Here is a 139056-nt window from a genome sequence, read left to right on the forward strand (position 1 = left end):
ACTAAAGCAGAGCAACTAGCATTAATAAACAATAATATATTCATGATACATATCAGTGAAGCGAACTCCGAGCTGGTCTGGTTAATCGACATTCAAGTAGTTACTCATAACTTAGTGGGCTCTTAATCCGTTAATAATATCAATTATTCTGCCATAATCTGTGACTAGCGGTCTGAGCTGTAGGAAATTATACTTGTAAGATATCGGACTAATATCTACTTTTGCACTAAAATCTAGATTAGGTATGGCTGGGGACAGGTTTTACTTTCTTCAACTTACCTGTTAACTAGTAAATAGTATCAAAACTTTACTTCTGAGGCCTGGCCATCAACCAAAAAACACAGGAACTTCATGATAACTTCAAGGAAAAATATAGGTTTATTTAAATAAATAGAAGTATAATAGTTGAGAAAATAATGTTAGTTACCTATTTGTTCTAGCACTGAACATTTAAAAAAGTGAGCACATTAAGCTATTTCGGTAACTTTGAAAATGTTTCAGTATCGACAACATGTGTACAAACGCGATGCTTTCTTATTTCTCTCAGTGCTCAACGAACCGCATAAATTACCGCTTTCCTGCGACTCGTTGAATGTTGTTTTATTTTTTATTTTAAGACCACTAACTTAATTTATTGCCCTTTAGAATGTACTGAACACTTAAAGAGAAAATATTGAATACGAAAGTATCGTCGGAATATCAAAATAAACCTTTGCAATCGTCTTAGGAGTTACGAGTCGAAGCTGTGTCATCATAATAAAATGCAAATTGACAGAGATTTAATCCGGACTTATACCGCGGAGTCAAATAACTGTTAATAATCCCGGAGCGACGAGGCGAGGCCTCGGCCGTGTCACGACATCACATACTAATGCATGCCGCTGCCGATGTTTGCTTGATTATGTTACGGATACGGATTTCGAATGATCTCCCGATTATAATTTCCTAATTTTGGGTTCCGTTTCTGTTTGCTTTTGAAGAGAGGGGTTCAGTTGAATCAGAAGTTCAGCGTCCTGTATGCTAATAACTTTGTTTTATTAAACTATCCATTCAGATTAGGAACGAAACAAATGAAATACCCCACTCAGGTACCTATAAGCATAAACTCATTTTTTTTAAATGAATAAACAATATTGTTGTGCGCTACGAGTTTAAAAACTTGCTTGTAACAGTTCAAAATGCGTATTATTGTTCGATTAGGTACTTTAAACTGCCGCCGCTGCCGACTACAGGCAGTAACTACTTAGCTAGTAAGTTGTTCTAACTTAATGCTCTCCCACGAATACGATATTACTTGCTTTGATGATGTAAGTAAATTATACTAACGCACATTATTATTAATAATATTCTAACTAATGTGGCAGTTACAGTTGGTTTAGCCTAAATAATCGGATAACTTCAGCTATGCGTAGTGAGCGAGGAAACATTCGCTCCACAAGCTCCAACCTTCCCGGGAAGGCCGGATCGTTAGCAAGGGCTAAAATAATGAAATGTAAATTAATACGTCATCTTGGATTAGCAGAGGATCCAGTTCTTTAATCCTATTAGGCCGACTTGTCGTTAACGATAGGCCTCTATTACAATATGCCGACAATTATTCAAATCACTACGATTTTTAATTGGGTCACTTTTCATTAAGTGAGAACGGAACGAGTGAAAGAAAATTGTCCTTGATTGAATAAAACAAGATGTTGCTATGTAACTATGTAATCAACAGAGATTTATTTGGGTGCAAATCTAAGCGCTTTCATTTCTAATGGATATGTAAGGCCTACTAATTAAACTTTTTTAATCTGAGCAGCGGCAGCAAGGTGTCGACGCCTCGAGGCCACTCGGCTCATCGAGATAGCTCTTTCTCAATTTAAGGATCTCGGCCAAGCCCTCTGATAAGCCCCAGATTTAGCGCTGAGCGAATTTGTTCGGGTAATTTACTTTCCAAGTTGCGAAGACAATAAAAGTTGGCGTCGGCTTTACTTTTGAGTAGCTTTATTTTGTTTTGTGTAATGAAGACTTATTTTACAAGCGATAAGTTTCTTTTTTTGTAAAAATACTCCATGTAATGTGAATGTAGTTTGTGTAGATAGTTGGGTAACAATAATGAGATTTAGCTGCCTCTGTATGTAACCGAGTCGGTCTGTAGATATGTATTCGTAGACTGCAGGTAAGTGGGCAATCTCCGTTTGTGTTACCTTGATTTATAGATCTAATTAAATACCTTTACGCAGACCATGAATTGTCTCAGAATCCCCGGTATTTCGTTTCCGTTTACCAATGTAATAAACGTCTATAGTGTGTAGATATGGTACTAAGATAGATTATATGGTTAGATTCCTTATTGGGACTTACCTACTGCTTGCTTGTACCTTGTACCTAAGAAAGGTACCTACACTAGCACTTCATTTAATACTGACCTGAATATAATTGGAAACATCAACCTAAACTTTCTGAAAGTGATTTAAAAAGTGATTGATTTTAAAAATCAATAACTACTATTAAAGTTGTATTTACGCTATCATTACCCCTTCTAAAACCTATCAATTATAGTCCCATGCCGTTTATGATAATTTCGGATACGTATTACAGGATTGCTTTTGTAAGTTTACATTCAAATCTTCGAGACATTTCGTGAAATTGGCGTGAACTGAAATGGGACACTTACCGAAAGAGGTTTTCGTGTTTCGTTCAAATGTCAGTCGACAGATTGTCGGGTATCGTGCCATCTGCGTAGGTGTGTATAGTGAGATTAACGATGCTTGTCGTGGCTACTCCGAACTTGTCAGGGACGACCTCATCCATCAACCCTTTTTCGTGAAGGTAGTAAAAACTTCGTTTATATACAGTCGCCTAAACAGCTGATTTCAGTGACATTATGTGGGTTACTCTTCACTACATTGAGAGCGAAATACCTTAGATACTTATGGTATGGTTGCATGTTTTTAAAACTGATATTTTGTAAATTAAAACTTGGTTTTTAAGTCAAGCAGCTTTGTACTTTATAAACACAGTCTTATTATTATAGTTGTTTCACCAAATATAAAACTTCTAACATGCAGGAAACGTGCTATGAGTCAGACCTCATGGCGCAAACTCGCCATTCGGCGTCCCACCAGGCTATAGCCGCTTTATCGCCATTCCCAAAAATCTCCATGTAGTCGCCCTAATTAGACGGTGTTTAACTTTAATAAGGGAAATATTAGGGTAACCGTACTTAAAGTTGATGTTTTATATCACCACACTTAATTTCAGCGAGCCTTCAGTGAGGTACAATGTGGAGGGCGGGACAGCGGGCGGTCGGCCCCTGCTGACTTGACACATCTCTTTTGGACCGTGTATATATTGGTGATATCCGACTCCGCTAAGATTAGCTTCGGAAATGTCAACAACACAATTTAAGTTGAGAAAATTTCGTGTCATGAATTTCTATATTAGGCATTTGTTACTTTGTTTTACACTTCACCGATGCTCATCAGCAGTATTTGAGATTGTGAGACATTTTGATCAAATTAATGAATTTATCAGAGTGAAGCTTTATAAAAAAAAAAGATAGCAAAGAGTTCTGTACACACAAAAATATTGACGTATCTAATTCAAACTTTTGTCTTTGTCAATGTCAATCATATCATACCTTTCATTATAGTTCCCCATACCTGCATGGCCCTAAACTGTTACCACATAATATTATTGTTTTAAACATACTTCAACAGTTAGGAAAGTTTTATATGGTAATGAATACGCTTACGCGAGTGGAGTAGGGGTGTCACAGTCACGTGATGTGCCGTGCGCTCACCCGTGGATAACTGCCAATAACAGTATGTTTTACCCTGCCATTAAGTTACGCTATGTTGTATGTCTACGTGGCTCCGAGTCTGCGTCAAACCTGCAGCCGCATTTAAAACAACCCCTTTTACTGTAATTACTAGATACCGACCAAGTTTGACTCACGAACACACGACATTTGTGATTTCGTTCGTTGGAACCAATTTAACACGCTAATGCTATTTCTCCTCGCAAAATATACTTCTACATAACAAGTTTTATACTCGTATTTGTAATAGAGCTGAAAACTTAACGTATCGATCGGCAATAAAATATAGGGTTGGTCGTAAAGAAGCCAATACTTTGACTAGCAGAGGCTGTGGAGGCGAATGTTTGTGTATCTGGGAGCGTTTCCCGCTATAAATCAGCTCATGAGTGTGGGAAAATAGTTAAAGCGGAAGATGCGGTCTGCAAGTGGGCATCGGCGATACGCTCCGTGCCCACAACTCGTGCATTTACATACTCGGCTATAAAACTGCTGTATTATTTATTTCAGTTTTCATAAAATATTACCGCATTCTCCTAACATACGCGTAGTAATATAAGTAATCTCTGCCGAGCGTCCAGCCTGTAAGTAATCGAAATGAGAGCCCAAGTTTTCGTAGTCACGAACTTTCTCAGTGTCGTCTCATGGCTAAGGGTTCAAAATGAATTATTATACTGTCTCATGAAAAAAAATCACTTCCCCAAGTAATGAAAACTCGAGCTGATGCGCTCGAGTGCTGGTACTCCAGTCCGGCGGATATTACGGCAATATATTTCAATTACACATAAGAAAAAGAACAAGTCGTTTGAAGTAGCTGAAAGGCCAGATTACAGTCGTGGAGGAAATAATAAGGAAGACCCCGCTAACGAGCCAGGGACGGCAACTTTTTAAAAGAAAACGTGTGGGGAGGCAAGATGCTTGTTGAGAGTGATTAAATTTTATAAGTATTATTATTCTCAGGTACTCCGCGCGTGTGCCTGAAAAATGTAGAAATAACTTTGCATTTTTTTCAATTTGGGTGAGATTAATGTGGCATTTTTTGTTGTATTTTTTTTTTGGGGTTCTAGTTTATTTTGCCATGGTTGTTTGTTCTAGTGTTTTATTCCACCATGGTCCAAGCTGGAATTTTTATTATCAAATAAAACATTTTCGTTGGTAGACCACGGGTTAGCGGGGAAAACAAACAACTTTTTATCTAGCCTCCGTATGTATTTTTGGTGTGCAGGGAAGTTGGGCGCGGACGTAGGGCGAAGATTTGTGCGATTCAATGGAATTTAATTACTCGCTAGCGGCCCAGCCATAACGACGCAAAAATATTTATGTTTATTGTCGGAGCTAATGCCGGAATGAGACCACACATGGACCGCACCACGAGATGCACTTAATGTACCCTTCATTAATGGACGTTATTTCACGATGACAGGTCATCAACGTAAAATAATCACAGATTGGTGAAACACAACACTAGTTAGTTTGATAGAGTGCTGGCGCCATGTGTGTTGTAGCACGAGCTCACAGCTTATTCAGCATCAAGTTGATCCAGTTGTGTACTTGGATCTCACAATTGATGATGTTTCAATTTGTACTGTAAAACCCCACCATGTAAGGTTTATTTACCAGACAATGTATCAGATATTAAAACACTATTGTGAAAACATGTTTTGTAACTACGTAGCTATCTATAGTAAAACTATTACAAACCAACCCAAGAAGTTTTCCACATTTTCAATAAAGAAAATACTCGAAACATTTAACAAGGCACAATGACCATATTTCTTTAAAATCGAACAAACGTCGCGCAGGTCATACTTATTTCCGGACTCAACAATTACGGTCATTGGAACTTGAGCGTGATGTTTCCACTACATTTCTCGTAATAGCACGCTTTTATAACCGAAGCGTAATGAAACCCGTTTAAATATCACAAAAGTGGTTGGATTACGGCAGCCAAGCACTTTATACTGCTTAATTACAGTCCTCAACAGAAATAATTGGGAACTTGGGGATTATAGGCGGACTTTCCAGGAATTAAAGATTCTGTCGAAATGACGAATTGAATCCGATTGGTTGGCTCCAAGTTACCGATTAAAATTGTCGTTTGTCAAGTGATTGGCGAATTCTTTCCAAGTAGTTAATGAATTCGTTCCTTTTTTTATTAAAACAGGCTGGTTGTTTGGCGAGAAATCGTGACTGTACCTTGTTGCCATTAGTATAGAGTGGATCATTAATTCCCTTAACTGAATCCCTTAATGGCCACTTACGGTGTTCATGAAAAATGATGGGGTGGTTCTATGCATTGCTTTACTTATCTCGACTGGAATCTCTAAAGTTCTTCCAGAAAGATTTTTCTGAAAGTTTTTACCTGTTCTCCAAGTATCCACAGTTGTTTGGTAGTTTTGAATGATTTGAGTCATTATTTTGATATTATATACTTAAATCTCACCTGTAAGTCAAACCACGCGACGAGACTGTGACACCTAAGCTATAGGAAGGAAATATTACTAGGTTCTAAAATAACAATCGATCGTGTTGTCAAAATAGCTTGGGTTTAGCTAGATTTACCTAGTTGGATCGCGAGCTCGAACAATAGATTGAGTGAAATCCCAGTAAGCTGGCTGAGTACGTCGGCTGAACGACACGACAGGACATCATTTTGTATTGTTCGTTAACTGAATGGGAACAAATGAGTTCATGATTTAGCATGCGATGTGTATCACATCTGAATATCGGATCGCGCCGAGCTTCGTTTGCGCTATGAATCAATAACTCTGTTAAGCTGTGTTTTCATTAGGGATTATTCAGCATTATGAGCGTCGACGGTGCGAAATCAGTGGCTGTTTTATACCAGCTCATTAGTGTGTTTATATTGAAATAATCTTAATCTAATCCTAGTGCCTTATTATAGCTGTATATGGACCTTTTCACCTCTGTGTATTTGATGTAGTTCTCAGGGATTATTTGACACTTCCAACAGAAGTTAATGAGGGTGTAGAGGCATTTGCATTTTATCATAATAATGAGGAAATGAGACGAAGTAATAAATCAAAACTGCTTATGTACTCAACAGTGCGCTGTACCAGAAAATTGATGACATAAAATTCTCCCTACTTTTGTTTTCTTCCTTTATACTAAGGTACATACTAAAAAATTGTTTTTTTTTTCATCAGAGTCGAACATACATTTACTTCGATGAGGCGAGAACAAGCCTTCTCAATGATATTTAATTACGTATATTATTGCGTATCGTCGCGTATTGCGTTTCAGCACGTTCAGTTCTAATTGCGTCGTTAAAGATAAAACTAGGACGCAATAACATACCTAATCTCAATAAAACGTTCACTTATGTTCACTTTACATCTTGCAAATACTAGAACTTAGAAATTGATGATATATTTATAAAAAAGTACCAAAGTTTGAATTGAAATCTATAACGTTTTAATAATAGAACACGCGTTCACAGGCACATCATACAAAAAGTTAAGCTATTACCCACTGCAGTGTTGTTGGCACTCTAGTTGCGTCGTTACAGCCAGTTACTGTAAAAGTTTACACGGAAAAATATATTGCCTATACACTACCTAGCTAGTTAATATTTTCCACTAGCCTAACCGACACATGTTTCCCACCACACGTCAATAATTGATATGAACGACATAAAACAGTTACGAAGTTTTCAAGTCCCTTCTTGCTGTTACCACCTTTTGTTTTATAAACTTTGCGTGTAGGAAATGAGTTCTCTGCTCAAAATGTCTGACAGACTTGTGTAGCACTTATTTAGCCGAGCATAAAAGCCATTTTAGTATGACCTGAAAATTGTATTGTGCATGTACTTGACGTTTCTACATGGGCTGCTAACATTCCCTATGTTCAGTTCATTCTTCGTGGTACGTAAACATTTCGGTTCACTTAGCTATTTTTTGGAAACGACGAAAGTAAAAGATGTTAATACAATAAGATTTTTAATCTTATTCAATGTAAAAGTTGGGGGACAGTAAAATTTTCTCGGAGTAAAAATAAATGGAAGTCCACGTTTCAAGGTGACCTAATTACGCGTCTCGAATCAACTGACACCCGTGTAATCCAATGAGTCTTCGTTAACTGTGGCCTGTATACATTATACGCGCACTTTCATGTTAACTGTTCCTTTATAAATTAACATTTAGGTATCTCAAACAGTTGATCGCCAAGGTTTTTTTACTGAAAGCAATATAACTAAACAATTCATTCTAACATTAAAATATTATTATACACCACAGTCGGTTATAAAAAATATTGCTTATAAACTTAGTGGTAATAAAAAAGTGTATTAGCAAAGAGAAATTGTTCGTGTGGCCAGTGGCCAGCGCAAACTGATTAATTCTCGGCCGCTGTGCGAACTCCAGAAATATTAGCTCCACAGATATGAGATTGCTAATTCCACTAATGCAGCGGACAAATATCGCAAGTTCCCCTTACTCCACACTTGCATTTCAACCATTTTGCCAAATCTATTTTGCCAAGTAGTCGGAGAAGCTAGACAAATCCTAAATTAAAAATGCTATTTCACTAACTGCTTCTTTACGGAGTAGAAGGCAGCTACCTAACTACACAATCTACCTTGTATTAAATGTAAATCAATAAAGATACAAAAACAATCGACGGTTTGTTGCGCCATCATATGAACTTAGCAAGCAAGGAATTTAATTTAAAACTTCCACACATCATTTTTTCCCTACGCATGATAATTTCGTAAACTCTCAGTTTTGTTACAGGTAGGTACGGTATACTTAACAGGGATATAAAATTGGGCAGGCAGACGTATTGTTATTGTACCGTATAATACACATCATGCGAACTTGCGTGACGCATTCAAATAGTCGAAATTTGATTATGATGTAACAATAGGAATAAAACATATGATTATTAGCCATAATAAAAGACAAAAGTTTTGGCATTGACTAAGCTGTTTGAACTAAAATTGTAAAAAACGAAGAGATAATAAAAGGGCGATGGTCCATACAAAAGTAACTTTGCAGTTTAAAGTTTAAAACATCAGTCATATAGATCGCACCCCTCACGCACAAGTGCAGTCTATTCATTTGCCGGATGGATTAATTTCCGCCGTGAGATCGTTCCAAAGGGAAATGCGATTGGAACAAAGTGTACGCGACTGGTACAGGGAGGGGCCGCCGATATTCCATTTTATATCTATTTTCCTTTGAAAGGGTTTAACCTATGCTTTTAATATAACACCAAAAAATCTTGCTTATCCGAATATTATTTGAGAATGAATGCGCATTGATAGGTCTTATTATTTTCTCATATGATCGTCGTGTTTCGGGTATTGTTTTGGCAGAGGAGCGTCATAACAAGTTCCTCGCCTTATTTTCCGCGTCGGGCCTGTTGCCCACCGAGATTTAACTTTATTGCAATGCCGGCACACTGCCAAAGCTGTACTGGATGATTATTATGAGACTTTTCTTATTCTTCGAGGAAGGAAAGACAAGTTTATTTTTTCAAATTATTATTTTATGAACTTGGAATATTTTGTTCTTGTATATTTTATTTAGATTATTCCGCATTCTCATTTTATGCATACCTTGTTTCCGGCACACAATTTCTATTCATTTTCCGAGTTAGGCACTTCGATTTTCTAAATTTATGTGCGCCAGTTTATGATGCATTTTACGATGGCCTCTCGGTCAAACACGCGACTCCTAAGGTTTATGGTACTCACGCAGAGTTTATAACATGACTTAAATAAAGTATTACTGACAAAACTTAACGTCAACGGCATTGACATTACGGGATGAACACTTGAACAGGGCAGATATTCTGCTTTATTTCACTTTCCATATCTCGTTGATGCATATTTGTATCTCGTTCGTCATCAAGGAGAACATTAAGCAAACCACTTGGTGTTATGGTAATTACTTGTGTAGAGTTTGTTTAATGGACTAAGTTACAAAAGTATTTACGCAAGAAACGTCTATTTGAATGGTGTAAACATAATTTGTGGACAAAGTTCTAGATGTAATGTTTTGCGTGACGATGTTGCTAACACAAGCGAACGGATTTAATTAAAATTGTCACATGTTGTTAATTTTTGTGAGTATTTAGAAAATTATACTTTGTCACAATTAAGATTAAAACTTTTTAACAAGCCGTTTGTATTAACTCGTGGTGAAATTATGTACCTATTTGCAAATTATAGCTAATTGATTAGTACCGATATATTTTTCGTTCATACGATTCTCTAGCAATTTTCTCCAATTTATTCGTGAGATTTAAAGACATACAGATATTTGTACAAACACTTTCGGCCGTAGTCCCCAAATTATCTTACGTCCAAATTGAAGCGCCGTCGAATTTTAATAGTTATCATCCGTAACGTGGAGTCCCGGGAGTTGCGTTGGACACGGTGTCTTTACTAAAATCCGGCATACGCCGCTGATAGATGACATTTAGTGCAGACGGAGTTGTTCCCCGGAGTACCTTTAGCTTCACGCCGTTGAACAAGTGCCAATGAGGACCAATCTCCGGGAAAATTTGCAAAAATAAGCTAAAATCGACGAGAAATGAGTTCGTGCTCCGGATCGCTATCTGGCCGAACACTCATGAGTGCTATTAAAACTTTAGAGTTGTTTAATTATTTTATTTTATAATAATTTAAATAAATTTATTAGATACAAAAGTACAATTAGCATCATTATTTTCTGCTAATTGTTAATTAATTTTATAAAACCCTACATAACTATCACTTCAGGTATCGGGTAGTCTTCGATCTGAAAACAAAAGCTTGCTTATAATTCCTAAAGGACTTTCAATTCAGATCTAGATTGTACTAAAGGAAAAATCTATTGATGGACTTAAGATATAAAAGTTTACTATACCTTTCTAATTTCTGGAATTCTCTCTGGCTGCCTCTCTGGCAGCCTCTCTGGCAGCCTCTCTGGCAGCCTCTCTGGCAGCCTCTCTGGCTGCCTCTCTGGCTGCCTCTCTGGCAGCCTCTCAAACAACCTATCTCTGTGCATCCTTCTGTTCAACTCATGGCCATGGCGACTCGGCGGCAGAGGTCTGCTGTTATGAACACTGAACACTTCATTCCTGTCCATGCTGCCGTGGTCGACAGTGTACTTTCTTACGCGATTTGTATTCACTAAGCTATTGCCGAGAGTGATGCGTTCCGTCGTAGTAGACGACAAGTGCGTCAGTTTGTATTTATCCTCGTAGTACGAAACCAGTTTCATCATCAGGACATCAGCCAGAAAGGCTTTTTGCGTGTTGAATACGTTCTGATTGGAGAAATAAATACGGCTTAAATCTTATAATTTCTTAGTGATGTGCATATTACAGGAATTCTTATTATATCAGTTGAACCAAAAACTACCAATAAGATGAAGATACATATTCGAGTATTTGTATGTTATTCTGTTATTCAGTAGGTACCTACATTTGGTTTGAAACTTTAGTTTTGATTTTATTTGCGTTGGGTTTTATATCCTTTGAAAACGTTAGGTACACAAACTAAATAAGTAAATTGACACTTGTACTAACTTGACTCCTTCGATAAGTTTTAGGAGCAACTGTAGTACGCGGTGTGGTCTTCGGTTCTGGTACAATCTCGGGTTTCTTAGATTTGTATACCATTGTGTCTAGATCCCTGAGGAAGCTGTCAAAATCACCATCAAATTTCACCGGATTTTCTTGTGTTGTCTGTATATCAATCATGTTCATGTTAATTTGGAAAATGTTATTTCATAACAAAATAATTAAAGTGTGCGAACCTACCTGCGAATTTGACGCAATGTTCAATTTTATAACAAAAACAAGAATAACACTTATCCACTGTCGACGCAATGTCCTGTTCATGAAAACAATTGAACTGAACATGTAGCATTGAAACTAGTACTACACTAAACCATAGTAGTATGCGACTGATAAGCCGCTATTTTCTAGAGCGCCTTTACGGTCGGCGCTAATCTTTTTTTTTTATTTCCAATCGTTTTGGTAAAGATTTATGGCTGTGTATGACAAAATTGCATTATCGAAAGAAAATAGAATTCTATCAATAAAAGGTAAACCCGGAGTGCCGTCACGTTTGTATCGAGTGACTAAATGCAAGTCGAGTCAAGGCGAAATCTGAGCGTAGGTTTAATGGTTTCGCCTTGATCCTGAGCGAGTCGGGAGCGCGCAGTTACACAGCTAGATTTATTAGTTCAATTACCCAGGCCCTGTTCGGAGCCGCTTCGCTTGCTTGAGCGCAGACGCCAACAACTAAATTTTGCTCAGGTTGCAACACATTCTATGTTCACCTTTTTTGCCTCTTTGCAGCGATGTTAATGTACAAACCTAAATTAGGATCGCTTTGTTGTTGCTGCACATGCTAGACCTTTTTTCACGAAGTAAGCCATTGTGCCAAATCTTTTTGGAGATCGTCTATGTTTTGATATCGTCAGTTACATTCCGGATGTTTACAGTTAGGTTTTGTTTAAACAAAGTGGTGCCTTTGTGATTCATGTTAACTGTAGCAAATGGTGAAGTAAAAGAAAACTTAGCATTGTCCCATGGTGGAAAACGACACAGTTTTATAGGTCACAAAATGAGCATTGGGTATGCAGAAACTCGCGAGTCTCGTAATATATGTTTTGAGAATAAGTACTATGATAACATTGTTGGTCGCTTCGACTTGATGAGGGTAAATAGAAAAGTTTACCTATAAAATAAAAACATTGCTTTCACGATTTATTTTATCTAACGTTTATTCGTTTACAACCCCAATACCTAATAGTCTATTACATAAAAATAAAATAAGCCTAGTAACAGATTCACAACAAATTGAAAATGTCAAATCTGAGGGCACGGCAGTGCCCCAGCCAAGACTCGAGCAAAGCGGGCACGGCCGTACCATCTTTTCTCGAAGCGTTTCGCGGCTATTTCAGCCCCCTGTATCTTCCACGTGAACAAAGCTAGGAGTTTAGGTTTTCGATGACCAAGAGTAAGTATTAGAAAAAGCTCAGTCTCAAAATTACAAGACATTTGAATAAATAGTTTACGAGTTATGAGCGATCAAAGTTACACCATTTTGTCACTGACTCACTGACCGATCATCAAAAGTCTAAGGTACTTCTAGCAAACTTAGAACCTTCAAATTTGGCACCAAGGTAGGTTATTAGCTACATATAAAGGGAAAATTATAAAAACCTTAAAACTTAATAAAAAAATAGGAAACAAATTATATTTGCGGTTTTTCAAGAACATTGTGTATGAATTTTGACTGCATTGATAACTTTGTTATTTATTTATGTACAAAATGTTACTATTTGTTTAATTGTTACGTAGTGTGGTATATTGTTATTATGTATTAAATATACATACATATGAATAAAAAAGCTAGGTTAAAATTAAATGAATAATGATAAAATCTTTCATATTAATGCAGTGCGATAAATACTGCATGCTCGCTCGATAGATGGCGTTGTCCTGGTCTAAATCGCGCTATGGTTTCGTTACATAGCTTAGTATAAGTAGTACTTAAAAAAAAAAAATAATTTCATGTGATACCGCCATCTACTTATGAAATAAATCTCTTTTATTCTAAAAGATATTCGATTCAAAAATTCGACAATTTCGATTTTTTTTAGTTTATTTAAAAAAAAAATGTTGTTTATGTGCTACTTTAAGTGTACATATTTAGTGAGTTGCATGTAAGTTAATTTAATTTGTTATATACTTAGAGAAGAAAGAGACCTACAAAAAATAAATTAGATCCCACCAAAAACATTAAATGTAAAAATAAAGCCAATCCTCTACGCAATTCCTCCACCGTAAAAAGTTTTGAAATCGCATAGAAGCCAAGTCCTGTTCAACTTTATTTGTAATAATAAATCAATATTTTGTGACTATATCAATAGTTTTGTTCACATTACAATAATATTGTCTTGGCCATGAGCACAAGTTAAAAGTCACTCCTTGAAATAATGTGTAAATATCATTGAATTGATATATTCTATATGGACATGATTTTACGATTGGACTGATTATGGAGTGATTGGAATTTGGATCACCATGGACTAAACATGCGCCATAGTACATGTGCAGTTCATTGATGTTGGATGAAACTGACTGTCGGTCATTTAGTAACAATTGAATAACAATTGAATAAACTAAAAGTATTTAATTCTGTGGTATTAAACTTCATGTTTGACTTTCACCTCTCCAAGATATGCTGTATTATATTTGTAGTTTATTGTGCTCATGGCCAAGTCAATATTATTGTAATGTGAACAAAACTATTGATATAGTCACAAAATATTGATTTATTATTACAAATAAAGTTGAACAGGACTTGGCTTCTATGCGATTTCAAAACTTTTTACGGTGGAGGAATTGCGTAGAGGATTGGCTTTATTTTTACATTTAATGTTTTTGGTGGGATAGGCTTTGCTGGGATCGCTTTTTTTAGGTTTTCGAATTGATGTTTCGGTCAAGCGAAACCGTTTTTGGGTCTTCAGGTAGAAAATGTATTTTTTATTTTTGTGTAGGTTACCTAACCTATTCATCAACCATTTTCAGAGACCTGCAAAAATATTTTATAATACAAATATTTTCGTCTTTTCATCATAAAAAAAGCGATTAAATATCGTTACTACTAAGTCACCAAAAAATACAATAAATTATTGAAGCCAAAAACATCGCCAACTTCAGTAAACTGTTTTGTCTTTGAAAAGGAGTTAGTAGGATATTGTAACAGTACCTACAACCTACGATAGTTTTAGTTTTCCTACTTTAAGTATAATTCTACTAAGCAAGGCATCAATGAAAAATCTAATGTTTTTTGCACATAAGCTTTCGTCGCCTTTAAAGGATTGTTTTCAGGATTCTCCATCTTTATAAGAATAGACACTATATGTTGGTATCTTCTATAGCCAATTTACAAGTAGTTATGAAATTAACGTACCTAAAGATTGAACGTAAAAGAAAATCGTAGGAACCTATAATTTAATTGTTAGTAGTAATTATCGTGGAATGCTGTAAAGCTGGTATAGCCCGGCGGAGCGACGAGCGGAGCGGGTTGCGACCGCAAACACCCCCTGTCGATACAACTTGGCCAACTTTCAAATTTGTGGGTTGGCGCTTTCAGAGCTCGCTTATATGCACTCAGCTTTACACACGAATTAGTTAAGAGATTTCAGAATTTCGAACTTGTCCAGAACACTACTTTATTTTAAGGTATTAATTACCGACTTAGTTATTAACAAAAAATATTTACACGTTTACTTTACGCTTTACTGCCACAAATTGTGGAAACTATTATTATCAAGAAGAAAGCACATGAAAATAGGTTGTGTGCATTCAGATCATAAAAAATATCATAATATTGTAACGTGCAGTATTCAGTACATGGTGATCATAATTTATTAAGATAGACCTATTACTAAATTCACTTCCAACCTTTTTCATTATTTAAGAAGGATTGAAGAATTGCATGACATTCACCCTGTACAATAAGTGATTTTACGGCATAATCAACGAACCGTGTCCAACATGGCCCATTGTGTAAACCACTGCGGTACATATATGTAGGTAGATAAATTATACATTATTAACATTCCCGAAAGGCGATTAATTCAATTGTTGACGGCAATTAAGTATTATTATATTTGTAACTAGTGTGCACGACTGTGATCGCGTGTTCGTAGTGAATATAAAACTATTACAATGTTCTGTTACTTTACTGATATACCTACCTACGCTTTTCTTTAACCTAAATTGTTTAAAAAATACAATGAATAGCTATGTAAATCATGTCCTATTAATATGTATAGGTCAAGGTTTTTTTTTTTTATATATTATGGTTAAATATTGTAAACAAAAATCAGAATTAGTAACATTTAGTAAATATGTCAAAGTAAATTTAATAAAAAATAAAAAAAAAAAAAAACATTTATTTCAGGTAAGAAACCCATAATAGAAAAAGATTAAGGAAACAACATTATACAATAAATTTACACAATTACAAAATTAAATTAATTAATTACAAAGTTAGAATTAAATTAATTACAAAATTATTAAACTACATTACATTAAATTCAATTCAATAGTTATACATATACATATATCACAACAAAAATATCAGATATCACAAATATCAAATTTGCAGCAATCATACACACCCCGGATAATAATATTTTTAGAAGCCCGTATACGGTTCATGAAGGAGGCAGCCCGTTTCCTCATCACTGCATAAAAGTCATCTACCCTGTTCTCGGCGAACATGCCAGACGCACTACACCTCCACGGCAGGTTAAGCATAGCTCTGAACGCATTATTGTACTGCACGCGTAGCGCGTGGTATGTCCGCTGAGTGTAATTTTTCCATAGGGAGCAGGTGTAGAACGCCTGACAGTACGCAACGAACAGGGTGATCCTTGCCGATTTACTACACCGAGAGAATCTGCGCGCCAGCATGTTGGCCTTTGCAGCAATGGACCTTTTTTGCCTTTCCATGTCGTCATCATCTTTTAGGTTGTCTTTTAGTATATGACCTAGGTATTTGAAATTCGATACCACTTTTAACGGAGAGCCGCCAAGGGTTATTACTGGATTATAACAAGATGATCTGTCGTGTCTAAAAATCATGACTTCTGATTTTTTAACATTGTAAGTTAGTCCGTGTCTTACAGAATATTTTTCGCATATGGATAATAGTTTACGTAGGCCTTCGACTGAGGGGCTCAGCAGGACCATGTCATCAGCGTAGCTTAAGTTATTAACTGGTTCGTTGCACATGTGACAGCCGACGCCCGATCTGCTGAGCTCCTCAATCAGTCCATTTATGTAAAGGTTAAACAACAACGGGGATGTTAGACCTCCCTGTCTCACGCCACATTTAAGCGTATACTCCTTAGATAAGCCAGCATTGCCCCATTTTACCACATTGGTCTGAGATCTGTACCAGTATTTCAACGTACCCAATATAGCACCTGGTATGCCTGCCTCCTCCATCTTTGCCCACAACATATCATAACTAATTGTGTCAAATGCCCTGCTGAGATCAAGAAAGCAAGCTTAAACGGTTGTTTCTCTCGCTTAATTACGAAATCGTAATTTAAATCGAATTAATGTAATGTACATATTATAGTAATCCAAGTATTTTGGATACGAAGTATAAGATAGAGGAACGACATAATGTAAAATAATTTATCGTGGTCACAAGAGAAAAAGATTTCAGAACAATCAACTTCAGTACAACTTTTTCCACAGTAATAGTTGGCCGAAGTAATTTTCTTTGAAAAAATCCTTTAATGAAAACTTTAAAAATTCAAAGTCAGGTTCATGCTGTTTTATTATGAGGGAAAATTAATCAGGCAGGTTTTCTGAAGCCACTGCAGGTCAGGCTAGAAATATCCAATCCAACTAAAAGCTGAAATTCTAAAGATGAAAAACTGCTAACGCCCTTGCTAATGAGCATATCAAAGCTCTGGATGGAGATAATTAAAGATGCATCTTGTATATAAAACTGACTATAAAAGTGGATAGTTACATACCTGTATAGTTTTACACCTAACCAAATCCCCGGGAACACGTAACAAGTTGAGCGCAGATTAGAAACCACATACCTATGCAGCAAATAGCTTCCAGCAAAGTTAATAGAGCTATCCCATCCCGCTGTCATTGTTGTCAGTGTTCGTCGGCAAAGTTTTACAGCCAGCAAGCACCAACTCCGCTTCTACAATTAAAACAGCGATATTACGTGAGACTAACACTGTTCGCTAAAAACATAATCCAAGTCATTTTAGTGGCACTTACCACGGTGCATGTAACGAAATACCAATAAACTCACAAGTTTACGTGCATCGCAATACCAAATAAAATATCTTATTTCCCTATCTTTTGTTGGGTGTGTGAATTCAATTTGTTTTCAGCTTTAAACAAAATTATATGACGCCCGCTTCGAAATCGAAGTGCTATAATCTCAGGAAAATTGTCATGTAATCTTTTCATTGATTGCCTAATAAAACTTCACGTGAAATTGCATCGTGGATTAACTGGGAGAGCCGGGAATTTATAGAAGTAGAGAAATACGCAATGTGAATTATTTGCTCAACCGTAAGTTGGAATAGGTTTTGTCTGGCAATAATCGTATATCCTAGTTTGGCGGACAAAATATATGTATAAAGGTGGTCACTAAACAATTCAGGTCAGCGACTCGTTATATTGATGGAACGGGTCCGAATGTGAGATAGTGTTCGCGGGCTGTGCCGCCCGATAGCCGGCCGCGCTCATGAATATTGTAGCAGCACGCGCGTCCGCTGGATCCTCCAGATTCCGAGCCTGTATCAGGAGCTTTATATACCTACACCTTTACATTGTTTCTCATGCAATCCCTAAATATAAGTGCGGACCGCACGGACCTCACTACTTCACCGCCTTTTGTTTACGCAAAAAGTTACATCTATGAATATTTTCGACGTCGTTTCGGGATAGTAAGGACTTAGTTTATCTTTTTCGCTCAGGAATGGTAATATATTGTGGTGCGAACTTTTTGCGGTTGAGATATTTTGGCTGAGTATGAAATAGAGGACGACCCTTTCGGGAATGACGATACAAATACTTAGTAAAAGTTAAAGTTGAAAGGTTAGAGTTGAGTACGTGATGAGTTAGATATATTATTCAGTTAGGTAGTGCAGCGCGACCGCGGGGCGGCGCGGGCGCGGCGCTGGCAGGCTCGCGTGTCGGCCGGCCGCCCGGCGCAGGCACTAAGTGGTGTGGCGCGACGATAATACGTCAAACCGCCGACTGCGGTTCACCCACCCCGTCCGGCTAAAATTTAATAGTACTCCACTGTACCTATTCTACGAGGCTACGTTGTTATCTGCATGGAGAGCTTAGATGTGTTAAGTCCACATGATGAAGCCTAGGATGCTTTGATCTATGCAGCAGCTATGGCAATCGACTCACTTAGGTACGGAAACAAAATATTGTGCCTGTCCTTATTTTACATTACACGTCGAAGAAAATTTTTCAGTATTTCAAAGTCATCTTTCTTCGAAATGGTATTTTTACATTAAGTCCAATAGAGTGTCCCAAAAGTTTTCATTTTGATACGATTCTGTGGCAAAAATAAATTGGCTTACATTTAACACTTTTAATTAAGATGTTGAGTGAAAACAACACCAATGTGAACAAGTCAATTCAGCAAATCATATTCAGCAGCCAACGTGCAGTATGTGCACAATACGCCATTGAATGGAGTGGCATTTTTACTTTTATTCTATTACGCACTTAAAAATAACGAACGTATGCAGTAGTTATGTGACTATGGGTTACAATTCCCGACTGTAAACCAGCTGGCATCGACGGCCAAAAATTTAATCTACCTTTCAAATCCGGCACTCAGATAAATTTTAACAGCGAACGCGTTTAGTCCGATATGTCGGTTGAAAGGTTTACCGACGCTATTTGACCGACAGCTCTATTTGTCGGGAGTGCAGGTCATTCGTATGGCACGTGACAGATATAGTATGCAGCTGAAGCGATTACCTACTGCATATTCACATAAATACTTCAACTAAATTGATGGCCACATTGTGATGTTCTTTTTGAGTTATAACAGTACTTATTTACTTTATAGACGCTTAAACCAAACAATATATCGTTTGTTTTTGCTACAGCTGTTCCGGTATAGTGTGTAGAATAATTATGTGTTCCCCGGGGAACCGTAACAAACCTGGGTGGATCAACTCGTGCTGAAAAGCTATAATGATTAACCTTTGAGTTCGAACCCTTTAGCGAACGATTAGTGAACGTCGTTCGCTTTAATTAATCTGTTCTCAGTTGTGGCTTGGCCTTAACAAGATGAATTATATCGTGAAGATTGCATTCCGGCGATATATTGAATTTCACGTAATGAGTGATTTGATACGTGCGTGCGGTAGCTATGATTGAGTGTTATGAATGATGGCACGCCAACACACTGCCAGTAGAGCTTCAGCTATCATCCATATTAATAATAATGAACAAAAATTCTACCGACTTCGAAGACACTAAATATAGTACGAAAGATTTATTTAGTGTCATTGAAGCATTTAAGTAAATGCTTGGATACCACTACTGAACTTAAGTAGGTAAGTAATTTGAACTGAAAAGTCAATATTTTTTTCAGGTGTTTTTCGTAAAGATACGAGTTTCTCAGAATGTGAACGACGAATTCAATTTAGGCTTGGTACAACACAGGTATACAGGTATAGAAAGATTCGAAAACCAAACGTACCTAAATAAATTCAGACATTTCTGGGTCATACGAAACATTGAAACTTTTCAGGTCAAAAAGTGCTAAACAATTTTTGTTTGGAAAACAAATGAAAGTTTTCAGTACAACTTTGGATTCAGCAATTAACCATTGCGTTTATAATATCAATTTATGATATTAACAGTTTGGTTCAAGCGTAGATTGTGCAACTATTACGGTGCAAGTCCAAGTTGAAGTTTGAACTTCACTCCGCAGTAACGTCTAGGTACTGATTGCTTTCTCTCTCGACTTGCAAAAGTATAATTAAAGTAATAGGCCGCTAAATTGTTCGCTCGCGATGAGATCTGTTTAACTGTTTTTCATTCAGTGTTTGATTACCTATTCAGAGTTTTCGTAATTTATTTTGTGCTAAAATGGACTAAAGTTTACAAGTTTTTTACATGAAAGCGCTTTTATATAACTTTTAACGGAAAGCTTCATGGTGGCGAAAATTATTGTGTTAAATATTTTGTCCCATTTTTTTATTCATCAGTAGGATGATTCAGATTGATATTAATAGAACCACGGCGCGACAAAAGATTAATTTACATATTGAAGCAGCCTATTTTGAGTATCTGTTATCAACGGTTTTTTTTTATTGTACCGATCAGAAACACTTCTGGAGGTCGGCCACCTTACAGGGACTAATCTTTGACAGCAGCCCCAACTTTCTCGAAACTCGGGCCACAATTGAAATAATAATGTTACTAAGTTGGACAGGCTAATCTAAAGTTTGTAATGACTACTTACGTTGGTTATAACAGTTTGTGTGAACACATTGTCTTCTGAATATATATTCCACATGTTTTACGTGTTTCTCAATCATTAAATAGAAGTAGAACAATAATTTGAAGTGACATTATGTCCCCGTTTCGCGAGATATCGGATCTGCCGCCATACATCTGTGTTCACGCCTTTTTCAGATACTTGTTTCATTATTTCACTGCTTGCTTGTAGAGCCCTGATTTACAGGTTATGTTCATGGATTTATCTTTAGCTTTACCGAGAACTCACAGAATGTTATTGAATACGTCGTTCGAATATTGATATAATATTGGTTTCAATTACATGGAAACGTAAAATTAAATTCTTTTGAATTTTGTGTCGAAGTTGCTTGTAAAGGTAAAAATAAGGTCTATTCATGGAAATATTTGTTTACTTTAAAATGAATAACTATTTGTATCTTTTAATAAATTATAAAAAGGATTAATCTGAACACACTACGATAGTAAATCCTTATGAATAAAATCAATGCATATAGTATAGTAGTAATAAAGTAAATCCTAACTTAACGTTTCAAATACAATCATAGTGTATCAAAGCATCGCACATTGGCCACAATTACTCTAAGATTGTACCGTAGCTGTGATAGTTAGCCTACTTAAATAGATAGGCAACTGAATGTTGTAGAACTGATTTTGCGCTTCATTCACATTATTAACTATCTTTTTACGTAACATGGGTACTTGATAGATAGACATCAAGGTCGTATAGATAAATGTAGGTACTAATCTTCCATTTTACTTCTACGTCTGAAATCAGGATCGTCGAAGATGATACAAAGAAAATAAAATCCACAAGATTACGCACAACTTGGCATCCTACCTTTGAACAAAAGCTGTTTCAGAGAACAAAGGGAATGTTACTAGAATTGGTATATTGTTGCTAAGGTCCCTAATAATAGGAGACAGAGGCAAAATATCGCAAGCACAATGTCACACATGTCATCCATTGTCTAAGATATTAGAGTTACAATCAATCACTGGTGTGTCCGTGACATGTTCGTAATTAGGAGCGAACCTACGAGGGAGGCGCGCGCCTATTCCACAAACCGACTGTGTCACAACTACGATACTGTATCGTCACCTCAAAAACAATATATCTTACATTCTAGAATGTTCCGACTATTTTTGGTAAGCCTACATTCGAAAATAGCAAACAACATCCCAACAAGTCTACACCCCTTTTAAAGACTAGGTGGCAGCGTATTGTTGCTAGTGGATTCGGGAATTCCCAATGAAAATTTATTTCTGGCACCTACCACACCTACACCTGTGAGTCGGAACTTTTATTTATAGTTTTAGCTGAATTTATGAGCATAAGTCCCACATAGGGATTTGTTCATCTCGCGAACACTTTGAACATGGAGTACTGGACTCGATTCCATGGCTGAGTGGAGTAATATAGGTTCCACCGTGAGCTTTCAATAACAGTAACAGAACTTTAATAACATAATTCTTTATTGTAATAATTAGTGAAAATGGTGGTTAAATCAGGTATTCACGATATAATAGCGATACAATATTGTCATTGTACCGAATAAGTTCAGCGAGTGTATAATGACAGCGGATGTTGCGACTTCGGAGGGTCGCAGCATCGTCGAGTCGACGCACTCTGCCCTCCGCGGGACTTTAGACGTTCAGACGTCGACGTCGCGACGTTTAATTAAACACTAAGTGGCTTCCCGCATTTCAGACACATCCAAAACTTTAATTTCCCAGAGATAATATGTTACGGAGCTACTGCGGTGCAGCACAGGTTTAATATAATAGGTAGACCCTTTGTTTCGGCAGGGTTTCTGAGTAAGGCAGACGGTGGCTTACTTAGAATATGTCTCCACATTTTTGTAACAGCTTCTTTACTTTAATTTAAATAAAATAATTCTGGTTTTCAATGTACCTATTTCTGTCTTTATTTGTTTTTCTGGTGCCACAATTTTAATTTGGTTAACAAATTCCTGTGCAGACTAGCTATAAACGTTATGCACTACCCAACTACCCTTTGTTGTAGGAAAACCACTGTCAATAAAATCTAAGACAATAAAAGGTCACAGTAAGTACTTAGTTCTTTGACTCCTCTGGATTAATAATTTCATGGTTAGTGGATTCTCAATTGTCAGACGCATCTTTTACTGAAATTTTCTTACGGTGATAAAATTCTGTGGTAGCGACACTGAAAGATGAATGGTAAATTGGTCATATTTCTCTTTTGTTTGTGGCAGATTTATTTGCGCACTTATTGAAGAAGGTTTTATATAATGTATGTTTATTTTAATATTAATGAATAAGTATGAAATGTTCAAATGAGTTCTGTTCTAATAACCAAAAATATTTAACTACAGACGTTAACTTGAAAACAGCAACGAACCTTTTTAGCGGCGTCATTCTTTTCTGCTTTCTAAGTGATTACGTGGTATTTAAGTTAAGAAATAAAACTACGTTTTTAATTATGTCTAGACTTCAAGTAATTAAAGACTAAGTAGGTATAGGAAGAGAGTGCTGCGAAAAAGCGATTTTAATATTGTTGCTTTCTATCTTAATAATTCGTAAAAGTGCTCCGTTAAGATAATAGGGTTCGCAGATCGTGAATCTTCTTAATTACCAACAATGTTGAAATTAAGCTTTTAATGAGTTTTAATTAACAAGTTTAGGGACGTTGCGTGAAAATACTTAACGATTGCTGCGAGATAATTTAGACAATATCTAACGGTAGGCGACTCGAAATAACAATTACAAAAGAAAAGGGTGAGCGTCCGACGAATATTTTATTAGCCACAGTTGCTTTGATGGTCTTTTGTTTGGTTTGGCCTACTAGGCGATTATATCATAATATATATTAACCTATATTTTTTATGACATAGTTACAAAGGTTCCAACGATTGGTGATAAATCTATCTGACACAATTTGTAGTCAATCTATAACAAAGGGGGTTCCCCTTCGTACAAATTGTCTAGGCGCGCAATAAATTCTATGGCTAACAGTACAATTGACAATAACACACAATGTTAAACATCTCGATGACACCGGGGCAGAGATATACGCAATTTATGCGGAGACGGAGCCAACAACCCTGGGCTACAGCACAAGTAGGTCACCCTCAGGAATTGGCTGCCAACCCGCCTCCAAGTCAATACAGGTGTGCTCTGAAAATCCCTCAACGGGCACTAAATATATTAGTTATTTTTTACTATATTTTATTACTGAAGAGACCTTTATCTAGATCCCACAGTAAATTGTAATAAACTATTGGTACCTACTCTCCTGATGTTTCAATTTCAACTAGAAATCTTTATTGACTTATAACAGCAAACGTTGCCTCAAGAATTTCGTTTTACAAATTTCCGTCGAATTTATAGAGCCTGATTACTAACCTTTTCATACACTAAAGAATTTTTGACTTACCAAAGCTGAAGCGAAATGAAGAACTAATGAAGTGGGTGGTACCTACTTTATGTTTCTTTTTTTATATTTTTTCATGCACTGAGAGAAACAAAGCTACAGTTAGGATTCCCTCTCGCGTTTCAGTTTTCTTCCAATTAAAAGTTTTTGATTAAATAACTACTTTCCGCTCGCCGATGTATGGATTAATTCTCTCAATTTTAACTCTAATAAACAAGTATGAATGGAATAATTTCGGTAATTGAATACGTACGCAGAATATATGATGTATCATGCAGTAAATATTTACTTGATTAGCTTAATTACAGGCAAATCGGGGAAATTGTGGTATCAATCAATTTTAGATTTCCCTAATGAGTAACACAAAACTAAATAAACAGAGGAAGTATACGGTAAAAGTGAAGGTAAATTATACCGAGCGTGTCTCTAGGACGCGCCGGGTTGAATGTGGACAAATTAGTAGCAATTTGCGTCGCAACGTTCCCGTTTCAGACCAAATGTGAATATCAAATGAGTGTTTAAGCCACCCATTTGGATCACTCTCGGCCGATGCCAATCATTTCAAAATTGATGCTTGCGGCTTTCACTCGACGACTGTTAATTATTGCTAGTGCTATTATTCCAGCTGTGGTTTATTACCTGCTCCTCATATTTTATGCTCTTTATTCTGATGTTATCGTTTTTAATAAATATGTAGCGATTTGTTATACAGCGTCTGTAGGCGTGTAGGCGGTTATGTGGGAGTAATCTGGATAATACGTAATTGATTTTTTATTCTGACTTGCTATTTTGAAAGAAAAAAAGCTTTCATATATGGATTTGAATATTAAGCTTTCTTTGAGACTTTATACATTCTTTATACTGCGAATATGAATGTCTTATAAAAATAAGTATTCTCAACAAAACTTATAATTACCGTAGCTAAGAACAGAACCAGATTATGAAATGTTCAGTTAACATCACGACTCCTTAATCTTCAGCGCGACTTTTACAAAACTTGTTTTCAAACTCTGCTCACAATTTACCTGGCTTAATATAAAAAATGTCAGTAAATAGAAAAAGTTAGGATATTTCTTGTAGATGTAAAGTTATATAGCGGAGTTGGCAACGTCTTGATTATGTCTCGGCCAGATTGAATACCGGAACAAAGGGGTCTTATTGTTATTCACCCCTTAGTGTAGCTGTGACAAACTATTTAGGCGACGTCGCAGCCCTTAAACGGCTCACTTGATTGTTTTCAGGCAAAGGTTAACTACCTGTGTAAAGCTGGAGGAGGTGTTAGTCACAATCTATTGCTGTACACAGACCGTACTGCCTTCAGGCAGTATTAATTGTTGGCAGTTTGGCAACGAGCTCGTCTTAATTGTGATGCCGCTTGGATTTAGATAGTTCCAAATTGAGATACTTGTAAATATTGGTAATATTGTATCTATGCTATGCAAGGATTTGGACTATAAATAAAGATATTTGAAAATTTTAAGGTACGGTAGAGCTCAGCATTCCTAAAAAAGGATAACCAGAATCTTTTCGATAATTCCTTACACCATCACATGAGTGACGTAAATCATAAGTATTTTGTGTCTTTTGTAACCTTTGCAGTGGTTATAAAATTCTACAATGAAGTTATCGGTGAGGCGACGTCCGCCACATATCTCAGTGCTATCCACTATCCAATCTTCCAACGTAATACTTTATTACCACAGAGCTTTCACGCCACCTGCTCGCATACAACTCTGCGTGTCTATTTTGTCACTGATTCTATATTCCTAATCTTTATAGGCAGTTACGCCTATTTAACTGCAGTGTCAGGTAGTGAGGCCTGAAACTGAGTTAAGCCTGCACGATCGTGGTTTCATACAAAAGTGCTGTGCTGTACCCATAGAAGTTAAGATACATTTTCTTAGTGCTTAATAAGGGCAAAAATAAAAATGTGATAAATGAATGCAGCCTGTGTGCCTGTGTGACTAATAATTGTTTCGGAGTCGGTGGACCCAAGACCAACCAGTATATCTTATATGCCTCCCAAGACTAACAACTTCATCTAAATTTTCAGTCCAACTTACTTTTGTGGCTTTGAAACTGCTCTTACGGTTAAGTATTCTATATGAATTACATAAAGCATATTTGCTCTTAAATATTTAGCATAATACCTAATTACGCCGCAGACATGTTGAGCCTACAGAAGCTCTTAGCAAATACTATAGTACTTATTTATGAGCTCGCTTTATCTACGCAGACTCAATATACTATATAAAAGTATCTAGATACATCTATCTTATCATCCAAAAATACTAATATTTAGTAGTTGCTAACCAAACTAATTACGTTTCTTATATAAAGAGAAACATTTAAATTGAAGATGAGTTGTCTATAAATAGTTTGTCGTCAAAAAAGGAGGAAAATTTTATTCACTTATGTTTACCGATATCAGCAAATATTTCCGCCTCAAGAGGTTATTTCAATGATGACTTTCGTAACCAAGAAATTGTTTTTACCTTCCTTTCTTTTTATTCTCAACGGCACGTTTTTATATATTAAATTTCTCGTATCACTGGTCAAAACCCCTCTATAATCTATTCACGTATGTATTTGTACCTGCATGACCCGAAAAGGTCGCGCTGTGTATCGTATTTCTGTAATATTTCACCTCTCAAACACCTTTAGATTTGTTGTTTTAGATCGACGGAGCTGGAGGCAGCCAAATACAAGACAAGCTGTAAACTTGATTAGGGGATTGAAAGAAACAACAAACTGCGAAAGAAAAATCAAGGGAGAAGAACCCGTTTGTACTGGTACTTACTCAAATACACACAATAAATTCTTTGTTGAAAGGGGATGCGAATACGATACGACTTATTTTGGTAAATAGAACGAGAATGTCGTGAAAAAAGGCATATATTTTACAATAAGGGCGCGTATGAGAAAAACAAATTACTTAAATTGTGTGTCAGGTGTCATGAGGTGAGACAAACATGAGCGTGGTCGGAGGCAGTCGGCACGACGTCTGCACGACAGACGCAGTAATTGCACCACACCGGCATGTGTCCGCAATAACTAATCTTTCTTTCCCCGACGCCATTTTTTAGCCGGTGACATTTTATTTTGCGGCTCGAAAATATCACATCACGGACCCAGATACACATTTTTTTGTTGTATTGTTAGACAAGTCTGAGGCATTCTATGTGATGATTACAAATTGTTGTTGGACAAATAACTGGATAAATATCTTATATGTACCAAAACTTAGCAGACTATATTTACACTAACAATAGACTATATCTACACATTCCAGCTCAATCCTAATATTATGAGAGGGCCTAATATAATCCGATTGTTTTGGTCAAATTGAAGTGTGAATTTTGTGAAACAAGATTGTTGATTTTGAGAAATACAACAACAGCTGCGTTTGTTTAGACGCATCTGCAATTTGCATATCTATGGAATTATTGAAATAAGATGATGTTAATCCAACCACTTATCTTTTAGGGTCTAAACAGACAGCATTCAAATTCTGCAAGCGCTGAGATTGCTTTCATAAACAATAACAATTTTAAAATGGAAGCGAATCAAGACGGCAACCATTAAATTGATCGCGCGTAAGAACGAGTAGCAACATAAAACGGGTAAAAATCTGGATCGGTTGCGTAAAGTTGAAAGGAGGATAGGAAAGCGGTGGCTCCGACGACCCTCGGCGTCCTCGAACTTTGACAGTTTATATGAGCCGTGTAATGGCGCCTTAAACTAAATAAAGCTTTGCATTTGGCTCGTGTATCGTTACCCCCCGCCACGCTTGCTTTGTCTCGACTAGATTAGAACTTGCTCCACCAGCGGATCTTCTACGTAAGTTTCTATCCATTTTAATAAATTCCACTTCTCTTTCGATTTTCTATTTCAGAAGGTTACGCCTTATTTTGTGACTAATAAAATGCGTTAAATAGCAAAGTGCGTATTTGCATAATAATTGAAAACAACACATTTCGCTCTCTACTATAGTCTACGCATATCCATGTAGTACATGCCTATCGTGTTATGTTATTTTCGACATCAGTTGTAAGCGATTCAAAATCACAATTACAGCGTAATTAATTTAATCATCTATAACAATGACAATAATTCAACACCATCAATTCATGTTTGCTATGTAATCAGAGTGCAATAATATGGCAGGTATACGTGAACTAAGTAACTGATTACTCAGGCACGGCTGCACAGATAACTATAGTCTGTGACCTCAGGTGTCATACGTAAACTATTACGTGTATACCTGTATGTAGGTGCGTGTGTGTAGGCTAGACTAAGTACGGAGATGGGATGAGTGATGTAGCTGTCATCGCCGCAGGCAGCTTGGACTGAGTCCAGTCACGAATGCAAATTCATACCAGAAATTGACTCACTATGCTTTCCAGGCATATTAGTGCGAGTTTCGACGGATTAGTACTCGCTACAGGCAACATGTCGTGGCTTTTGTGTATCATGAGAGTTGCTTGTGGATTTTAGCACGCATAATGAATGAGTAGCTGTTAATTGGACGTTAGTAACGTGGTAATTAAGTGAACCAATATTACATAGAATTAATCAAATAATGTTTATTTTATGTTAATTGTATTTAGTTGGCTGTAGTTACTAGTTAGGCTTTAATCTGTGCAAATTCATATTCAGGTATAAACATAACATTATCATGAAAGTTTTTGTCAAACGGAGAAGGGAAACCTAAAAAATCACGAACTAAAAGAACAAATAGGAACCTAAATAATTAAATAATAGGTCCATTCTATTTTTAATTTAAAAGACATCAGATAGACTGACCTGACCATAAACAAAAGACGTAAAGTTTTTAATCATGTGTAGGTATAGTTGGTTCGTAGTTCAGCACATGTAGATAGGCATCGTATCACTTAATATCTACCAGCATAGCTAATATTTGGCTATCAGTTGCACTTAACTGCAATTGGCAAGACCACAACGGACTCTGCAATGCCACTATCTGTTTTCGATAAACAAGTGATCGGAATCAAATGGGAAACCCGACATCGAGTGCTGTGCGTTTAATGATTTGATTAGAATCACCTTTTTTTTTTTTTTTTTTTTTTTTTTTTTTTTTGTTGTCGCTGGGCTAAAAATGCTATTACGCATCCCCTTCCCGTCGGGGGACGGGAGAGGGGTATGTGGGACTCCCCGGTAAAGACGTTCCCGGTATACCCACTAAAAAGGCCCAGCGGCACTCCGACCTCGCCTGAGTGGAGGGGGTCTGGGAATCTATGGCATCCAGTCCCCCACCGGCGATTGCCCGCCTTACGGCAGGCCCCTCATGCCTCCCCCCAGTGGGGAGGGGGTCCCTATGATGGCCGGAGCACAAGGGGCGGTCCTTGTGGTGCAGGCGGTGGCACCCCCGTGCCTGTCGCCCGCTGATCACCCCCCGGGGCGGATGGGGACGGACGTTGTGTTCGCCGTCTTCCACCCCTTCTTCGTCTGCGGTGCGGCGCCGCGAGAGGGTCGCTCTCCCGCACGCGCTCCGCCGACTCCTTCTGTGACATGACGTCCTCACAGAAGGAGGCCACCGCTTCCCATGCCTCCTCACTTCGCAGCATGGCAGCAATCACGCTGGGGAGCGAGAGGTCGTCCCCGACTACTGCCACCAGGGTGCGGCGGGGTTCAGTCCACGATGGGCACACCTCGATTGTGTGCTCTGCCGTATCCACCTCGGCTTCACAGTGGTGGCACTGTGGAGTCTCCTCCCTCCCAATCCGATGCAGGTACGATCCGAAGCAGCCATGCCCGGACAGCACCTGCACCAGACGCATCGAGAGGCACCCGTGCCGCCGATCGAGCCATCCGTTCAGGACAGGCCCGATGGCATCCAACGTCCGGCGACCGAACGTTGCCGAGGCAAGGTCCTCGGCCCAGTGCCCAGTTATTACCTCCCTCGCTTCCTCCCGAACTTCTTCCCGTTCTATTGGGTCCGGGTGCCGGTCTAGAGCCCTCTGTGCCGCCTTCCAGTCGTACACTCTGGCGAGCACCCAAGCCTCGAGCTCCCATGGAGGGGTTCCCGCCAGAACGCACGCCGCCGCAAAGCTCACTGTACGGTACGCCCTCGCCACCCGCTGCGCAATGACCCTCTGTGGCCTTCGGATGGCAGCGGCGTTTCTCCGTCTGCACAGTGAGTCTGCCCAGATTGGGGCCCCGTACAAGGCCATACTCTTGAGTATGCCGGCGTATAGACGACGGCATTGGTCGCCGGGCCTCCCGATGTTCGGGAGGAGCCATGAGAGGGCGCCCGCGGTCTTCATTAAGCGCGTCGACAACCCGCTGAAGTGGGCGCTGAAGTGCCACCTGCTGTCGAGGACTATGCCCAGATATTTCATCTGGGGCTGCACCCCAATGCGGACTCCCTCCACATGGATATGAGCGTCGGGCGGTTGGTGTTGCCGAGGCCCGTGGAAAAACACGGCTTCGGTCTTTTGCAGCGCCACCGTCAGCCCTAAGTGGGAGATTCTGTCCACCACTAGTGAACCGCCCGCCGAGGCCAAGCTGGCCGCCTCTGCAAAATTTTTCTCCCCCGGGCAGTCAGAAGGGTGTCGTCTGCATAGCAGATGACAGACGTGCCACGGGGGAGGTTTTCCCGCAAGAGCCAGTCGAATCCGATGTTCCACAGGAGTGGCCCCAGAACAGAGCCCTGTGGGACACCGGACTCGACGCCGTAACGTCGGAGCTGTCCCGTCTTGTCCACAAGGAGGACAGTGCGGTCCCTCAGGTAGTCCGCCAAAAGTCCCCGCAAATACGGAGGCACCCCATGGAAGCGGAGGGCCTCCAGTATGGTAGAGTGGGGAATAGAGTTGAAGGCGTTGGCTATGTCGAATGACACAGCCAACAGTCCATCCCCCGCATCCATCGCCTCCTTCACCTGATCCTTGAGTCGAGATAGTGCATCAACTGTCGAACGCTCAGCTCGAAAACCGAACTGGGCGTCCGCTAGATCTGGGCCGATTGTACTCAGGTGCCTGTTGATTCGGGCGGCGAGGACCCTCTCGAACATTTTACCGACTTCATCCAGTAAAACGATGGGTCGGTATGCCGATGGGGAGTCCGCCGGCCGCCCTTCCTTACGAAGAAGGCACAATTGGCCCTCCTTCCATGGCTTCGGGAACCTCTCAGACGTGAGGCACGCACTGAAGAGGTCCCGAAGCCTTTCTCCCATCTGGGAGGTGGCGATGGCCATCACCTTTGCGGGGGGGGGGGGGGGACGCCGTCTGGACCTGGGGCCGTCTTTTTCCCCCTGAGGCAGAAAGCTGCCCTTTCTATCTCGTTCTCCGTAACCAGCGGGACCTCCTCGGCCGACGACAGAGCCGCACCCCGCGGGGCGCTCATCACTGGTGGGGTGAAGTTGTCCCTGCCCGGAAACAGGGACTGGACCACCCCATCCAGCAAAGACGGCTCGAGGGTTTCGGCAACGGGGGGACCGTACGGGCGCAGTTTGTTGCATGCAGCCTTGTACGGCCTCCCAAAGGGGTCAATGTCCAAACCTTCAAACATTTCCGCCCTCGCGCGATCCTGGGCTGTGCCCATTCGCGCCGTCAGTGTCGACTTAGCCTCTATGTAGGCTGCATAGAGGCGGTCTTCGTTGTCAAGGTCGCGAAGGCGCCGCCGCCGGCTTCTCGTGTAGGCCCGCCTGGCTGCCACACAGGCGGCCCGTAGATCCCCCAATTCCTCTGACCACCAATAAACGGCACGTCTAGGTTCCGGACGATGAGACCGAGGCATGCTAGAGTTGCACACCTCGGTCAGGGATACCCTTAACTGGACCGCTGTGGCGTCCACATCACGGACTCCGACAGAAGGGGCCAGCCAGTCCTGGACGAACGCCGCCTCTACGGCGGCCTCCCGATCTAGGCGGGAGAGCGCCCACCGTGGGAAGTGCGACCGACCCTCCTGGGTCCCCTGGGAGTCTGGGGTGCAAACATCAAACCGCACGTATCGGTGGTCGGACAGCGTCTCCACCAGCTCCACCCGCCAGTCCACTACACAGGCCGCCAAAGAAGGGGATGCAAAGGCGAGGTCCACTATGGAGCCCCCCTGCCGCCGCACGCAGGTGTGTACTGTTCCTCTATTCAAGAGGGACAGACCGGATGACACGGACCAGGTTTCAACCTCTCGTCCTCGGGCATTGGTGGTCGGGTTACCCCATATTATCGACTTGGCGTTAAAGTCGCCCAAGACCAACACCCGGTGCTGTACCATTCCGCCTGCCACCCTGGCGAGGACCTCTAGAAAGTTCTCGAAGTCCGTGAGAGGGCGGTTTGGTGAGAAATACACCCCTATAAGGGCAATGTCACCCCACGCTGCGGCCACGTATCCCGGTCCCCTCTCTAAGAGCGAGAGGGGAGGAGAGTCCGTGGAAGATCGCGCCATCAATGCAACCGAGCCGTTGTCGTCTCCCAGCCAGCTGCCAGGGACAGAGTACGGCTCGGCGATAACCGCCACATCCACCAACCACTCCGCAAAGGTTTGGACCAGCAGGCTCTGGGCTGCTCTGCAGTGGTTGATGTTCGCTTGAAGAACACGTCGTCTTTGTCCAGCCATCAGTCGGTGTTCATAGCGCTACCCTCGGTGGCCGGCACTGAAACTGGAGTTACAGTAGCAGCGACAGCGGCAGGCCGCGCCGGCGCCTGCGGTTTGCCCTTCTTTATAGTTCGGCCATTCAGAGAATGCGTTCCTGACACGTCGCGATTGAACTGACGACGTAACTTTGCAATGGTTTTGCAGTTACGATAAAAATATTTTTGCTGGTTGTTTACCGTTTTAACAATTGAGGAGCATTAAAACAACATTATTATATCAATAATCAATGAATGTTATTACGTCGTCAGTTCAATCGCGACGTGTCAGGAACGCATTCTCTGAATGGCCGAACTATAGTGGCGGTCGGCATTCCCTGCCCGCCATCACGTGGTTGGCTGGACGACCACTGGCAGCGCATACCGCGCAATGCGTGGTGGCAGCCTCGCAGGTGGCCACCCTGTGCCCCTCTTTCCCGCAGCGGAAGCATAGTTCCCCACGATTGGCAGTGGACGGGCAGAGAGGCCGGGTGTGCCCGATGCCGAGGCACTTGAAACAGCGCATCGGCGCATCCTCGAGCACTCGGACCCCACCCGAGCTAAGTCCGACCGGAAGGCGACCCTTAGCCAGGACCGCTTTGGCAACTACGACCGGGCACTCTAATCTCGTAGTGCCCATGCCCCTGCGGCCAGGTCTAATGGCTCGGCCTTTGATAGATGCGACGGTGCAACCCCCCGCCGCCGCAACCGCTGCCACCACCTCCTCTTGCGTGACTGAGTCGTCGAGGTCGGTCACCTCAAGTGTCACACACTTGACTGCTCTCACGACCTTGGCCGTGTCCGAGATAGCCTCTCGGAGCTTCGTCACGAAGAGGTCCGCCTTGGCGCCGCGTTGGGCCCCCGAGAACTCGAAGATTCGGGCCCCTGTTTGGGTCTTTCGGCACGTGACTCTGCCAGCCCCAAGTTCTGTAGGGTCGACATTTGTACGAGCCCGCCGCAGCACGGACTCATATGTCTCCCCTCGTTCCGCTGCCTCTGGGGTTAATGTGACCACGACGGCTGCAGTTCTTGGAGGAGGAGCGAGCTTCCTCCTCTTGTCCGCTAGAGCTGCAGGCTTGGCTGCAGGGGGCTCAGGGGCCGACATTTTCCCTCTCTGCTTCCTTTTTACCACCTTTATCCAAGGCTGGTTGGAAGGTGTGGTGGAGGGCAGCAGTACGTCTTCCGTCACCGGTTCGGGAGGGAACGTCTGAGTAGTCGGGGCCGGTGACGTCTTCTTGCCCTTGGTGGTTTTTAGCACCTGGAGCTCCGCTTGGGCTGGTGCCGTTGAGGGCCCCGGTGTGATGGGCATCCGTCCGGGCGCCTTATCCGCCGCGAGTGGAAGGCGTAGCCGCGGCTCCGGCAGGAGCCGATCTTCAATGCCGGCGAGACAGGCTCTGGTGAAGGCCCTCTCCTCCATAACTACCTTGCGGATAATATCCTCAAAGTAGGAGGAGGGAGGCAATGGTGTTGGACCTTCTAACGTTCCCTCTTGCCGAGTCGTGGGCTCGGCAATACGCGCGTGCAGCGCAGACACCTCTTTCTGCAGGCGATCCACCTTCGCCTGCAGTTGCCGCGTTTCTTCGGAGGTGGTGCGCTGCGCCAGTTCCTTAACAATGCCGAGCAAGCTCGCTGCCCGGCATTTCAGGGCCTTCTGTAAGGTCCCCTTCAAGTTGGAGGACTTGGAGGCCACCTCGAGGATTTCCATCTGATCCTCCAGGGCCATGCGCTCCATTTCCTCCACTGTGTGGTCCGCGTAGACGACACTAGAGGCGCCGTGGCTGGCCTTGGCTCGGCTTCTTCGCGCCGGCTGTTCCTCCAAGTCGTCTTGTAAAACCGCCCGCTTCGCCGGCTTCTCAGCCGCATCTGAAGAGCCTACGGAGCCCCGCTTGAGGAAGGCCCTCTTCCTGGTCTGGCGGGTTGCAACGCCGCTCGTGCCACTCATTTGTGACTCCGTGTCGGACAAATCGGTGGACACGACGTCACTATCTCGCATGAGACTAGCCGCGGATGGTGCGCGGCTGGTCTCTGATGCCGAAGCATCTCGAGCCATGGTTTGGCCCCGAGAAGGGCCTTTGGGTTGGCCCTGAGAAGGGCCTTTGGGGAGACAGCGCCCGGAGGCGGCCCTTACAAGACGTGGCATTGCCACCCACAATATCGAAACGCAAGACTGTTGAAGATGTTTCGACGCACAGCGTTCGTTAGCCGCCGGCCTGCCACTCCGTTACGGTGGTCAGGCGCGGCGTTGCCCAGGGGTCACTACGTGGAAGTCAACGCTGTGGGGGGACCCCCTGATTAGAATCACCTAACTGGAAAATAATATTGAAATTTTGCACTAGCTGGCGATCGCGGTTTCAGGCATCCCGTGGAAACTTGTGGACCTGGAGAAAAATATAGCCTTTTTGCTTCGATAAATAGCAGCTTTGTGAAGATCAGAAAACTTGGAGAATGATGCAAATCAGTTCCTGAGATTAGCGTGTGCAAGCAAACAAACTCTTTGGCTTTAAATAAATTGTACACAATTAAGTGAAAAAAGTGGACCATAGATCAAGCTACCGCCATACAAACATCTCAATGTATGTAGGTACATTGCCATTTTGCCATTACAGAGTACAGGTGGACAAAGAGAACTCGTTTCGGATAATTAAGAATCGATCGTTTCGATTTACACTGACAAAGTAAACCAAATCGCCCAACTTAGAACTCAATAAATAATAAGAGAACAGATTAACAATTCTCAATATTCCAATAATACCAGCCAGTAAGTACAGTTGCTACTTTGTGACTGTAATAATTTGCCCGTAAAATGCAGCGGCTATCTCTAACTCCCAAATCAATTTGGAAAGATTAGGCGAGAAAAAGTTTTCTTTCGCTTCCTGTTTTTCGTTTTGTGAGTTTGAAAAAGTAATTTATTTGATCGAAATATTTACTTTATTTGTACTTTTATACGTTTCTGAACATTGATTACTGTTTCGATTGTTCCGAATTAAGGTTGATTGATGGTTACATTAAGGTTTGTTCTTAATGTAAATTGGATTGTTTACTTACGTCTATAAGTATACATAGGTACATAGCTAGCCGAATATACGGGTAGATTCAACATTTTTTAAATTAATTAAAAAGGATCTTCATACTATTGAACAAAAACTGATTAACTAAATGAAAATAATCGCGCAAACAGTGCTGTGTAAACACAAATACTACATGATATGGTAAAAGGAGCAAAACAAAGCAATTTCGATCTCTCACCGCCGGAACTCGACGCTGGCAAACACAAGATTATGACGTGTAAGAAAACATGTTGTTATAACATGTTTATATCGGATTCTTTTCTATTTGTTTTGTAATACAAACACCATGTTGATTTAGACTAATACCTTCGCCTGAAAAAGGGAAATGTTGTGAAAGCTAATAAGCCTATTTTACTTGGCCTTATTTTTGACCTTGTACGAACAAGAAGAGTTAGACTATCACGTGTCTATCACCCTAGGGTATTATTAAATAGCCAAAAGGTTGGCCGTGACTGCTACCCTAAGGGTTGCGAAGGTCAGCTCAAAAGGCAACTTAGTAATTACGATCCATATCAATAAAGATAAAGAATCAAACAAAGATATCAGCAATACAAATACAAATGTAGAATTTGCATTTCAATAGAAAAATAAGGTGTACAAAATAGTGGAATAGCTAAAAGCCACCGATAAACATCGGTGGGACACGGCCACAGAGTCTCTAGTGGAGTGCAAATAAGGCTCGCACTGCACCTTGTTCCCAGCTCCAATGTCGCCGTCCCATACTTGGGTTAATGGTGCGTGTACACCGCTCGATCTGCATGTGAGCAATGCAAATAATACTGATTCGCACTATAAATACTCTGACACAATGGCTTCTTTATTCAAATCTGCTGGATATTTTTCTTTGTATTGCAAGTTATTTTAGTGAGCAGTTTGTGATTTTCCTATATCTATAAGAGAAGTAAGACTTAACAAACAATAAAGCATTAAAACCCAGCACACATAACAACGTAGAAATAGCAACAAAGCAACGGTTATCTCCCATTATAGGCAATCCGTGAACTGTGTACCCAATCCGTAGACGCCAATTACCTATCCCATAATCAAGGAGATTCGCGAAAGGGTTCGGACGGGGCTCAATCAAACTTTGGCAATCATCACGCCTATCTAATCTCTAGGGTAACAATGTAACCGGGATTGGATACTCAGTGGACCACATTAACAACCTCCTTATTTATGTGTAATGATAACAAGCCGAACGGGACAAACCGTCGTTTGCGAGCCTTTTATTACGCCCACATAATTATTGTATGAACATTCTGTTTGTTAGTGCGACCCTCCACGACTGTGACGGTAAAATTAATTCTATATTCAGCCGGTCTCACGGGGTTTTGTTGTTATAGTTGTTAATTTTATGGCAACACCTGTTTGCTGTTATCATTGCCAATCATAGGTACTCATGCGAATATTCAAAACATCTGAGCGACCTAATGGAACAACGGGTTACAATTTTATTTCAAAGTCATGAATGTGTAGTAACGTTATTTGCGATGCCTATTGAATATGAAGTATTGCAGACTTTCTATGGGTATATTATACCAGACAGTTTTTTAATTTCCGGTGGCCTGAAAGCATCCGCTACGAAAAAGTGTTAATTGAATGTGAACGCGTGTTTGCGGAGATAGAAATGGATCTAAAAAACGATGTTTCTGTTGTTTCGTGAATAATAAATCAACAAACGTTCGAAAACTCATGTATTCTCCACGGCTTCGCAAAATAAACCATGAGTCGATATCCGTAGGTGAGGTGCAAACAAAATGTAAGCGCCATAGACATGTAGATTTTAGTCGTCTCCCGATTTATTACGTTGAAACTACGTGTGCGCATTTAGCAAGGTGCTTTCGATGTTATAAAGCCAGTTATCCACTGAAGTGTAAGTGAATGGTAAGCTCTGGATGGTCTTGATCATTTAGCGGTGTAGATATTTATATCCGTTATACCACACACGGTAGGGTCAAGCATTTGAACTCTATATATGATGCGGTTTTTGGCTAGTCCTCTGAAAATGAAACACAGTGTAATAAAGACTTATTTGCTAGAGCAAAATATTAAGCTGATGACACTAGTTACTTTAATTACCCAGAAATAATCTTTACAGATCAATTCTTCCGAAAGCTGACGCGGCAAGGATAACTATAACACTTAATGAGAACGAACCGTTAATAGTTACTATTATAGAAATACGAATAGTTGGCGAAACAGGATGGCGAAAGAAATGGATTGTTTGAATAATTCATGGGAGGAACAAATAAAATGGATCCCACAATCAAGCTGGCAAGGAAATGTTTAATTGAATTGTGATGTCGTATACAAAGAAAGGGTCAGTTAGCGTGAAAAGTATTCTGGAACAGCTGAATCGGATAATCTAGTCTAATGAAAATCTAGTAATGGCTAATGGATTGCTTTTAGTCAGAGGATACGTTAGACTCAGATCCAAAATTAGAATGGGAGCTAGAAACTCTCATGACTAACTGTACAGTTTGCGGACTTCAGTGAATATTTCTGGTAAATGACTTGGGTACTACATATGTAATATTTGATCTAAGCTATCGGGTACAGACTTTTCTGTAATGAGTACATTATGTTTGCTTTCAAAAATAAATTCATTGTTATTCTATTGTTTACCCTGTAACATTTGTTACGATGTTAACAACAGATATACAGTCTGAATATCAACGTTAATTAATGCAGCTCTCAAGCAAACACTAAGTCAAACCCTTTAGAAATGGTGTAGACAAACTAACAAGTCTCGTCACGGACGTCGTTATATCGGTACAAACATCGTGAAACCCATTACACCGCAGCTGTAGTGGTGAGGGAATTCTTACTTCGAATCCCGCTGTAATCCGCACTTTCATCAACGAGTAAGTGCAATTTTTCTAATTCCATTAAACAGATGGATGCTTGTATCTACCCGGTGTCTTGCCGCGGGTGCGAATATTTATATCCTGAGAATTTGTAACTAATGGAGCCTGTCCACGACGAGACAGCAGAAAGATGACAACAATGCCCCCCAAGGGCAAGCCACTACTTCTTAGAAAAACGACATTAATATTCTACACCGACCGGTGGTGGCTGCTTTTAACTTTATGGGACATCACGCGAATTGAAGAACGCAGCCAGACGGAGAAATTAACTTTTTAAATTAACCTTTTCACTCGCTCGGCTGCAAAGACGCAAGGAGGGGAGACAACCAAATGCCACCTATGTCTCTTTATTTTGATTAGAGTACGCAAAAATACCTATTATTAAATATTTTAACGCAAAACATGCTCATGGATTAGTGCTAACTTCGACTCGCGACTACTCCGCGAGATGAGCTCATGCTTTTGTCCGTGGTTTCAAACCAGTCTGGCAAATCTGAAAATAAACACGCGTCTAGGAAATTTCTAAATTCAACCAGACAAAACGAAGATAGATACAATATTTTATGAAAGTAACATAATCTTTCCAAGTACCTGATTTAAGGCCATAAATCCGACAACAACCAATACATAACTCACATAATAAAAAATTATACAAGGAGCAAGCAATATCTGATTCCATGAAATACATAAAATCTCCGGTAAGTCAAGCTACCAAAAATCCCGTCACGTGATTTTCCCGAAACGATTTTTCCAGGAATCGTAGCTCCCAATAAAAGACAAAATAAAAAGCGAAACCCCTAAATATTTCCCGCCAATTGATAGGTACATACAGCAGTAAAGTGGGAGAGCCAACAACAGATTTATAGGGCGCCAGTCGAGTGCGTGCTTTAATAAAAAAATCACAAAGGTAATTCGCACGACAAGTTATTACGGAGCTAGAAATATATATGGTTCTCATATTCTCTTATGAATAAATGGGAACAATTTTTAGTCTAGTACGCCAAGTTAGCACAATGATTTATGCTGTCATACGTTTTAAGTTTTGCTTTTGAACTTTTTAATATTTGAAGAGGTTTAATTGAATGGATTTTAAATCAGTTAATTTATCTTAGGATCTTAAAGGAGTCATGATTAGATATATACTTACTTAATATTTAAAATAAGTTTTCAAGGCATGTAATATAAGTAAGTGTTGATGGAGTATGTACACTTGCATAAATTCTATTAGGATCATGTATTACATACCTACGTTTGTTAATATTTCAGTTTTAAATACTTTTTATTTTCAGTGCATTGGAAAATTGAAAACGTCTACAAACCGTATAAAACTAGGCAATAATTCAGTTATTATCTTCATCAAATAATTTATTTTAGTATTTTTATATATGTATTTGTAAATAGCAGTGGAGTTGAGGTCAACAATGTCGATGTCGCGTCCGGGAGTTGTTCAGTAAGTCAAAACTGTCAGGATCACGCGCGGCCCGTTCCGCCCACCGCCGTATTTCACAACAACCTACCTTATCAACTTCACTAACTTTAAACGGACGCTTGTTTATTATTATTTGTGTTTATATTATGGTTGGTTATAATGCGGAATATGTAGTAGAGAGTAGTTGGTAAGAATTTTATCATGTACAAAATTGATTACGATATCTTCACACTGCCGGAAAATCGAACACTATTATTCTAGTATCTAAGTAAATCGCTTAGCAATTATAATATATGTGAACATCATTGAGATTTTATAAATTAAAACCAACATACATCTCAGAGGCCTTCTCTTTGAATCCGCAGAAAATGTTCGCAGTTTACCCACATCCTACACACAGAAAAAAATCAGCCTCTTTATAACGTTAAAAAGAAATTATGAATAAAATATGCTTTCCTCTGTCTGTATACCATTTTCCTTTTTGTAAGATTAGGTACTATTAAATATTCAGAAACAATTCCATTTCATTATACAGCGGGGCAGACAAAACCTCTGGCAAATGAGCTTACCAAATGTTGTAAAATGTTAATTTTCTATTAGGACAAAGTTAGCCAGCATCGACATTGCGACCCGGGCCACCTCACCGACACATCTTCATTAGCCAGCCCGTAATGTCACTCCGGGGAAATAATATTACGGCATAAGCCGCCGTCGTGAAATAATATACTTCATAAACATATGTTACCTACGTAACACCCTTAACACCCTGCCGATCACGGGTTTTGTCTCTGTACCTTATTAAAATACTAAACTGTTATTTTACCATCTCGGAAAATGATCTCGTCAAATTACTTGGAATTTCAATGATGACACTGCCTTTTAGAGCCCAGTTTGTTCTTTTTTTGGATTTCAAATTAAGACTTTTAAGAATTCTGACATTAACAGACGAAAGAGGCTAAATGCTCAAAGATTAACAAAAAGCTTTTTAAATATATTCAGTTTCATTATCGCTCCAAAAAAATCGTACCTTCATTTTCTTCCTAATATTTTAAAGTTCTTTTAAGAAATCCGTGTGAAATCTTTCAGCACGTTTGGAAGCAGGACGTAGCGTAGATGTAGACACTCTTGCAAGGAGAATGTTTAAACTTTTGGCCGGATCCACTGTTGGCAGGGGATCCAGATAATGTCACCATAACAGATTATGTCTTGGCACCGAACAACCACTATGAATGTTCAAGACATCACAAAGAGGTTATATGTGCGTATTGTTTGCATTCTCCTCACATTGAAATAATTCGGCTATTTTCCCCATAAACTCGTGATATAGTGTAATGGATCCCGTTCTTTGAATGCATTTAGGAGAGTAAAATTTTATACTTTAAAAAATTGGTGTTTTATTGTCAGTTTCAAATTGTGCTCGTATTGGAATCGAAATTAAAAAAAATAATAACTACTACTACTATTTGATTTAATTTTGCTAGAAAACCAGAATAAACACAATACACTTTCATATCCTCAGAGTCTATCTCATCCCTGAAGCCATAGCTAGCGTTGCCGTTACGTCGCAGCAAGTAAACAGTGCAGGTAGATATCACGATACAATCAACTAAAATTATGCATTCCATCTAGTTAAACATCGTTATCCGCACACCACCGTACCATCTAGCTACTAATGTGCTACAGATGTCGCACTATTACATACATAGGACATTCCAAATAGTTATGGCTACACCTGCGAATACCATCTATAGGTAATTGAAGTAATAAATCCCGAGGTAGTGGGCAAATCACGACTTATTGCCTCCACTTCCCGCGGAGACGACAATTAAATCAAGCTTCAAAGGCACGTCAAATTGGTCTCACACTATTCAAAGTGGGTCACACCTGACCACTGTCCAGAATGTTCCAGGTTCGCTAATATACTCGTAAAGAATTTTGCACGCCGATATTGGGAACAATTGCTTTGGAAAATGTTTTATGTACGGTTCGGATAACATCGCAGAAAAATTTAGTCTTGTAGTATTACTAAGAATATTTATAGTTGCGGTAGCACTGATTTTCTTTCAGGATTTTGCTGCTTCAGTAAAACAGTGGTTTAACGGAACGTTGTGACTTACCTTTGCATTGTCATTCTATTCTATTCAGTCATTTTGCTTATACAAACGTATTGCTTCATAAACGTGTTTGAAGCTATAAAACACCAAAATATACATGACACGCCAGCAATCGACATTTTATTTAGCTCAAAACACGGTTCCATGAAAGAGGTAGCTCGAAGATATAATGTATGCCAGTCGAGCATAATCCGGTTAAGTGCAAAAGACGCGAATGCTTCCAGGTGTGCGGCGGACCAGACCGCGTATAATTGAGGCCATAAATCCGTGCAAGACGACTTATGTAGCCGGCCCAGCCGAGACGCGACAATTAAATCATGGCCGACCACTAATTACTCGGCATTTTATTAGGCCATAATGGTCAAATATATTTCACTTAATTAATTATAAAGAATCGCAAGTAGTGACGGTTTTTCGGATGAATATTTATTACTGTTTCAAGAGCGGTTTTGGGCAACGCAATCAATTAAATGTTTGCGGAAAATTGTTGATATTATTCATGGAAAATGTATTATTAACATCAATCGTATTTGATTAAAAAAAACAGATAATAGAGAAGATTCAGAAGCTGCATAAGGTCGCACTTCTGGAACGATGAGCTTTAAACTTCCAAATAAATGATGGGAACCGACGTAATGCCATGCGTGGGCAATAAAATGACTTTATTTCCGGGTGCTGGGTCATTAAGGGTACGTCGTGTCGTAACCCTTGATGTCGCTCGTAACTTGTTTATAGTAACGCCTTAAATTGCTAAGCGGTAGGTATCTATGCATGAATTAAAGGCTCTCAAAAAACCGCATACCGTCCAAGATTAAAATGTAATTGCTTCGTATCTTATCTGTGAACTGGCAATAAAGCCTGAAGCTTTTAATAACGTGTAACAGGACAGATATGTTCCTTAAATGTTGAGGAAAACCGGTATTCCCTTTATAAGAAATCTCAAGACAGCCTTTCGGCTTCTGAATCTTTTTCGACGCGAAAAAACAAAGCTTTATTGGCTCTTTTTGGTACACCTTCGTCACTGTCAATTAATGATGCTAAGATTATCTTAACACGCCTAAGTAATGAACTTAAGGACTTAAAAATGTAAATTGTCCAATTTACTGTGTAATGCAGTTTTTGTACATTGAATTATGTAACCAAAGTAATTAATGTACCTGTGAGCTCATTAAATGCTTTATTTCAATAGCTTAATTGTATTATCGCTTTAAACTAATTGGTATTTTGTAACGTTCGGGGTTTGTTAATTATAATAATACTGTTTTTGTTCGAATCACGTAGGTTGTTCGACTATTTAACTTTCGTGTTTATTCGTTAATACATTAGCTTAATTTATGAAAGTTCTTTTCTTTTACACTATTTGTTCTTAATTGATAATCGTGACTTGAATTTATAAACCGTTAATGGATAGAATGGAATTTAGAAATTCAGAAAACGAGACCATGAAACGAGTAGGTTCGAGCTTCAATTAATTAGGTAGATAAATAGCATATCGCTTACACACTCGCTCCAAATATGTAAGCGCCTAATTAAGCACACCTGAAAACCTAATTACACAGTTTTGTTATCATAACGGTATTTACACGTTCAACCAAATTAAATGGGCAGACTTACCTGGTTCAGGACACAGGAGACTATACTCAGGGGAAAGTTAGCGACCATTTCTGTTCACATTTAGATATCGTTTTGACTGTAATGTGGCTATATTAATGTGTACTGTAGTGTAAATACGATATACCGGCTATTTTCTTCGATTAAGAAAAGTTCTTCAATTTAATGTAAACAAATGTATAGTCAGAATGTATATTTGTGTAATACAATCGTAACTGAGTTATCTAAAATAAAATCAAATATAGCATTCCGTATTGTACAACATGGGTTTAAACCGAGATAAGGTTCTTGTTCAAGCAGAGGTGACTAAAACTGAAACGAACAAAGCGCATTGACCTCACTTTAGTGCGATCTTGTATGCTGGATTTCGCGGCCGATTTTTGACCGTTGTTAAAGTTTATATATTAGAATCCAGAAGAAATAAGAATATTAGATAGAAAACTGTATGAAATATGTAATTAATTTTATTTTCTTTAAAAAAAGAGTGTCCATGGAGATTCTTGCCGGTTCTTCTCCGTGAGACCAACTCTTTGGAACCGTGCACCTAACTTTGACGTTTCGAAAGAGCTTTCATAGGCCTATTTGAAATAAAAAAAATTGAATTTGAGTTTGAATCACCATGAAAATTATGGGAAAAGACTTTTTATGAAGTAGTTTTCGATTTTTTTGTACTTCTTATTGTAATCTTTTCTGTTTGTAAGAACTTTATTTCTAATCCTAAGGATTCTTACTAAGTCCATAAACGTTTGCTCTGAGAGTATCTTAACGTGTCGGATAAAGAACATTCAGTGGGAAGTCAAGTGTCCTAACTCGCAAACTTCACCTGTTGCCAAAGTTAGCAACTATTCCAAGTGAAGCGGGATAACATTAAGTAATATTATTATGGTTGTTGGTATTTTTCTGGCACATTCGGTAACAGAATTACTTGTATGATTTATGGCACGTAACTTGCTTTGTGTCGATTGGCGGGGAATCCTGGGGGATGGGATGATATTTTAGTTTTGGTACCCTGAGGGAGCTGTAAACGATAGCTTACGGTCATACCGGCGCGCATCAATCATCAATCAATGAATATTGTGCTTTAACATATGTTTGATTTACCGAAATTGGGGATTGAATAAAAGTATATAGAATCTTTTTAAATTAAGTTGGATAATTTTATATTCATACGTTTTTTTACGAAAGAGACTTGTGGAAGTATTATATAGGTACCTACAGGTACTATTTTTCCTCTTGATTGCTGCAGGTACAGCGGTCACCTAGCTCAACACATTAGATGTACCTATTCAAGAATATTTTACAGGACATTTAACTTTAATTTCCGGAACAGACATTACATAACCAAAAACTATATTTCTATATTTAGCAAAAACAACGCGTAGTGGACCAGTCCGCATCGGTTAATGTTTAAGATAGAGAGGCTTCGAGGAGCGCGTCCGGTTTCCGGCGCCGTCCCTCCGACGATTCAATTTAGTCCGGCCCGCGACAAACTCCATTGATTGTTTCGATATTCCGGTCACAAACGGCGGAAACTCTAACAATTTTTCTAGTTTTATAAGGACAGATTTTTATTATGTTTAGTTGTTACACGCATGTCTATATTTTTAGTCTTACGTGTGCCTATACTGTAAATAAACTCAATCATGCTCATAGAAAGATAAAACATTTTCAAGGGAAACTAAGAGTATGAAAACATTACGTTGTAGATAGCTATTTACGTTTGTGCATTGGTGCAAACTGAAAATATGTTCGCTGTGATAACGTTATCAAACTTTCAGGCAAATTAAAAATGTGCGATACTTCCATTCGTTGCAGTAGGTGGAGGGTGGGATAAAAAAGAGTTAATTTTTACATTTTCATGCAACCAAATATGATTAAAATTAGCATTATTTTATTCAATTATAAACCTTTTTAATTCAGCTATCGTAGTTCTGCTTTTAAGAAGAACTCATGTTTTAGACCATAGTAAATACGTTAGGTACCTGTAAATGTGTAAGAGTGAGTCACACACTCGTAAGTCACGTTAAATGTAAAAAGTTTGTGATTGAATGCTGAACACGAGTTCTGCTTACCAATGACCTGGCTATAGGTACCATAATATAGTTTATTTTATATCCGGAGAGAAACAAGTTGTCCCCCACATACGCTCGCTTTCCGCCGGCGCCGCTCAGGCACAATACACAGAGCCTTCAGTGATTTAGTTTTATTGTCATGCACCCTCCATTCGCTACGATATGCATCTCGATTATTCACGAGAAGGTGAAATTGTTGTTCTAATATCAGTCAGTTCAACTCATACTATGTCAACATACAGCATCTACATAATATGCAAAACGTCCAAATTAGGGTCACTGCTGTATGAAATCTATTTAGTCGTAAAGGTGACGTTTGATAAACTTGTAACGATGTCCCTGGCACTCATCCGTGACGAGGGATGATAAAAGGGTCATGGCACAACCTTCACGTGAGTACAAGCGGTTTACCTCGCATTGTAATGTGCCCTCCGCGCTGGCCAACTCCTTTGAATAGTAATTTCATAGACGCCACCCCTATTATTAAGGGTAGTATAAACCCGACTGCTAGTCGCCGTCTCAGCGGGTTAAACAGACGAAGAGAACCTTTAAATTAGATGCTTTGTGCATTGCAGTCGTTTCGTGAGCGACTGAGCTATTTTGTCAGCGATCCTTTTATCTCTGCTGAGATATCTGTGTTAATAATATTTGAGTTCGCAATAGCTTAAAAACTATTAAAATGTAAGTCTCACAAAGGCTATTTAAGAATTTTCATACGAAAACGAGTAGATGTATCGGGACCGCCATAAAAATTGTTCCGCCAAAATCATAAAACGATCTTCTCCGTCGATGAATCGAGGCTGTTAACCCATATCGCGCGAAACGGCCACCACTCCATCCGGGGACGATCTTTGGGCGAGACGTGACCGAGCGGGCCAATAAAATCTTTCCGAAACGCTCGCTGGTCCTATGTTGTAAAAATTGTCGGACGTGACAAAGACGAACCGTTGATCCTCCGATGGCCTGCCCTGTCACCGCAAACTGGAATGCTGATACGAAAATTCGTTTCCGTGTTTTTCTTTATTTTCTTTCGCTGCGAATGACCTGTGTGTAAGCTAGCCTAGCCTAGGTAAACTTAAATTTAAAAGACGAAAAGAATTCAAGTGGAAATTGGCAGATTTTATATGTCTCCAATAAGTATTTATTTCCAATTTAACGTTAGTATACATTACATACAAAAATAAGGAATATATTTTTCCTATTGGATTTTTTAAGGAAAATCTTTGATTCGAGCTGAGCCACGAAGCTTCACGGATAAAATAAAGCTGGAAGTTGGTTGGTAATAATTGTGGAGCTACGCATGGCGGGGCTTGGTTCGGAGAGACATTCCGATGGCGGATAACAATAAAACTAAATCATCGGGAAGTTATCTATCTCCGTAGTCGACGGGCCCGGGAAGCGAACATGTGCACCAAATGTATTACACGGGATAAGATGTTAAATGGTGCAGCGTCAATGACTCCTGCCGTTCCTAATTCTGTTTCCTCATTTTGTTTCAGTATTTGCTTTGAGTCACTAATGTAGATTTATATGCACGTGTACTCGATAGATAGCCAATGCTGCGCTGGAGTGATGAACTGAAACATTTGCTACACTTAAAATCTGTTTGTCTAGTGTTTTTGGGCATCTAAAATAATTATTTGTAAGCTGACACGGTTTTAACAAACAAGTAGGTACTTCCTGTATATTGTTTCTTATATTTTAATTAGAAAAGAACATTTTGCACAAACTCGTACATTGACCAACGAAAATAAAAGAATATAAATTAAAAATTACGTAGGCTATAAATAGCATAAAATTAATAATAAGAAGAAATCTGTCCGAATTCAATATTTGCCGAAGTTGAGAAGCAATTTTATTAAACCAAAGTTGGAATAACCCCCAAAGTCGTCAGAAAACCCTTATCTAGATTCAGGTTTGGATTATGTAACAGACCTTGAAATATTTTATCTGAAGGGCTAATGAGGCTCGAATATGATCGATTGTCTACCTACCTGATCCTTAGGGTGGCAAATTTGTGTCGAGCGATAAAAATAATATCAGAAAATGTCGTTTATATGATATTTACACAGGACGACATTTTGCAAATTACCGATCCCATTAACTTTCCATTAGGGATAATTGGGGCTGGATTTGAAGACGTATTTATTTATCATACTTACCTTTTTACAAAGTAACAACTTCATGTTACTTGGATCTTTTACACTTTTATATTACTTATTTCAATATTTGGTGTATCATAATAGCAAAATAGCAAAGTGAATTATCAACTGGACTATAAAGGAGACTACAAAGGACAAAAGCATAGCTCTCTCTTCCGAGAAAAAAATTTCATTTTAATTCGCTTGAAACGACACAAAGTAGTTTTATTTTTCCTGTTACGATAAAACAAGAACACTTAGGTAATATAATCATTAAACAAAAGAAACGAACAATGGACTAAAATTAGAGCAAAAGGTAACTTCGAAAATCTTCACACAAAACTTTCATTCGACGTAACAAAAGAAATTAGTTTCTACCGCGGATCCAGCCAGGCAGATATAAATGAGTTGGCCAGCTTTAATTATTGCCGAAATTAATAGTTAGTAGATAACAGAGCTAGTTACGTTTTCTTTCTATAATAAATAACGTGCGCCGGACGGTTCTCGTCGATAACTTAATTCAATCTTGGCTCCCCTCGTCATCGTACACAATATGCTTAGAATTGTTAGGTGATGAAACGCGACTTTTCCCTTCCACCTCCACACAAACATGTCTATTTCGTCGATGAATTATTTCATTGCAATATTTTCATATCGCGTATTTTTCTTTCCTGTTTTTTTCGTTGGTAATTTTTGCTGTATTGTTTTTCTGAATGTGTTTGAATGCTTACTCGTGCTTTTTGGAGTCTCAAGAAGAATAATCCGTATTGTATTATGTTATACATTCACAAATTTTTCAGTTATACGAAGAATATGTGCCATGAAAAACGACGCGCACTGAATTCTTAGTGACAGTTTCAGTTAAATACAAAAAATATTTGCATACGTACAAAAATAAATTTTAATAAAACTTTTGAACGATTGAAAAAGCCACATGTCAGCGACCAGACAGAAATAAAAGAGCTTGTTCTACTGCCAATATGAAATATGAAGCTCTCTGCGTACGGACTTGGAAGCTACGCGACTCTTACTCATCTCCGAGCTACATTTAACTGCAAAACTTTCAAAGGCTAATAACAATTTAATATATTTAATCTCAAAATCCGTACAATAGCTAGTTAGGGATTTAAACGGTAAATTTATTATAGTGTTACAAAAATAAACACAGGTTTTCGGACCCTTTTTAATTGCTTCATTGTAGGCCCATGTCAGGGGCCTTGGATTTTTAAATTTAATTTTGCTCCACCGACGGTATAACCGTGTTTGGTGGTCATCGTTTAGCTCAGGGTCACGAGGGACACAATAACTGTGACTCGTGTGTTTTGATTCCACCGAGTCATCTCACTAATTACCGATCGTATGGCACATCGATATGTTAGATGTGACAACAACCTTTGTGTATCGAAACTGACAATTTAATCGAATCACCGTTCGCGTCTGAATAATGTATTTTTCGCTGAAGTCACTACGGCGAATTCCATTCGCGGAATCAATCTGGATTTTCATTCAATTATGCAATAAACTACAATATTACTTATTAGCGTACGTTTGTTATAAATCTTCTTTAGACATAAAATATCTATTGCCCCATTTAATTACACCTTTAATACCTACACCTCAATTTTGTCATCTACTAAATCTTAGAAGCCATTAAAACAGGAAACGTACTTGAAACAAAATAATTTAAATTTAGAATGGGAGTGCGGGATTTTCTGAAATCAAATGGCCGTACCGACGAAGCCTTCGCGTTTCTTATTCAATTTGAAGCGAAGACGGCAGCTCGGGGGCAACTACTAGGCCGAAACAAGTCTGGGTGTAATCCCTCAAATCCAAATTAGATTTTCTTTCAGTGCCGCTCACTATTGACAGGTTTCCGGCATCGGGCCTTGTGCTCCGTGTCTCGACGCTCGGCTTAACTTTTATCCTCGCCACGCCTTCCTAACACTGCGACTTGCGACTAATTGGAAAAAAGCAGACGACATTCTACAAATTAAGTTGATAGTATCGAATTGCCTTCATTGTCGGAGTTATTTCCAAACTGATTGAGGGTTAGAGCAGCTTAACGAGTTTCGCAATGCTAGTCCCAGATTACCCGAGTAATTACATGTGAACACTTATTTACATGACATTTGTGTGAGAACTTCAGACAAGGGAACTCTATTAATTCGAGTAAGTATAACAACGTAGGTATTTATTACATAAACAACCTTTCATAATAAATACCGGCATTAAATCAGAAACACGAATAACAAGCAAAAATACTAGCACAAAATTAAATTCATACATGTATAAATAATTGGCTATAAATTTTCATTGAACAAATTTTAAGGGGCACACGAAATTTTGAAGGCGTCGTTACAAGACGAAACAATAAAATAAAACGCGACGGTAATGAATAGGCTGTACTAATATTGGGCCAGATTTAACAGGGTGTAAGTCGATAGCGGGACAGGCGAGGTCGCGTGCCTCCCGCCACTGAGCGCGCACGCACCGATACAGACATCACTTACATTGCCCTACACTTGTACTATATAAATATTTGATACAATTAATACGCACGCGTAACCCTAATTGCTCGTTAGACTTGTAATAAGCTCAATGCTCCACAAGTTATGCGTCTTTGCGCAACCTTGTTTTTTGCTGTGATATGCAGGACTATCGACCCATGTGTGGACATTTACAGACTCAAAACTGAAACGATTTGGTATAGTAGTTGATGGTATCGCATTTGGCTATAGGTATAGGTGCATATTCTCTTCATAAATACTGTATATCGATAACAAAATATAATAAGTACCACAAATCATCGTGAATCGCTGGTCCATGTTCTTATTTACAAGCAAATAGAATAAAGAGCGTATCTAAATAAATCCCGTAAAACGCTACGTATTTTCGCAAAGTTAATACATGTTTCAGTTCGGAAAACAATCTTCGTAAATAAATTCTCGTTTTTACGATCCGATATAACGAGTTCATTCTCCTAAAGTAAGGGTCGCCTGACATGCATCCCTCAAAGAATTAAATTGAATATGAGAGGAAATTACACGGGTTCATATCAACGCCGTCTCTTGTTCCAATCGAATTTCCCTCTGAAAACAATGCCGAAACGGAAATTAAACCCATGTATGAAAATAACTGAAATCTTCAAATGGACGCAGATTTATGTTTTTAGGTTTTGAATTTTGCAAGCCTTTAATCAGTTTTCGAATTGTTATTCGATGAATATTAAACGGGAATCGTTCACTGAGCCGTTTATCTAAAAACGTGGCAATATTAATTTGGTGAAAGCCATTAGTGATACGTTAATCGAAACGACTGTGTGTGACGTCAATATCATTTGTTAGGTATCTATTTCAGTGTATGACAATAAGTACATAGTTACCTACGTATATGTTATGATGCTGTACCTAATAATAAAATCGCATGAGCTGAATAAATGAATATTGAGTAGTAAGTTTCAGTATGTTTGCAGAAGATCGGGTGTTGTTCGAGAGCTAAGTGATTGTAAGTGGAGGCGAGGTCTGGCGCCTCGCCGGAAGTCGTTCCCACGTGACGGACGCCGGAAGTGACGGCGCGCTCCGGATCGCGTTCCTTCGTTATGTCGCCTTACCATCACTCCTTGGAGCCTTTTATCCGACCGTGTTCAATAGACGCCGCACTTGTGTGGGAAACACAGGTAAATTGAGGCATTACATGTGTATTGACAAAAGTGAAGTATCGCTCTGATTGCGAACTGATTTTTCGCAAAAATGTTCCCGAAAAACCCTCAGGGTTGGCAATGTTAGACTTGTAAAAATATTGCGTGCTGTAAATAGTGGCCATTAGTCTCTTGATAAAGAAAATAATTAATAGAATAGAATATTATTCCAACTAAAGGAATGCGCATTTTCATTGAGTGGCTTGAGTAGATAGCTATTTCAAATTAACTAAGATGTGAAAACATCAGGGATTTCACAGAATGTGTCTGTCACAGCAACACTATATTTCTCACGGACAACATATAATTCAGCGTCTCGCTGAAATATATTTTCATAAATATTTTAATCATTCAGCTCGTTGAAATTGTGTTCGTAGCAAATAAACTAATCAGTTTCAAAGACTTGAAGATTTTTTTGGACAAAGAAGTTTTATTCGTACCTATTTTATTTTCGTATTTTAAGTAGACAAAGGACCGCTCAACAATCTCGTAACCTGGTGTAAATAAGCTCTAAGTTTAAATCTAGACAGAAGTACTCTAAAAAATCTTCTAAAAGCCGCACTTACAGCAAAAAAAGTGACGAAATTAAGTAGTTGGCACTGACAAAATGTTGAGTAATACGGGTTAAAACGCGTCGTTGTTTTTGTAATGGCTTTTCTTATGACTGGCCCTAACGATTATTCGTCCCATTGTGAGAGGCAGGACGTTGCCAAGATCCCGCGGAGAAAGAGCTAAACTTACAAAACTTTCCGACTTGTTCAAATAGCCGGCTTTTGTTCGAGAGAGACTTATTGTTCGGGACAGATTGCTGGGGATCAGCACTGTGCTTCGAATTTATTTTTCGGGAGTCACAACATTGACTGTTTTGTTTGGTTGATTTTTGTATGCGTTGTGGGTTTAATAGTTTTTGAGAAATGTATGCCAAGGATACGATGTTATTAGGTGAGTGTCTAGAAACATATCAATATTACGAAACAGAATATATCACAATGACTTTCAAAGTCAAAGTCAAAAACGTTTATTGAAACTAGGCTAGTTTTTAGCACTTTTTCACGTCAAATAATACAAAAGAAAGACAGCACCCCCTTTCACCACTTCCTATACACACTTTGATAGCTAACAGCTAATCTTTTAATACACAAATGGAACAAAATAATTTTGAAATCAGAGAGAATTTACACAGACGTTGTTAAAAAGGCTCTTAAATCTTTTTATTTGTGAACCTAAATATTTAAATAGAGTAAATGATAAATGAACTCAGGTATCTCACACTCTATTCTGCCGTACACTAAATTTTTGCTTGTACATTACAACTTTTTCAATCCTTTTTTTCCTGTAAAGGAAAATTGCACAGTGTGCAATGTGGTTGGCGGCGTCTCGCCGTCGCCGTCACGGGCCGGTTACCGGCGAACCGACCCGCAGCACCCCAAAGCTAAATCTTTACACGTTTTACAATACTGTTGCCCTTTTATTGGCCTCGTGTTTATAGCCGTCGTAATTAATTAATGAACTTTCAAAATTAGCATTGTTCAGTAGTTCAGGGAGGCAAAACGCAATCAGTGTTATGTCAGAGATGGGAAACATAAAACTGCGGTCACCAGCCGCCATTAATTTATAATATAACCTCATCACCTAGCGTTGTTTCATCAAAATATTTTAGTTACAGTATCATATTATAGGATCATATTTAATTTTATGTAAACTGAACGGTGAATATAATTTTAAAACATAATATTGTATTCTATTCCACCTTAGCACCATGATAAATAGATTCGTTTTATGGTGCCTCGTGTGTCAGTTTATTATAAAATGAAATAAGTCCCCGTCAGCTCTTCCTATCGGTATCAGAGAAATTTACATTTTAACAGCGCGGGCCCACAGTCACAATGGCGTACGCGATGCGCTCAACGATATTTATTTTTGCTTATAAAGAAAAACGTATTATCCCATATAACTCTGAAACGTGTAGCAATATATTCAGTAATAACGAAATAATATGTTTTGCGAGATAGAATTCATATTTCATCAGCACTCATACGCATAAGATATTACACAGAGAGTGGTGCTTTTTCCTTTATTTCATAGTGAAGATAAAGGGTAGCAGCCGATAGGAGGGAGCTAACTGACTCTGTGTCACAGCCTCCTTCAGATTCATTCCCTAACATTTGCGTCACATAATATTTCACGGCGGGAGCGACAAAATTTTATATGCATGAAGACAACCGGATTTTTATTCGGACATATGGAGGCAGTTTATTTTATTCCAAGGGAGCCATATGTATGCACTTACGTGTCTATAAATATATTATTGTAATGTTCCTATACAGAAGCGATATTATTTTGTCACGTTATACATAATATCACTTCAGAAAGGACTTAAGTTATCTTATTCGCGAGTTGCGAGACCATCACGTTTTACTTTATAATTTTATGACTTGGAGCACATTTAATATTTGATAGTAACGTCAAGTTTAGAGACGCCATCAGTACAACAGTAAAGTGAGTGTATTAAACGATATTACTAATTCAATAGTTGATTCCCCAACTGTAAGTGTTATGACGCCTATAAAAAGCTCATTTGGGCCCCGGTTTAATGATCACATCTCCGACACGTTGTGGAGCCGCAACACGGAGCTATTGCAAGAACCTCAAATTAAATATCATATTTTACCTTAATACCGTAATTCGGTGCACGCCTCTTAGGCGATTATCACACTGCCCCGCATGATGCAGCGTAGTGCGTGGATGCGTTTTTTTTCATTGTATGGAAATATCTCCGTTTGTATGGAAAACACGCATAGTCCAACACACTGAAAATGCATCCACGCGCGTTCATGCGGATCACGCACATACATGCGGAGAAACACGCACCCCCGCGCGTAGGTGCGGGGCGAGACGCAAGGTATGACACACTGAATCCCGCAGTGCCGCGCGTGATTTTGAATGGGCGTGACGTGTATATTTGAAAATGGAACTCGCTGTGCGTGAATTTACAAAACGCACCTACGCGCGTGAGTGCGTGAAAAACCCGCACGATGATGCAGATCTGCACTCCCGCAGGAACGCGCGTAGGTGCGTCGACACGCAAGATGCAGCGTGATGCGGGGCAGTGTGAAGAGCACCATATAACAAAAACATTCTTCTAAATCCGGCGAGATTGTATTAACATAACCGCTTTGTTAAATGGAGTCAAGATAATTTGTGGACGAAGTTCGGCCTGTAATACCTCGCAAATTGCCGGATAAGACTGTGTGAGACAACTGTTAGTTTTAATTAAACTGCTGGTTGCGCTCGCGGGGAGTCCTCGGAATGAGAAAATTATTCTAATCTTATAAGCCTGTCGGTGGCCCAGAGCTCGGCTCGGAATTAATATCATGTGGGTCGGCCCGTTGACGCGCCCCGCGCCTCGGCTCGCAGCACATTCGCGACACCGATCTAACGGCACCACACAAGAAAACCTACGATGAACGTAGCTCTTAAGGCGATTTGTAGAGAACGTCTGTTCAATTTAATGAAAAGTATAAAGCCACGACGAAATCACCGGAATGAGATAATCTGCGGTATCAATTTGAGGGGAAACGTGGCAGGGGTGTCTTGGGAGACGTATTTCATTAGACGTGGCGGCCGGCGGCGGCGCTCGCGAGCACCTGTGCTTCCAGCCACCGGAGTGCTCCCACCTCGTTGGTCACGTTCAACTTTTCAAATAAAATTAATCCAATCCAAAACTTTTAATTCGGTGTCTGCTAGAAATTGTTAAAAGATTATTATTGATGGTAAAAATGTTTTTATATCAAAATGCACTTCTGACTGCACTAATGGTAGATAAGTACCTCGAGGGTGATTGTCTTCCAACCACGCTATGCAGAATTATTGCTGGCGTAGTTTAGTGAGTCGGACCGCTTGTCAAACTTTGGTAATTTAACTTCAAAACAGGTTCCTGTCGGTGTACCAGGGCCGAACATTTGTTCCACCGCGTTTGGGATGTTGCTTGCTCTATGACAATAACATCAAAGACACTTCGATTGAAAATATTGAGCACAGTTTGAGAGCTTCCGCCTGGAACTGGTAACTTAATGGCATTTAATCACTATAAAAGAGGCTGTAAACTTTGTATCATTACTTTATTATGTAGCTCACGATACTCAACTTCAAAGCAAATGAAAACAGAAAAGCCTTTTTAATTTCGTTAATATCAGCCTGAAAATGGGGTTTATAATACTTTCTTAACTTAAGTTTAGTCAACTCTTCGGGTACTTATACTATATCTAACAAGTGGTCAAATGACCTTTATCCCTCGGCTGACCGCTACTGTACCTCAAAGGGTTTATTAATCTATTTTTGACCTCATGGGTGGGTATATCCTTTTTAAGGTCCCTATTACCTAGATTAGTGGAAACAACCTTAAAATCATAATTTGCCTTTGTTATTCATTTGTGTCATTTAAAGCGAACTAATATAACATCAAAACTTGACCCTTAAAATATTGTAAAAGACCTAAACGAAAACAGTCCTAAATTAATTTCCCTTTGTAACCAACAAAGCGGTAAAACCAAGTAGATTTGTGACTGCACAGAGAGCCACGTCGACCCTTAACATTTATATAAATTATCAACACTTCTGTATCTAAGGCTGAAATGTTGTTTGTACGTAGCCATGTTACTATGGGTACCTACTATCTGGACCAAATTAAACTATTTTATACGCAGTACTGACAACTACACTATTAATGGTCATGAGTTTCCAAAACTCGATTGGAAAATGGCAAGAATTTGCTCTGTGTTTATTTTCATCATCATCATTTATTGTTTATTGTTATAAGATACTACTTGGACCTTTTTGTTTGGCTGCCCTGTGACGGAGTTCGGCAAAGTTTTTCAGGTTAGTACAGAAAGGGCTTTTGTTGTGACGCTTTGGGTGCAGAGAGCAAAAGCAGCTAGCTACATGGACGAACCTTTTGTCATAAACCACAGACTGTGAATTGATAATGGTTGTATAGTATTTGTTGTGTTTTACGTCGTGACCCCAGTGTGTGGCCGCTCATTGTCAGCCGGGAATTACAGGTAGATCTGCTTTGTTACAAAACATCCTATAATTAATTAGTATAGTGCCTTAAGTTATACAGTTCTTTCCATTGAAAGTTAAAAGTGCGTCCAAAAATCGCCGCGTTGCTTAGAAACCTAAGTGATTTTGAGAAATGTCGACCTCTCTGCGCGCAATTTCCTTAGGACAGGAGGTGCGAGATGGAGCCTTTCGACCCAAAACGGAAAGTGAATACCTAATTCAATTATACTATCTTCTATCGACAAAGAGGATTATTTTATTGGATTTGTAGAGAGTATTGCCCGTAAAATGTTTTGTCTTACAGGACTTATACAATGAAGTAAGGAAATAGGAAGGCTGCTGCACTAGAATATTTATGTTATAACCTGTTCCAATATGGTATCGCGAACCGCGCCATCAATCCTCGTACAGACGCGGCAGTTACCTGTCGCTTTTAAATCATATGAAACAATTTGTACAAACAAAGACGCGGTCGCATAAATTTGTTTTACGCAGCTCTGCAACGTTCGCCGAGCGACTAATTAGAACATAAATCTGTCTTAATACAAATCCGTACTTTTTACGACGGAATTCTGTGTCCGTATGAAACTCTAGTGGTATGTTCCCGGTAATGTTTTCACACGTCTCTCATTTTTATTCAGAACTTAACAAAATTGTACGGCGCACTCGTTCTAATTACAAAAGAGTTTAACTTGGAGAATAACTAACTTTTCATTCTCTAACAAAAATGGAAAATTTTGTGTGAATATATTACTTACAATGTGCGTTCAGGTGAAATAGTTTAGATTAATTTTCCCTTCAGTTAAAAATATCGTGTTTTGTTATAATGTTGTTCGTTGCGACATTGCGTCAAGGCTTAAGAAGTACCTAAGGGTCACGCAAAGATGTTTTAATAAAATAACCGAATATTATATTTTCACTTTAATATAGATATAGGTACCAATGGTGCCAAGTGGTGGTGTACAAGTGGTGGCCTAGTGGGTAAAGGACCAACCTCTCAAGTATGAGGGCGCGGGTTCGATCCCAGGTCAGGCAAGTACCAATGCAACTTTTCTAAGTTTGTATGTACTTTCTAAGTATATCTTAGACACCATTGACTGTGTTTCGGATGGCACGTTAAACTGTAGGTCCCGGCTGTCATTGAACATCCTTGGCAGTCGTTACGGGTAGTCAGAAGCCAGTAAGTCTGACACCAGTCTAACCAAGGGGTATCGGGTTGCCCGGGTAACTGGGTTGAGGAGGTCAGATAGGCAGTCGCTTCTTGTAAAACACTGGTACTCAGCTGAATCCGGATAGACTGGAAGCCGACCCCAACATGATTGGGAAAAAGGCTCGAAGGATGATGATGATAGATATAGGTACCAATATTAACTCTCAGCTAGTCACAAGGTAATGTTTATTAAGTTACCTTATAGTTTTTACAACGTAAATCAAACGCCTGTAATTTTGCAAAAACAATCGTTTATCATCAACTTCTGCGAAGTTATTTTTAGGTCTCTCGATACTTGATGTATATTTCAAATATTCTGAAAGAGCGTAAAGCATAATTTCGGAATACATATTACGCTGTTCAACTTCCCTATCACACAAGTTTTCGATGGAATTTATATTTTCAGAGAGAAAAGTTGAGTGATAGGTACGTTTTTTTTTCATCAAGCTGAAACGTTGTAAGTGGCAAGTATATTTGTCAATAGGTAAGCTGAACATTTTAATACGATGTACGTTTTATATTCAGGGCGCATATACACGGGCGTACGTTATTGCAGCGGGGTGGGATTTATGACGGTGCTCATTTTAAAAATAAAGCTATTCCTTCTAAAATATTGTCATATCTGCTTTAAATTTTTCACTTGATATGCCCCGTAGGCCACATTACGAAATGTCAACCGGGTAATATGAGTGAACGCGTGAATTTTTGATTTTAATTTTATTGTCGCTTCTATTACCTACTGAATTCTACGGCCCGTGCTTTAAATACATATTTTATTTTATGGATGTCCAATTTGCATTGTGTTACTTTGTTTTAACTTTATTCGAGATAGATTATTGCAATATTCGCTACGTAAATGCTCTTCGGTCCATCACTTTTAAAATATGTCCACTAGATGAGCAAAAGGCTTAATTAGAAAAACGCAAAAATACATCAGCATCAGCTTTTAATCTAAAAGAACGCCCGTGGGCTACTCATCTTTATTTTTATACGAATTTTCATTTGCTTTCGAGTTTCGAACGAGTTTCTTTCAGGATAGCTACTTGGATAAATTAAGCGCGTACATCATATTTAATGTTCCAATGTGAAGCGAATTGAGATGAGTAGCTACCTTCCTACATAATAATACAATTACTTATTCACAGATGTTTTAAATTGCATTATGCAGACAACAAAAGTTGGAAAATTGCTGCTTTTAAAAGTCCTTTTTCTTTTCTAGTTCATATAGATATACTATTTTCGGAGTATATTATGTGTGCAAGTATGTATCTCGCATTTGATCATCTTATAATGGGGGTGTTAATTTTAAGAGCAAGCAGAAATTAACCCCATATAATAGCTGGTAGCTAGTTATTATTATGACAAGACACAAAGGGGAGCACGTTCCGTCGTAAAGCATCTAATGTTTTAATTCCTGTTTACTTATTTTGTTTATTACACTCTCTTCATAAAGGCTGTGCAGGTGTAAGTGTTCTCACGAAGCAATTAACGTCCAAGTTGAAGGGTTGCTCTTGAACCTCAAAAAGGAAGCAAAGAAAAACAGTAATGTGGTCTTAGCCATTATTTTGTTGTTCCAAATGTTTTTTCGCTCAAGGTATGAAAATAAACGTGTAACCTCATTACGACTTGGTCGTAACTTTTGGCTCAGTTTTACACCAAAATATTTTTGTTATTTTTTCTTGTGGGGTTTTTAACGGTGGTGCGCAAGCCGAATTAATGCCGCGTGTCATGAATTTCTGTAGGAGGTCATAGAGCGACCGCGAAGTTAGCGCATGCAGTTGTGGGAGAGGCCATAACTTTACACGCAACATTAAGTTGGGATGCAGTCGCGACACGAACTCTAATGGGAACTAGGCATTGTTCCACTGGATAAGACTGCTCTTTTTAATCTATTTCTATGTCCATTGCTACATTCTTTTTTCAAACAACATTTGTGTCAGATATTTTGAAGAAAAGTTTCGTTCTCAATGTTTTCAATAAAACGGGCAAGTTCTATCCAAATAATAATATAATAAGAATGAAAAGGGGCGTCATAATTCGTGGCATTTGCGCTAAGTAACCCTAACGAATTTATCAGATAATTTGATTTCCCTTCATTTAACGATAGTGGTAAGAGAAAATGTGATGGAAAATCCCTTGTTTTTTTCGAAACAAGAAGGCAAGGAGTGCGCTTCAGTGTCGAGAAAATTTCGGCAAACACTACTAATGTAACTTTTTTAAATTTAATTTGCTATCGTCAATATTGGTGACTCACGCGTGGTCCTAATGGTGATTATATCAGTCATAAACTTCATTATTATATTTAAAAACTTTTCAAACGGAGGTAAATTACCCTCAAGTGGTACCCTAGCAACAAGTCCCTACCTAGATAACACGAGAAGATTTAACAAAACCCGAAAATGTAAATGTTTATACCTGAAGAGGTTTTACACATGACTGCTTACATTAAGCACCTATGTCATGAATTATATACAAGTAGACATCTGTAACAAGCTTGTAACACATACGGATTATTTGAAAATTGTATTTTGCTTTAAAAATAAATGTAGGCGCTTACTTTAACCTTACATATCCTTGCCTTCAGCTATATTTTATTAGCTGCGTGTATTTAATGTTTCTTTAATTTGAGTGGTACATATATTGGCGTGAAATAGTGTATAAAATGATACGACTGAATTCGAGAAAAAAATTATACTAAGCTCCCGACCACTGACTTGCACTGAGTGCACGTTAAATTGTGGGTCCCTTGGTATTATTTTAATCTTTAGCAGTGTTATAACGGGTATTCAGAAGTCAAAATGTCTGGGAACCAGTCCTAAGGTAACTGGGTTGATAAAGTCGTTGTCCCGTGTAAAACACTGGTACTCAGCTGCATCCAGCATAGATGGCAAAACGGCCAGGCAGATCATGATAATTCATATCTTATTTTAAATACGTGAAGTAACGATCGTCTTTGCTGGTAATGTCGCCTTAATTTATTCACAGGCTGAACACGATCCCGACCTTAACAAGATACATTAAGAAAATTAGCGTTTGACTCAGTTCTCTCTTTTGACACAGAATTCCTTGATTGGCCTGCTTACGTTACTGAAATTTGATTACAGTGTGTGCTATAAAAATAGAAGGGGATTAATTCTATGTTTGGAAACTTTTGGGAGATTCCGGAAATGTTAAATTGAAGAAACATGTATGTGTAACTGATTTAAATAAAATGATTCAACTCACTTTAGGCGGTAAGTAGATACCATTTCAAAAGCTCGGCTTTCTCCATTAAAGTGTTTTTAATATTGGCATGAATTCATTGAATCTTTTATAACGTGTATTATCCGGATAGTTTAATCCGCTTATTAAGCTTTCGAAACGAGAGTTAATTTAGTTTTCAGAAGATCGCAGGTATTAGGCGATTTTAAAATAGGCGATACGTTAAGATTAGTGAGTGTAACGAAACAGTCTGAATCCCGACGGGCTATCGTTTAAACTAAGTGCCTATAATTCGCAGGAGTTTGCCCTCTGCCGCCGCTGGCCGTGGGGAATCGCGCTCCGCCGCTCTGAATTATTTCTTACACATAAACGTACGTAATAGTTAGCCCACACCATAGTCTAATTTTTATCGTAGTCTTATGTGAACAGAGCCTAATAATATGTTAAATTGCGATATCTACATAAAATACCCACTCAAAACGATTTTTGTTGATCATAATTAAGCACTCCAAATATTCAGAAATTTTGAAATTAAAACTACTTAAGTTGTGGTCTGGCTAAACCACTATTCGACTAGGGCTGCTAACACTTTCAATAATTAGATTATTAATTTTAACATCTTGGAGCATAAAAGAGAACTTTATAAGTATCTTGTGAAAACTTTTATTAATAAAAATGTTTCAAAGTTACGCGCTTTTCGGTTTCAAGGCAAGACAATACACATTCTTACGAAGTACCAAAATCCAAATATTCACATGACAACATTCTTTGTTCAACGTTATTCCAGATTCGAGGTTAGTGACAAATTCTTTGACAAATTGCTTTTTATATTTGTTTTAGCAAGAGGACTCTGATTGGCTATGTAATAAAGAAGGTAAGAGCAGTTTTATACATAAAACAGGGTGACAAGGTTTAGCAAAGCCTAGCAGTGACCGTAAACGCTCACCTCTTGTGAAAGCGTGTTACACGTTCCATGTATGCGTTAATCGGAAGGCTAGGGGTAAGTCCGACAGGGGTGGCGACCAGTCGGCCGGTTTTATTGGCGTTACTAATGAGTTGCTAATTCAATTTCATGGACGCAGGGTCTGTGACGCGTCGGGAGCGCGGCCCGCTCAGCCGCTCGATCGCCACACGTCTCCGGCCGTAAAGAGCTTTGTGCTATTCCAATAGCTGCCACTGTTTTCTGAATGCCAAAGAAAAGTTGGTGAAAAGTGGAACAGCAATCTTTGAGATCGTATTTATGGCGCATAATCAAATATAAACAAAAAGTAAGTAAACAACAAGCTAAAAAGGTTTTTTGTAATTTTAAATGTTTTTGTAATTCCAGAAGAAAAAGGAAAAGGTTACTTAGGAAAAAGTTAATTTAATTAAACCAATTAAGTGATTTCTTAGTATTGGTTAAAATAAAATGTTTGTTATTATATTTTATTTTTTAAATAAACAGAAATTAAATAATAATGTTATTCATGTGCAATGTGTATTTTATATTTAAAGCCAGTTAAGCCAAACCTACTAAGTATATATGTACATACTTACTTTCATGGGTGGCGTTTGGGCGGGCGGCACGGGTGACTTTTCGGAACACAACGCGACTCGAGATTTGATTGATCTTAAGTATAGCTTAATTTATGTCATAAAAGGCCTTCCGAAGGTTTCTCGTTGCGTTGGCAGTTCAGTAGCTCAATACAAAAATAAGGCTGTTGATATGCAAGATAATAGACACAGAAAACTGTAGAAAAGGGATTACAACTTCATATTGATCCTTTTAAGTATTTATACAGTACCTAAATTCGAAACTTTTCTGCTGAGTTCACGAAAAATACGTCTCCTACATACTTGTACTTACGTGTCCTATCTCGTGAAAACTTAGTCAAATGGCGGCGTACGTCAGTTCTCATCCATTTACTTAATGCGGTCAATAAAACCATTGTGTTATTTGGTTTATGACGACCTGCTCGTTCACTGCCGAAGAAAGTTCTGACAAAATGAAGGAAACTTTTGATTCCCCCGCACCAAATCATTGTGGCGAAAATAAATAACCTTTTTGTCTAATAGGAAAGCTTTGTGGTGAAACTCTTTTGTTATAACAATAACCATAAAACTGTTTATTTATTATCTTTCTATTAAGTAGTTGTAGGAAGCATTTTCTTATAGTAAAATAAGATTATGGTTATTGTTTTAGACTCATGAGGGTTGTATAATATAATGAACGAAAAAAGTCGATTAGTACCTAGTCAACCCCAGGTCAGAGTGACTGCTAATTGTGCGATGAGATACCTTTGTACCTAAAACATTAGTAGCTGGATGTTGCTGCACCAAATTCATATCAGCATCCATTGTATTGTACAATTTAATTCTACATCAGGGTCCTGCGTGCATGGCGTAGTAAGAGAAATTACAAAATCTTCGTGGAGACCTTCTTCGCCACGGGTCGTACCCGCCACAGCCTGGCATAAATCATCCTTCATTCTGGTATGCAGAATTAAACTAATGCTTCTCAACCTGCATTAACTTTTACAAGAGCTATGTGCTCTCATTATTATATTCTACTTACCTACTCTATTTCTGTAGCAAAAGAGAATTTATGGATTTAAATCTTTGGTGTTACCAAAAAACCTCAACCAAAATACGTGACCCTGAACCAACAAACAGCAATAAAAACAATAACAAGTTGTGACATTTGTAACATTTTGTTTTATTCAGTTACGTCTTGTTGTAAGTGTTTATAACAAATAACAAGTATCGAGAAGTCAATACTACGCAACTGTCAGTTCCGTTCAGCAACAAAGTTACGCCTGAAAGAAATAACACACTTTAAAGTTAGTGAATTCAATCGCTGGAAGACGGTAACTTCGTACAATTGTTTTCTTTCTCAAAGTGTTGCACTTAGACGAATTTGTAGAGATACTGTGTATCGACTCGCCTCCGCCGTTGTTGCAAAAACTACCTCAAATGGATTGCTGTAGTAATTCTTGTACGAAATACTACCTTCGATGGCTTAGAGTTTAGTTTACGATAGTTCGCAGACAATACTTGGCTCTGCTGCTTTATGCCGGCTTTGGATTACATAATATACAGCTTGAAAGTACACATGTACTAATCTTGGGACGGTTGACTCATAACATTTTAAGAATTTAGTTTTTTTTTTAAGAATAATTCGAAACGAACTGGTAATTTCTGCTGAAGGCCAACACTGCTCTCAATTCTTCAGTGGCAACGTACCAAAGTCAATGAGATCGTGGTTCTATAGACCAACAATAAAAATTTATTATTATTTAATTTTATTTTCTAAAAATACCCATTGCAACATGTGAATCTTTAAGAGAATTACTCAAAAGATGTATTACCTTTAGGTTCTACCTATCGGTGTTGTAAGCCGCTACATTAACACCATTTTCCCGCGCTCATTCCACTTGCGGGTTAGTTTGAAGTCTGTCTATCGTACTCAAGCACCATTCAAGTTAACCATTAGGTACCCTCGGCTCGCGTTAGTCTAACAAGTTTTGCTTATGATAAACAACTAGCTATGTTTCACATCTAAGTTTCTATTCCTTACTTTTTATTGGCAGTGTTTGACAGCCATAAAAAAAACATTAAAGTCCTCATTTTAATGGAATGTATAAACCTAATCGCGTAAATACTTACATAAAACTACAACCTTTATATTCTTGATATAATAAAACAATGGGAAATAAAATTCCATCGCTAAACCGCTATAAATACCTAAGGAAATATAATTTATGTGTGAGAGCAATATATTGTACATTCACATCTTTTTCAATTCCATTCTCATATAAAAGGACAATAAAACTGTTATAGTCACTTATTCCGCACTAGCCGACGTACGAGTATAAGACAAGAATTCGTCGAATGCAAAATAGGAGAGCAAACAATTGTATGCGCAGGCACCATGTTTCAGTGCCAAGAAATAATCTCTTACGTGACATTAACATACATCATGTGCAGAACAGCTGCCAAAACTGTCTGCCAGAGGTCTTGCTCCGCACTACTTACTAACTAAAACAATATTACTTAGCGGAGTTATTCTGGCGCATCGCTGGAGCTCCCAAACCGCTGACTTCTGTTCGCGGGCTGCGCCCCGATAGGTGCGCCACTTAAACCTTTACAACTTTTAATAATTCCACCGACTGTTGTTCACCAAGAAATAGTTTACTTCTAAGAAAATATGCTGAAAAGAGGCGATCGTTACGAATGTTACAATAAGCCTTGGTCTGAAAAGAAAATTGTTAACCTAATTGGGCAGTAAGCTACGCTTGTAACATGAAAGGCATACTTAATGTTTATTTATATACTTTGTAAGTACCTAGTTTTAGAATAAAAAACATGAAAAATGTTAAAGCACTTTTACAATATCGTCTAACAACTTTAGAAAGCTAACACTGATAATACCTGAAATTACACTTTAGTTTTACGAACTCTATCCCGGCCAATGCAATACCCAGCCTTACCTAAAATTCATTATGTACTTAGTAGCAGTTTGCATGCAACAGTTCGTTTGCTGTTGCATTAAAACGCTGGCATGTGCACGGTCCCTAAGGCAGACAGCGAGCGGAGGCGCCATTGACCCATTTATGTAAAGGTATACATTTCAATGGGATTCTGTGGTATCAACAGGGATTAATCCCGCGCAAATCTCTATTTTAGTGGCGCGATCTGTGCACACCCAAACTGGGCCAATTAGAGCTTACTCGCACTAATCAGAATATCGATGGTGCTATGTATTCCTTGCCGGCGCCTGTGCTGTTTGACTCGGTTAAACATTGCACTTCTACAATTCACGTGATACTAGTAATCGTTCGGTGAATGCTGTTTGTCTTCATAATACGATAAAGTGATAAGGTAACAGATGATAAAGATTTGGTGTAGATTTATCAGTTTTTATCTTAAACTCTAATCTTAAGCCATCACATGTGTTAAAATTAAACTACATCTTAGAACCATCTAACGGGATATTAAAGAAATGTAGAGAGTACTGGAAACAGTAATGTTTTCATTTTTATTCATTGAATTTAACTAAGTTTGCTATGGAGAATAACTTTAGAGACATGAAAAAAACCGAGTAACACCTCGAAGCACATTACATAGGCACTCCAATACAAACAAAACAAAACAAAGCCGTAAAGTTAATGGCCTAGAAAAAATACGGAACGAAGCCTTACCTAATAGCTAACTGATTTTTATCGAATTTACAGAACTTCGCTGAGCAATAACGAGAACAGAATTTCAAGAAGCACCAAGATTTGTTCTGTACAGACTGAACGGGAATAATAAAATGGCGCATTATCTAGCTCTCACCTTGAGCCGTCCACCTGCAAATTGTAGTCGAAGGTTTCATTAACTCACAAGTTAAATACAATCATCACCTCCACAAAACAACAAGCCAGCCTTAATAAACGAATGAATAGAAAAAGCAAAAAGAAAAATAAGGTAGTACGTTATTTACCAACTAAATAGGCAACGTAATTATCCCCCGAATCCCGAGCCAATTCCAGTGTTTAAGAAAGATAAACGAGAAGAAAAGGAAACTGTTCTAACAAAACTTGTAACTCACCCCAACTGGGGTGAATTACTTAACTGCTACCTGATGAATGGGGTTATTGGATTTAACTTTAATTTAGATAGTTATCATCCCATTAAGGTTTGATCTTCGCGTTCGGTTTTGGCTTATGACGTAAGCTGATTATTTAGTGGTATCTACATTTTGGGCCGTAGTGCTAGGGTTGATCGGAAATCATTTAGTTTACACAATAAAACAAGATTTTAGAACAGGTATAAGGCTATTAAGTTTGGTTCATTGAGATAATTAATAATTTAACCTAAGATTGTAAGCAAAAATGAAGGGAAAATAGCAGTCAGTTCATCATGATCTAGTTGTACCACAAGATATCTAATCCCAATCTTAATATTTCGTAATTTAGAAATCTTAGCAAAATATTTGCAGCTTTTAAAATTCTATAATTGATTCGCGCTATCTAATTCAGATCCTATTACCCTTAGCATGAAATCGTCCATGAATACTTACATCCATTCAATTAACAAGAATGATGCATGAGGACGAAGTTTTAATATTTAATTATCGCTCTCATGAAATATATTTTTCTGTCCGAAGTGGGGAGAGGCTTATAACTTCATTCCGGGCCGCAATTACATTGCAGTTTATTTTTTGCCAAGCGGCCTGTGTGGCATTTGCGAACATTTCAACAACTGCAAACATTCGTCATTAGTTAACATTATTCATTCGGATGCCTTGTTTTTCAACGTCTGCCTTTTAATGAAATGCCATTGAACCTATTTAGGCAACTATTGTATGAAGGAACCTGGCTTTGTTCAGATGAAAAGTAGACTAGTCTTGAGTCTTGACGTAGACAGTCTGTCTACTATATCTTTGTTCCTATACTTAGTTCTGAACCTCCGTAAGCAATGAAGCTCAATTGTCCTTGTGAAATTGTAGGCAATATCATGAAGAGTTGTTGCCGCGACTTTATGAAGCAAATAGAAATGCCATTGTAGAAAACAGGCGTCAGGGCAGGGACGGAGCCACTATAAGTTCCTATGTTGCGTACGTGATTACTCTCTAAATATTCCACTTTATTGTGCAATCCTCTCCTTGTCATGTGAAGAAGCGAAGCTAGGAGGAGCCTGAATAATTTAGTCGGTCGGCGGCGGATGTACCATTTATCCAAATTGTCGTCTCCAACGTGGAAGCAGGGGCGGGAGTTAAAAATGAACGAGCTGTCAGTTTCGCGTCGAGCTCACACCGATTTGCTCCAGAAAAAATGTAACACTAGAGCAGGGTGGGTACTATTTATGTTTGCCGGTTTCAGACTCAATTTTCAGCGATTCTGTTTATTCGTCCGTGTAAGAACTGTCAGTAAGTACTCTTCAAAGTATTTTTTATTTAACCTAAATAGGCAGATATGTATTTATGTTAAACAGGGCAAAGTCATTTAGCGTTGCTGCAATTATAAGAACTTGTAGAAATTAAAGCCTTGTAATGCATGGATACGTGAGCTTTATTAGTTTCAGTTGAAACGAAATGGCTCATAATTATAGCAGTATTTGAATTGGCTTTTCATAAACGACTACCTACCTATCGCATGTTCAGAAACTATTTGAATGCGGCAAAATTATAATTTAGGTGTCTATTTCTGCACAAGTTGAAATAGAATGGTGTAAAGTCACAACTATCAACATTAATAGTCTCGCCAAGAAGTTTTATGCGGCAGATGTAATCAAAACAGGTCTGAAAACTTTAGGAAACTTTAGGTTGGTAGAAATGTTGAACTTATTTTCTTTTACATATGTGATCATCACTTAGTTACATAGGTACAATACCTAATTCTTTATAACGCTTGTACCTACCTAGGTACCTAATATAAAAAGGTAGAGGTTCTGTACAGAGGATAACACTATTGCACCGACATAAAATTGAAGGAGCAGGTAAATCAAATAATAAAGGAAAATTCCATTACTGTCCCAGGTCAGATAGCCGAAGATTTCTCGCGAAAAAGAATTTCATTTCGTATCTAAGGAAGTTTTAAAATAGTAGTCAGGTAGATATATATAGGTACCTACAACATAGAGATAGCTGAATCTACAATCAAGTGCTGGCTGTCGTGAAAAAATATTGGAACACGATTTCGTTTAAATTGATGATGATGATGATGATGATGATGTTCTCCTAGCCGATTATCGGCTACGGCGGCTGTTCTCATGTAAGGAGATTAGCCAACTGCGCAGGACATATTATAGTGCACGAGCATTTGCGCAGACACAGGTGCACTCACTATTCCTTAACTCTCATAGCCCGATGGGACGGCAATCCGACACGACCGGAAAGAGATCAGGCGCAGGACCGACATTTACGTGCTCTCCGATGCACGGGTGTATCAATCACCACCTTCCAGGCTCCGGGCTGCTATGTGAAAGTCTTCTAAAACCCACAAAGCGATTTCGGCCCGACTCGAGAATCGAACCCGAGACCTCGTGCTCAGCAGCCGCACTTGCGACAGCTAGACCAACGAGGCAGTTAAAAAAAAGTCGTTTAAATTAGTGATGTACTTAGTAGTCGTAGGTACCACGTTCTTAGCATGCCTTTATATTAAGGTTGATACATCGTGGGCTAATTAAACAAATAAATACATAGGTTCAACAACAACAATAGGTACATAGGTTCTTCAAACGTTTTTCTTAACTTTTCTCATCCAAACGGTGAAATGCGATCCCAGTCGTTCAAGACATACGATTCGTACGTAGGTCGTGGTTTCGAGCCCTAACAGGCGTGCACTGTAATTCGTGCAATTTGTTCAATTAGCATTCTGATAACGGTGAAGGAAAATTACCTGCTCTGGAATCGGTATTGCCTTTCCTAGGTGTTAGAGGTACCTACCTACCCACTTTTTAGACACCTACTTACTCGAAAAATCTTGCAAGTCTTAGAGCTTTAATAAGCACAAGTGTGCACCTTGGTAGCTGTACGTATTAGTAGAGGAACTGCAGCATATTTGGAATACTGCAGGTAACTTGGAATACTTCGATATCTAAATATATATAAACGCCATCTGAGTTTTTATGCCGTAAACATAACGTCAAACGATACACAAAGCCATACAGCATTAAAAACAGGACGCCATCTTGACATTTCGGCTACCAGCCCCCAGCGAACGAGACGCCTGATTTGAAAACTTTTTCGGTAAGAATGCAATCAGTGGTAATCATTTGCTGTAATACTCTAAATCTTTATTGTAATTATTTTAATTGCGGAGTGACCTTGTTAGTTTAAGATATTACTATGATTTTGTGAATATTTCTAGAATTAAAAATTTGACATGCAATTTTAAGTTAGGTTGGTGTGTTGTTAATTTGGAATACCGTGTTTTTTTTGCTTTTCAGTTTTTTTGGGAGTCGGTTTTATTTTTTTGTAAAAGTTTCTTTTTTTGTAAAGAGCCAATGACTATAAAAATATTAGAATTCTATTAGTTTCTAAGAAAAAGTGTTAGCAATTTTCAAAGAAAAAAAAATGAATATAATTTGGAATACTATATTCCAAATTATCTGCACCCTAAGTCAAATCACGTTTTTGGAGTATTTTTAGTTTGATAGGCATTTTGATAATATATCTGGTATTTTTTATATTTGATTGTTCTCATTATTAAAGTTTAATATTTTGACAATAATTTAATGTATTTTTTATTGAGCTATCCCGTTTCTCCTTCAATTTATTTTCAAAGAACAAACTGGTATTCCAAATATGCTTCACTTCCTCTATTAATTACTCACATTTTGTGGATCCTAAATAGGTGTTTTAATGGTAATTATCTCAGAAATCAAACTTAATTTTTCGCTTACTTAATTGTGCTCGGAATTTAGTTTCAGACTACCAATAAGTTTTGCGAGAACTTTTAGCTCTGTAGTCGTTAGGTAGATACCTACCTACTTACTCGTAGCTATCTATTAGGTAGCCGATTTAAAGATTTTTTTAAAGAAGTAACTAAATACCTAGGTAGTTTAAATCGTCTAAACAGGAAAATAACTCCATAACAATTCCTGCAGGATGGTAAATACGTACGTTAAATTATGGCAGTTACATTGATTTTCTTTAAAATTGCTTGTAAGTTATTTAAAGCTGGTATGGTCCTTGGTAATACCGTTCGCGCATCGCATGTCAACCGCGGGTAACAAATTGGTTTCAGCTGAACACACAGCTAAGTAGGCCGTGATATTTGTTAAACGGATTTACCTGCACATTCTATATTCATAAGTTCTGTTAACCATTTTGAAATAGAAGGATATTTATTTCTGAGGGTAGTATGACTTAATGTTTAATTTCCTGAGTACTTTATTGTCGCCAGTAAGGCTGCTATTGATGTTTCGATAGTAGGTAGATATTTTTAAGATAATACCGTAACCCTAATTTACTGATTATTTTGTGTACTCCCCCTCCGTGTCCTTATATACTCTCTTTATTTACCTACTCCCCCTATAAACTGCGTTATGTACCTACTGCTACTAAATACTTCCTCATGTACTTGAAGTGTTTTTTCGGCCATATCCGTTGGATTTACAACCTTTTTTGAGGGTTTGATCCACGCCTTTGGTAATCTAGAGACGTCCGTTGTTACAGGCTGTAGTTTGTACTGAAGAAGTTGTACAAGATATGCTACAAATGGCTACTTAAAAAATGTTTACCGAGGAATATTTTTAGGGGAAATGTATGTGAGTGAAATTGAAAACCAAAACTGTGTTTGTTAAAATTTTATTAAATTATTAGTTAATACATTAATACCAAGGCATTAACGGCCACTTGAACTAAAAGCTATGTGTAATGAAACTAGCGCAGCTTAATGTTTCTAGAATAACTAGAAGGAAGGTATATAATGTCAAAATCAATTAAATGTGACCATATAAATGATAAATTTCCTCTTTTGTAACTCAAAATACTTATTTTATAACATACATAAAAAGTAAATACAGTATGTTTAATCTTTGTTATTCAATAGAAATTTTTGTAGTCATAAAAGAACATTTTTATGAGAAATGCAATTTTCCGTGACTAATAAGGCTAAACTGGTAAAGCTAAACTTAAAGTTATTTGATAAGTTCGTACAGATATAAAAGCATTCTCACACCGCACCAAATGCGATTAATACAACAAAAATAAACAGAAGTGGCCAGTTCAGTCTTAAATGCACTGGATCTTGTGATGTAACGTGCTAATGAAACTGATAGTTCGTAGAAAACGTACAAAATCTGAGACACATTTTGTTTCAAACTATCAGTGTGTAATAGAACGTCACTTCTGGTTATATTCATTAGTGCTTGAGTTTCTAGAATGTTCTAGCAGGGGCGACGGTCGGGGCCACGGCGACGCGGCGCCGCCTTCAGAATGTTGTCGACACGAAGGATCATCTCAGCAGCCTCGGAGGCAGATAGGAGTACTTGACGTTTTACTACGTACGACTCGGTGATGCCAAGCTTCTTCATGTCACCTACGCGGCCCTCTTGCATGTCTGTAGAACAGAGTTTATTATTTTATTATGAATATAAAATTATGTAATTCGTAGTAATTCGGAAGGAGGAAATTGTAATTTAATATAGCACAATCAGCTATCCATGTTTTGTTACTTTACATGCAGCTTCCAGAATAAACAATAGATTTTGACACTAATTCCATCCATTATCACTAAAATAATTTCTACAGGCAGGTTTATAGGTAAACAAAAGAACATCGCCAACAATTTGTACCATTGAATGATTTATTGAACTGTGCTATTGTAGTCTCTCATGTATATGTGTAAAAATTAGGTCTCATTCAGAACAACCTGCAGGACACTCGATCCAATCACAAAATTCTCGCCTGTTTGAAGTAACTTTCCCATCAAGAGGAAAATTATAATTTTTTTGTTTTAAATTGCAGCATTAACTTACCAAGTCCCATAGTGGTCTCTCCCTGCGCATGGTGGGCACGGAGTCTGGAGATGAGGTCAGCTGAGTCGTAGCCGGCGTTATCAGCCACAGCTGACGGCAGGCGACGGAGGGCGATGGCGAATGCTTCGGCCGCGGCTGATTCCTTACCGGCCGTACGAGCTGCTACACGCGATACCGCTTCAGCCATCAGCATTTCACTGGCACCTACATGACAATAACATTTCATAAGTGTTTATCAGTCACATTTGAATACCATGTTAGTGGGTTATAAAACTGGACGTTTCGGTTTTTGTATGGAAAAAACCGCAGCACCATGAATAGTCATAATAAATAGCCAAATTCATGGATTACATGACTATTACCTTTCTAAAGAATAACTGATAACCATCACCTTTGATAAAGGTATGGTCTATGATTATCAATTAGGCGATCAAGTCCCGATTGTGTATATAAGTCGCGAAAGTTTAAAATTCTTAACCGATTAGCATATTGCAGAACTTTACAGATATAACTCTAATAACAACTTAACACACATTCACACTAAATAATACAAAAATTTTCCTTACCTCCACCATAAACAACTTTAGGTTCCTTGACGGTAGCGGCGAGGACACAGAGCGCGTCATGCAGAGAGCGCTCGGCCTCGTCAATGACCTGCTGCGTGGCGCCGCGGATCACTACCGTACACGCAGAGCCCAGCTCCACGCCGGAGAAACGGATCAGGCACTCGTCACCGATCAGTACCTGCAAAATTATAAAGATATGATTAGTAAATGATATCAATAAATGTTTTTGTTATTATCTAACTTCATTGTTTGAATGTTTGTTTTTTTGTTGTCTACGATATGCTATCTGCGATAAAAATGGGCTGTTTTGACCGGGTTCGGAAGTAGTTTCCCCGGAACGCGGATGAAACCGTCAGGAACGTCTATTTAAGGATAGAGAGACTCCTGGCTATGCAGCAGTTGCACAAGTCGGCAAATTCATGTCAAGCAATTCCTGGGTCAGACAGAAGTCAAAATGTCTTACCAAGAGGTAGGTAAGCAGTGTCCAGGGGATCTGAGTTAGATAGGCCATCACACCTTTTAAAACACACATAATCTGCAGAGAATAATTTAACTCTTTATAAGATGAAGTAAATACCTGTTCAATAACTTTGCAGTGTCCCAGTTTGACCTTGTCAGGTGAGTCGAAAGTGGAGACGATTTCACCGCCGGTAACGAGGGCCAGTCGCTCAATACCGTCGAAGTCAGCGTGCTCAATAGCCATCACGCCGGCATCAGCGAACAACTGTTCAGGGTAGTTGTAGATCAGTTGCCTGAGAAAAAAACATGGATTTTGTTATAAACAAAAAGTATTATTGACATTTCACATTCTCAGATGAGAGGCAGTTGTCAAAAATGAGTTCTAACAACAGTAATAGAATATATGAAGAATCAAAAGATATTGGTAAATGGTTAATTACCTGTTAATAAAGACATTGCATTTGTGTGCCAAGATTTTGTTGACTTTGTCCTTCATTTTTTCCTTCTCAGCAACTTCGAGTTCAGCAATCTTAGCCATAGAGTCTACTTTGATGGTTGATCCAAAGACCTTGATTTTGTCTGTGTCCATCGGTGTGTTGGCGATCAGGATGTTGGCATTCTCAATACGCTTGGGTTGGTGTACTCCCACCTGAGAAAAATAAATTTTATATTATGTATAGATAGATAGATACTTTATTAGGTACACCACAGTTGAGTGAGACAGTTCTATGAAATTGGTTATTTGCAAAGTAACAATTAGTTCTCATAAATAGAGTATAAAGGTAAAAGTATACAATTTTTAAGTAAAGAAGGTTGTATACCTTTTTGTTTAATAGGAAACCTTCATCCAAGAAAGATTCTTCCAGCAGACCACCAGAGATTTTGATAATCTGAATAGCTTTAAGATTGCCAGAGCCTTTCAGACGGAGTACTGCATCCACTGCCAACTTTGTGAAGTGCCTGTAATTTATGATAATAATAATAAATTAAGTAGGCAAAAATATAGATTCAACCTACTAGTTTTATAACATGAGTTGTTTTTATTGAACAGAATACAGAAAACAAATATTTTGAACTATACATATAAAAAAATATAGCTATAAAGGAGTCTTATTAAATCTGTATTAAAGAAATATCTTACTCTTTGTGGTTGGACAGAATTTTAGAGCTCAAAGTTGTGCGAGCAATGTTCTCAAGGTCAGCACGGAGAGCTGCCTCATTGAAACTCTTCTCATGGTCAAAGCTAGCATCGGCAAGGGCTTGTTTAGCTGCGTCTACAGCAATGCGCCAACCAGCAATGATTGTTTGAGGGTGCAGCTTCTGTTCAACCAGTTTCTCAGCCTCACGGAGCAGCTCAGCGGCTATGAATAATGCAAATGAGGACATTGGTGATTCAAATTATTATAATTACACAAAACACATTCACAATGCGCAAAAAATATTTATCAACTTACTTGCATAGGTTTAAAATAAGGCTGTTTTTTTAGGTTTCAACACTTATAAATACTTCACAGTATGTTTACATACCTAAAACAGTAACAGATGTGGTGCCGTCTCCAACTTCATCATCTTGTACTTTTGACATATCAACCAAAATTTTAGCTGCTGGGTTATCCACACCAATAGATTTCAAAATGGTAGCACCATCATTTGTAACCTCAACCTACAATCATCAGAACAACACATTAGACTTCTTACCTTAAAGCAGAAAATGATTTTAATAAGTGAAGTATTGTTTAATAACACAAATTATATTTACCTGACCAGCGTTTCTTCCCATGGAAACCAGAATTTTATCCATGCCTTTAGGACCTAAAGTACTCTTCACCAAATCTCCTATGGCAATGGCGCCAATGAAGCTGGACATACGAGCCACTTCGGCTTTTTCTTCCTCCGCTTCATTTTTCAAAATTCGGATGGGATTTAGTGACACCTGCACAATAAATTCATGTGATCAAGACACACGTGCAACAAGAACAACGGTTCGAACATTTCTAGATTATTCGTGTTCTTTTAAGTCTTTTGGTAACCGAAATACTGAAAAACAAAGGTCGCAATGGAAATAACAGATTCTTTCTTACCATTTTGAGATATCTTTATGAATTTCCTATCAATCACTAATATAAATTACCGGCCACAAAATTCTGTAGCCAAGAAAGAAACGAAAGTTGACAGATGGACAGAGACAATAATACTTTATCCATTGGACAATAGACTATAGAGATGAACCGTGACTTTTAGGAGCTCCTTAGACGATCAATTATTAGTATTATAACAATATCTTTTTTTAATAACATTGCACAATGTTATTGTACTATTTGTAGCCTAACGTGCAATTCCATGAGCCACTTTACAGTTCCATGTCAGAGATTTAGCACGTTATTATCACGACAACTTTTATATATAACTTTCGAATTCGAGCTATTCTTTCGCCTATTTGGAATTTGTCTAAAAGCTTACTGGCAACACTGACACACATAAAAAAAATAAAAACGTACAGCAGGACGATACAGCACAAAAACAACCAATCACAAGCAAAATAAAAAAGTTTAAATACATCGGATTGGTACGCATATTAGTATACGTAATCAAAACATGACGTCATGAATGTGTCACGCTGCTGCTGATTGTTCTTGTCATTCGAGAATTTTGCCGTGCCTTCGCCATATTTATGTTACTGAATCACAGACCTATTTTTCAAAGGTTAAACCCAGTTTTTAAGTGTTAATCAATTCAGTGTTGTTAAATTTGGAAACCACATTTTAAACTACAAAAATGGAAGACCAAGGAGGAAGCTCAGGCCCTAGAGTAAGCGATAAACGTTTGGCGCAGACTCAAGCTAAAGTCGATGAAGTTGTTGGCATTATGCGCGTTAACGTCGAGAAAGTTTTGGAAAGGGACCAAAAATTGTCAGAACTAGACAATCGCGCGGATGCTTTACAGCATGGAGCAGCGCAGTTTGAACAGCAGGCTGGCAAACTGAAACGAAAGTATTGGTGGCAGAACCTAAAGATGATGCTAATTATGGGTGCTATTGGGGCAGTTCTACTTATCATAATCATTGTGTGGGCAACGTCCGGGTCGGGCGGCGGCACTACGGCCGCGCCGGTCACCGAGGCTCCTGCCGCTGGCGCAGGCCGATAGTCATCAAAACACCTATAAACCTTTGATATGGATACTTATTTATGCTGCTCTATACATATAAAAAAGCGAGTTTTATAACAAAATGCGACTGAACAGTATGTAAGAAATCTATATTTTGTAATTGAAATGATTAACCAACGCACACATATTCCTACTATAAGATATACACCTTGGTAAACATTTTGATATTTTTCTATAAATTGTATTGAAAGTAACTGTTGATGTACTGTTAAAGTGGATGTAATTCACTCATAAAAGACTTGTTTACAAATTGTTATATGTCTAAAGAGAAATAGTAAAGTTAAATTATCAAGTGTTGCTTTTGCAAAACTTTTGTAAGTTTACAACAGTTATAAATATGTAATTTATAAAGTGGCCAACTATTGTACAGAATCACTTTGTGATAAGTAGTATTAAAGATAAAGATTATTATAATATTTCAAAGCCTATTTTACTAGCTGGTTTGGGTTAACAGTTGATACAAAGAACTGATATTTAACTGCACAATAATTGTAATGTGTAACTAAACATTGAATGTGATTGTACTCCTTGCTTAAAGAGGAAAAAGCCTATGTAATCACTGTTGCAAATCTAATATATATTAAGTTAGATAAAATATGTTATTTAAAGCCAATTTTTGTAGCACTTTGTATAAACTAAATCAAGGACTTATTTCACATTATGCTGCTTCACAGTCGGAAATCCTACGAACATGATTCTGGATCTATTAAATGTTGATGCATACTGTGGAAAGGTCTTGTGGCACAAATATTTTTAGTTTTAATGTATGTTATATGTAATTAGCACATTCTGTTTGTATTGATCATACCTACTTAATATTTTATTTAGTTATGTCTTTCTTATCAATATGTTATAATGCATTTTCAAAGATTACTAATTTTAGTGGCAGTTGGGACCAACTTTGCGCTTATATTGCACAGCAACTGAGGTCAAGTTACTAATTGGGTCTTGTCAGTAAACCTGTTCAATGTTGTATGCAAAGTGTATGTAATATCATAATCTTAGTTGTTTTGTATTCTTTAAGAATTAATAAATATATGTATTTCTTCAATATTGTGTCATTTTATACTTGGTGGACAAGTATTCAGTACTTAGCATGTTGTCTTATCAAAGGTGTATGTATGCTTAGACTCTTATCAAAATTGTAGATTTAGATAAAGAGCCTGTGATTCATAAACTCAATAATTTCATGGATCCAGCTGTTTTATGCTCACTCACTCTTCTTTGTTTAGTTTTTAACCGACTTCCCAAAAAGGAGGAGGTTCTCAATTCGGCCGGTATGTTTTTTTTTTTTTTTTCTATGTATGTACATCGATTACTCCGAGGTTTATGGACCGATTTACGTGATTCTTTTTTTGTTCGACGCGGAATAGCTGCCAGTTGGTCCCATAGTCATCAAACAGGATCTGATGATGGAAACCCTGAGAAATCGAGGGCAACCTTCGAAAGTTGTAGGCATACATAAGGTAAAAACTTGACACTCAGGCATATGCCTGAAAGCACTATTCAACAGTGAAGGTTTGGAGCTGACCTGATGATGGAGACCAGAGAGGGTCGAGGGAACTCGACAACTGAAAATGTAAACTACCTCGTGTTTGGGCTTATATTATTTGAATTGACTAGACCTTTGCAACAATGTAGGTTCGGAGCTGACCTGATGATGGAGACCAGAGAGGGTCGAGGGAACTCGATAACAGAATATGTAAACTACCTCGTGTTTGGGCTTATATTATTTGTATTGACTAGACCTTTGCAACAGTGAAGGTTTGGAGCTGACATGATGATGGAGACCAGAGAAGGTCGAGGGAACTCGACAACTGAATAAAAAATACCTCGTATTTGGGCTTATATTCTTTGTATTGATGAGAACTTTCCACTTATATGGATAGTGACAAGTATTTGTATCACTGAAAAGCTGTAAATAAAAAACTTTTTTACAAAAAAATTAAACCGACTTCCAAAAACACTAAAAAGCAAAAAAAAAGCTAATTTTAGGTGCATCGGCCTAGAAGTCGGTGGCAAAATTAACTTAGTAACATCCATTAGACACCGACTTCTAGGCCGATGCACCTAAAATTAGTTTTTTTTTTGCTTTTTAGTGTTTTTGGAAGTCGGTTTAATTTTTTGGTAAAGTTTTTTTCAGTTACTATTGAATGGAGTTCTATGGAAAATAGTAAAAATATTTACTTTAAAAAATTACACAATGGAAATGGTGTTCTTATAGAATATTTGTGAATAATGTGGAGATTGCAACTGATTGTGTTAATGCAAATTATTATCTATTGCCAGACTTCCCTATTTTTATGATTTCATATCACTAGTTTCCTGTAAGGAAATAAGCAAACAGTGAAAAAATGTTAAGTTATGATTCCTAGTAGCATTCAATTAACCAGTAAAATTATTATGCTGTGGATTAGTACCTATTCTAACTAACAAATGGTAATCGATTCCAACAGGTTTTCGGTTGGCCAGTCTTACTAGTTAGTTTTTGTGCAATAATGTAGTAATTATGCAATTGCTGGGATATAGGTACCTAGTATTCCAAAACACTACTATGACTGTTGCTTATTTGCTGGTAAGGTACCTACCTTATTTAGTAGGCGTAATTCGCCTTTCGAGTTATAAAGCCGTTGACAGTGAAAGCATCTTAACTTTTCTTACAAAATAATGTAAGACCATCCATCACACCTGTCATCATTGAATGGATGTACCCAAAAGTTCTTATGAGAATCTATCTACTAGGATTTGTATAAAAGGCCAACACGCCTAATCACAGTATCACACATGCGCTAAAATTCATTTACTTTCTAGTCCTACCCCAAAATATATCTTCAAACTGATACACTCGGACACAGATGGATGCTATTGTACAGTATGAAGGCTATTGTTATCATCATCATTAATTTTAAAAGCAGTCTAGATTTCATGTGAATTAAAATATCAGACCTGTGTTTAATTTTTGCTAAAATTTTAACCTCTGATAAGATAAGGACGAATGGAAACAGCAGTTGGTTTAACGTAGGCGGTATTGAATTTAATTATAATAAGCCTGACACCTACATAATGATAATGTGTTGTCCATAAATGGAATTCTCTCCGGCCTGAGCAGCATAGGTACTTGCAAATTGGATTACTAACATATTTTTTATAGAAATAATTATTATGTACTTGGGAATACTTACATAACTGGCCATAAATGGTTAGTGGCAAAGCATGCGGAGTATTCTTTTGTAAATAAGCTTTGTTGGCGAGTCGAAAATAATATAGCCCAGTCAATTGATAATTCAATTTATCGAGAATTAATTTCCGGTAACATACTAACCGTTAAGGTCCATGTTGTCATAAGGAAGCTGTGAAATAATACTTGATAGGAATAGGACCTACTCATTTGTTGACAGCAAAAGCAGGACGCTTGTAAATGTTAGTTCTACCTACTCTGAAAAAATGATGAAAATGATATCACGCACACATTAGTTCATACAAAATTATTTGTATGACTGTAGAACTTACCCTTAACCCTGCTAATACCACATACAAAAGCATAATGAAACAGAAAAGAAGCTAAGCTTTGATGACGGACCTGTAATCCGGTAGTAAAACAAACGTGTTTTTTCTACGTAGGTACCTAACACAAATGTGTTTTCTACACACAAACGTTAAATAGTTGCTATAAAAGATTTAAAATTAGGTAACGTGACCTCATCTACCTTTGTATATTTATAGTTACACACAGTTACCGAACTGTTTTTTTATTACCCTGGGCTTATCTAAAAGCTTACACTGACAGCAGTTTCAAATATCCGCCGTGTTGAATAAGGTTGGCTTTGCAGTTTGCCTAGTCTCAACTGCACCTATGCCTGAGGTTTTCGCAAGCTATGTGTGTGCAAGTTCGCAACTTTAATGATTTTACATAACTGAAGCGATCGATACCTATATGAAATAGGTAGGTAGACAATCTTCAACCCTGACTTACTTAGGTACTGTAAGCGGGCTGATGTTGCGTTGGGGTGATTGGTTGGTAGGGTTTCTTAGGTAGGTAGGTACCAGGAATGCATATAAAATGATGAATTAGGGCCTAAATCCTAAGATTGAGGTGGATAGTATCTATTGAACCTCCGAATCAAGGACTGGTGCCACCGATAACGCCTGACGAAGTCCAGTTGGCTCTTCGCCGCATGAAAAATCGGAAAGCTGTCGGAGCCGATGGAGTCCCCATCGAAGTATGGAAAGCTATGGGGCCTCGTGGGGTGGGCATCCTAACAAACCTATTTAACCGCGTATGGGACACCGGCCGGATCCCGAACCAATGGAGACGGAGTATCATCACTCCAGTCTTTAAGGGCAAGGGGTCTGTGCAGGAGTGTGGAAACTATCGCGGTATAAAGGTCATGTCCCACACCATGAAGCTCTTTGAGCGGATCGTCGACTCTCGGCTCCGGCAGGAGTGCATTGTTTCGGATTGTCAGTATGGCTTCCGCCCTGGTCATGGAACCATGGACCCTGTTTTCGCCCTAAGGATCGTGATGGAGAAATACAGGGCGAAGAACACATCTCTGCATTTCCTTTTTCTGGACATGCAGAAGGCCTTCGACTGTGTGCCTCGCATGATGATCCTGTGGGCGCGGCGGTCCAAAGGGGTGCCAGAAGTCTATGTTGACATTATCCGAGACATGTACCGGGATTCCGATTCAGTGGTTCGGACCGCTGTTGGTGACACTACACCCTTCCCTGTCACCGTTGGAGTACACCAGGGCTCCGTCCTTAGTCCGTTTCTGTTCAGCGTGATACTGGACTCATTGTCCGAAAGCATCCGAGATGCGCATGAGCAGCCCCCGTGGTTGCTCATGTATGCTGACGACATCGCGCTGGCAGACGCGGACAAGGGACGGTTGGTGCAGCGTGTTAACATGTGGAAGGAGTCACTCGAGAACGGCGGTTTGCAGCTCCATGTGGGGAAGACCGAGTACGTGGCCTGCAACTCGACAGATCCCACCTCCGTCTGCATAGACGGTAATATGGTTGAGCAGACGGACCAGGTCATGTACTTGGGATCTGTCCTTCACGCGTCTCGTGGCATCGATTGCGACGTCAGGGCACGAATTTCGGCGGCATGGGCCAAGTGGCGTGAGGTGTCTGGTGTCGTTTGTGACCCTAAAATGCCGGTTAAGCTGAAGGGACAGGTCTATAAATCCATCATTAGGCCTGCCCTTTTGTATGGCAGTGAAGCGTGGCCTGTGCTTGAGCGGCACAAGCAGGAGCTGCGGGTCACGGAGATGAAAATGCTGCGCTGGATGTGTGGAGTTACGCGGAAAGACCGCGTTAGGAACTCGCGCATCCGCGGCAGCCTTCATGTCCGTGACATTGCAGACAAACTGCAAGAGTGTCGCTTACGCTGGTACGGACACGTTTTACGGAAACCGGCCACTTACGTGGGGAACAAATGTCTAGCCATGGCGCCTCCGCCCGGCCGGGGCAGACTGGGTAGACCCAGGAAATGCTGGCTTGACGTCGTAAGGGATGACATTCGTGCCAATGGACTAACCACCAGGGATGCCGAAGACCGAGCGAAGTGGAGGAGAAGTAGCAGGAAAGCGGACCCCGGGCCCGGAAGGGCAACCGGGACAACGCTAGGATGATGATGATGATGATGATGATGAACCTCTAATCCCAAATCGGAAGCATCATGTTTATTCCGATCAACTTTCCGGAGCAATCGATGCAGTGATGTTAATATCTAAAAATAACCAACACGCCAAGGCAACAACCAAGTCAAATGATTTATACAAGCGTGCAAATATGTACGCAATCAATTTACCCTCGCACATCTAGGTACATAGTAACTGGGCCGTGATTAATATAAGCATTGTGATTGCCGACCAACAATGGTAAAAGTAGATACATGTCAGTAATTTAACAATAGGAATACCTAGGTCATTAATAGGTCCAATTCAGTTTAATTCTGAAGGAATAGGTAAGAAGATAGCATGTAGATAAGAAGATAGATGTTCATGACATATAAAACCTCATTGGAGGATGTATTTTATTTTTAATTATTCTTAACTGTCAAGAACAAACAAATGAATGAGACTCTGGACTGGTCCTTCGAGCCGGATCACTTCCTATGTTCCCCACAAAATTAAATAATTACTTCTTCAATAGCACGCTGGTGTGGTGAAATGGGAACATAAAAGAAAAAGGCTTTCCAGTGGTGTAAATAGGTAAAAATAACTTTTATTAATTTAGAAGAATATATAAACAGTGCTCACAGGGAAAAATGTGTATCCAGAGTCTCATTCATTTGTTTGTTCTTGACAGTTAAGAATAATTAAAAATAAAATACATCCTCCAATGAGGTTTTATATGTCATGAACAATAGAAGCAATCAGTGCAGTGAAGATGCACAGCTCGAGGTACTTAGGTATAAGAAGACAAGACGAAATACCTACATAGATACATGGTTGAGATGATAGTTCACCTCCGTGCATCTCAAGACTGGAAATGAATGATCTATACCTACATATAATAAATCTGTAAAAAAACTGTGTCTGTACATTGAATATATAAAAAAAATAATAATAGGGTGGGGTTCAGAAACAGTAATGGAGCACAAATCCAAAAAAAAAATTCTGTCTGTATGTCTGTATGTCTGTTTGTTTGTACACGCTAATCTTCCGAACTACTGAACGGATTTCAATGATTTTTTCTTTGTTGTATCAGTATTAAGCCTGGTCAACATATAGGCTATAATTTATCTTCGAAACTTGAAGACCTGATGCAGAACTCCAACAGACCAACAAAACTATAAGAGATACAAAAATGGTGCCGTGGCAAAAATTGTTTCATGTGATGAGCATTTTCAGCTGAGATAATAAATTTTAAGATCTGGAACACCTGATGTGGAACCCCAAGAGCCCAGCTTCTCTGTACCATATACAGGTATGACGTTTTAGCAAAAGTTGTTCAATTTGATAAGCACTTTCTATTGACTTATACAAATTGAAGATCTAAAACACCTGATGTGGAACTCCAGGGGCCCAGCTAGACTATAGCATATAGAAGTATGACGTTTTAGCAAAAGTTGTTCAATCTGATAAGCACTCTCTATTGACGTATAAACATCGAAGATCTGGAACACCTGATGTGGAACTTCAAGAGCAATACTATACTAGAAATGTATAGAAATGAATGTTATGAAAGAGGTATCAAAAAAAGTAATTAGTCCGTCTTTTAGATAACCCTAAAATAATGGACACGTATTTTTCTTTTCTCTCTCTCACAAACAAATAATAACGAAGATACAACAAAGCTTGAATTTCGTGTTAAGTCACTGCTTAGTACAAATTTTACATACCTAGACGTGGCGTCATGAGCCCCCACTCTCCGACTTTGTTGCGTTATATCTCATTATTATTTTGTATGTCTCTTCCAGACCTCGGGACTACAGAGTTCCGAATTTTTGGGAGGCAAACGTGGGGCCGAAGCCAACACGCTGAAGCCCTTTTGATACAACTTTAATGAAATGGTGACACAAAACCGACGATTATCCCTTTATACACTATAGAAATGAACCCAAGGACAATCCCCGGTGGACGTCGTTAAAAAAAAGACAATCCCCGGTTCTGTGCTAAACTATTGCTAACTATGGAGGAAAACTACTTGGGCTATTGTGTTGGGATGTTAGTGGATGACAATGTATTAGGTACCTACATGTAAAAATGGCAGGTGAAGACTCGCCACCTCACTTACTGGGCCCCCGGGAATAACAAGAGGGCAACAGGGACATGAGCGGCTGAAGGGTGAGGATACCTCGGCAGACTTTAAACGCAGATTACGCGCTCCCTGTGCTTACCATGAGGCACCTACCCTCCGAGCAGGGCTACTAATCCTGCTCTAGCGACTCCACTCTGGACTGCCAAGCCAAGCCAGAGGCGTGAGATCTACCCCCGTCATGGTTCACTCCGACCGGCCGGAGATGGGGGATAGTATACACTCCCTGAAGAACTCAGTATATATAGCCCCGCGGGGTCGCTACTCCCCGTCATCAGCCTCAGATGTCCTGCGGTGCCTATATCTCATTATTATTGTCGTTATTATCTCAAGAGCCTTTGACCCAATTATGTTAGGATCGACTTCTAGTCACGATGCAACTGAGTACCAGTGCAACTGAGTACCAGTTTTACAAGGAGCGACTGCCTATCTGACCTCCACAACCCGGTTACCCGCTCAACCCAACACCCCTTGGTAAGACTTACTGGCTTCTGACTACCCATAACGACTGCCAAGAATGTTCAATGTCAGCCGGAACCTACAGTTTAACATCCCCTCCAAATAACGGTCATTGGTATCCAAAATATACGTAGAAAGTACATACGAACTTAGAAAAGTTGCATTGGCAGGCACTTGCCAGACCTGGAATGAAAGATGCACGCTCATACTTGAGAGATTAGTTCTCTACCCACTAAACCACCACGACTTCCACTAAGTCACCACGACTTTGTCGTCTATTTAATGTTTTTTTACGTAATAATACGTGTAATATTTTTGCCACACACAACTTAAATGCGTACGCATTTAAGTTGGATTAATTAGATCTAGATTTAATTAGAATCACTACTTTTATCCCTATGGTCACGTCTGTTGCGGTTCAGTTCTCAGCGTTTTGTTTAGTCTGCTGTGCTTTTGCCGTTATATCTAATGGTTATGCGTATTCCGTTGTTTTCAAGTCAACGGGCCCTTAAAATTCAATATCAGACTATTCAGATCTTTGATTTTGCTGACCCCGTAGTCGCTGGCATAAGGGACAGGATCCGCGTACGAAGTCGCGGGCAGAAGCTAGTCATTAATAAATAAGTCTTTATTTCTCTTCCACATAGGTTCTTAAAATTAAGTTCACAACATTTTTCAGACCAGTCCTTTGTGGGAGACTGGTATCCGCACTAGGAAACCCTGTCACGCAGATTACCAGGCCCCCCCACGAACATAGTGTAACTCAATATTATAAGTGTACATAACATAAAAACCAATTGTGGCAAATAAAACAAAATCAAATAGAAAATCATTCCAACCATACCTACATGCATTAGATATAAAAAGGTTGTATGGCTATAGAGAATAATGCAACAGCACGGGCAACAATTTCATTAACATTATGTGAAGCGGTGGTGATGCCCCACATTAGTGAGCGATGAACCGACCATGATGTCACTCAATTACTGACAGACTGCAAAGCTTATACTAACGTGCATATTGCACATGGTTTTATGGGTACACCCCAGCAATATAATTGAGAGATTAAGTATTGTATCTGAACTTCTGACTGAACTATCTACCGACTTGCCTACCTATTACAAATATGTCGAAAAGATTCTCATGATGACCTAGCAATTCCAAATGCTGAAGTATTCTCAGTACTTAAGTGTTAATAAAAGATCTAAGTAGGTACCTAGTTGTACATGCATGGTTTATCGTAATCAAGATTAATTGCGTTAATTAGCAAACAGCAAAAACGATATTGTATGGTCTTGGTGCCACATGGATAGAATTTTTTACTTGACTGATATGGTGGACACTTGTTAAGCCAGATGTTAGTTTTAAATGATAGATTAAAAATATTTTGTAATTAATGTTGTAAATAGGATATATTGACCAGCTTTAAATAGGCAAGAATAGTTTTAGATATATCTGTAAAAAGTCTTTTAAACTTTCCTTGGAATTTAGGTGCACTTTTTCAGCAAAAATTGGGATATGAAAGAGCCTTTATTTCAAAAATCAAGCAGCAAAAGTATCTGCCAGCAGGTGGCAGCCCTAGTCCCAACTTTCCGTTCAATAAAATACTAACACTTTGTTTGGAGTGGCAAGTAATTAAATTCAATTAACAGGGCGATTGCTGTATTGATTGGTTACGCAGTACCCACTTCACTCACCTACGTACAATAGGGCAATATTAACAAAGGCACTGCTGATGTTGCAATCACCATATACTCGTAAACAAATGTACGTCACGAGAAATCATAGTCATCACAGTCAGGCTTCAGTAGTGACCTAAGGAGCTGGTGACGTCATCCCTCTTTCAAACTGCCTGAAGCAATCAGGGTGGCTGACGTCATGGTGGTGTTTGCAATCGTAACTGGGCGTAGCTTTAGGAGCTATGCTTTTTAATAAGGACAGACATGCAGTTGGTTCACCTCTGCCTACTTAGGAACTGTTTCCTCAGGTGGTGTAAGTATCTCAAAATATTGTGTGGGTGGAATACGGTTTCAGAGTCCGTGTGACTAACCTATCCATTGCAGGAAATATCTATACAGCGAGAAAAATATTATGGGTAGTAGGAAATAATGATGATATCCTTAAGTAATTTTTGGTTGATAGGTACCGACTGTGGTAAATACAGTTTAATGAGTAAGATTGAGCACTGTTTAAAAATTTTGGCTTTTCATTCTAATTTTACTTTCTTCCAGGGGCATTCCACAGATTTTTAATGAAAGTGGATTTTTTTATTTTTTTATTTTTAGAACTTTGAAAGCAAATAACGTGGTCAGCGTCGGAATCGAACCCACTTCTAAATATTCAACTGTTTGGTGTGACCAATGTGAAATCACGTGAAGGTATCGAGTATCATCGAAACTTTATAGGCTTGTGAGGAAAAATGCGGAAGGCGGCAATCCGACCAGTGTTCCGCTTTCCGCTCTGCTTGTCACCTGCCTCGCAGCGTGAGTGTCACAAAATGGACCTAGCCTTGATCTTACCTAGTCCATTCGTCACAGTTCGTTATTCAAACACTGGGACAACCTTGCTTCGCCGGCACAGGGAACGGATCCTGGCGACGGATTGTGTAGGAACTTAAATTAACCAATTAAAATTAGACGTATCGTCATATCCTTGCAAATGTGATGCTATTTGATTTTTAAGACGGAAATGGCATTTGGCTGGCTAGCAAATGTTATTATGAAATGTTTATAAACCGCATTATTAGCTGGAAACCAGTTATGTTTACATGTTGCTAATGCTTTGAAGGATGAAATCTGTCACGGACGAGATTTACTGCGATATAAATCAACTTTTTCTTTTGAATTATAACTGGTACCATCACAATACCTACGTATGTGTTGTACAGGTTGTGTGTATTGTAGGTATGTCAATCCGAAAGGCCTACATCATGCGATACATAGTTAAAACTCCAGTTTTTCTATCAAAGAAAGTACTTAGATACCTACCTCTAGGGAACTTTCTGTGCCTGATGTAAAATCATGGTTAATAAATGATCCCACATTTCGCGCCAAGTCTTTCAAGATGAACTTCATAATAATAACGTCATTGAGCTGTTCCGTGTCCTCACGATACGTTCGTCCTCGCCTCAAAAATAAATGCAACTTTGGTGTGATCTGCGTAAGAAATTTGACCCCGACTAAGATCAACTTTCACTCTTTATCACTAGATAATTATGATCTCTACCGAACTATTTGACTTTTTTATATTGAGTGTTTTATTTCAATTTATTTATGGTGACTTCCTAGGAAGAGTCCTACCTACGAAGCGGCAGCTTAAGTACAAATTCTGCGAATGCAATTTGGACCTGTAGGGTTTCTTTTGAAATGTAAAGCATGCAGATCCGCGTAATGAAGCCTCGTATGTAAGGTCCTTATAAAGCCTGTTATTAGCACTGTCGCTGTAGGTACTGGCAGCATTACGTCACGAGCTTGCCCCACGTTCTATTCCTAATCGGTGTGGTCATTCACCCAAGCTTATTAAAATTTAATCAACGTACTGCCGCCTTTTGAGGAGCTTATCTGAGGAACTGACAATCCTTTTTTGTGCTATAACTGAACAAAAAATAATGGATGATACCATTTCATATTGTGAACTTGCTTCTCTGTGGTGGGATGTGAATGACCTCTAGGTTTATCGCTTTCATCAACATTCCGGCCCAGACAGTACCGTGCAGTACTAGAATAGCAGTAGTTGGCACGTTATTAGGTATTGCCAGTAACACGGTGGGCACATTCCGAGATAAAGGTAACATCCCATATTCTTTTCAAGTGTCTGCATTTACTGTAACAATTTTAGTGAGCTCTTCAATTTGCAGCAACTGGGTTTAATCAAGTCAATCTATGATTAGGTAAATTCTATAAATTAATTTAAACGCAAATAAAAAAATGTTTTTGAAAATGGATGTACCTATTTGTATTATGCATTGATATAAAAAAATTAAAGAAGCAATAAATCGCAGAGGAGAGCCAGGACTTACTGTTGTATTCAATTCAATCTGAGTAACCTGTTATTCACTACGACATGACTGTATCCATTGAGAGATCGAATCGAGGTGACCCAAACCCAACATAATACAAACAAAAATCAAAAGCCACTTTATATGGAGTACCTACCACAACGCAACAATAGGTACCGAATATTCCAAGATATTAATTGATACCTAAATGACTAAAATAGTTTACAAATCAGAATAAGCACTATTTTAAGAAAATGACGCGGAACGTCGTAATTCACGGCTGCTTTGTTTACCGTAGCAAATATAAACATGCATCATTGTTTTTGACGACGATTCCTGGACGCTACTGTTTCATTGATATAAATAATTTACTTATAATTAATTGATTATCATCGTCTGCACCGTAAATAACTTAAATCAAATAAATCCTGCTGATGTGGGTCTATCTGGACAGAGTATTTGCGAGGAGCGCTCTGTTCGAATGATTATGGACCTAATTTGAACTTAATAAATGGTGCATGATATGCTAATGAATGGAACATGACCGCATTATATCACGTCTTGCCTAGACATATTCATGGTACATTTGGCTCTATAAGCTATGTCCACATAGATGTTAATTAAAATGGTCATGTTGCGCCTTGGCACCGACAGGCGCCAAAGTTTTAGTTGATCTTAACAAACTTTCTTTAAGCCATTAACCAGCCAAAAGGGGCTATCAGTTCATTTTTGAATGTCTTGTTTTGTGGTTTGGACTGTAAGACCCCCTCGACTCTTAAGGCCCGAGGGTATCGTCTGTAAGATTAATGGATAGAAGGTTTCGATCGAAGGGATGGCCCCATCATCCATCTAGTGCGAGCAGTACTCGTACACCGTGGATGTGGATATTCTATAAGGGTTATAAAAATATTTTAGTAACTTATCAAGTTTGCTATCAGAAAAAAGGAATTGATAAATTTGTTTTTTTTTTCAGCTGCGAGGCATTCCATGCAGTCTTCAATATTTGGCATTCATTTCCATTTAGGAACGTATCACCTCTAATCCGCAATCATGCGAAATAGGGTCCTGAATTGACCGACCAACGGATGAAGAAGTGGTTCTATAAGGATTTCTACTTTATTTTAGAAGGCTGAATGGAACTGTTATTTTTGTGGGACAACATTAAGTAGCAAAGTTATGAGGTTCCACAAAAATAAGGTCAAGGAGATGCTTGCATGTTCCCAATCGGGATCGAATTTATAACTGCAGTGTTCTTGCGGATCTGCCAAATATGCCTGTTATTCATGAACTTTTTGCTTTGGAAACTGAAATGTTTATTCCATGAATTATTCCGTTTCTATTAAACCCTTGGCAGTCGTTCATGTTTTGAATCTTAAACATTTTTTATTTCGCTAATTATCCCTTCCTATTGATATACCTACCACCTAATGAAAATATAAGAGTCTATTTCCTAAAAAAGAGTGCCAGTAGGTGATACTCAAATGAAACACATTTAAGAATGGTAGGATAATTTACCGATGGGTTGTTTGCTACGTAGATTACACTGGTCAACAAATTTTTTTTTTTTTTTTTTTGGTGCAAAGGTGAAATAATTTCTTGTAGAATATTTGATACGTAATCGAAGTCCAGAACATAAAATTGCACTAGCACGTAGGGATTTAGAGATATACCCCTCCTAAAGTACCAAAAACGCGTTTTTTTATGAAATTTGATGTAATTTTTTGGGGACAGCAGAATTTTCTAGTAATTTCTAACTAAAGCATTATGTAGTACTACTTTCCCCGCATTAACCCCATTCTAATTTATATTTTTGCAAGTTTTCTTTCTCAATATATACCATTTTATATCTAAAGTGGAGTTTTTTCATACTATAGTTCGGCCATTCAGAGAATGCGTTCCTGACACGTCGCGATTGAACTGACGACGTAACTACATTCATTGATTATTGATATAATAATGTTGTTTTAATGCTCCTCAATTGTTAAAACGGTAAACAACCAGCAAAAATATTTTTATCGTAACTGCAACGCCATTGCAAAGTTACGTCGTCAGTTCAATCGCGACGTGTCAGGAACGCATTCTCTGAATGGCCGAACTATAACAGGCCAAATAAAATATAGGGAAGATCGAACTATCGTAGCTGTATACATATTTCATGAAAATTTAAACTCTTAGCGTTCGAAATAAAAATGAATTTCAATCGGGAAGAGTAGTACTATATAATGCTATAGATAGAAACTAAAAAACAATTTTGCTGTCCTTCAAAAAAATCGTCAAATATCGTTAAAAAACGCGTTTTTGGTACTTTAGGAGGGGTATATCTCTAAATCCTTAAGTGCTAGTGCAACTTTATGTTCTGGACTTCGATTACGTATCAAATAATCTATAAGAAATGATATATTTCACACTTGCACCAAAAATGCTGTTGACCAGTGTTATACAACGTGTAAAAACATAAGCAAGCATACTTTATAGCATCCATCTGACAAAAGATAACATTTCAGTGGAAGCTTTTTAATAATTTCAAGATTTCAAACAACAATGTTTCCAAAAATAATATTGATGGATTTCAACCTTCATGCGGCTGAGTAGTTTCCTGTGGTGAAAGAGCTTTCGGCGTTTATAAATGGATCAATAAGTGAGTGGGGTGGAACATTTTCGGGGGATGACTAGAACTTATAATGTTCAACATTTGGTGAACATGTGGAATGACATCTATAAATACTTTGACGACAGTAACTGATGATGTGGTCATGTTTGAAAGACGTTTACGGTCAAAATTAGCAATTATGCTGTCAAACAACTTTAATCCCCAATTGCCTTTAGAAGTATAAACCGTACGCTAGTTCTCTGCTTCTATGTACCTATCTATTAAAAGCTTTATATCTTCTTAAGGAGTTTAAGTATAGGTCGGGCCTATCAATGAAATACTTTAGAAGGAATTTGTTTTTTTTTTTTGGAATTGGAAAATGATTGAAAGATTTTGATTTATTCTGAGAACATTTCACTAACATAATCCAGATTTGGCTGGTATTGAAACCGTGAGTGCAACTTCTCCTTGGACCCATTCTTGAGATTGGATTAGTTTCATTCAATACGAAACGAATTCCTAGTAAAATCTTGCAATGATTGATATTAATGTAGGAGTAAGCGCATGAGTAATGTTTCCTATTTGTAATGAATACAACGAATATTACATATTCGCCTGGCCTAGTGGGTAAGATGGACATAATTGGATGTTTTTGTCTTAACACGCTCAAGACATGACAAAGTTCTGACTCATATTAGTCATCAAGGTCTACTGGCTGCTTTCGTATACGTATCGCCCTAAACGGGCTTTTATTTATTTGGCCATTGTTTTAAAGTTCCCAATCCTTGTTAATGGAAATTAAAGATTAAATCTTTGAATAAGACAATGCTGGTTCCACCAGCTCATTGTTGCTTTGATATAAGTCAACAATTAAGAAATTCCGAACGTCTATCAAACTGGGAGAATCTTGAAGCGGTTAGGTAATTTCCGCCGTTACGTCAAATTCACGTCATAAGGCCAAGGTGACCAACTAATTCTTCAAGAACATTTTTCGTAGAACTACACTTTTTGCAATACTTTTGCAGATACGAAATGACTGGAGGGTAAACAAAAATACAGCGATGAATAAGACAATCGTATTTAGTTATGGTGTGGATTGCCTTAAACAGAAAAGACGGATTGAGATGAATGATTCATCAATCACATTACGTAGTGGTTGCCATCAGTCGGTGGTAGCGCCTATGCATCACGGCGAAGATGCTCGAGTGTGAGCCACGGTATGACCAGACGTGGAATGAGCGAGAAGCATAGTGTGGGCCGAGTGACGCCGAGCGAGTCTCGACGGCGTTCGAACGTGAGGCTATTTAAAACTGTGCGCAGGCCCCCTGGCGCCGAGTCGACGACTAATGATCAGTGCTGCCTTGCCTGCCGTTGAGTGCGTAGCGACACTGTGATTCGTGTTTACATAAGAACGTTTCAGTGTTTGTTTAGTTTCACCAATTCTACAAAACACATACCATTAAAATGGCTGACAGTGGTCTGAAAAGGAATATTCCCATCAAACTTGGTGACTTTTCTGTCATCGACACTGAATTCTCCAGCATCAGGGAGAGATTTGACGCCGAAATGAGGAAGATGGAGGAAGAGATGAGCAAATTCAGATCAGAGCTCATGAACAGAGAAAGCAACAACTTCTTCAAAAGCACAACTAGGTATTTATTTTTATTTTTTTAACTTGATCCTAATTTGAAACATAACATTAACTTAATAGCGTGAAATTTAACTTTAATTTTAAAGACTACCTACATGTATTGAAATAAATATTCCTTTTTTGAATTGGTCATGTCAATACCGCATGGAATTTTAATTCGGACATTTGTCAGGAGGGTGAATAAACCGAGTTGTCTCATGGCTATAACATTATTCCATTCGTAACAGTAGCGTTGCCGGGCCTGTTTTCCTAAAAGGGAATCTTGAATTAATGAGTTTGGTAGTTTCGCAAGACGGCCGCCTGCCTCGGCCGGGCCGGCTACTTCAAGAAAGTATATTCAAAAGGTATTATTCGGGATCAGTCCGCGGAACGGCATCAACTGCAGACAACTCAGTCGCCTCCATTTAAAGCGTGCAGCGATACGTAAGCCCGACGCGGGATGATGTCATAAATAGAAATAGCGCCGGTTGCGCGCCTCTAAACCAGAGAATTTTGTAGTTAAAACACAGAAACGCGTGAAATTGTAAACACAATGTAAGCGCACAAAAAGGGTTTATGTAAGCGATCCCCGCGCTATGAATGACCTACGACTTGTTCTACGTAAGCGAATACATGTTTTAGCAAATGTACCTATAGCTTAACATCGCCTTATTAATTGTTGTCGCTGTCGTATAAATTTGTTGTAGCTTTTTTGTCAACCGTACAATCATCTTGGATACCAAGGTCGGATTCAACATAATGTCACGCGCATAAATTCTCACAAAACTGCATCACTAAATGCAAAAGGTTATCTTAGATGCAGAGGTTAAGTCTTGAATTAAACAATTAAGTATGTGCACGATGTTGATATCACACCTTGGGTTTATGGTAAACGCTGGTGTACCTGCAAGAAAACCGGTTTACGATTGTTTTATCAACACGACGTGCAAAGTTATATAGTTTTGCTGGCGCAAACGCGCTGAAATTATGTTTACGGCATGAATTCATGACCCACTTGGAGCGAGTTGGTTCTGTTTCAGCCGCAAGTCTAGTGATGCAATACCACCTTCGCTCAGTAGCATTCTACAACATCTCGCGTCTCTGCGTAGGATTCGTTCTTGTCAACCTTTATTCATATTCACACATGTGGGTAGTCAAATATGTATGGAGGCAATACGATTTGTATACGACATAATGAGCAAAATAAACAACATAGGACTCGCAAACACCACGTCACTAATATTTTTAGGATCTTGCTCAATTTCATTCAAGTGTGGGCTTACTGGTCCGCCCATGTCTTAATGGTTCCGTGTGGGTTGCGTTAGTGTAACAACTGTTTGGACATATTTGGCTGTAGCAGCTGTTAACGAATGCCTACATACTTAGCTGGATTATTAAAGTTAAGGCGACAATTTTTCACTTAGAGGCGTCTCGTGCCACTGACACTGACGTCACTGGTGTTTGTAATGTCCATACGTGTGTTGCGATATGTTTGCGCATATTTTTTATGTTTGCTTTTACCATATTTATATACCTATTGGATATTTTACTACTTTCTTATAAGGATATAATGTTAAGTTATAATATTTAATATTGAACATTGCATTTATGCGCAGCTTCAAGGTGCCTATCACGCATATTTATTTACCTGTTTATAGTGGTTTATTCGCCTTAATGAGATTCATCTCTATAGTCATCGATGACGTTAGCTTTATTGGTTTTATATTATTATTCTGTCATAAAAAGTATCTGGTTGATTACCTCTGCCTCTTTAACATCTGGTTTGTTCAATAGGGTTGCCACTTTATCAAGTCAAAATTTGATATAGATTTATTATTAATTCTATTGACCGTAACACCATTATAATAAACCATAAGTTAACCTTCGACATAAATGCACATATATTTCCATTTGATTTCGAAAGTGGCAATCCTACGCTCAATTAACTTAACAGTCGTTTATTCCCCTCCACCCCAATTTGTAAATATGACCTATAAAATTTTAACTAAGGATACAGAACAATGTTGTAAATGCTTAATGCGTAGTGATGGATTATTATGGACATTTTAATTATTTTGTGTAAGGAAACATAATTTAAATGGATTGTTTTGGGCAAGAAATATTTCTATTTTACAAACTATTTGGACCCAAAACAAAAACAAATACTTAGTAGCCCACACCTAATCTAGGTGTAACTTCTTTGATCAAGGTTTATCCATCACTACCACTACTTTCCAAATTAAAAGAAATATAAAATTGTGAGCTTAAAACTAACAACATACGTTGCTTTTTGCATGTCTTACAATTTCGAATCTGTTTCCTCTGGAGGAGTAACCAAGTCGTCGGAGAGGTAAAATTCTATCTATATTCCAAAATTATCTTATTGTGTATGTAATCAATGTGTACCTATTAGTATGTAGCTGTAGTTTATCTAATATAGAGTATCTATAGTGTAGTGCATACGCAGTTAATTAATTATTGTTGATGATTAATTACGAGGTACTCGGTAACTTAGCTTGCAGATGCACCTGGTAGGTACAGGAATCATTGTGCAATACAGCAATACTAACTTACTTCGCACTTCATTATTTATCTCACATGTAGGTAGGTATTGCATGGAATATTCTTGTGGATGGATGGACAAGACGCCTATACAAAGCGTTGTAACATATTGATTTATGTCTTCATTGCTATTCCAAGGTTGCGGAGGAAAAATAGAATTTCAGAGTATGACGGACGAGAAACATACGCAGTAACTCGTGCAGGATTTCCTTACAGATAGATAAATTATGTATGTCGTATATCAAGTATTTGCTTCAAGACTGCGTCACTGAATCGTAATCACACACTGGTACCCTCATAAAGGTGCCTATTGAGAACCACGATTTGAATGGATTAATAGAGTAATCACGACTCCTGGCACATTAAATCATTAGTACTTAGTCGTACAAACGTTTTGAGCCAATTTGTACTCGTCAGATGCAGTTAATGTTCTCTGAATGTTCAAGCGTTTATGAAGGCACTACGAGAAGGTGCAAATAAAGTCAGCCGTGGATGTTTAATTTGAGCCTTATTGAAACTGAGACAGCCTTTGTGCAATGTTTGAAGTTAACTGGGAGGCTACGAGATATGGTCGACACAAGTACCTCACCAAGGCTACACGGAATAGAAAGTAAAATTTGCATTCAGGTGAACTCGAAACTAGACTAGAATGCATTTGTCACGACTTGAATAGCAGGAAATATTAGGTTTCTACGCAGTTTGATACTTACATAAACCAAATATGCAGATTACGAAACCAACTAGATACAAAATAAATATTTTTTGTGAAATCCAGATACCAAATACAAGAATCTCAGTGATTTGTAATTTACACTTGAAAGATTCTTTAAATTCTTTGCTAATTAATTCTGTAAGCCGTGCTTGAACGTTCTGGGAATTTGTTTTGTGTCGAATGAAACCTAATCCGTTTAGCATTGAAGTTATGCGATTAGCTGCCGGTCGGGTATGTGGTAGACCGAGCTCCATACACCGCACACTGCATGTTGGTTTTATATACTTACTTAAGTATAATTTCAATAGGTCCGTAACATTCTCACAAACGATATTTACAGATTTTCTTTGACGATATCATCAAAATATAGCAAGGAAAAGGGTTTTCTTTCAAAGGATCCCAAAAGCCTGGTCTTCTAAAGTTTAAAATTGTTAGGATGCAATTTCGGTTCAAAAATCTGCCTAAGACTGGAAATATCTTGCATTTTTTTGCGAACAATCACTTTGGCTAAACTACCTACTTGAACCATGTTCTCCGCCAGCCGCCCACTTGCACAATTGATCACAAATTACGTCGATACAAGTGCCCCTCTAATATCGATGAGCTCATTTTGTTGACAATGACCTTGTATCTGCGCTGATGACTTGAGAATGACATCAGCTGTTTTGTTGAAAAACGTAAAATTTACATGTTATGCACTGGCTGAATTGTTCACGGGTCATAGATCAATACTTGATCCCATTCAGTTTTATGAGTCAGATAGTCGCCAACTCGAATCATTACCTACTATGTAGATTAACTAAACTACTTCGAAAACTTGTTAGGTACCGATAGTGAGTTTTCAACAAATTGGGCACGGATATGTATTAAAAGGAGGGAAGACCAAACGGGAAACATTTAAGGACAAAATACGACGATATATTGTTTCCGCGAATATTCGGCTGAAAGTACTTAGGTATAGCGTTGACGTGAACAAATAAAAGTTCCATTATTCCTACACAAAGAATTATTATTTTCATATTTCATTAAGCTCGTTAAATATTAATACGTTTGCATGCAATCCACGTAGCCGATAGTGGATTATAATGGAATAGCGTGATAGTATTTCGCATGCTAGTAAACACTTTTGCTAGACTGAATTTTGTAGTTGCCGGGTGTTATATTTTATCAGAACGAAATCCATTTTCAAATACTATTGTGTCTGTACCTAATATAAGAATCGATGTAATACTGTCAACGACCTCAGGGTTATTGTAGAATAGTTCTATAGTAGTAAGTAGTAACTGAGTAGCTATAGTTGTTATTGAAGGTAGTTAGTATTCTTTGCATGCCGGTGTAACAAGTGTAACGATGCTCTGTTTAGATATAAGTGTTTCATTTCATTAATGTAGTCGGGTATGTACTTAATTTGCATAGGTAAATATAAGGCATGTGGACGCAAAAACTGTGTACTGTAGTTATACATATTTTACATTGAAGGTACCTACCTATGTTAAAAAAATACATGTATTTTCTATTCACCTCTATTGGATAATCTCTTGAACTTTAAATGTTCTTTGTAGCATGTAAAGGCGACGAGAGTCACTCGCTAATCAAATTATGTGCTCACCTACAAGTAGTAGAACACCCACTACACACATCTACCTACACGATTGTCTATAAACGTCTACTTCGCCAGAGGTTATCTCTCAATGTCGCCACTTAAATCATACATATTATTAATCATTATCTGCTAACTCCGCAAACACTTGTACAAGTCGTACCTATATGTTATGCACGAATTTCAAGTATGGGTGGTCTGGGATATGGGATGTCAGTATTAAAGCCACCAAACGGAACGTTTTGTGTGTCAAAAATAGATATTTCACAGCCGATGTTGAAATGCTGCATTAGTAATTTAGAACGAAACCGAAAACTTCCGTCTTTGGTGGTTGCGTAGTTGACTGATGGAGGATGGGTGGACGTAATAAGTAATTTGTGTGTTCTGATGTCCGCAGCAGCACAACATCGTCACAGCACAGTGACAGCAGACAGTTGGCCGAGCCCAGCCACTGGGACAGCCTGAACTCGCCCCTGATCCAGGATGAGGGCGACGGCAAGTCACTCAAGCTCCGTTTCGATGTTAGCCAGTACACCCCTGAGGAAATCGTCGTCAAGACTGTAGACAATAAATTATTGGTGAGTTATCAATCACACTATATCAATAAAAAGGCCTTTGCTATGCAGATGTGTTCTCGTCTAATTCTTAGATGCTACCTTTTTATTGATGGTAAACTGTGGTTAAGCGTAGTTTAAGTACCCAGTTCTTAGCCATGCATTTGCAATGGAAGGTCAGATTTAATCTGAATCTGATTCCTTTATAATGTCTTCGTTAGACCAGGCAATGCTCGCTACGCACCATTAGAGGCTTAAGTTTAATCGAAGTGGGCGCCGTTTAGTTGGAAGTAATACAGAATACAGTATTATGATGTCATTCGATTTCCATTCTCAAATGAGCTTATTATTCGAATTGCCAATCTGAGATTTAAATAAACATGACCTACTCAATATGAAAATTAACAAAGCAGCCAGAAAACACAAGTTATTAACTACATTCGAAGGCGTTAAATGTATTCATACCCAGCAACAAATTATTTATTGCAAACTAAACTCGGAGCCAACGCTCGTTAAATTTATAGCAACTAAATAGTTAGCAGTTGAAGCAATTTGCTGAACTACACGGCACATAGATACTGGTGTAGGTTTACACAAATATTTGGCAATGGGGCGGTTTATATCCACACAATGTTCAGTTGCCGTTTGACGTCATCACTGAATTCCTGTCTTATTTTAGTCAGGTTGATCCACAGCGCCATCGCCACTGACACGTCTAATGACGGACATAATAGCAGTAATACCAGTGAACCATCTTCTTGAGAAACTGTGGTTACTTTCGTTTCAAGGAAAATTTAATTCGAGCAAAATATGGGAATTTATAATGTTAACCAATTACATAGGTACCCTTTATCAGATGCCTGCATAGCAACAGTACTATACTGTTAATAATTAGTTCGATATAGGACGTGTTCACATAGACAAGACATCAACGCTCCTTCACTTTTATTTTCTGTCGCGGTCTAATGAAGATAAATTATCTGCGGAATAATGAAGAGTTTATTTACGTTGGTATTTAGTGTGAGAAAATGCCCGAAAATTCTCGGGAGCAGGCAGCATGCCAAAACAATCTATCGCTATTGTGCACACAATACACCAACATTTTTTTTATTGGGGTCAACGGAGTCATAGAGCCGAGCCAAACATGAAATTTTAAGTCGTTTTAAAGATTAACGAGGGATGTGTGGTCGTATTTCAGGTCCACGCCAAGCACGAAGAGAAGTCTGACACAAAGTCGGTGTACAGAGAATACAACAGGGAATTCCTGCTGCCCAAGGGCACCAACCCCGAGGCCATCAAGTCGTCACTGTCGCGGGACGGCGTGCTCACCGTGGAGGCGCCGCTGCCGCAGCTCGCCATCACCGACAGGAACATCCCCATCCAGAAGCACTGAGTGCACTCGCTCGCCGTCACACACGACAGCAGCTATTCCATAATACTGTTAATAATTTATTTTAATTTACGTTTTATAAATTTAAGAGGAGCAATTGGCGATATTTATTTAGAATCTTTTAGAGAATCTCAAAATTATTAACACCTTAATAAGTTTATTGGTCAATTAGTATTCTCGAAAATTCCAAACGGCTATTGAGCACAGTTTGCATGTTGAATGTTGCTTCAGTGACATTTGCTTTCTCGATGAATGATGGGAGATGTATCCAGGCAATTGTTACTTTTGTTTTTATATTGGGTATTACGATGAAGTTTATTTGTGTCCTATGTGATTAAGTAGCTCTAGGATCATTAAAAAATTAAAGAAATGGCCTAGACCAAATACTACACTGAGCTTATGTCGTGTTCACAAAACAATTCGAATTGATTCAACTTCTTTGATATTAAAAAGGCTATTGGCAAATAGGCTATGAAGACAACGACGATTGTTAAAGTGTCTTATACTATACGTATGAAAGTCCATTTTGCTTAACACTACCTGCAATGAGCAGCTATAACAAGCACGTTATAATACACCAGTTTAACAGCTTTTAACATAATACACATTTATATTTTAGTACAAACAGTTGTTACGAATGTTTTAGATGTCAATAAAATATGAAAAGCTTTTGGTTTTTTATTTATTTTTTTCTAACGAAAATGGAAACTGGTTTAGTAGACTTCGTCGTCTAATAATCCCTATATAATTCATATAACCATTAGGTACATGAGGAATTGAATAGGTAAATAAATTCTCAGCAATCCAGTTGAAATACTTAACAGATAGCTACATATCACCACTATTATTACTAGCAGGTAGTTCAGACAAGGTAAATAAAACATACCTACCTATATAGCTACTTCATTAATTCAATCAGATAATTGCACTTTACAAGGAAACATCCATTGTTATTTTATAATAATAACTCGAAGTTATTCTACATACCTTAGTTTGTGAGTCAGTTATACACGTACACTATTTATGTCATAGGACTTTAGTTTAATAAGCCTAGTACTTACTTGAAATAGATATTCAAGCATTGATTATTGATTTAAGTCGATTGAGGTTTCTGACTTCTGAGTTCCTTTTTCAGCACCTTTTCTATTCATGTTCCCTTAAAATGGCTTCTATTTTCTCTGAAGGCTTATAGAAATTGATGCCTCTATCTAGGTAACAGTCCAATGCATAGGCAAACGTGCTGGCATTTTTTTATCAATTGTATTACTAGTTTTTATCAATGAAAGCCAACAGAAATTAGAACTCTATATTCAAACCACGCCATCAAACAGCCGTTAACGCAATACAAATTCAAACCACGCAATGACGTTACATGCTCACATATTGGGAAGTCATTACACCACATGGCTTGACGTATGTAAAATAGAGGAAACGGATAATGTTATTAGCAACAGGCCAGGGTAGATCCTATATCATGTACTGCCAGACCGGACGATGACTAAGGCTGTCGGTCATTGCGCAACTATTTGTGCCACAAACGAATAAAAGGTCATTGTTTAATATAACGCGCTTGACAACTGTACACACAATTACAAGAACACTTCACAAAATTGTACATTGTTCCATAGTGACTAAAGACATTAGTCAGTTCTCAAGTTGACCTGAATAAACAATTAGTTTTACTGTTGTAGTAATAAACACACTGTCACACCGTAATTCTGTCTTCTCTGGTCATGACTGCATAAAGGGTGCAAACATGTTTATGACCCTCCTACGAATTAAGAGTGATGATTCACTCTTTCAGTTCACTATCCAGACACTAGTGCTTTATTTAAACTTTAAAGTATGACAGCCTTATCCTACTTTCTACAAATAATAATTTTACTGCAACAGGGTACGAGGTACAATATCGAAAGTATTGAACGATTGAACACTTATTACCAAAATCTTTAACCTGCAAATAAAAGATACTGGTTACATTTAGTAATTTATTTCCTCTAACATTTCTCAACACATTCACGGATTTTTTATGAATTTGGAAAGCATATGGACAGAGTGGTCTTTAGTTGTCTGGTCTGTCCATAGATATAATATTACTAAACAAGATTGCGCACGCTCAAAATATATATTTACGAAAATGAACTCTATTCTAACGCAATAAGGTACTAAATTGGTTGCATAATACACAGAGGCAAATCCGAGCCGAGAGGGATAGTTCGAACGGAGGCTGTTTGTCTCTTTCTAACACCTTGCCAGCATAAAAAAATGTTGTGATCAAAAGTTTTGTCTTCCCAAAAACAATTGAATCACTTATATTTTTATCTTATTTTAACAATTGTAAGTCAACAAATAAATAACAATCGCATTAATTTATTCGTATTTATTATTAAAACATAAACAACATAAATTTTTATTTTGCTTTTTTTTATTTTCTAGCGGTAACCCTGAACATTCTTGGCGCGTAATCAGCATTTAAAATTTTGTTTATATTTTTTTGTATTAAATCAATTTAAACTATTAAAATGGTGAAAAAGTGTTGCGTTTCTACTTGCAAAAGTGAATCCTATGGTGGTTGCAATATATCGTTCCACAGGTTAGCTAATAATAACATTTTCGTAAACCAAACAACTAGGGTGCCCATGAATTCTTGTAACGAGTCAAAATATGGGTGATGGATTTTAAAACTGTTGTACTATTGTTATAGCTTCCCAAAAAATGAAGAAAGGCGACATAAATGGCTCAGCAGTCTATATATGAAGTAGAAATACAAAAAAAAACAGTCTTCACTTCGAATCTTCCTGCTTTTATACTGCTAATTTCCGCTAATTATTAAAAGCCTTTTTTAGTATCTTAAGGTCACAAACTGCGTAAGTTAAAACTTCAATACTAATCTGTGTTTAATAATCTTAGCAAATTCGGATTTGTCTCACATAGCTTAATCTCATAGTCACCCTATTAGAAAGGGACAGACAGCCTCCGTACTAACTGTTTCACTCGGCTCGTTTTTTGGGTTTATATGCGCAGTCCTGTTTACTAATATTATGTCTATGGGTCTGTCTTACTGGAGGCCCTACATATTCTCAGCGGGGCCCAGTAGGGCCATGGCCTGCCGGGGCTGCGGGTTGTTCGAAAGAGATACCGCGGCCCTGGTAACAGGCTGGTCACATAAAAGGCCTATGACGGAACACGACGGTTTTTAGTCAGTAAGTCTGTCACTCCCTGCTAACCCACAGCGGGAGGGGTCATTTGATGATTTTTGACGTGGTTAAAAAAAAGGCCCTGCATATTTACTGGATTAATGGGCACCTACTGTAAAAAAATTTAGGGGAGCTTATGGACCTAAAAGATCACGGGGCCCTGGACACGTTTATACCACATAGTCCAATAGATAAGGCCGGTGAGACACCTGCAACCGGGGTTTGGAAACGATTGATTGTTGGATTGAACAAAACTGGCAAAGATTACAAATATTACCAAGAACAAGAACCGAACATGTGCCTATAAATATTCATTTAGTAAATAAATACACTCTTACAAAGAAGCAATGTAAAGAATAAAAAAAATGCCTTACGACTGCCAACAGGCAGCGTCGGTGTCGCATTCCTCGGCCCAATGTCATGCATTGGCGCCACTAGTTTCGATTAGCAGTCCATAAACTATGAGTGGCTACTGATATGATCAGTTGTTTCTGTATTCCCAGAACGAGATACCTATCAAATGTTTAATGCAAAACACATGGCCAACGATATGTTATTTAAAGTGGGAAATGTAGATTCTCACATACTTGTATTAGGTACATTAGGTACCTACGTTCAATAGGATATTTTTATCTCATTAGTACATAGGGATCTAAGTGGAGCTTTCCTGGCACGTCTTACGAATGTTATCATTAGGGTGCGTCCACATCTGGCGAATGCGCCGCGAATGCGCAGCACGCGAGCCGATCGCGAGCTGTCCGCGAGCTGCGCGCGTGCATTTTTGTTCGTGCGCCGCTTCTGCGCCGCCCGCGCGCAGCTCGCGCGCGACCTAAGCGCCGCACGCGAGCGGCGCGCAGGCGGCGCGCGACGTCTGCCATCTTCGATAGTACTGAGCCAATATACGGAACTGTAAGGGCGAGAACTGATTGCGCGCAGATCGCGCGCCGCTCGCGCGCTCTATACGAGCCTTGCGTGAGTTGCGCTAAAGAGGCGCACCGAACTATTGCAGTGACTGCACGCGCGCAGCTCGCGATCGGCTCGCGTGCTGCGCATTCGCCAGATGTGGACGCACCCTTAGGTATGGTTTTCCCGTTGAATTTTAAGAAACCCAGATGAAAATTGGTTAGGTACCTACATAGCATAAAATATAGAAACAATTTTTTTTGGCATTTATTTTCCTACATTTAAACCGCATGAAAATAGTAAGTACTTACCTACCTACATTTGCACATTTGCAAGTTGAAGAAGTTCCTCCCTTTGTAACAAGATGAGGATTATTATTTTTTCATAAATATTTACAAAATCAGTAGAAATTTTAAATCTTAATGTGGTGAATTCGATTTAAAATCGATACCTTACAAACCATAGGTAAATTTATTAATACCTAAATAATAGTAAAAAAGTGTTACAAATTTACACAATTCAGTTAGAATAACTTTTCATACAACAAAAATAAAGCTGTGGCTAATAAACTGCTGTACAATGTTCTAATTACTGGGATAAACTCCGTGTCTTATTGCGAGTATTATCGGATTGACCAACTTGGCCCGCTGCAGCAATCTGCTGGCAGGTGCAATATCAACAAAGATTACGAATAAAAACAGAAAGGTAATTGATGTAGACGTCCCGGCCTAGTGTTTTAAGAACTGCAGCAAAATTTATCAAGTACATACTTTATTTGTTAGGCGAGTGTGAAAATGTCAACACACATTTTTTTGCGCTTACGTGACGTGTATTTCGGGACATGATTGCGTTAAGGTCAAGTGCAAAGTCGAGACGTTTTTATACGTCGGCGCCGCCGGTTGGTACATGCAATAAAAATATTTTCAAGATTTATAGTCAAACTCTACAGCACCAAGCGTAATAATTTGTACCATATTGTACATGCCTACAGAATGGCGACACATAGCTGCATGCAACGCATGAATGCATCAACGAACACACCCACGTCGCATCCTAAGTATGAATAATGGATACAAATGACATGCAATTAATTATAAACTAGCTCTAATTAATGCCGGCCAAGTCCCAAATGCATCTACTGCAGGTGACAAGGCCGCCTCGAGACTGGCAAGTGACACTCATAATTTTCAATGTGGGTATATGATGTGCCATGATGCTTGTCCAAATCAATGAAATACAACGCGTATAAATGTGATATACAATGCTTAACTAGGCCGACTATGTCGTTGAGAGCAACGATCGTCCTGTCTTATAATGAAATACTTGTGTTTAGATTTAAGATAGCAGTTGCTCTAGATACCAACGGATTACTTGTAAAAAGAAAACATCAATCAAATTATAAGTTAAAAATAAATGCCACATGTGTGTCTGTTACTGTGACTCAATGCCGGCTAACATTCTTTCTTAATTAAATTTTAAGCGACACAAAAAAACTGCAATTAAAATGTTTGTAACATGAGACGACTGTTATTTACGAACAATATGCATGTAACAATAGGCACATACATAACAAACGTTCGACTTTTCTGAAAGACATACCAAAATAACAGTTCTTCGGTTCACCCTTCACAAAATTAACTGTAACCAACTATTCAGAAATAAACGGGTGTCAAGCAATATCAATGATGTACGATTTAGAAAAAAAATGTTTGGCAACTCTGCAATGCGATGTTTTGCATTAATATTTATCATTTTTGAAATCATTAGTCTTGGAAGTAAGTCACTTTGGCGAACTCGTAAACATTGAAGAATGGTTGGTGCATAGCAATTCATTTATTCAACAAATGCATTAGTCGAGTCAGGTGACCTCTTATTTAAAGTCACTTTGAAATTACTAGAGCAATTGTTATTAATTATTAGGTACTTTACATACCTAACAGTGATTGATGCTTATATGGATTTATGCCATAAAGTTACAATGTTTTTAAAACATACAGGTCATCTTTCTCTCTTCTAGAGGGAAAACAAGAAGCAAGCTAAGTCAGCATAGTGCCGGATTTGGAAGTTCGTAATTACTCTCTAAGCTATCTTATGGGCTCTAAATCCAAGATTGGGCGACCTTATAATATTATCAAACATGTATTTCCAGTGTTCTATGTGAACATGATTGACTCTAGACTAATCAGTCCATCTTTTAAATTAGAAAAAAATACTGGGCCCCATCATGAACTCGTACCTTGGTTGTTATTAGTTTGTGGGAGAAAATATGTTTACCTGAACTTTAAGAAAGACCGATTATTTTTTGATTAACATAAATTTAATCATATCTGGCCAAAACATAGTCTTAATACTGCTATCGACAGCAGTTAGAATATACATATTTTAGAACGAAGACCTGTTGCACGGTGGACCGATGATTTGAAGCAGATGGCGGGCGGTGGATGATAAGACCAGGATGTTGGCCCTCAAGGGAGGCCTAGGTTCAGCCTCGACGCCAATAGGCTGATATGATGACGACTGCCAAAAGACAGATATAATTTTGAATATCATGTCCGATGATAAATGACGTGAGTGGTAAATAAATTTCAGAAATGTTCTTTCTTCAAACTGTATGGAACTCCTACATGCAATGATAGTCTGTGGATACTCATTGAAAATTACAAAACTATAAAAATTAAAACGATACTTGATTTTCGTGGCTATACATTTTTGAAAGCCGCTTTATTAAGTACAAAGTACCAAAACATATTATTTATTATTTAGCAGTTCAAATCTATTAACTTTTGTGTGTAGAACAGTCCTTTGGTTAACATAAAACTATGTGTATTACATAACATTTGTGCTATACATCAGAAATTTAATAGTAGATTTCACTTAGTGATTTTACTTTTAAATTCTTTCAAGAGTTGAAGTAGCCTGAAGTGTCTACATAGCTCATTACGTAGGTATTCAATGGTTTGCTCGAGTTGCATTAAGAATTTAGTTTATGCCATAATATTCATTATCAAACGTTAAATTAAGTCATTTTTAACACTGCTTTAAAATTTCGATAAACGACAGAATGTCTAATATGGCAACATTAAAAATTTTGCGTAGTGCAACACAAGCACATCTGAAAATGAGAGATAATAATTTTGTCATATGGCAACATAAATACTTCAGCCCAGCCCTTTATTGCTTACATACACTAAATAACAAAAAGAGAACAACACATTTATTTTCTCGCTAGATAGGAGAATAAGTTTTTAACATGGTAGACCATCAAACCTATGGATACGACGACCACGGCCTCGGTGAAATAGCCCGTGACCGTGTCCTGAATTGACTTCTCTTTGATGAGATCCGCAGGCTCCGGGTTACTTTCAGCCACCTGAAATGTTTAAAGGAACATTTGCAACACAATGTCCCGAGGGAACTACTTCCCGTATGGATAACAATCAGTCTACATCCTTTCTCAGGCGGCTCAGTAGTTTTGGACAGACGGACATTTTCGCATTGGTAATAAATATTAGTACTAGTAAGGATTACTACTGATAGCTAGAGTAATGACGAGGTGTTCTATTAATCTCCTTCTTTTTTTGTCTGAATTAGTTGCCAGCGATGTCAGTAATAATTAAGATTCATAAAAATATGAAAAATTCTTACCTTCTTTAGTATTATTTCTACTCTTTCAGAAGCTGTTTTAATATTATCGATGTATGAAAGGAGCTTATTTGCCGCATCATGTAATTTATCACGAAGCATAGAGTCTGGGGGTTCAAATTTGATTTGGTCTTGAATTTTTTTGTATTCCCGCAGTGTGTACTGCAATGTCGCTTCTAATACATATATTTGATGGAGATGAGATCCCAACGATGTTAAGTAGTTTAGCATACTGAAAAATAATGTTTATACTTATATTAGGTAATTGGAGTTTACATGGATCTATAATTTATGAAAATAAAGATTTTTTGTGTTTGTATAAACATATTGCGAGTTGGTAGTATAACATTTTTTCTCTTAAAACAAAACTGATATCCAATTGCTTTTGATGATAGTATAGGTAGTCTTATTGGTGTGATGATAGTAAAATTTAGGATTTTTATAATTAATGAACATTATGACATAGGTACTTACCTAAAATTTTCTTGTTTCTGTGCGGTCATTCCGGCCACAGCTTTTATTTTCCAGTTTCTTTTATGAAAATTTCGCAACCCACTCTTCAGTCTTTGTCTTTCGTATGGTAATTCCATGCCTAGTTTCAACATATCACTTTCTTCTAGCAGCAAAAATGTTCTCAAGTCCATTCCAGTCTTCATAATCGTTGGGGTATAATTTTCAAGATGCATACCATATAGTAGATGTGGTATCTCGCTTCTGTAATCTGGTCTGTAAATAGAGATATATTTATTGAGAAGTGCCTTAAAGAAAAACGCGGATTTTACAGTGTTGACATTGCTATTAGAATTTCAGTAGGCTTGGTTTTCCATTGCGGTTTTTAAATATGCTATATAACATATAACATTAAACAAAATAATGTTCTTTTATAGCCGAAAATAAAAACAGACCCGCCACAAGTTATTGTAGCTAATTTTATGCAAACATTTAATTTGTGTCTAAACTGAAAAAGTAAAATAAGAGCTTACTTTTCTCCTTTTTTAATTCCTGGATAGAAATCGTGCCAAGTGGTGATTTCCATATAAAATGAGTCTTCATGTTCATCCGGAATCTGAAGATGCCTTTTTAGAATTTCAACAATGTTACTGTATTCATGTAACTCTGCTATCTCCAACGGTGTACGGTTGTACTTGTCAACTTCCGTCATCCTTGCACCTCGGGCTATGAGTATTTCTAATATTTCTGGTTGGTTGTGGTGAGCTGCCCAGAATACCGCCTGTAAAGAAATTTGAACTGATATTAGCACTAAAATATAAACATGACTTTATAGAAACTTTTTTTTTTATAATTGCAGTGGATTGCAAAACTAACTTAATTTCAAATTATTAGCGGCTGTTTTAAACAAAATAGCCTGTACTTACTGTCCATCCCTGTAGATCTCTAATTTCAATATTAACTTTCAGATCCAACATTTTTTGAACGACAGCAACCCTGCCACAGCCTATTGCCTTCATAAGAGGTGTTTGTCCGTAGTTGTCGATACAGTTGAGTTTGCAGTCTTTGGCTATCAAATCCATGACAATGTTGTATATGGCATCGTTGCTGGCGTTACTGTTTGAGCAAGCAGTCATCACAGGTGTCATGGCATCTGAAATATTTGGAAGAAGAATTGACTCATTTTGTTTAAGATTGTATGAGAAATAATTTGTAGCCAGCAGTAGTGTATGAAAAAATAACAGATTCGGGAGAATCTCTTCTTTCTCAGAAAGGTGGTTAAAGAGGTCATAATCCTGTGGATTAAAGATAGCAAATGTATTAAAGAATAAATTTTGTTGCTTAATGTGATTGCAGAGTGTTGATTAATTTGCCAATAGTGGCACACAGCTATGTTGCGTTAGATGGGAGGTTAACATTGACATAGTTTGGAAAAGTCTACCAAATGATATTGATAAATAATAGCAATTGAAACTAAGGCCAATATCCTTTACATTTGAGAACTTATTATACTTGAGAATCAACTTACCACAGCGATAGTTGGGATCAGCGCCTTCTGTCAAGAGGTATTTAACAATAATGTCCTGTGCATGAAAACATGCATGCATGAGAGCAGTCCAGCCACTTTCTAGCCTAACATTGACATCATTATTTAATCCTGAAATAATAATTTATAACAGTCAAAACCAAAGATATTGTTTAAATACCAATTTACTTACTATTATGTAGCAATAGGTGTTAATACTAACTCCTCTGGGTGACAAATATATTAATAATAAAAAGTTTCAATCAAAAGAAGAAAGACTTTGTCTTATTTTAATATTCAGAATCTATATAAAAGCCAAGTTTCACCAAAGTATTTGTTATGTGGGTCATTCTAAGTTAAGAAGTACTTTCGACGGCAACAACAAAAAAATACATTTTTTTTCAATAAACTTTACAAATAACCTATTTATCACTTAAAACTAAATGTTTCCTATGTGGTCACTCAAATTTATTGCAGAAATGTACGTAATTAAGTCACAATAAGCTCTAATATAAGAAAAATGTCTCTCCCCTGGTCTGTCCCCCAACCGACTTTATTTGTAAATCAGTAATTATGAATGTATTAAAATTCAATAATTATTTTAAACTCTTTAATTTTATAGGTACAGTAAACTTAGTAATAGTATCTTACAAGTAAAAGTGCTTTTATTCCAATTCTTTAAAAAAAATATGAACACCAAAATTTGTCCACCAAGTTTCGTGTCTCGTCCCCTGGTCTTTTGTTTTCGTTCAAAAATCAGTTTTGCTCTCCTAGTCTGAAGAAGTTGTGACCTTGAATGCATAGTGTGTAACGTGAAGTTAGCAGCAAACGGCGCATAAGCAACTGCGCCGCCTTTATTGTCGGCCATTTCGATCACGCTACTCGCTGGGTGCAGAAGAGTTATGTGAATGCAGTCTTTCCTCTGATAAGTTTTACATTGCAATTTTTTGTTAAAATACTAACATATACTTCAATATTTACTATGAATAGTGTGTACATTGTTATGTTTGTGTGTGAATGACGTACGCGAAATACTTTTACGGCTATTTTAGATTTCTATCGAAAATGTATCTCCCCTGGCGTATTTCCCCTGGCTCTTTTGATGGCAGGGGAGATACTTAATGTCCAGGGGAGATACATTTTTACGCGTTTCCATTAATACTTCTAGTTTTCTCTAATCCTTTACTTGGCGTTATGCTTATTTTAGCTTTACAGTACATATTACGTTTTATTTACAGAAAAATGGCTTGAAAAGAAGAGGATAGCAAACGATTACGATATCAAAGAATTAAAAATGACCCGGATAAGTATTTCATCGTTGTACTTGTTTTTTTTGTAGCGTTGGACTGCACAGATTTAAGTGAATCTATTTCTTCCGCTTGTTTTTTTATTTTCAGGTTTCTTGCTTTTCTTGCTCGAGTGGACTTTTGCTGCACGATCTCCCGCGAAGCAGCTAGCCTACTGCCGGACTGCCAATTGGGGATCTGGAGGCGAGAGTCTTCTTGCGCCTGTACTACTGGCGCGAGGAGGCTCAGGGCCGGGAGGGAACTCCGTTGCCGCGGCAAGTTATCGAGCAGCGGGCGGAGCTCCGGCGCGATCTCATGGTGGCCTGGAGGGAACGACTGTCGCAACCCAGTGCAGGGCACGCCACCATAGTGGCGGTAAGTCCCCTCTTTGAGGAGTGGCTCGGGAGGAGTCACGGCGCCCTGACGTACCGCATGACGCAGGTCCTCACCGGACACGGTTGTTTCGAGAGGTACCTGCATCGAATCGGTCGTGAGGAGGCGCCTGGGTGTCACCACTGTGCGGACAGCCCCAAGGATACGGTGGACCATACAGTCCAGGAGTGCCCTGCGTGGGAAGGGCACCGCCGGGTCCTCGTCGAGGCTTTAGGCGGCGGCGACCTCTCGCGTCCGGCCCTGGTTCAGGCCATGGTCCGGGGCGAGAGGGAATGGGATGCCGTCGCCTCCTTCTCGAGCATGACTGCTTCGCACCTCTCATCCCGGCCGCCGCGCTGGAGCAGGTAGACACCACGGGCGCCGGGTGTCGCGAGCCGACTCCCGGCCACCGTAGGCGTAGGTCTGTGAGCGGTGAGTTCGAGTGGCTCATCGCTCATGTCTATTTTTAGACAACAGACCCGTGTCGGCGGGACGCGTTGTTCCACGCGCTCCTCAAAGAGATGTCAGCAACCCCAGCGGGGCCCAGTAGGGCCAAGGCCTGCCAGGGCTGCGGGTTGTTCAAAAGAGATACCGCGGCCCTGGCACATAAAAGGCCTGCGACTTTTGATGATTTTTGACGTCGTTAAAAAAAAAGTTGACTTTTGCTGTGCTGCCTGCGTTCACCTGTTTATATTTTGAGGAGGCGGTGGGCCTTCATTATCTGAACATGGTGGTGTTACAAAAGCATTACATATATCTTGGAGTGCTAAACGTCTTCTACGAATTTTGCTTTTTCTCTCCATATTTCAAGTTACTGTTATTCAAAAGAGAATTTTTTGTTTTTGTTTCTTTTTATTATTGTTTTTCATGTTTTGTACCTAGCACATAAGACTGCTAAGAAATGAAAAGTCTAATTATAAATAATTCATAATTAAAATAAATAAAGATGATTCTTAAAATTAACCTCGTTATATTTTTTATCTCTTCCCTGTTCATGAAGTATCTTCCCCTGTACACCTTGTCTCTCCCCTGTATTGTGTATTTCCCCTGGTCACTTATAAAACGAGATAAACCCAAAAAATTGACTGGCCCCTTTGTAAACGTTTTCAACGTAGCCGTTTACATTTAAAAATGTATACTTAAGTAAAAATATATAAAAAAAAACTCGTGCCGCCATTTCATACAACGAATTACCTCTTAACTTAGAATGACCCATGTATTGCTGTTGGTGAATATAATGAATGAGTAAATAAATAAAGCCCATTCATCGTTTGAAGCTTGATAAGGAAAAAACATCATGGGATACCTAAATACTCACTCTGATGAGATTTATTGCTTGGGATGCCAATTTAGTTCGAATAAATCTGAGCAATGACCTGGCTTTTCTAGGAGTAGATATGTTATATGCTTCAGTTACCAAATTATACTTACTGGTAGTAACAATTTGTCGAACTTCATGTAAATTTCCATTTATGATGGCATCCTGTAGGTCCATTTCTAGCTGCTTCTTTTCATTTTGCTGTTGATGTTGGTAGTAATTTCTAGGCTGAAATAACAAAGAAGATCCAGATGTTGATTTGGGACTAGACTGGATACTATAATGAATGAAAAAGGTCTGAAAGCTTTTGGGGACAGAAGTGAATACCCAAGGATGCCAACAGACCTGTGATAAGTAACTTGTAGTTTTGTCTTATATAAAACATTATTATTATTTAGCTTATCTATTTACAAAAGAGAGTATTTACATTTAAGTCTGAAAAATATTTAATGATATTGATATGACTAACATTTTCAAACCAATAAAGCTAAATTAATGGCATTAAGTATCTCCAAACAGTATTAATTGGTCATTAACAAATTATTGGCTTATGATTTGGTACTCGAGCTATTTACGCTGCTGCTGGAAATAACTGAACGACCCAGATCATTGAATTGTCAGTCATATGAAAATTGAGCACAACCATTTGGTAAAGATATTTCTTTCAATCTTGGATTTTAATCATTTACTATAGCTACATTTTAATAAGTATACGTATGAACAGTTAATTGTTAATCAAATATTAATAACAAAAGATGAATACTAACCGGCTTTTCGTAAAAGCCGTAGTCCTCATCGCTGTCTGAATCCGACTCGCCACCCGGTCTACCTGGCAAGAATTGAGCCATTATAATTTTTTCCCTAAATTATTTTGCAAAATAAATTATGCTTTCTCGATTTTTAATATTGTTTTTCATCTAAACTATTTATTTTGAGGTTAGGTTTAAAATTCAAAACAAAACTTTTTTGTAATATTGTCATTTCTCAGTGACATTGACATTGTTGACAGAAAATAATGTTGCCAGTAACAATTTTAATTTTGCATGATTGCGTTCAGAATAATGTAACAATGAGCTCTAAATCAGCGTTTTGGAAACAATAAATTAAATAACCAGAATTTTGGAAGGTAAATGAAAACACAACGTGAGACACGATTTGATGTGCCTTTTAAAATACATGTGGTAGTGGTCATCCGCCAACAAATTGATCGCACCAATTAATACCTTTTATTTTATGGACCTCGTATCAAATGTGTTAGTAATACTTATAATTGAAACATGGTTTTGGTGGAATCCTACTACTACTACTACCCTGGACTACTCTCCGGAAGTTTAGGAATCCCGACCTGCACAGATGTGACTTAGCCACGAGAAACTCCACAGTTCGTCTTTCAATGTCTTGTATATTATGATATCTTCTTTCTTTATGTTTATAACTCACCAGATGTTTCCCAATCCCACGGCGTTACCCGCGTCTCGGGGAATTATTTCTCCACATAGTCTAGCTTCCCAACCTTGGAAGACTTTCTAATTATTGGTTCAGTAGGAAGTTCCAGAGCCTGAAGGGTACAAACCAACTTTTAAATTAGATATGTACTTAGTATGGAATTATGGAAGTATATAGATTACAGTAATTCTCATCAGTTGCGACTGAGAGTCTTGATTGTACAAGCAATTAAAAATGCTTTGAATTTGAATGAGTGAATACTTATCCTTGAAAACAAAAGCAATGAGTCTCAGTCAATTTGAAGAAAGCCGAGTAAAAAGTCTGAAGTACAATTCACGAGGTTGGAAGTTATTCTTCGAGTCGAAAGGTAAGGATAATAGGCAACAGTTCCAATTAGACGACGAGGGCGTTTGTTAACATTTAATTAACGTCAGGGAGCTATTGTGTCGGCGGCGGCGCAGACACCAGAGCCGAGCTTCGTTGCTATGTCTTGATGAGCTGCAGTCACAATGTTTCCAATTACAACAGTTTTTTAGAATGCCACATCGCCTTAGTTAACCGTACGAACAATGGGTGGGTCGATTTTTTATGCGGAGATGTAAAGCAACGTGAGTAGTTGATATATAGGAACGTTTGTTAGTATTCGAGGCAAAAGTTAAGTAGGTATTGAAAGGTGATAGATTAATTTTATTATGGATAGGTAAGGCTAAGTGCCTTTACCTATTTACCTCATTACTGATTATTATACCTACTAGAGGCTAAGGAAACGGTTTTTGTAAAATTCTACCAAACCATAAAATTAATTCACAAATATGGCTAAGAGACAGATAACAGACACGAATAATTGGAGTATTTTTATGTCGGTGGTTGAAGAAATGTTTGTAAATGTAATAGAGATTTTTCTCAACGTCGTAGAAGGTAAAAGATTTGATTTATCGTAGTCGGTTGGTGAGGCGCACTGACCACCCGGGCGGGCCGGCTGCAGGGCCGCTCGCCGCCCGCCCGGACGCGTTATTAAACTTTTCCCCATATTAAACATTCCGGAGACGAATACATTTTATTGTTGCCTCGGACCGACGTCAGAGGCCCCTACAAAGCGAAACTCAAAGACGGCAATTGCGAAATAAATTGAAAGCAATTTGATATTGCGTTGTAAGTAATAGCCGTCAGAACCCACAAGTCTGTAAGAGACATTTTGTATGCAATTTAGAAGAATTTCAACGGGTCATTTGCTTGTAGCTTTTTCGTGGAATGCTGGGCTGAGATTTATGGTTTACCAGTAATAGATGGACTTACGAGTTATTATAACAAAATCCACAATCGTAGAGCACTTATATTTAGCGAGCGAAATACCATCTAAAGTTGTAAGAGCAAACAATCATGTATCTAATTATTATAAACTCTGTGAAAGTGTACGTACACAGTACGTACAGTGACTTATATGTTGGTATAGATAAACCATCCAATTAGACGGCAGCTTTGTTAACTTTTAATTAACGGAGTTGTGTATAGAATACTGTAAAGGTAAATGACTACCAAGTAACAGGGCTTCTCACTACTCTTACACGCTATTAGAATACTGTTGAGACCATGGTATATTCTTAATGATGTTACGACACAGAATATGAAGGATAATTTGTTTTTAATTTGTTTACCTCTATTTAAATGGTAGGTCAGATTGGTCAGAAGGGTGTATCGATTCTTTACAAGGAGTTGCTTTTAACAAAGCTGTAATTTCAATCCATCGGACTGTAGAATTTGTTTAAAAAAAGTATCATTACCTATCATTCATCAGTGTCATTATCATTGAAGAAACTGAAAACGCGTCGCAAACATCGTCCTACCCCCACTTTGTTGGAATATTAATTTAAAAATCCATGCGGTTTTGTATACAAACAGTATCAATCAGATAGTCTCGTTGCAATAGTATTAATCCTGTCTACATTTAATTGTTTTTTCGTCTCAGTCCATCTTGTAGACGTCTTCATCAGCCGACGGTCTAATCCGAAATCTCATTTCCGACGAATAATTGTAGGAAATAGAGCGGGCCTCTTCGGCGCCGTGCTGAAAAAACCCTTGAGGGAAGGAGATATACGCTATCTTAGCCTCGTTCAAAAAGATTTTTTAATCATGAAAAGTGTTATCAATATTAAACTAAGGCGAATACAAAACGTTAAGAGGCACTTAAAAATTAATAACAAAAGTGGAATAGAAAGCATGGCTTAAAAGTCATTTAGGTCCACGAATATTCAACATATTACAAGACCCGGTTACTCCACCATCAACACAGTTTTAATAATTCCATGATTTCAGACTTAACTGATAAGTCTAATCAAAACATTAATTGGTTCATTGTTACACTAACAAGCAAATTAATCAAGCTTATAACCGAATCAGGATTCAAGATCCCGTGTGGCATTGCAAGTCGACGATAAACAAAGGCAAGCTTGCAGCGAATTATATAGAGCCTTGTAAATTTATACATGTGAGTGCTGGCGTATATAAGTAACCGAGGTCCACCTCGCTAAGTGATTGGATCGGTCCATTATCTTGTATCAGCTGATTCCTTCAGAGCACTCCAACTCTTTTGATTCACTCTAAGCAATGAATGTAAATGTGGCGGTATTTATCTATTTTATCTATAGGAAGAGTATAAAGCACCATATAGTCAGCAGTTATAATGAAATTGTTCTCTTATCTGTTGTTGGTATGGGTATATTGAAGACGATGGTATGCCCTCGTTGGATTATATTAAGTTGTTCTTCAATAACATCTTGTAGTTTATGTAGAGATCTTTCAATGTTTTCTTCGTTGAAGGCAAGAGAATATCTTTATACCCTGGTTTTAGTATACATTGTCAAGTCACTACACAGTTACCTATGTGAGATGACGACAAGGAGAAATTAACTTGACATTTCCTTTTGCGCAAGTGGTTTAAATTTTGCATTGCACTCATAAAAACAACAAAAGCTATGAAACTCCTTTATTTACCTCCACATTAACTGCTTAGGATGCTTAAATAATCAATAAATCGACTACCAATATCAGTAAACAAAGATTTCTAGCGAACACAAATATCGTGTTCTTAGTTCAATAGTTAATTTATGTGCATACATATTTATTGGTTACGTAAGTACCTAGAAATATTGTAAGGAGAAGCGAGAGAGTTACGAGGTAGACTTATGGCTTCCATTCAGTGGAGGAGAGATAATGCTTGCAGGCAATCACATAAGTGGATCAAATAGCTGTAGTCCATTTGGATAATGAACTAGCGACTGTGTTGCCTCGCTCACTTCTTTTTATTGTGCACTCCTTCATATAACTAATATTAAGTATTTATTATTTATGTTAAAATCGGGTTCAGTGTTTGTAAATTATTGATTAAACTTATTTATGGTAGCTTGCAAATTTAACTTCGGACTTCGGACTATTTATGAAATTGTGCGGATTAAAAAATCAATGTGACATTGAAAGGACGTGTTATGTGTTGTTACAATAAGAAGCACTTTAAAAGTGGCTATAAAAATATTTTCCCAAGATAGGTAAATCAGTTGTTATTTTTATTCAAAATTCCATAAACAATTCTTGTTATGCACAACCACAACAGGATGTAATTTAAATCTGGTTTACAATTTCTCGTTTAAATAATAAGGCCGTTAAATAATATGAAATGTATTAAATCTGTTCGCAACAATATACACGTGTAAGAGCCTTGCCATTTATAGCATTTTATGTTGTCATGAGCGACATAATTAAAATTACCCAAAAGTTTTTTTTTATTGTCCTTAATAAGTGGTTAAGGTTACTTTAGGTATCCGTAACATTCACGGTTTCGTTTAAGTAGATTGTTTTTAAGCAATTATCCATTAAAGTGCATTTATATAGGTAGTAAAATGGTGATTAAAGCACAGTAAATAAGGGCAAGAAAATATGTTTACGTTCGGATGAAGGATAATAATTTACTTAATTGATTGCAAAATTGATACGTAATTGCAACTAGTATTTTAAGTGCTGGTGAAGGTCTATTTTAATGAGTCATTTAAGAAATCATTGACTATATTTTCGTTATGAAGCAATTTCATTAATAGTTAAGAAAGGGTGCAGCCTAGGGTTACCATACAGTTCCAGAGCAATTACTTACTTTTTAGCATTGTAGTTACTGAGAGCTACTGACATAATACCTACATAAACAAAATAACTCTATAGTGTATTGAAAGTGGTATCTGATCAATCCATTATCGTGGCTGGTATTCTGTCCAGGGGCTGTTAGGCCCAAGTTAGTAACACACATTTTCCATTTCCCCCTTGTCCCTGTAACGGCCCACTTCTGCGTCTTCCATAATTCAATCCACACTGAATGCATTGTGAGAATTTGTGCGACGATACGACTCGATAACGTACCTTGCGACGTTTTATGTGATGATTTACGGAAAAGGTTTGCTTTACCATGGCTCAAACCAATACTGTGAAGAAGTCTGTAGGTGTGCATAAGTACATACTTACAACCTTATCATATCAAAATACGTAAGTATACAAGTACTATATTTACGTCAATGGAACTTATTGACATTATAAATTACCTAATTGACACGCAAGTATTATCAAAGCCAACAGTCCAAGTGTTTTTAATATAATATTAACGAAGTATTTTTAAAGATTCGCCTTATTACGATGAGTCTAGAGATAGTACAATTCGTTGTTTAATTAATTAACTTTATATACCTTAGCTTTAATAAACGTAAAACTGTAGGCGTAAGAATTAATTAATTATCTCATTTACCGTCCAAAAAGTGTATTAAAAATAACTCGCCAGGTTTGGCTTTGCGTTAATTATAACAAACTAACGAACATCGTGTTAATTGTTTAAACAAAAGACTTTTATTGATAATGTTGTTCATTAATTAATTTGGAATGTTAAAAAGAGGCATCATTATAATAAACGGTCTTGATATCGATTTCTACAGAGATCTGATCTATGGAGAAAAAATGTGGTGCAACAGGTTAATAGGAGTCCTGTGCCATTTTCTTTTTACTGACCTTTCAATGACCAGATGCTGTCTATTACCTATATGAAGCTGAATAGCTCTCGCCAAACTTTATGTCGGCTCAGATATCGCGCGAGTCACTGGGCAGTAGAGGTGGACGAGTTGAGTTGCCGTCAAGTTTGGCAAGAATTTAACTCCTTTTATAGAAATCAATTTTCTTAATATAGGTACATCAACATTTGTCACTTGCTAACTGAGTTTTTGTACTGTAAGCAGTTAATTGTATTACTACAAGAACTCTAAAATTATCATACTTAAATAAATTCAAACATGTTTCACAATTTACCTATACAATTTGAAAGTCGAGTATCGTGACTGGATTATTTAGACACTAAACTTATTCCAGCCATTTATTAAATTAATATTTCATTAGTCTTATGCAAATATTTGTACTAAGAATATTCAACAGCGTCCAGTAATCTATTTTAAGATCGAATGTCCACTCGCTACATAGATATGCACTTTGCTTTGAGTGCTGTTCCACGGTGACATTTCTACGCCCGTGTCTGCACTGAAACGGAAGGTAGAATAGATGCGCCGTACTCCTCATAGGTACGTTAAATTCTAATTCAGCACTGAAATAGAGTAAAAGCATGTATTTTAGATTATTAAATTCAGTATTGTTCAGTAGGGCTTTGAAAAGTTGTATTTGTTAAAACTGAATGTTTCTGTGTTTAGATATGTGTTGTCACTGAAAGCATGGATATTTCATTTGTCATGATTTTGTTGATTGACTGTTTATTTAGTTTACCGCATCCATCGGACTGTTTATTGCAGCAGCGAGGACGCAGCGTGCACTAACGCACTAGCAGTGTTTCCTTGATCCAGTCTATTTCGGCGGGATCCATTACCTCGAGAGTAGCGGCAAGAAGCAATCTCATTGAATGACCGTCTTTACCCCCCACCCCCACGTACCCACACCCACTGATCCACGCCAATCGGTAAATATGCGTGTTAAATATGTATGCGCTGTAAGACGCTCGTAAGTGTATTAGATTTTGCTTGCTTTTTCATTCTGTCAAGTTACTATATAAGTACACACACACTAGTCAATGCACACATAAACATATCCGCTCAATTTGCTTACGCATTCAACGCACGCACCGATTTATTTCCACGCGAAAACTTGGGTTACCTAAAAGTATTAGTAGCCATTTCTAATGTATCATTTCTCCTCAAGAGCCTCGAAAGGTTGATTTCCATCGTGGACGTGGGTAAAAGATGTTTGTTTACCTTGGAAAAAATTTAAGAGAGCCCTTTTTAATATTGCAGGATTATGTGAAATCCATTAGTCATTGAGAGTACCCATTTGTCAGTCTATTTATCTATAGCAACACACTTATTTGAATCTATAAGCCGTTGGCTGCACAAGACTAAGTAATAATGTCTATCTGACAAAAGCGAAAACTTGGAATGCACTTCGCACGAAGTGACTAGACTTTTCCATTAGGGGCAATTATCAGGCACAACAGAGGATCCCGTGCTTTCACCAGCGAGGCAACCCCATCCCGGCGACGGAACCTGTTAGAGATAACGTCATAAAGTCGCCGATGCAGAGCCGGACTAACGTCTTTGCTGTTGCGACGCCCTCACCTCGGGGTAATGGACCGCACTCCCTGTGTACCACCCTGCCTCCTATTTTGAAACGCGAATTTGCAATATTTATGACTCAAGATGTTGAGTGAACATTAGTGTAGATGTTGACAAATATTTTTGAATAAATCTATTCTTTTCCTGGACGTTGGATTGGACTGTGTTTTATTGAGTTTATGAATTTAATTACTCATATCGACGTATTAAATTACACTTTAACGAATCTTTTCATGCCGATATTCGCAGATATTCACTGTTATACTGATTTCCCCAGAGAACCTTAAATTTTCCCACGCTATTACAAGCAGTTTAATTTTTCCGAATGGTTCTAGGTAATATTTTTTATATTTTAGGTACAAAATTTGTTTTTTATCTTTAAACATTAGACCAGAAAATTGAGACTAAACAAAATAACACAAAAATGTCTGACTATAACTAAAGAGGTTAGCAACGCTCTTAAAAACAGGTTCGTCTAGTAATATTGATGTACAACATGATATTTTGCTCGGCACTTACGTAAATAATAATTAGCACTGACATTATCCATTAGCTTTTAGAGATGTCCATGTATAGTGATGTTAAATAATCGGTTCATGACAAGCGTAGGTCTGGTAATGAACTAATGGCGTATCAAACATCGCAGGGTCCCCCGGCTCTCGGCCGCTCTCGGGTAATGGAGCAATGATGGTCCGTCACTCTACATTTGACTAGGCGGCTCTCACAGCGCCGCTCGCCACTTACCTAATGCTAGCGGACTTGCACACTGTACTAACGTGTCGCTGCGATACGTAGATATTAAATGGCATTGTTTATTACTATTTAAGCTCTTATTATCTTAGAATAGCTGTATAATCTTGTTTTTGTAGGTTGTTTTGTTTTAGAATAATATTTTTTTCATTACATTTTGGATTAGGCATGCATGTTGGTACTTATCTTGAACATGTATTTTATTGTAATATCTCAGTCAATGTATACATGTAATATCATTTACTTCATGTAATGTCAATTTCACCTCAGCTAGTTTAAGTTTGCAAAAATATTTCCAAACAGACAAAACGTAATAACATTTTCTTATTGCCGAACATTTCTTTTCGTACATCCGAAAGAATCTCAAATAGTAAAATCTTTTTAGGCTTATGTCCAGCGTTGAGTGGGTCCACAAATGTCGCTAAAAGGCTGGACGTCATTGTTTATCCGGGCAACATTAGGCGGGTAACCGGACACGCGCGCCCTGAGTGCGCTACAAGTATCCGCTTTCAACTCATTACGGCTCGGACGTGGTGCGTGGGCTGCCAACCCCTCCCCTCACACCCCCCGCCCATCTTTGTCCTTCAATCCCTCTTACAATCTTCGATCCAATTTCGAATACCCATACATCCGTCTAATGTTGGATTCCACGTTTGATTAGATGACGTTGGATGGAGCAGGGTTTCACTGCAAATAGTGGTACACTAAATAAAATTCACATTGACAGTATTTGTTGTATGCACAATGTGTACGTAAGTATTCTTGCGTCGTTTAATTGTGTTTTGTATGCTATTGTTTTTGTCGTCCAAAGATGTTTAGAATAATTCTAGTAGCAATTACAGATTTTAATAATGTTGCAAGTAAATAGGTACAAAGACGAAAACATTTCTATTAAAGTAACACTAAAACAAAACTTAATCAAGCAGATTTATTCCAAATTAACAATAAAGAAGATTGCGACCTCATGTCAGATGTAATCGCAGAATAAAGTGACACAAGTATCTTAATCAAGTGTCCATTCCCGGGAGTTAGGGCCGCTGGAGCTGTCCGTTATGGGCGATTCCATATAAAACTGGACTGGCACGGGTTCTACGTCCGCGCAATAACAGTTTCGACAAATTGAGTCCGCTGACATTGAAGCCGGCTACGACATTGTAAGCGCCCATTAATATACTTACACGTAAGCTCAATTAGCTGCATGCAAATCTTTACATTGTTTACGGAGAAATCTTATAATTAACATGGATTTGATAACTGTTTGATTAACGTATAAAACCTCAGTCTCTATAAAATCTTACTAAAAGTAAATAGAATTAACTAAACATTTTATGTAAGTTATTTCACGGTAAAAATCATGTAGCGAGTTGCGGTCGCAGCGAGCTTACCGACCGCAATAACATAACCGTTTGGACAAATTGTGGCGCGCTCGGGCCCGGATTAGCGGCTTTATGGTACAATTCGCGTATACAATACCATCTCCAGCTTCCTGATAATTGATATCAATGCGCAACGTCCAGCAGAGAAAGGAATTAAGCGCTCATTTATCTGTGTTACTTTTTATTACATCGCCGCTTGACTCCACAAGGCTAATTGAAGGAGGAATTGGACAGATTGCGCGAATGACTAATCAAATGAAAGGTCGCAAACTGTTTACTTTTATTACGGCAGAGTTTTTGTCCAGTCGATTGTGGTGTTAAAAGTAGCTACATAGTGACATTGTTTTTAAAATTATAATTTTCAGCTAAATATTGATATTTTAAATCAATGCAATATGCATCTGTATATAGATACTAGTTAGGAAAATTGATTGCTTAAACCACAATCAAACTAATGTTATTTATGTTTAGTAAATTTTCGCCGTTTTGTAATCAGCTAATTTAATTTAAATCTCAAATCAGATAATACATACACCCAAACAGCGGGCTAAATTAGTTTTTTTCTTAACACAAGCCATTCTGAATAGTAAACAAAATGAATGGCCCACCCTAAGCAAAGTTTAATCCGTTTTTATTACGAAGAAAAGAAGTAATTACTCTACCCTTAACGCTATAGAGGGTTGGAACCCGAGGTAAAAATTTCCATAGATTTATCATAAGCAAATTAAGTTTATAATTAAAAACAGGAGTTTTGTATAGAAGTAATTTGAATATGTAAATAATATTCAGCATGTTGCTTATTACAAAAATCTGAAGCCGTCGTCTTCTTAGACAATGGCGACGCGGGCCAGGCCAGTCGAGATGGAAATGATATGCGTCTATAATTCAGTAAAGCGTCATTAATTAGTGCTATGACTAAGTAATTAGCCATTATTATCAGAAATGTATCGATTTATAGGAAATGTATTGGAGGACGCGTGGACCCGTGGAGGCTGCGGAGGAGGCACGCGCCGCCCTCGCAATTATCCCCACACCCAGCGCCCTAATTATTCCATTAGCTGAGCAAATAATGATAAATCAACTGATTAATAGTTTGCTCAATCAATAATACACCCAGCAAACCCGCGGATTCCATTCAAATGTTTTGTGTTTACCGTGTAGATACGACGCTAAATACTGACGTTTTAAAAACATTATTGAAATACGGTACTTCGGAAAATTCCCATAAAATAAATGTGATTTTGTTTATCTAAGCAATTCGGCGTCACCACATTCACGAGTTTTTCAATTAGATTGTTAAAAGAATTCAATTGCTGTTTTAGGGCTGTCCGTAGCAGTATTTAATAGGAGAAAAAGTTTCATTTTAGTCGTTTTGATATGTCACCGAGCGACGTTCAGCAGTTACCTAGAAGTGGTCAGATGTGAGATCTGGAACTGCATAGAGTCGTTCGGTAGGCTCATTCGTCGATTGTCAACATTCTTACCCGAAGTGACGGTTTTATCACTTCATCAAGATACCAACGAAATCAATTTAAAGCCCGTAAGGCCGAACGGACTCACCTAAGAGTCCCTAAAAGTCCCGAAGGCGGGCGTCCCTGCCGCCCGTCTCGTTCGCTCGTGCCCGTTTATAAACGGTTTTATTGCTTTCGGAGCAACCGAACATTATTAAACTTTTCCAATTTCGATTTATCACGTAGCTGTCGGAATTTAATACCGCCCTACCTTCGGCGGAGGCGATCGCCCGCCGCGTGATTACAATACACGTCGTTAATAATACGAGTTGAGTGCGGCGCGACTCAGCTGACTGCCGGAGTGCCGCTATGACGTGCCGCGACCGCGCGACCACCCTCCCAACGCACCCCTACCGCTCATTCTCATCTGATACTATAGAGTTCACTTCAAGTTTCAAACATTCTATTGGCTCAGTTCCATTCATTTCAAATTAAGAGCCATTTTTTAAATGAGGATAATCAGCCCTGCGATTCTATCGTCAAGAATTGTTTGGAATCTACAAGGGCCCGTTGCTGGTGTACATCATATTTCTTAAAATCATTGCCCCCGATTGTATCTTTTGCCATTCTTAGGACATATCTATTTGTTACAAACAACATTTGTGTTAGCGAATGGGCAACTTGATATGTTTTCTTCGTAGCATTGTTTAAGACATTTCTGGACTTCAAATGCCCAACACCAAAATTGGTGCAAGCGATTCCATAATGTGATTTAATTCCATCGCACTTGAATGGCCTTATGGGGTCGTTCCATAATAGGCTATGGCTATAAAATAATACAAACCGAAAAGGATATGAAAAGCTACAAGATAATTTAATCATGTAAACCGTACCTGCTTTCCATATCTGCAAATATCATAACAAAATAAAGTCTCTTATATCGGCCGGGGTTAAAATTATGAAGCTAAAACTGTAGGTTATTGAAAACGTGACTTACATTTACATGGGTTTCCATAGTATCTACAAGATTTCGTACAAAGATATACAAAGGTGTAAGCTTGTTTCTTAAAATATTAAATTAGCTGGTGATTTTGTATTTTTATCTGCTTCTTAGTAAACATGCTTTTATTGATTCTATTTAGGTATGTATGTATAGTTTGCATATGTTATCTCCATTTAATCAATTACCTATCTCTAGTAAATAAATGGGATAAGGAAAAAAATAATGATAAAAACTTATTTCCACGGCTGAAATTGAGCTCCTATATCAGTAACAAACTGACAAGGAACTAAAAAAAAAGTGTGAAATAAATAAAATAATATAAAATAGGGAGTGTGGTGGCGAGAGGAAGCATCGGCGATCGCGGACGGCCGCGGTGCAATCTACTCACATTCATAGGGCCAATCAAGCACCGACCCACTGCCATCCGCACCCCTTACCGACACCCCGAAGAGGTGCGTATTCTGACTTGCTTTTATTTTATTTTCACTATCACAATATCCTTTTTTCCCAGAAGAGTTTTTTTTTTAAGAACAATAAGGAAAGTCCAAGCGTTGAGAAGAGATTTATAAGGCCAGCTTATTGTGTTGACTGGTTTAATTAATGCACTGGACGAGATTGTGAGGTTCAAAAAGAAGGTAAGTAGGTGCAAAATAAATTCTATGATTTTTTAGTAATTGCTTTCAGAGCTGTGATTAATAAGGATACATTTTATTCGTAGTGAAAAGGAGTATGATTTTAAGAAAATAAAGGTGGAATGAACACGCATTACGCGGATTGCGTATTTCAAAAGTCATTGGCTCATGCGTGTCCTGTAGAGAGGAATTAACTACGCATGCAGCGTAGCAACTTATTTCATTTGCACGTAGCTACAATAAAATTAGTAAAACTTCGTAGCTAATGTGCGTAGCATGGACGTGCTACGCAGCAGTAATTGAAGCTTCAGCTACAGTAATCAATGTGTTTTGATTTAAAGACTAACAAGTAACAAGCAAAGTTGAAGGCGTCTCGTTAGATCCGGCCGATGTTAATGAGGCTGTCACTCCTATTAAAACTCCTTAGACTCATTTTATGTAGTTAACTGTTCTCAAGAATAAAGTTCCTTATACGCAAGTGATATTGTAAATTGACGAGCTCTTGGTTTTATACTACATTAATGAGATATTTCTCGTTGTTTATGTAGGTACTGATTATGAGACGAGAGGGAGGTTCTTTTTATGTACAGGTAATTATTTTAAATTGTAATAGTAATTGGCTTTATTTAGTTTATCATCATATATATACTTTAGTAAATAGATCAGTCCTATTCTGGAATACTCAGATGCATCATATTTGATTTTGCTCAACAACACAATCTCATTCTTCTCCTTGTAGGTATTCTCTTTGGACAAAACCAAAACTATATAACCAAGAAACGTTCTAGTTTCAGTGTACCGAATACGGCCCTGTGTACAGAGCTCACGTACGACCGCTCGTAAGTTCAATGGAGGTGTTGATTAAAAATATTTCCCATGTTTCTTTCTTCGTTTTTTCCCATTGATCTAAATTCATGAGAGCGCGCGCGCACGTTCGCGGCGGACGCATGCGCACCAATGTCGCGCGCGGTGCGGATTCCGAGCTTTTTGCGCGCCATACTGTCTAACAAGATTGAAATAACTGCTTGCCTTTGAACAGGGGATTTGATTACTTCAAAGAATGAAACAAGATCAAGAATAAAAGATGAATTGCGTTAATTGCTAGTTACTTTTGTAGACCTTGTTTGTGAGTCTACGTCAGGCGCTTCAGAAAGCTTTATTGTTTGCTTCTTTGATTTAATGAGCCATTAAATTAATAATCGCTTTTTCAAAAGTATGCCATTGTAATTTTAAAATAAAATACATAATCTCATCGTTTATACGCCAGCTATTGGTCGAGGTATGATTGGATAAAAAAATATTTTAAGCCGATGAGAAAGTAAAAGTAATTTAAGTTTTAGAATCTTAACTAACGCTATATAGTACCTACCTGAAATCCTTTTAAAACATTATATAATTGGTAAAAAAGTAGTACCTAGTAGTTGTAAAGATGAGATAAAAAGTTTACAGACTTATCATTAAACTATAAGCAAGTTATTATGTACGTAAGTAGGTCGTTTAGTCTCAGTGGACTCAATCATGTAATTTATTATCCGACAAGAAGAATAGACGACGACCACTGTTCTTTCCTATTGTAATAAATCAAACATATGGCGAAAATATAAACTAACGCAATAAAAAGAATTAATTATTGGACAGACCATAACCTACTTCATTTTTACATTATTTATCAAAAGTCAACTATGATGACTTATGATTATAGATTTGTTTTCAAAATAAATGTTAATAAAGAAAGCGACTCCATAGTTTTCTTGCACAGCCGGTAGCAGCCGTTATGAGATCGGTAGGTAGGTATACCTGTTGCGGGCACAGTTGTCGCAGCCCTACGTGATTAGGAACCGTTTATTTTATTGAAGCACCCACTTATTGTTGATGCCGACGGTTTTTGCCTCTCCATTCCCATCTCGAGTGCGTTTGCGCAGTGCCACGTTTTATCACGGCATTCAGAGCACTAACGTCGGATTTAATTAGAAACTCCTGCATTTTGACTCCAATGCAGTTTTTATAGGTGGCGTTGTTTAAGTGGAAACTGAAATTTAGAGTTCCACATATCTCGTTTAGAGTGATTCATTTCTTCTCGTTTGATTTCATTTACAGAATACGTTAGGGTTTATTATCGAGAGCAGTCCTCCTATTATACTCAAGGAGGAATTCACTAATGAACTTTAGGAAACGACGTTACTGTTACAGCATAGTCAGATTAATAAACTAACGCTGGATGTCATGAAGTTGCGAGTCAACACAGACTTGTGTTAACAGGGAAATTACAGCTGGCATTAATATGCGGTCCACGTTCATAAACTTAAAAGCGACCATGGTATGTGTGTCTACTTTGCAATGTTATTAAAGAGAATATATGTTATCTTATTCCGGCTGCATTATGAGCTCGTGTGGATTCCTGGGAGCTCTCATAAGACTGCCTACACGCCGTGGCGCCAATAAGCGCAGTGCAATACTGCAGCGGTCAGCATCGCGCTAATTAAATCCGATTAGGTATTAAACTTAATATAGAACTCTCTGCAAATGTGATTCTCATGTAAGGTTGCACTTTAATTGCTATATAATAAGCGTGATTTAAATTCTTGTAGGAGATTACGATTTCAAAGTTACCTAAGTGGAGAACATCGTGTTTTTACTGTTGGGATAAGTATAGGGTCCTTTGAAAGATGCTATCGGAAATAATACATTGTACCTTTCATAATTTCATAATGCTTTAGGCATTATTTAAATTAAGAAATTTTATTGTACTTACTTTCACTAGGTATAAATAGATGCCTACATATACGTGAATTAATTTACCTAATGGCCTTCAAGTTAATTTACGCAGTGTTTACAAATGTAGCTTGAACTGTTAAAAATTTTGTATGCATGCAGTCAAACGAAGGTTGCGTCCACTTTATTCGCCACCCACGTAGATGTCAAGTGAAAACGTATTTTCGGAATATATTCAACAAAACCGCGAAACGGCTTCGCAAAGATAAAATAAAACTAGTATATTTACTTAATACATCCGAGTACGGTGATTCTAAAATGAGTCCAATCATACCATTAAAAATACATATAAAGCAAGGATATTTATTTTTACGACTAATAAATTTTGGCATAAAATAAAAAGATATGGAGGACATTTTCTGAGCTCGTTCTTTCGTTTTATCGATTTCACTTCTGGATCCATAATGCGAGTGATTTAATTAACAATAAAAGCAAAAATAATGGAATGTTTTATGACGAAAAAAGTAATGCAGTGTAATGAATAATTCATAATTGGAAATTAGATATTCATGTGTTTGAGTTACGTTAAGTGAGTGGGGTCAAATCTTGGCTGGGTGAAGAGTGTCGGTCAACGCGCTCACTCGGTTCCTTTATAGCGCTCACTCTCTTACGGAAGTGCTTTGAGACGACAGAATAGAAAGGATCTAGCAAAAACAATATTTTATAACAATAATTCACGCTGTTGTTTTGAAAGAAATGGGATTCAATTCAGGTAGTTAAAGACTTAGCACTAGTATTATATAGAAATGGAGCGAGCTCAAAATATGATATCTTTTTCTAACCTGTTAAAAAAACTGAGTTGTGACTTGTAACATTGTAGCTGGATGTATCTAAAATGAAAAGAAAAAAAGTCGACTTTACTTATCTAAGTGAATATTCAAAATAAAATGGTTTCAAAATGTGTTTTAGCGTCTTTAGGTTTTATTAATCATGCATTTTTAATATCGTAAAATACATAGTTGCAGAAGGCGTATCCATACAATTCCAAATTATCGCAGCAATACTTTTAATGGATCTTGTGAGTTTTTGCCTTTATTTATACGTTACGATGTGCGCATAATGGATCAGCAGACGAACACTTAGTAGATATGTGATACTTGTATATATTATTGGCATTCTACTCGATTCCCGACATAAAAACGTAATCGATACATCGTTTCAGGGGCTACGCATGGTGTAAAGCTAAAGCGTTTTAGCAATTTAAAGTGGGATGGCCAACTCGTCATGATACGGTAAGGTTACTTCTAAGTATTCCATCGCACACAATACCGGCGCTGTAAAAACAATTAAACTTGCACAATGAAAGCGCTACACATAGTGCTAAGCGCCAACCCATTGTGTTGCTACGAGTATTAATCGAATAAGTCGGCCGGCTTAGGGCGAACTGTGCAAATGCTGTGCCACTCAGTACGTTCATTTCTCAACGGTTTATGACCGCTATTTTCTGATTAATCGAATGAAAATGTAGATCTTTTACGTTCATAAATGAACTACTATTTAAGTAGCTTTCTGAAACTGCTTCGACTTTCGTTTAATTAACAAGAAAAAACGGATTACTTTGAGTGTGTTTTTTACAGTTTTGGTCGTTTGCAGGCTTACTTAGAGCATTTTGACAAAAATGCATGTAGAGGACGCGAATAAACACATAACGTTAGTAGTGTTGGGTGTAGTGTCGGATACACAGCGCGCCGCTAGTCGGATAGGTCGGCCCAAGTGAGTTAATTAACTGGGAGCGTGTAAGGCGACGCTCACGGGCGCTCTAATTGCGCGATTATTCCTCCGCGACGCCTAACTGCTGGATGAAATTTAATTAAAGTTTGTTGTTCAAATAGATTTAATTAAAGTAATGTTGTAGCGAGCGGCGCGCCGACGCCGTCGCCGAGCCGCGCGGCTCAATCGGCGTGAGTGCTGCGCAACTTTTCTAATTCATTACTTCTGAAAGCGTTCCCGTGATGCCGAGCACTCTTAATAATTTGTATTGTGTAGTTATAGTCGGTCCGCTCTCAGGACCGGCGAGCCGCGGCGCTCCGCCGGACGACACTTTGATATCTCGACCGTCTCATGAGTAGCCGCCCAATTACACTAATGGATATGTTCGATCCCGACATTACCCAAATTAAATCAAACTCCGTGATCTAACCATTGTGCCAGTGAAACAGAGCGCACGTATCGATTGAATTATTCATTAATTTTAAAATTAAACAACTAGTACTACGATATTTATCCATTAGCGAGGCGGTAGTGCCGTTGAAATTACACCGAAATGGTCTCTGGAATACAAATCTATCGTTAAAAGCCACATTAAGATAAAAGCTGTACGCCATAACTCTTATTAATTATTAATAGTATTGTCAATTAAGATGGAATAGCGTTTGGAAGACCTGAAAATAGGGAATGTTTATCTATCCAAAAATAACAATCGTTGCGACGATTCGCGGCCGTAAGCGAGGAACGATGTTCGCGTCAATTACGGCTAATGGAAAACTTAAATTATGATAAAAGCTAAAGAGCTCGCGGCGGATGCTGCGTGTCCGTCCGCATCTCTTCGACCAGTTAATGATGAGCCTGTCTCTTCCTTCTTTGCAGCCTTATTCACCTCCACGTTATTATACAAGTTAGTGTACACGCAAGCCTAATTGACGACATCGTTCCGTAAAGTTAAGACGCATATCTTGATAATGATCTGAATTAATTATACTTTTTCGAAAAGCCATCACGTTTGCAATTAACTTTGCATGATACGATAATAACTCAGCTTTGGGAATATTAATTCACGTTTGAACTTAAACTTCTTCCGCTAGCAAGTTGTTTGGAGTGTTGCCAGAGTTTGCTTCGCTTAATAAAATGGTCGTGGTCATTTAGAAACGCGTGACCAGTTTCGTTGGCGATTTTTCTTGGTATAACTGTAACATTCCAGTGTATGCTACAGCCAATTATGAATCATTATGGAACACCCACAAAGAAAATAAGCCTCAGTTTTATCGACAAAACATCTTGGAATCTTGTTGCACCAAAAATTATTTTCTTGAGCTTTCTTTTAATTTATTTTCTTCGCAAACAATTTAGCCTCAGAGCAACAAAAAGTTAAATTCGAAGCGAGTCGAGGGTATTTGCGCGCTAGTAGGAGCGCAAGTGCAGGTCTACGGTCGGCGCTGTCCCGGCCGGGCGACCCACAAAAGCTCTGTCGGGCAGCTTTCAGCCGATTACCCGCGACGCGGACCCTAATTTGATTGCCACCCGCCATCAATTACCTCACGACCGCCACAGCTTTTTATTTACCGACCCGTTTTCGCGTCATCTCCTACGACTTTTTGATTACTTATACAAACAAACACATAGATTTATTAGTTTGTTGTTATTGCATACTTTGTTGGCGAGTATCGTTCGTGATTGATCTCTGAAGCTTTGAAAAGGCGAAGGTTAAAAATAGCTGGCTTGGATATTGGATAGTTTTGTTAGAATTTTAGGAAGTGAATGCTTACTCCAAAGCTTTTAAATATTGCAAAATTTGCTTCAGTCTGTTGTTGGTAATTGGTACCTACTTATTCCTTGAGCAATAAATAATTAATTAATTGGGTACTTAGTATGCAATAAGATTACGGCGATGTTTTTACTTCTGACATAAATCTCACTGGCGATGATTTTCAATGCAGTTTTAGTAACGAAGCAAATGGTAAGCTTATAAAATCAAACGACACTTTCTAATTTATTTCACACTTTTTAAAGCAACCAATCTATTATGTTGCAGCGATTTATTAAAATATTCAATAAAACTTGTTTTGCGTCGGACGTGATGTTGTCACTCGTTTTGGAGCACGCGAAGCAATCGTTGTACGGCGAGCGTGATGTAAATAAAGAGTGGATTGCGTTCGTTGTCTGCCAGTCAATTTCCTTGATGAACTCACAATTACGGAAATTGGAAGCGCCGCCGCCGTCCGACGCCGCCGTACTCCCCGACATGTCCATACCGCCAAACTTTCATTTCAGATTTACCTACATGAAATTATTTTAAGCCCCCGTGACTCAAGCAACAAAAAAACCCATGAAGCATCAGCATGTATGCCTAAAAATTAATTAAACGCCATAGCCAAAACGGTCGGTTGACTCGATGTCAATTAAATTCTTACGACAAGGAGTCCATTTCAAAAGCTTTACTAATGAGAAGCATATGGGCTCACGTCTCGGAACCAGTATTTGTCGTGCACTTTTTGTGGTGGCATAGTCGCGCACAGTCGCGACTGGCACCTATCCTCATTGAAATCTTTCCTGGCCTCATTGTTCTATTCTCAATTTGGGCGTCCTTGCAAGTTTACGCATCTCTTTCACGAGTAAATTGCTCTGCTCCGTCGGAGGAGTCATAAAGAAAATTGCTATACAGTTGATAAATAATTTATCTGAAAGCCCGCCCCAGTCACCGAAACGCGCCCGGGGTAGCACTGCGTCTACTTCTACCTAATATTACTTTCCTTTTGTACAATTTTGCAACAGGGCCGTTCGCACGTTCCCTTGCTTTTATGGGCAATAAGTGGAACGCAATTATATTTATGGAGGAAGAATGGTTAGAAAACTAATTTCACCGAGTATTATTTTATGTAACCTATGTTAATCTACTAAATGAGCCGATGTTTATTAACTTTAGATCCATTAACATTATTGAACGAAAAAGTTTTAAAATTACTTTTCGTGAGAAATTTTATCTAACAAGTTAATAACGTAATTCAATGAGACTTTACCGAACCGTACCTTAATATTAATCAAGCTTAAGGATTTTTCCATTGTAATTGGAATTAACGCGATGACGTAGTTGCTAATTGGGAAAGTTAGGTATTCAGTTTCTGGAGCAGTAGTGCCTAATTAGTGTGCGCAGCGGCCTCTCATTACGTCGCTCGGTTTTAATTACCCGCACGAACAAACTTAATATGGCGTTTGATTCACAGTATCGTCAATTCTCTGAGAGTGTTTTCATGTTGTCTATAAACGGATTTTACACTGTTAAAACTAGCGGAAAACAAAACATTGTGAAGCTTGAGTTTGCGTAGAATTGTTTGGAACTTTGCATGTACAGTAGCAAAACATAATCTTAAAATTTGCAAAGATAATATAAATAGTAATATTTTGTGTTACTGTATTGCTATACATATATGTAATTGAGAATAAATTGTTGAAACCATCCTAAACTTTAAAAATGTCATGGTAACTCCAAAACCATGATACCACACAACTAGTTAACACGAACGCAATACGGCAACATAATAAAGGTCTATTACACGGAATTGTTAATCCCCATCCCGCGTGCTGGCGGTTGTTTATTCAGCTGTATTAATTAACAGTCAGGTGGATTACAGGGCAGACGAAACGTGGCCTAATTAGAGAGATGCCTGTCTCGCTCGGCGGACATGGCCCCACTACCGGATACAACCGCCGGTTCATATGAAACGACCTTTATATGGCTGTGTATTATTAAATTATCTAATCTGTTCGTACTAGTTGGTGGATATCTTTGGAGTTATAAATGCTTGATTGGCACTCGTGGTTTTTACGAAAATAGACAATACAGTTTGGAAACTTAGAGAGATAATTCATAAAATATGAAGATAGAAAGATATTCTAAATATCTTTCAGTTATTTTAGCAAGCCTAAATTATGGGTTGCTCTAGTAAAACAGCAAGTTGTTCTTAATAATTCGGAAACTATCAATCTTGAAAACTAAACTTTATAATGAACGTCTGGATTGATAGTTTCCTAAAGTAATTATTTTAACAGTTTACCTATTAATGTGAATAAATGAATCTGAAATTTAATCTAAATTCCAATGAATATGCAAATCACTTTAATTTATAAATACAGTTTATTTATTGATGTCGCTTCTGAAAGTAAAACTATCAATATTCCATTTACTTTGTCAAATGTAGATAAGTAAGTTGTTTTAAATATTCCGAATGATTTAACATAATATCTTTATTCAGTGCTTGCATTGTTACTTGAATTGAATCGATTCCACTAAATATCAAAGCGTCAACAGTTCCAAAGATCAATTAATACAGTTTTAAATAGACCTGATTGTTGATTAAATAATTAATTGTGCCTATTGTTAGAAAATTCTGATTTAATCACAAACACGACCATATTTAAACAATTGTTAGAACATTTTGCTGTATCATGTAGTCAACAGAGTATCATTCTAATCTGATATTTGCTGTAGATATAAAATAATGTGTATACCTACGTAGTGAGGAGTTGTTCCCCGGTACCATGTGGACGTATCCGTAGCCGAGGGCATTAATAGTCAATAAACAGCAGTCTCCGGTGTCGAGTCTATAACATGTCAGCTGACGTCGGCGCAGCGAAATCAATTAGGTTCGTTTGCGAACTGCTCCAATAAATACTGCTATCGTTAATTAGAATCAATCGTGGGATTGCGTTGGGGACTATTCTGAAATCAGTTTGCGTCGCGTGGGCGGACCGCTCCACGGTGGCAGCAATTGGCTTATTAAGAAGCTAACAAAACGCAATGGCCTCCAGCTTGCTGAGATTAATTTATTTTGCTTGTATCTCTTTGTATTTGTAAATGATCGATCTTCGCGTTTCGCAAGCTGTTTAATCAGCTATGTTTGTTATTGATTGTCTGGACTTTCTATGGATTAAATCGTGGGCGCTTTATATAGTTGTCGTTATATAGGGCCTCATCTTTTTCATTTGTTTTGAAATTATGAATCGAAACAATAAAACCGTATCCGCATGCCAATAGTTTATCTTTATAGATTTATAGTTCGTCTTCATAGTACCGATACGTCCACTTTATAGAGGTACTTTTTGTATCTCTTAAGATACCTATTGAATTATACTTCACGCGTTTTCTTGTCAAGAAATCAAGAGAGCTGCAAGTGGCAAGAAAACATCATCATCATCCTCCGAGCCTTTTTCCCAATCATGTTGGGGTCGGCTTCCAGTCTAACCGGATTCAGCTGAGTACCAGTGCTTTACAAGAAGCGACTGCCTATCTGACCTCCTCAACCCAGTTACCTGGGCAACCCGATACCCCTTGGTTAAACTGGTGTCAGACTTACTGGCTTCTGACTACCCGTAACGACTGCCAAGGATGTTTAATGACAGCCGGGACCTACAGTTTAACGTGCCATCCGAAACACAGTCAATGGTGTCTAAGATATACTTAGAAAGAAAACATAGATGCAATTATAAATAATGTATTGAGTTTTGATAGAGTGCTATTACATCCTGCACTTGATGCAATTATTTCACATAAGTACTGCTTTTATTTCCGCGGCAATAAAATGCTAACACAATGTACATACAAATGGATTCCGTACCAAAACCGAATGATAATAGAATTGAATCATTAATCAGACAATTTCATAACATCACATTGTTCACAAGGGTTAGGTAAAGGCTAACCTGTAGAGTGTAGAGCGACCACTTTTTGGGGTTGCGTCTAAAGTTTCAAGTCCGCAAAATAGAAAGTCTGTTGCCTTCAATCGAGCATTTTTTATGACTGAATGCTAAAATATTAACAAAATATGACTTGTTCTATGAACTCGATAATCAGAAATATAGGATAATCCGTAGCTATAACTCAAAAACATTTAAGAAAACCCACAAAAAGTGAGATTATACTAACAAATATCATGTAATTACTACCTTACCCGCGGTCGACGCGGCGGTGGTGCAAACGACGATTAATCTTTCCATTTGCATCGATTTGAATACTGATTGGAATTATACGAGTAGTACAGTCGAGTGCAATCGGCTAGTCACGCCCGCGGCGTGTTTACTACAACACGTTCGACCCGACAGCTTTACAACTTCACCGTCCCGATTTAATATTTAATTTACTAATTAATACGACTGTTATAAAATCACTAATAAACATTCCTTAATTATAAATTAGATGTTGGATATTTGTACCTGTTATCCAAATTGCATCAACGTCATTTGAATATTATCTCGTTAAGCTTTGTGGGACATCTGATACGTTGTTTTTTTAACTAAAAATAGTGTTAATTAGATAGATTGGGACATCTGTATAAAAAGATATAAACATCGATGATAAAATGTGATGTTGAAATTCTTGAATCAATTATAGACTTTATCTATAAATTATATTTTTATTAGCTATATTAACAAAGCCTTTTGTTTTTAATAACAAGCACTTTATAGCGATTACCCTCTTCACTTATTCCTATTCACGCAGACCTCGATTGTTTTTACGACGATTAGATGAATATTGTATGGCAAACTCAAAACAAACAACATATTCATACGTTATTAAAGTACGTACAATGTTTTATAACCTTGGCGCACACAGGAACATGGTACGTTGGAGCGAGCAATCGCCGACAAGTAAACGAGATGAGACGGGATGGTAAAGCCTTCAGCGTTATCTGTAATTAGGATCGAGTGCCGGAAGTGTTCGCCGAGACACTGGGAATATCCGGCCCGTTGGCGAACGGAGCCTGATACCTAATTACTCATATATACACGAGGTAGATGGAGATAACTGCGTCATTAATAATTAGATTGATTGGGTATTATGTTGTCTAACGTTGAACGGATATTTCGGTCAATGTTATACGGGTATTTATGAGTAACTTTTTAACCACGTTTAACTTTATTTATATGTTCTACCCATATAAATAAACTTCACGTACACATTAGAAAAATCATATTTTTAATTCCATTTTGAAAGCTGTAAGCCCAATTAGCTTTAAAGCTGAGCACGGATGTCAACTGTTACAAGAAATTGAACCAGAATATGCTACATAATAAAATTACGATATAGTAGGTACATTATAAATATTATAATATCTCCATATCAAATTGTGTTTGAATAATGTATATCTTACTTTGTATTAATCAGGAAACTAATAATTAAGAACATGTAGATGATAATGTCGTTAGAATCTATACGGTTAGAAAACTAGTTTCAAGCTTAGTGCAGGATGTGATTACACCTTTAAAGACATTTTCTGGGATTAAGATGGGTATATGTCTTTGGATCAAGTAAAGTAGTCTGGTACACTTAATGATATCCACAATTTTTCCACTGCAGTTCCTGCTAAATCTAATGAAACTAACAGAAAAACTGGCACGACTCGTAATGAGAGCGAGTTTTTTTCTCGTCCATCACGTGACAGGTTGTACAATGATTGGTGTGCGTAAATCTGAGACAGATGCTCGTGCACATGTCATTATTAAGAGCGACCGAGCCGATCCGCGCTTAATCCGGACTTGACCGACAACTTTGTAAATTAAATTGGCTCCGCACTACGTCGACTCCGTGAATTGCACTTCTTATGGCCCCCGTAATCACCAGCTCTGTATAAATGCTCCATTAAAAGTGGCGTCAATTACATTAATTCCTTATATGTATCAAGTTAAATATATAATGTAACTGGAAACGTTCTCTAATTAAATGTCATGTGCATAGCATTTTCCGTATAAACAATCTTGTAGAATGCGAGCAACAGTTACGCGAAGGTAAAGACGATAGAGAAACAGAAAAACTGTACCTACCGAGGTACCTAATGGTCGTTGACATGGAAATGTAGCAGTCTGTAATGAGGTGTGCAGCACCTCGCCTACTTGTGGCTAAAATATGCCAGATTTTTTAATCTTTCTTTCAAGGTTCAGTTCTATCTGCGCAAAGTAATGTTATGCAAGGTTGCTGTGACGTTATGTTTAAGGAGGAGTCGTTATTTAAGTAGATTAGTAACATCCTTTATCCACGGGCTCTAATAGGGCAGTGAACATACCTGAGCTCTTATTAATGGTAATCGGTAACAATATAAAATCTAATGGCATCGTTAGAGACTGTCTGTAGCATAACGGGTAAAAATTATAATTGCGATAGCACATAACTGATAAAATATAAATAAAGTTGTACGATAAAATTTGCCTTAATTAAGGGAATATTAAATTCTATCTTCCTGCTATTATGAAAAAGGCCCACGGACTTCATCGTTTACAAGGAATGTTTCTAAGAAAATGCGTCTTTACTTCAAGCAAGAAGTTCATTAAGTAAAACGTGAATCTTGATGAAAATTGCTTAATGGTAAGTTGTAAGAT

The 139056-nt window shown here is 38.2% G+C and overlaps 7 protein-coding genes across 9 annotated transcripts; 2 read left to right on the plus strand and 5 right to left on the minus strand.

The window, feature by feature from the left end:
• Positions 1-10527: 10527 nt before the first annotated feature.
• LOC124632194 (nuclear polyadenylated RNA-binding protein NAB2-like) lies at positions 10528-11674 on the minus strand. Its single transcript, XM_047166903.1, has 4 exons — positions 11573-11674; positions 11339-11497; positions 10675-11076; positions 10528-10566 (listed from the first exon to the last, which is right to left on the minus strand). The coding sequence occupies exons 1-4, from the start codon at positions 11672-11674 to the stop codon at positions 10528-10530; spliced, it is 702 nt and encodes a 233-aa protein (XP_047022859.1).
• A 4242-nt stretch (positions 11675-15916) lies between these two features.
• On the minus strand, positions 15917-16789 carry LOC124632615. The gene has a single exon (XM_047167509.1). It carries the CDS (start codon positions 16787-16789, stop codon positions 15917-15919), a length of 873 nt encoding a protein of 290 aa, XP_047023465.1.
• A 16372-nt stretch (positions 16790-33161) lies between these two features.
• On the minus strand, positions 33162-34895 carry LOC124632617. Its single transcript, XM_047167511.1, has one exon. The coding sequence runs from the start codon at positions 34893-34895 to the stop codon at positions 33162-33164; it is 1734 nt and encodes a 577-aa protein (XP_047023467.1).
• Positions 34896-71576: 36681 nt separating this feature from the next.
• LOC124632250 (T-complex protein 1 subunit beta) lies at positions 71577-76032 on the minus strand. Its single transcript, XM_047167011.1, has 10 exons — positions 75871-76032; positions 75549-75722; positions 75317-75452; positions 74931-75150; positions 74611-74749; positions 74230-74438; positions 73908-74082; positions 73331-73508; positions 72765-72968; positions 71577-72346 (listed from the first exon to the last, which is right to left on the minus strand). The coding sequence occupies exons 1-10, from the start codon at positions 75871-75873 to the stop codon at positions 72174-72176; spliced, it is 1611 nt and encodes a 536-aa protein (XP_047022967.1). The 5' UTR covers positions 75874-76032; the 3' UTR covers positions 71577-72173.
• A 372-nt stretch (positions 76033-76404) lies between these two features.
• On the plus strand, positions 76405-78005 carry LOC124632251 (synaptobrevin-1-like). Its single transcript, XM_047167012.1, has 2 exons — positions 76405-77538; positions 77783-78005. The coding sequence occupies exon 1, from the start codon at positions 76565-76567 to the stop codon at positions 76931-76933; it is 369 nt and encodes a 122-aa protein (XP_047022968.1). The 5' UTR covers positions 76405-76564; the 3' UTR covers positions 76934-77538; positions 77783-78005.
• A 15073-nt stretch (positions 78006-93078) lies between these two features.
• On the plus strand, positions 93079-100884 carry LOC124632325 (heat shock protein beta-1). Of its 2 annotated transcripts, none has more exons than XM_047167117.1 (3): positions 93079-93419; positions 98672-98849; positions 100024-100884. In XM_047167117.1, the coding sequence occupies exons 1-3, from the start codon at positions 93232-93234 to the stop codon at positions 100216-100218; spliced, it is 561 nt and encodes a 186-aa protein (XP_047023073.1). In that variant the 5' UTR covers positions 93079-93231; the 3' UTR covers positions 100219-100884. The 2 variants fall into 2 exon arrangements, with proteins under 2 accessions (XP_047023073.1, XP_047023072.1); XM_047167116.1 differs by having other exon boundaries at positions 93082-93419; positions 98669-98849.
• A 5726-nt stretch (positions 100885-106610) lies between these two features.
• LOC124632688 (ankyrin repeat, SAM and basic leucine zipper domain-containing protein 1) lies at positions 106611-113876 on the minus strand. Of its 2 annotated transcripts, XM_047167629.1 has the most exons (9): positions 113676-113876; positions 113022-113136; positions 109936-110064; positions 109334-109560; positions 108941-109188; positions 108432-108683; positions 107961-108189; positions 107583-107685; positions 106611-106832 (listed from the first exon to the last, which is right to left on the minus strand). In XM_047167629.1, exons 1-9 carry the CDS (start codon positions 113754-113756, stop codon positions 106798-106800), a joined length of 1419 nt encoding a protein of 472 aa, XP_047023585.1. In that variant the 5' UTR covers positions 113757-113876; the 3' UTR covers positions 106611-106797. The 2 variants fall into 2 exon arrangements, with proteins under 2 accessions (XP_047023585.1, XP_047023584.1); XM_047167628.1 differs by lacking the exon at positions 106611-106832 and having other exon boundaries at positions 107002-107685.
• Positions 113877-139056: the final 25180 nt, after the last annotated feature.

Source organism: Helicoverpa zea, chromosome 8 (assembly GCF_022581195.2).
Source record: "Helicoverpa zea isolate HzStark_Cry1AcR chromosome 8, ilHelZeax1.1, whole genome shotgun sequence".
In the NCBI taxonomy this organism is placed as follows: domain Eukaryota; kingdom Metazoa; phylum Arthropoda; class Insecta; order Lepidoptera; family Noctuidae; genus Helicoverpa; species Helicoverpa zea.

Excerpts from the sequence above, each read along its gene's own strand:
- LOC124632688 (XM_047167628.1), bottom strand. The coding sequence starts at position 113,756 with ATGGCTCAATTCTTGCCAGGTAGACCGGGTGGCGAGTCGGATTCAGAC. Across the intron at positions 108,684-108,940 it reads GGAATTAAAAAAGGAGAAAA|ACCAGATTACAGAAGCGAGA; the intron begins GTAAGCTCTTAT and ends CTCTATTTACAG. Across the intron at positions 108,190-108,431 it reads CAGAAACAAGAAAATTTTAG|TATGCTAAACTACTTAACAT; the intron begins GTAAGTACCTAT and ends ATTATTTTTCAG.
- LOC124632325 (XM_047167116.1), top strand. The coding sequence starts at position 93,232 with ATGGCTGACAGTGGTCTGAAAAGGAATATTCCCATCAAACTTGGTGAC. Across the intron at positions 93,420-98,668 it reads TTCTTCAAAAGCACAACTAG|CAGCACAACATCGTCACAGC; the intron begins GTATTTATTTTT and ends TGATGTCCGCAG. Across the intron at positions 98,850-100,023 it reads CTGTAGACAATAAATTATTG|GTCCACGCCAAGCACGAAGA; the intron begins GTGAGTTATCAA and ends GTCGTATTTCAG.
- LOC124632194 (XM_047166903.1), bottom strand. The coding sequence starts at position 11,674 with ATGTTCAGTTCAATTGTTTTCATGAACAGGACATTGCGTCGACAGTGG. Across the intron at positions 11,077-11,338 it reads AAACTTATCGAAGGAGTCAA|AACGTATTCAACACGCAAAA; the intron begins GTTAGTACAAGT and ends TTCTCCAATCAG. Across the intron at positions 10,567-10,674 it reads GAATTCCAGAAATTAGAAAG|ATCGAAGACTACCCGATACC; the intron begins GTATAGTAAACT and ends TTTTGTTTTCAG.
- LOC124632615 (XM_047167509.1), bottom strand. The coding sequence starts at position 16,789 with ATGGAGGAGGCAGGCATACCAGGTGCTATATTGGGTACGTTGAAATAC.
- LOC124632617 (XM_047167511.1), bottom strand. The coding sequence starts at position 34,895 with ATGGCTCGAGATGCTTCGGCATCAGAGACCAGCCGCGCACCATCCGCG.
- LOC124632250 (XM_047167011.1), bottom strand. Across the intron at positions 74,750-74,930 it reads ATTCTGTCCAACCACAAAGA|GCACTTCACAAAGTTGGCAG; the intron begins GTAAGATATTTC and ends CATAAATTACAG. Across the intron at positions 74,083-74,229 it reads TGCAATGTCTTTATTAACAG|GCAACTGATCTACAACTACC; the intron begins GTAATTAACCAT and ends TTTTTTTCTCAG.
- LOC124632251 (XM_047167012.1), top strand. The coding sequence starts at position 76,565 with ATGGAAGACCAAGGAGGAAGCTCAGGCCCTAGAGTAAGCGATAAACGT.